Below are 113,943 nucleotides of genomic sequence, written 5' to 3'. Positions count from 1 at the left end.
AACATGTAGTAAGCAAGCAAGCAAGTAAATAAATTGCCTGCTGTACTACTTAACAGAAGCTGGGTATGTATGGATTTAAATCTATTCCATCTGTCTTTTGAGGATTGTTAGGTGTCTTTTGTTCCATCGTCTTCTCATTGATGGAATCAGATTTTTTTTTAGGGATGTACAAGAATTTTGTTCCTGTTCGCTAATGTGCGTTTGTGTGAATGTGCACTTGTGCACATTCACACAAACGTGCATTTGTGTACATTAGTGCAAGTGCACATTTGCACAAATCCCCCTAAACACAAACAACCAAAAAAAACAGTCCACCAGCACAACTTGAGAAAAGCCAGTCTGCTGCAGAATCCACAGGTCATAGAAATCCGAACTAATTTGAATCCCTTGCAGATTTGTCCGAAATCCCTAATGGAATCATTTTAATTCTGTCATTCCAAATACTGTACCATCTCTGTACCTCCATCCCCCACCCATATACATATAGCAGCCACATATAACACACAGAAATAACCTGTCCGAGAATCATAGAATCGGAAGGGGCCTACAAGACCATTGAGTCTAACCCCCTGCTCAATGCAGGAAGCCTGATTCCTAGGCGGTCCCATCCAAGTACTAACCAGGGCTGACCTTGCTTAGCTTACGAGATCAAACGAGATTGGGTGCATAGTATTACTGGGGTATGGTGCAGGTTTGCACCAGGTTCTGTGTAATTGTTAGGGCTTGAATTCAGATAGGATGATGTGTGATGGAACTATCCATGGTAGATGATGCCATAGAAGGCAGAGTGTCAGTAAGGCTGCAATGCCTATGCGTATTTACCTGGATGTGAACCCCATTGAACTGAATGAGATTTTCTTCTCTGGAAACATGCATAGGACTGCACTATAAGTACAGCTTTTCCCATTGCAATCCTCCGAGAAGCTGCACTTGGGACCTTTCCCTCCTGTGTAACTTCTAAAGGAACACAAGCTACATAGATATCTGGACCTAGAGACCCTAGTCTAGGGCCTTACCATGTTCTTTGTTTGGCCAAGCTCAATATTAGAACAAGGACTCTGTATGGCACAAGTACATTCTAGAGGGTAAAGATTATTGTTGCACCAGCTCACTGTACCTGGTCTCTTCTTAGGTTGTGGAATTTCACTGGTGCAGGACCATTGTGACCCAGTCCTGCTGTGAATGCAGTACTGATCAGTAGGATTGGAGGCTGAGAAATGTTCTTCTTGTTCAAGATGCATTCAGTTCGTGTCTTAAACCTGGGGCCCAAATCTATGAATTGATTTTAAAATTCATTGCTTTCCACCACCTAACTATGCAATGTCACAATTTGTGATATTGACAGGAACCACTATATGATACTGCCCTAGTGCAGCAGCATTTACTAGTCCTGTGGTCAACGGGGACATTTGGTGACTGGAAAGGGCACTTGGGAGGCATTAGCAAAGACAGCATTTGTGCTTGTTCCCTTAAGAATCTTTGGTGGTAAGCTGGCACAAACCTGTGCATGTTTTTGACAGTAATTGTGCAGGCCTGGGGATTGTAGTGGGCACATCTAATACCTGGACACCTAAGGCTGCACTTGTCACCCCTGCGATATCTCTCTCTTAACACACTTCATGCATATAATAATGTATGGTTTTATCTGTATTGCCTGTATTTGTATATCCCCCTAAAGCTAAAGCATTGTGAGAGGTATGTTTTATGATTTACAAACATGTTGAGTTCACTATAGTTCCATATTCTTAGAGCACTTCTTTCCAACCTGTGTGATCACAGAGCTTGCCATGGTCAAGTAGTGATTGCAAAGCCAACAAGAGTAGTGGTGTGGGCAAACCTAGCTCTAACCTACAAGTTAGTGTAGGTGCAGTGGAATGCATGCTGAGATGAACGGTAGCTGAGTGGATGAGTATCAGCCTGTATTCTCTTCCCAGCTTGCTTTACTGCATCTTTCCCAGGGCCTCTGTTCTTTACATCTTCATCCCTTATGATCCTCATCTCTCTTTGCTGCGGTCATATTAGTGAGATGCCCATGAAATGGAACTGTGTATATAGACATGGCCTAGAGGTGGACAGGTCATTGTATAATGAGCAGGGTGGGGTTTGGTTTTTGTTTGTCCCATACTTTGGAGAATGTTTCCCTACTTTCCCCAACACTAGCACTGTTGGTGGGGTTGTCGCCTAGTTAAACAAATTTTAGTTGCCTGCATGAATTCAGATTGATTAAATGCATATATGAATAAAACAATAGCCCTGAAGTGAGGGTGGGGAACACATACTACCTTTGTTTATAGATGATGCATAATGCCTACTGTGATGCAGGCATCTTGGAAGAAGCATTCCCTGCTGTGTGATAGGAGGAGGAACATTTCCTTTAAGATGGTGCCTGCCACCCACAATTTTTGTCAGTACTAGTACAGCGGCACAACAGCAAAGCGAAAAGCTTTGTACCACTCACACCCCTTGCTTTTTTGTAGGAATTTTCATCTCCCAGCATTCCAAACTGCCACTGCATCCATTTAATATCACAGCTACTGAAGAGGGCAGAAGCCAAAACATTTAGCACTAAATATATTTTGAAATTTTTCTGTTAGTTTATCTTTCACACACTCACACACTTAAATGTAATCAGGAGCACCTTATAAGTTAGTCAGTGTAATCAAAGCATTGACTAATACAACCATAGTTCATAGAGAGTGATTGCACTTTTGAATTTCTGGCTGCTGTGCAGCTGTTAAAGGTACTGAGCCACTGTCACACACAAAAAGATGGCAAGTTTTTGTGTATTCTTTCACTAAATTACAAACCAAATATAATGGGTTGGATCCAGACTTAATTAATTAGAAATTAATTAATGTTAATTAGAAAAACAACAGTGACCCTTATAAAGCCTCATAGGCAGGATGAAGTAGCCACAGACAAAAAAAATGCAGTGAGTTGGTTGTGCTTATTTATTTAACATTGTTATAACTATAGCAAGATTAAAGTTGTAATCATATATATGCCTGGGCGTAAGCCCATTGAAGCCAATGGGACTTACTTCTGAGTAGACAAAGGATTGCACTATATATTCACCTCTCTATGTACATTTGCACACACACACACATTTCACAGAGATATATTTATCAGAAGAACCTATATTTTGTCCACTGACTGCTTCTACACAGTTAGCATCTTTCGGTCTGTATATAACGGTTACGCTCCTCCTTTATGTGCTCCCCACTTTGAGGCAGTGCCACAACAGTGCCTTTGAAATATTTGCTGTATAAACATATATAAAAATAGAACATGAGTGGCAGAAAACAACTCTCCGAGCCTGAAGATCCTCAGTTATCCTCAGTTTTGGCTAACTCAGCTACAAACTCATATTTCTCTTTGTTCCTGTATTACTATTACTAATTTTATTATCTTCATGAAAGGCAGCCTATCATAAATACTAAAACAGAATGAATCAATACTAAAACACAATGAATAATCTGTTTCTATTTTACCCACAGGCATCAGGCAACCATCTCCTAACCATTTCCTCCCAAGTGAGGAAATGCCAGCTGACTTCTCTGGGCTACTAACCTGTGATCCTCCTAACAAGGAATGATAATTCCTAATAGGGTCAGAGAAATGCCGGCTTCTGGTGCTCGCCCTATTTTTAGGCAGAGTAAGGCAGCCACCTCAGGTAGAAGATGCTGGGGGATGTGAGGACAGAGCAACAGCAGCATCCTGAGCTCCCTCGGCCATTCCCATTTGTTGGAGAACAGAGCTGACTATGCGACACAGCCTTTCCTGGCCCCCTGAACTAGCCTGGTCTCCTCCAGCGCAGTGGAGGAGGATGTGCCATCATCATTATTAGTACTACCACTACTACTAACATTTCCATACCGCCCCATAGCCAAAGCTCTCTGGATGGTTTGCAAAAATTAAAAACCATTCATGGAGCAATCCTATCAGGATAAGTAGGTGCCTCTGAACTCGGAGGCGGCCACCTATCCAATGCAGGGTGAGCAGAGCGTGGAGAGGATCTTCTCTGCTACATTCTAGCCACCCTGCATTCGCTGCTAGATGGCCAATTTTGGCTGTCTAGCCACAGGACTTTGGAGGGGGCAGGGAGGCTGGACAACGCGCAGGAAGCGTCATACTGGCACTTCATCACTCCCCACCCCACTCCATCCCCAGGAATGCCCCCTTTTGCCCTGCTCCATGCTGCTCATCTGAGCACAGAGCCCAGGGACAATCTGTGCTGCCTATGAGGCAGCAGGGGGTGGGGTGGGGAGACAGTTTTCTGGCAACCAACCTCGGAGCGCAGACTCTGAAGTCGGTTCCTGGAAACCGAACAATCCTATGACCATCTAGCTGCTGTCTAGCAGCCATAGGATTGTGCCCTAAAATACATTATACAAAAAGTAAAAGTGTACATATAAACAGAAAGCACATACACAACATATATCTAAAACATTTTTAAACAACCATAAGATAAATCCAGGACCTGATTATAAACTCAGCATATGCTGTCAAATGCTTGAGATAAAAGTCCTAACTGGGTTCTGAAAAGATAACAATGTTGGTACCAGGTGGGCTTCATTGGGGAGATCATTCTGTAATACGGGGGCCACCACTGAGTACGCCCTCACCCTTGTTGCCACCTTCTGAGCCTCCCTCAGAGGAGGCACCTGGAGGAGGGCCTTAGATGCTGAATGAAATGTATGGGTAGGTTCATTAGTGTTGAACTAAGATTCAACTGCCAGTACAGTCAGCTTTTATATGTGAAATGGGAGGAAGGGGGCACTATCTTGCCTTTCACTTCACACAGCAACTGTCTTGGGCTGGATCTGACTGCTTCTGCGGAATTAGGACCTGAAGTATGTGTGTGTGGGGGGGGGGGAGGTGCTCACTGGCCCCTCTCCAAGTCATATGTTTTAACTGAGGTCTAGTCAGAGGGAACAGGAAATGTTCTTGTGTCCCCTGTGAGGACCTCAGGCCTTTTTGACCACCTCACGATCCTACCTCTAGTCACCAGGTCAGGTGCTTTGGTCAGTGTCTCTCCTCACACTGCCACTTTTAGTATCTCGCCCACAAGCCTCTGTTTGTGTATTGTGTTGCTTCACCACTCTCTCAATTGCTGCCACCAATAACCCTTTTAGATCTGCTTTCTTTGTTTTTGGTAGCACAGACCAAGCAGCCAGCATGGGGTGGGGGTGGGGGTGGGGGGGTTATTCCACAAAACCCTTCCTAATAACTAAAAAGAAACTGTCTTTTAAAATTGAAAACAAAGAAGGTTTATTTGGTACAACAGGATTGGAAATAGGAACTGGGTTGGGATGAGGAAACTATATCAGGGATCATGATTAAAATAAGGCAACACTATAAACTGCACAATATAAATCTTGTGTTTAGTTCTATATTCAAAACCTCTCGCACACTATCTGACACACTCTCTATCCCACAGACTATCTCACTAGATGTTCTCACTCTTATCTCCCAATCTAATCTCAGACTTCTCTAGTTGTACCCAATCTACCTTCCTCCCAGACTTCTCTGACTCTCTAGAAGTAACCACCCCAACTTTTCCTGCTCAAGCTCTCATCCAATCACACTGCATTCCATTCTCAGCCACTCCCCCTTTCTTCCACTTGCCAAACTGTCATTCTTGCCCACACCCTGCCAAGCCCCGCCTCACACTCACCTGTCAGTCATTCCAGATACATATCAGCCACCATACATATATACAAACCTTTAGTATTTACATACTGTGCATGTGGAATTGCCACATCCTCCTCTACCAAGGTGCTTCCAGTCAAGCCCTGTGCTGCGGAATGGCTGTGCCATCAATAGCGACCAAAACGGTTGAGGGGCTGGAGCAACTCCCCCATGAAGAAAGGTTACAATGTCCGGGACTGTTTAGCATAGAAAAAAGGTGAATGCGGGGAGACATAATAGAGGTGGAGAAAATTATGCATGATGTGGAGAAAGTGGGTGGGGAGAAAAATACTCATAATACTAGAATCTGGGATCATCCAATGAAGCTGAATGGTGGGAGATTCAGGGCAGATAAAAGGAAATACTTCACACACACACACTAGCTGAACTATGGAATTTGCTACCTCAGCATATAGTGATGGCCACCAACTTGGACAGCTTTAAAAAGGGATTGGAGGATAAAGTTATCAGTCCTTACTATTCATGATGGTGATATGCTACCTCAAGTATCAAAGGGAATATATCTCTGTATACCAGTTGCTGGGGAACATAAGTGGGAGGATGCTGTTGTGCTCATGTCCGGCTTGAGGGCTTCCTACAAGCAGTTGGTTGGCCACAATGTGAACAGAATGCTGGACTAGATGGGCTTTTGGTCTGACCCAGCATGGTTTTCTTACTTTCTTATGCCCCATTCATTCACATGGGGGAGGGTGTGTCTACCTGTTGTCCTTATGATACAGAATGACAAGACTAAAACAGAGACCATTGCACGTCCTAAGATCCAATTGTGCAATGAAGACAAGAAGAAACATGCTCTCGTTCAAATGATCCAGAAAAAAGAGCTTCATGGAACTTTGTGGAGCTCGGACGCAGTCCCAGAATGTTGTTGAAAAAAAGAATGTGCTGGGGATGCTTGACCAAGGTTGAATCATATGTTACTTTTATCTTGATCAAGTCTGGGCATTTATCCAGAATACTGTACTAAGAAGTTGAAAAAAGAAGAAAAGGAAAAGAAGTGTCACTTTAAAATGGGGTTTGGAAGAGGGGCTTGCGTAAGCCCAACAAATGAATGATCAAAATAAGTTTTAAAAACAGTTTTTGGGTTCTTTAAAACACTTTAACCCCACTTTACGCTAAGGAAGGACTTGTGGCACTTTGAAAGAAATATGTTGACTTTTGACTCCACAAGTCCACCTTTCCTCTTAGTTTGGAACTGGCCTTGAAATAGTGTCCAGGAATTGTTAAGTATAAAGTTCCCCGTTCAAATCTGGCCTTGTGTAAAAATGGCTATCGGGAAATATTAAAAATGTGCCAGACTCTTTATCACTTTTTCTCAATGTCCAGGAACATTATATTTTGTTCTTGAGAGATTTTGAAAGCTATATAATTTGTTTAATTTGTAAGGGCAATGGCTTCCACACAACTTGACTGAGCCAGAGGGAAATCAAACTTCCAGGCTGGGTAAGACAATCATTGTAATGGCATTTAAATGTAATTGAGCTCTAACTAATGGATTTTTCTGTGAATATTTTGTGTATGTATGCAATCCTGTGCACACTTCTTTGGGAGTACGTTCCACTGAACTCAGTAGGACTTGCTTCTGATTAGACCTGTATAGGATTGCAGTCAAAATATTTTATATTCTGTATATTTTTCTAAACAAAGAATAGTTATTTATAACCTAAGTACAAATCCTGAGCCTTCTTCTATTTCATATGTATCTAATATTAATTTGATTATTCAGCATCCTCTACCTCCTGTCTAGTGAGATATCTTCACCCCTGAAATGGATGACTCCTTAGCACAGCTATGGGGAAGAAGGAAATAGTGAGAGAACGTCAGTCATCCTTTTGTAATCAGCCCGTGTTTTCCCAGAAATTGTCCTGTGGTTTCCCTACCACAGAAAAATCCAACGTTTAAAACAAGTATAGAACTGTATTGCAAACTCCTCAAGTGTGGCTGTTCCTTACTGCTACTTTCCCATCTTTTGATGGGGTGTGGTTCTGATATGTACAATGACCTTTTGGGAAGTCGAGCCCTATACCTCTTCACTTCCTTCTTGGGCGCACCTTCGCTATTATATTTCCCTCAGTGCCATGTTATTTGTATGTGTGCATGCGTTTCTCTCTCTCCCTCCCTCCTCTTTTTAGAGGTTCCTAAGAGAGTTCAACTTTGCAAAAAGGACGAACAAAAAAGGGGAGGAACAGGAGTAGGGTCTCCTCCAGAGTGGGAAAAGGGGTGTGTGTGTGTGTGTGTGTGTGTGAGAGAGAGAGAGAGAGAGAGAGAGAGAAATTGACCAATTTCCTTGCTTGTATGGGAAGCCCTTTAGAAAAGAAAAAAGAGAGAGCAGCTTTATGTTGTTGGCTTTAGGAAGCAAGTAAGGAAGCTGGCTGCCAGCTAAATATATCTCTCTTGGTGTTGAAAGAACAAGGGAGCCAAATTACAAACCTTCTGCAGGAGAGGTGCTGGGTTCCTCCTTCCATCAACTTTTTTTGTTTTTGTTTTTTTTGCAGGGAGGGCGGGGGGAATATATTACTTAAGGCACAATCTTATACATGTTTAGACGGAAAAAAGTCCTACAATTCCCAAAATTCCTGGCTGGGAGTTGTAGGACTTTCCTGTCTAAACAAGCATAGGATTGCAGCCTTAATGTACGCTATAACACTTGTCTATTTAGACCAGTAGTGGGCAGATTTCAGGCTGGAAAAAATATTTTTTTCTTTTTTAAACTAAAACCGTGGCATCCATTGGAGCCTGGTGCAAAAGACATACTTGGAATTAAAGAATTATGAGCCCAGGAAGGACTCTGAATTCTGTGTAGAAGGACTGTGAGCTGCACCGTTCTGAAACTCAAAACAAAAGCAGCTCACACAGGCCTTCCACACAGTATCCCGCTGCCCCTAACCTGTCTTTATTTCAGCAATATGATTTAGGAGCAAGTCATTCTATTGCTCTTGAGCACGCTCCGGGAGAGAGCGGAGGGCAGGAAGGCCTGGCGTGCTATGGTCCATGGGGTCACGAAGAGTTGGACACGACTGAACAACAACATTTCATTGCTGCTGGTGAACAACTGGGCGTCAGAAATCGTTGCCAATCTGCCAGTAGATCTGCCCACCTCCAGAGCGTAACGATTTTAACCAGTTGCAGATGCTTGCTCCTTGGGAGGAAAGCTATGGCAAACCTAGACAGCATAGTAGGAAGCAGAGACATCACCTTGCTGACAAAGGTCCGTCTAATCAAAGCTATGGTTTTCCCAGTAGTAACGTATGGCTGTGAGAGCTGGACGATAAGGAAGGCTGAGCGCCGAAGAATTGATGCTTTCGAACTGTGGTGCTGGAGAAGACTCTTACGAGTCCCCTGGACTGCAAGGAGGTCCAATCAGTCCATCCTAAAGGAAATCACCCCTGACTGCTCATTGGAAGGACAGATACTGAAGCTGAAGCTGAAATATTTTGGCCACCTAATGCGAAGAGAAAACTCCCTGGAAAAGACCCTGATGCTGGGAAAGACTGAAGGCAAAAGGAGAAGGGGACGGCAGAGGATGAGATGGCTAGATAGCATCACCGATGCAATGAATATGGACTTGAGCATGCTCCGGGAGAGAGCGCAGGACAGGAAGGCCTGGCGTGCTATGGGCCATGGGGTCACGAAGGGTCGGGCACGACTCAACGACTGAGCAACAACATTCTGACGGTGCAACACCACTTCACAGCCACCAGGTGGCGCACGCACCTGAAACCTTTTTCTGTAGGAGGCGGAAGGGATTTGGGGGGGGGGAGGGGTTGGGGAAGGGCAGAGAACAACGTATTCTAGAAACTTCCGGAAGAGTCACCGCCTCCGGGAGTTGCGGCTTCCTGCTCTCGCGGTCGCCCTCTCCGGGAGGCGCTCACAGAGATCAGAACGCGCAGAGTGACGCGTCGCGTTATTTGCATAGGAATTTCCAGGTCCGCCCTATGAAAGGAGCCATTTCTCAACGTCTCCCCGGGGCTCCTCCATAGGGATCAATGGAGAAATCCAAGTGTTTTTTTTTTTACCTCAGCCGTGTTCGGGCAGCAGCGCGTCTACCCAGACACCAAAAGGGAGCTGCCAAGAGGGGAGTTCACGTTCTTTCCAAATCAGGCCTTACTTCGCATGAAACAGTGAACTTTTTGTCGAGTTTTTTTTGCCGGTGGAGGGCTGGCGGCCCCTCTGTCTGTGGGGCGGAGAATCCGCGTTGACCTTCAGTCCGAACCAGTCCGAACTCTGAACGAGCTGCCCAAGGCGCGGAACCCGTTTGGGGGGTGGGGCCCTCCACCCTGGATAAGCCTCCTTTAGAGCTCTTGGCTGGTTCGGCCTGAGCGCGGAGTCACCGCCCCACAGACACAGGAGCCGCCAGCCTCCACCGGTTTTTACAAAAAAGGAGTGTTCCGGAGGTGCGAAGGCCGCCCCTGATGCCGCCAGGTGGGCTCACACGCAAGAATCCTGCCGTGTGCGCCGGTGCCGCAGGCTGCAGCGAGGCTGACGGGGTAGCGAAGGGCAGCCTCGTAACGAAGGCTGCCCTGCGGCTGGCTTGGCTGCCCAGCCGACACTCCTCTCAGGCTGCAGCGACGGTCAGCTCCACCTCAGACCTGCTTGCGGCCCCAGCCCAGCGCTCTGCCGCGTGCAAAAGCCTCGACCTCCGCGTAGCTGCACGCAGCCACGTCGCCCTTTTAGAGGTTCAGGGCACAACCCCGCGCGTGCTCAGGCAGAAAAGCAGTGCCACCCCTTCCAGCGTCCCCGAGCAAGCGGAGATGCAGGAGCTGTAGGGCTTCTTTTTTTTTTTTTTTTCTGCCCCGCGCGTAGGGAACTCAGCCACAGGATTGCACCCTTACGAACTCGCATATACGTATCTGTTTCCCCGGACGAAATTAAAAGCTGAGCTACAGAGACACGAGCTTCACTCCCGGATGCCGCACTTGGCGTTTCGGGAGGGACGCTGAAAATCCTGGATTTCCCCGTTGATTCGTATTAACAGTCTTCACCGGAGCGCCCTCGGGGGAAGGCGGGGGAGAAACCCGAACGCGGAAGGCCTACTCTCGCCTTTCGCTGTCTCTCAGGGGGAGGGGCCAACGGCGGTTTCCGCCTCCGCGTTCTGCGCGTGACGCACTTCCTGTTTGCGGCCCTCAAAGAAGAGTTACGGTCGCCGCCGTCCCTGCTGCTGATCAGAGAGCGGGAAGGGGAGCGGGCTGAGAGGAAGGAGGGAGCGGAGCGCCGCAGTCGCTGGCCTTGGAAGGAGGAGAGAGCGGGTGAGCGGCCGTTCGGGCGCGGGGAGAGCCGTTGCGGAGCCCCTTCGCCCGTAAGGCGGGCGGGGATTGGGGGCCGCGGGGGGGGGGAGCGGGAGCGGCAGCAGCAGCACTGAGGGGGTTTTGGTCTCAACGACGGGGCCGTGGGTCCCCCCTCCCCCCCGCCTTGTCCGTCTACGTCTCGTGCTCTCTCGCGATTGGCTGAAGCGCGCTGAGGGGGCCCTGAGGGTGATCATCTATTGGCTCCCGCTGGCCTTCCATCTTTCCTCGGCCTGCCCCTGAAAATCCTCCGGTCGCGGGTGCCTTCCTCACCCCTAAGGTCGCGGGGGCCGGGCATCCCCTTTCTCTCCTCCCCGCGTTCCTCGCCGTCGTCCTTACCCCCGCCGCCGAGATCCAGGGCCCTGGATGGACGCCGTTTCTCCGCGGGGGAGGCAGGCTGGGTAGAAGCACGCATGGCGCCTTCGTTGTCCTCGCTAGAACAAGAGAAAGGGTCTCTGTGGAGTTTAGTGGTGGCCCCCGGAGGCGCATAGTGATGCCCCTTAGGAAGGCGTGGTGGGGGCGGCCGTGTGTGTGTGGGGGTGTGTGTGTGTATGGGGGGGTGATGGCATTCAGATCGAGGGAAGTGATTTTTGCTGATGCAACAAAATCCATCCAAAAAACAAACAGCTTGTGGAATCTTAAAGGTTACCAGATTATTTGTAGATGTCCCCCACGCAAAAAAAATAAATCCGACGTAGCTAACAATCTTAAAAAAGAAAGAAAAAGTATCAACTAAATCACATTTATTGTACCAACTTACTGGGGGAGTAAGCTTTCGGGGGCTACAGTGGGATGCATCAGATACACTCTGGCCCAGAAAAGCTTGTGCCAGAATCTATTAGTCTTAAAGATGTTATAGCGCTTCAATTTTTAATTTGCTGTAATAGGCCAACATGGCTAAACCTGGAATTTATTAATGATCGTAGCGCTTCCAACCACTGCAGAGGTAATGTTTTGGTGGGGGAAGGGGGTTGTTTATCTTTTAGTTCTTCCCCACTTTGGGTTCTTACTGCCTGCCATGCAGTTACAGTAAATTATCTTGTCCTAACAAAAGAAAGAAAAATGCTTCACAGTTGCCTGCTCAAAATGGTTCTGTAATTGTTTTTGTCTTTTTAAAACGGTGCAGTGAACAAATGGTCTGAATTGAGGCCAGAAACTGCTGTTTGAAAACAATTAAGAGGAATAGGTGAATGGTCCTGTGCATGATTACTTGGAAGTAAGTGCCATTGGCTGTTAGGATTGCAGATGTAAAAGGTGTAGAATATTTAATTGGGAACAGTAATTTCTTTGTGGGGGAAACTTGTGAAAGTAGTAAGTCTTCAGGTCTTAAAGATAACTAGATGAATGCTTGGCACTTCAATAAAGCACAGTTGAGAGTACTTGGTTGGCATTATTCAACTAAAAGTGTAACCCAGAGGTCCCCTAACCCCCAGTCTCTCCTCCTGTGCCAGCCAACCCATACCCCTCCAAATCAGTCTACCCTCACCCCATGTCTTGGGTTTCTTTTTTTACTCCCCATAGCCTCCTCTGCACTTCTTTTACCTCCCATGGTACCATCCACTTTATTTTCTACTCTCCGCACATGGCCCCTTCTGCTCCTTTTTTCACCCCCTATATTTCCATCCACTCCATTTTCCATCCTCTCCTTACTGTTCTTCCTCCTATCTATGACACAGGCACAGCTCAGCCACTGCCAGTACTTCTCTCTCTCTCCCCTCCAGTCAACTTACAAGTCCAATCAGAATGGAAGTGGATGTGTGCAGCAAATAGGCGGAGGAGTAGCACAGGCTTGGAAGACCAGTTGGGAAGGGCCATAGCTCAGTAATGGACAGTCCCTGGTTTAATCCCTGGCGTCTCCAAGTCGGGCTAGGAAAGAATGGAGAGCTGCTGCCAGCCAGTGTTGATAGTACTAAGCTAGGTGGACCAATGGTCTGATCCGATATAAGGCAGGTTCCTATATTGCTAGTTGCTTTCTCTTTCCTAAATCAAGCGGTTTGGTGCAGAGGGGAGCAGATAGCATGGCAGGCTTCAGTGGGCGACATTGTGTCTGTAGGCACCATGTTGGAGACCCCAGGTATAAGCAGTAACCCAAGCTAAACAATCCCTTGGTTGGTTGCTTTGTTTAAAGGAAATTTTGGAGGATCTCTGGAAATGTTTTACTTGTATATGGTATCTCTGATATTTGTAGAGTCAAGAATTATAACAGTGGTTCTCGGAGTGTAAGGCAGGCCCTCCTTAGGAGGCATGGGACACCGGAATGGTCTAGAGAAGGATGATGTCCCAAGATAGGTGGAGCCTCCCTACTACCTCCAGCCAAAGCCTGACTGCCTTGAACATCCGCAGGCAGTGTATCTTCACATTGTATTTGTCAGGGTGACTTCAGCTATTCTCCATGGCTTCTACAGTGGCTAAGGTTAAAATCTGAGCAGGATGGAGGAATACACAAAAATTATATTTGTCACAGAACTAACATGTTCAGTAAACATAAACAATACTTGCTACAAGGGAAATGGAAAATAGTCTTTGACCTGAGTTTGAGAGCCCAGAAGTAATGATTTGACGAATGCTACACTAGCCAAGCTTTTGTTATGTTTATTTTCTCCCCTCACTAGTTTATAATTTGTTTAAAGGAAGGATTCTGCAAATCCTTTATTCTACATTTCTGAATATTTGGGTCTTGGGGTTGAACTTCAGAGCCATCTTGTGCAAAATCAGAGCATTGGTCCATTAACCTCTAGTTCAGTGGCCCAGTTTACATATAAAGACAACCCATGGGTTGTTGGGACTATGTGGGAGGAAGCATGAGTGCACTGCCTCCCACCTGCTCAGTACTTTAGCTTTGCATCCCATTAATGATATTTTCTGGTCCTGCTACCTGACGTTCCTTTTAAAAATTGAAGATAGGGAGCTTTTTACATGCAGCTTCTTGTACATGCAACATCAATAGACCTACCAGTCAAACCATACTGGAAACTGGAACAGTCAAACCGGAACAGTATAAATTTTGCGGAAGTATTAGAATTTGGGCTTGTAACTGAGTAATACAGGATTTCAGGAAGTAGGACTAGAATGGCTCAGGACAGAATTAGAAGGCTAGTGCTCAGACTTCAAGATCAGAAAAAACTGTTATTGCTGAAGGATCAACAAGACATTATAATAGCATTTTCAAGGATTCCAAAGCTTCCTGGGAAGGTGCCAAGCTTACCTTTTCACAAGGATTTTGAGCATAAATCTCTAAAGATGGGGCATGTGGAAAAGCTGTTCCAGGGAAGGTTCCAGCAATAGCTCTGATGTGATGGGGAAAATGGCACAAGAGGCAGAGTAGAGACCAGGAGCAAGTATCTTGTTGCCCAGCAACTATTGTCTCAATACACAATCAGTGAAAAGACTTTTTGTCAAAAGGCCTCTTTACATTTCAACTTGCTCAATAAAGCTGTACTTTTTCAGGCAGAAACAGGCCAGCTTAACATGGCAGATTCCCACAGCTGAGTTCAAAATATGGAAGGGTCTCAGAACATTCAGGATCCTGGTAAAGGCCTAGGTTAAAATCACAAATGCTACCTTTTAGGAAGAGTTGGGAGGTCTAGTCTGTTTTTCATATTGAGAACTAAACTTTTTTCTTTTTTACAAACACAGAACATGAGGAGCAGGATTATAACTTATTTTGTACGTTAAATTCTGTTAGCTGAGCAGGAGGTATTTAAATTATGCACTGGCTCTTTAGTTTGAGATGATTTACAACATATTCTTCTTTGTTAGTGGCTTCCTTGTCTTAACAATTTAGGAGCTAATTAAAATTAACCTGTTTTAAGATGTAGTTGCCATAAGACCACATGATCAAAAACTCCATAGAACAATTAGCTAACTGTCTTCAAAAGAAGCACCTTACAAGTTGGATCCAGACTAAATTAGTTGCACTTAATTCCAGCTGAAATCAGTGTTTAAAGGAAAGCAATGTGGTACTTTGACTTCTTTCGGCTTTGAGTTGTTAAGAGCCATGAGTGCGTACCCACTTATGCTTGACAGCCTTATGTATTCTTTAATCATCTATAATAAGAGGATATGTGTGTCTTGTCTGTCTTCACCATAGCACCAAGATGGTGAAACCTAAACACCTGAAACTTAGCATGCATACTAAGGAGATTCAAGGGGTGTGCACCTCAGTGTCGTTTTGTTTTTAAAATGTCTTAGTTTTTAGTTTTGATGTCTGTGTGGTTGAAGCCTCCAGTAACATCAGCTGCTAGGGGTTGACATCCTCAACAGCACATAGCTACTTAGTGTGTACAGTTTTAAGCCACAGGCGATAGGAACAGTTATATACCTATCCCCTCCCTGCTGCTGTAGGACACCTGCGCATCAGGGGAATAGAGTGAACATAGGGGGCAATGGGGACATGCCACGGTATGGGTCATGTCTAGAGGTGCTAGCAGATATGCCTTCACTCATACAGAGTGGGCACAATGTGTTCAACTCTGACAGCTGCAAAGTTTGTTTGAAAGCTTTGTTATAAGGGCTTTTCCAACCTGGGTAAAGCCAGGTCCATTTGCAAGTTATTCATGAAGTACACACTTTTGCAGTGAAAATATTCAAGATATGATGGGGCTTAACTCAAAGGGCTGAATCCACAGGTGTCTTGCAAATGGAAGGAGCCTGGATCTAGCAGAGGTTTCTGTGAATGGAGGGGGAGATTAATGCCAATTCACCCTGCAGCCCCTTAGCACCACCTTCCACACTGTTCTGGAAGATCCCCCAATCCTCTGAAAAAAACTTCTGTGGAACTGAAGGAGGGGACAAGCTCTAAGACTACCCCATTATATGAACAGAACTCTGGATCCAACCAAAAGATTTAACCTTAGAACTCTGCTGGTAATGTGTGAATGTTTTGCAAAACTTGGGTTCTTTTCAAGACTCCATAGGATACTTGCTTTAGGATAAAATAACTGTTAAACTTATCTTTCTACAGACAACCCAGGGATGGAATTCAGGGGAGCCAGGTAGGCTTGGCCTACCTAGTTACTTAATAACTAGGTAGTCTGGCCTAGCCTATTATGTTGAGGTCTTGATATCTAACCATTCACATGTTTTAAGTACACAGTATTTAGCCTCTTACTTGTGTTAGCAGAAACAGTAGAAGTTTTTACTACTGTACTCCATGTATAAAATGGGTAAATTCTTCTAGCCTCTCTCTTCTAAAGACAGACGAGAAAAAATTACCCATTTTACAAATGCTTAATTCCATGATAATCTGCTACATACATTTTGTGACTTGGTGGGTAGTCTGTGGATAAAACCACATACTTGAGTTACTGATGTTCTGCATATTTCTAGTTATTTTGTGTTTGTGGCATGTATACTAGTTTGGATTATTATCACAGATTGATAGTGGAGCCTCTGTCTGTAGGGGGCTTACTTTCTAATATCAGAAGTTTATTTACTGATGTATTAAGTATGTGCAAGATAAAACCTGTTGATGCATTTGTATCAATATTGACAAACTGTGTGTGGTGTCCTTTGGTGCTGGTTAAAAGGGGTGCCAAGGTTATCACTACACAGTTCGTGGAGAATTGGTCTGTGAGTAGCCTGATTGTGTTAATTACAATATGAAGTCTTGAGTTTGGTCTGCTGTTCTTTAAGCATCAGTTGTATTACTGGATTTTTTGTTCTTATAAATTCTGGAATGTACAAAGAACTTTAAATTCTAAATCTCTGATGTGTGTTGTGATTCTCGATACCATTTCTGGAAGGATCTTGGATCAGTTATCCAGCAATATGTATTGCTTGCCAAGTTTCCGGACACAGTGCATAATGCTGTGTGGTACTGATAGCATCTGTTTTAGCACTGGGATAAACTGGATGATGGTTGTCAACCTAGATCTTAATTGTCTCTCTCTAGGAAATAGGTTTAATGGCTACGTAATATCTGCCTTTATGGCTGGAATATATAGGCTATTAAGAGAGCAAACCAGTGGGGGGAGACGGCCACATCTGAACTCCGAGGCGACCGCCTATCCACTACAGGGCAGGAGGAGCAGCGAGGAGTGCATCTTCTCCCCGCTGCAGTTGCGGCAAGACAGCCAGTTCTGGCTGTCTAGCCGTGGAACTTCGGAGCATGGGGTGGGGAGGCCAGATGACACATACAAAGTGTACCGGCATGTCTGACCACCCCGCCCCCAGGAACACCTGTTTCCCCTGCTCTGTGCTGCTGTTACAAGCGCAGGGCTGATATACGCTGCCTAAGAAGTAGCATGGGAGGGGGTGGAGGGCAGTTCCCCAGAAACCGACCAATCCTATGGCCGTCTAGTCGCTGTCTAGCAGGCATAGGATTGTGCCCTAAGGATTGTTCTTGTGACCACCCCCAGTCTTTTCCCACTTACGCAGAAGTTTGGACAATGCTAGAAATGGTGGGAGAAATTCCTGCTGTATCTTTTCTTACTGAAACCTTTGAGCAAGTAAAAAACAACAACAGCAACTTCCTTTCTTCCAAGCGTTCTGTACTTCCTGGAGAGCTTGACCAAGAGGCAGAGTCTTCTCTCACTTTCCCAGCAGTTTGGAATAGGGAAGAAATATCAGAAGGTTCTCCAGATGTTCCTTATCTTATTGAAACATTTATATAAGTGAGACAATACTGCCTCTCACTGTTAAACATGTATTGCTGGAATGTCCACAATTCTCAAGTGCACAACAACCCTTTCTACATATCCAGTTCCCTGCTCCAAACTTAGCCTCAATTCTAGTGTGTGGTGCAATATGGTGTAGCTGCTGCTGTGCCATACATTTCAATATACCTACCTAATCTACCTTAACTGTTGTCTACTAGAACTAGAAGCCATTCCATCTGACTGCTGCAGAGCAAGAGAGATCAGGGGCCACTCCATCAGCTCAGCTGGCTCCATTTAGCTCCTTGTCTCACTCAACTGTCATCTAGGAGCAGCCTTCCCATTTGGCACAGGGAGAGGTAGGAAGCAAGGCCTACTCCACTGGCTCTCTTGAGAGACCAACTCCATTTGGCTAGTCCTCTCCCTGCACTGTTTTCATTACTCTGGTGGTTGCAAGAACTCTGTATCTTTTAAGATGTAGTACCTGGATTTGTTTTCCTCTTCCTTCTTGTTCACTTTTTCCTTTGTGTTGTCTTTTAGGTAAGCCTGCCCACAAGGACTGTTTGTTTTTCATCTTAAGTAAACCACTCCAGGGGCCTTGTCAGCTGAAGAGCAGGGCAAAAATATATAAATACATTAAATAATCCCTCCTCTCCCTCCCTTTCTCAAGTTCTCTGGCAAGTGCAAAGGGCTTGGAAGAAACAGTTTTCTTTTATTCATGATACAGTTTGCAGAAGAGACAAAAGAACAGGCAAAACCCCTTTTGCTTTTCTTCTCCAAACTGCAATACAAAAACTCTGTGGAAGCTGCTGGGAATCCTTTTTGCCAAGGACCAGGGCGCACTTGTCACTAGGAGGTGGAACTGTTAATGCATGCTTTTTATTTTAGGTGGATTGTACTAAACTCGCACACTAGAAAACATGTCGAGCGTAAGAACTGTCAGTTGGATCTGGAGTTCTGTTCATGGAATGTGGTGCTCTCGGGTCTCTCGGCCCCCTAAAAATCTTCTTGAAAAATTACAGGATCCTCTTGGAATTGTGTGGAAGGTGGTGAGGGGCTGTGGGGAAAGAGGGGGAAATCAGTACAAACCATGTTCCTACTTATAGAAGCCTCTACTGGATCCTAGTCCCTTTTGCAAATGAAAGGACTCCTTTGGATTCAATCCAACGGCTTGTATACAGGAGGCATGTGATTTTACCACTTGTCCTGAGTGGTAAAACTCTGTTTGAATGCAACAGCAATTTTTCTTCCAATATGCATTGCTTTGTAGTACCTTTATAATAGTTCTGTAAGATCAAAAACATGTCGGTGTAAAGCTGTTGAATGGAATTTTTAAATCCTAGCATGTGATTGCTTTAAATGTTGCTTTCAATGCATGAATCTTATGGTCATTACTGCTGCACACCAGTGTCAACTTCTGAGTAAAAGAGTATTCATTACCTTAATTGCCTACCATGTTGCTCTTAATTTATAATTATATCCCATATCTAGTAGATGACAACTGTAACTAAAATGTTAGGACTGAATGAATGGCATTATTCCCTGCCAGCCTTTAACTTCACTCTCTCCAAACAGCAATAGTTGTTGACTTGTTAAAAGCACTTATCAATTTTAAATTCTAATGAAGCAATTAACAAGGATTTTCTTGCTGGCACAAAATGGTACATTTACAATGAACGGCTCCTGTCTTAGACTTTTAGTTTTGCTTATAAATAGCCTCAAACAATTTTTGCAAGTACCAGGAACTGTTGGCAATGCTTTTTTTCAAAACATTGGTATTAAATGTGGAAGGCTTTTTAGAAATCCTCATAACATGTGAAGACAGCTTTTTCTTAAAAAAAAAAATATATCAGTTCATATACATTGTGACCGCACACCATGCTCCATAACAAGTTAGTCACTGAATAATTGGACCTAGATTTCTCTGTTTTGCTTCCTTGATGGACTTTCCTGAATATGCATTTTACAATATTGCCTTATTTGACACCAGTTTTCATAACTAGTCTGGTAACTAGTCTCACCGTCTGGTGCAGCTTCAGCTGGTGTTGCATTATAACTATCCTTTATCTGAAAAGATAATTAAAATTATTTTGAAACTCTAGTTTCATGATTGTAAATAAAGCTGCCTCCAGCCTATATGCTTTAAACATTACATGTTCATGTAAAAGAACATTTTCCCCACTGTATTAAAATGGCAAACATAAGTTTGCAATTGCCTATGCTTGCCAGGGAACTAGCTATAACTCCCTGATAAATGTTTTCTCAGTGGCTCATGTCTTTATCAGTATACAAGGTGTGTTGGGGACCTGAAATCAGCTTTCAGTTTTCCTTTTCCTTTATGTTCAGACTTCTAAAACTTTATGGCTCATAGGGTGGAAAACATTAACCAGAAACTATCTGAAGCCTCTCTTCTCTGAATCTAAAGAGGGCTAGAAATTAACTATTCATACTTTTCCATTGTATTTGCAAAGAGCAAAAATAATTATACTCAAAACAATGCATGTTCCATTCATTGCATAACAATGGGGATATTTTTCTGCCCATTTTGCTGACACATACCAAGAGTATATCTTATCTTTTCACAACTTAACAGGCTGATACAATGCTGACAACGAATTTTTTGATGCACTCTCCTTATTCCTCCTCCCCCCTCAGTTTTGGCGTTCTATTTTCACTCTTAATTTGTTCTCTTATTTACATTTCTTTTGGCTAGCTTTCTCTGTATATTATGTTTAAAAACTGAGAAGCTTTTTCTAAAAACTCATTATCATTTCTGGAAGCCATTTGAGAGTTGGATTGTAAAAATGGCTGAAAACGGTGAAGAGTTTGTGTAGAATGGCAAAGGAGTTCTGGATCCAAGTGCTGTTCCAAGATACATTGACCTGGTTCGCACATAATGACAACCCGGTTCGCACATAATAACAACCGATTGGTTAATAAACTGATGGGTTATTGTGCATAAATGGGAGAGACTGGGCGCACTGCCTGCAGCTCACCCACCTCTTCTGCTTTTATTCAGCAACCCGCTATTTGCTCCTGCTGAGCACAATGTCTGAACCCAGACTGCTGGGTTGTTTAGGGGCTAAACAACCCAGCTGTTAACCCATGGTTTGTTTAACCCCTAAACAGCCCAGCAGTCCAGGTTTGGACATCATGCTCAGCAACCTGTGAAGGAGCTGATCATGGGTTGCTGAGTAAAAGCAGAAGAAGCAGGTGTGTTCCAGGCAGTGCTCCTGCTCATGCATGACAATCCATTGGTTTTTAAACCGATGGGTTGTCGCATGCAAATGGCCCCAGCATGGAAGTACAGTTGAGAAGCAGAAGAGAGGAGGCAGTGATCTCTGGTTTTGTTGAGGTTGGTGTTAACTATTCCATAGGCATTAAGAAGTGGAGCAATATCAGCAGCTATTCCTTTCTGATAGATATGGATGGAGGCAGTTTTGCTGCTCTTCTCTTCAATCTTTCTGTGCCTGAAGGGAGAAGGGCTCCTTCAAATGGGTTTTGGAAGAAATTCTGGTGAAGCAAGCTAGATTTTCAGATGTATTGAAAACCACCTGCATACCCTGTTTAGTCTTCCAAGTTTTGTGGCTGGCTGTTAATCTGATTAAGACATGTTTAGTATCCAGAGCTTTCCTTTTCAATAGAAATCTGCAGTGTAAATATTAAAAGAATGCCTTGTTTCTACAGGACTGTTATCAAAACGATAAACATGGTGGATTATTATGAAGTTCTAGGAGTGCATAGGCATGCCTCACAAGAAGACATTAAAAAAGCGTAAGTACTGATCTTGAAACTTCTAGGGCAAGTTGTGCATATTATTTGAGGTTATTCAAATGTAGTTTAGATTACAATATAAGTCACCTGTGTGCCCTACTCTGTGGCCAACATGGTCCCCTTCACCAAATTATGTTAATTGCATGTGATGACTAGAATTATTTACTGAATCACTTGCTGTCTGTACCAATTATTACACATAACTGAGTAGATATCGGTTCTCTTCCTAATTTCTCTTAAGATTCCCTATCTCAGATCTGTTTGCCTGCCTGCAGTAGTGAAGTTCACCTCCTAAGGCTGGTGAACTTCACGGTTTCTGAATTTAGGTAATAGTCCGTGTATCTAAGGTGAAGGTCACATTATATATACCTGAAGGGAGAAATCCAATTCAGTTTTTCTGCTAATGTACTGTCAGTGGAATCAAGTGTGTGTGCAGGGGTTGATTCCCCCCCCCCCCCTGCATGCCCTCAAAATCTGCTCCACAGTGTTTTGGGCCTCTCCAGAGCAGACCTGGAGGGGCATGAGAGGTTACAGGGTGGTGGAGAGAGGGAGAATTTCCAGTCGTGCAAGAGGGCATCTGCTCATGCAAGAGGGCCTTCCCAATGGTGCCCCTCCCATTTATGGAATGAATGGGGCAGTATAGAAATATAATAAGTCAGTGGAATGAAATGGTTTCTGCCCAAAAACTTGTAGAAATCAACATTAGACTTTGGAATCAATGAGTCGTGAGAGAAATCTTGAATATACTACAGCTATTCTTTTTGTATTAGAAGATGCTATCTTGATTTACTTGTAACTGGTGGCCTACCATACTTTGTTACATTATGACTCCCATGAGGGACACTGCTTGAAAGACATCTGAGTTAAAACAGTTCTTTTCATTCCAATGCAGCTGTTCTGTGCCAGTCATGATGCTATTACATGTGTTTCTTTGCTGAGAAACTTCAGTGACATGAAGCATACACAACCTCAGCTTTATAATGTCTGCCCAGTCCTAAGTTATGTCACTTTAAAATGACCCAGAAGTAGTACCTGTAGTGGCTTTATGCAGATAAACTGGCTCAATTCTTGGTGGTTTCCATTGAGTTGCATGGGACAAAGTAAATGGACTAAATCTCAGGCAAAATGTGACTTTAACTGTAGATAACTTTGGTGGTCACAAAGAAGAATGATCAGGTTTAGTCACCTTCCCACCCTATCCCAGTGCTGTCTAAGTTACTCTTAGAGCAATAAAGTGCTGTACTTGTTTATAATTTTTTAAAAAATAAAACTTCAAAAAAGGAATACAGTGTTACATCACTGTAACAAAACATTTCAAAATGCTGTAACTGATACAGAATATTGGGGTTGAATCCAGTTGTGTCCATCCATTCACAGAAGGTGTTTTGAACCACTGTATCCCTACACTAGCAGAAGGGGAAGAGTTTTTGCCAATCCCCTCTTTCCTCTGCAACTCCAGTGCCACCTTTCATACTGTTCTGTATGATCCCCCAACTTTCTGAAGAACATCGGGGTGGAAGAGGAAAAAAGTTACAAAAGCAGTCCCCCTTCACTGGTATCCATTGAATCAAAAGCTTTTCTGCAAATGGAAGGACACAGTTGGATTCAATCCACTATAATGAAAACTATAGTTTCCTTTCAGAAGCCCAGTCTGTGTTGGAATGAAGAATCCTAATAGGGTTCTTCCCCCACTACCCCAAAATGTAATAACTAAGAGAACTCAGCATCTTGTATTCCTTTTTCTTGTCCATTCTTTAAGTGAACAGTGTCAAACTTTTTTTGTTAGAGCAGTTTTCTGTATCTTACATAGCCATTCACTGATAGGAATTGCTGGAATATATAATTTAGAGGTGATGGTTATTCCAGAAGAGGGCCTGGTGCTTTATTTATTTATTTACAGAGATGTTTGAATGACCCAGCTGTGTATTGATGGGATTAAAAGAGAGATCCTTGCTGGAGCAAGTCATTCACATGCTTACAAATATAACAAATACTATGGTTTCGGGGCAGGTCAAGCAGAATGCTACTTTGTGACCAGCAATTGCAATAGGAGCAAAACCCACCCACTTCTTACAGTTTGCCAATTCATATTTTATCACCCATGGTGCTAGCTTTAAAAAGAGCTAATGGGGGTTAATCCATACTTTTCTGTCCTGATGTGCCTGCAACGCTATATGCATTTTCTAGGGAAATAAATCTTGATTATTTTAGCCAAGGAGGAGTGTTTAGAATTCAAATATATCCCTTAATGAGATACTTTCAAAGGTTTGGTTGTATATGATTAAAATTAGATTTAAGTTTAAATCTAAAATTAGTTTTCTCTTTTTTGCTGAGAGAGATTATAGCAGAAATTAGGGGCATATTCAGGAGAAGTTGGCTGCAAACAGGTTTCTTACTCCAGGATGTACAACAAGAATCAAACTTCATCTTACAAAAATACTCCTTAACATCGGGACACTTTCACCTGACCATAGTCTGCCATGATATGTGAACTGGCAAACTGTGGCTTAGTAAAGCTTTCCAAACCAGAACTGGATATTGTCGTTTGGAGGGCAAAAGCAACTGTTTGCCACATCAGCAGTCATGGCAATCTATGGTTACTGATAAGCAGGAAATGGAGAGAAAACCTCCATTGGAGTTCTTAAAAATGTTTCAAAGGAGAATGTTTTTAAAAATACTTTAAATCATATCTACTAAGCTATGGTGTGTTACACTGCTCTGATGCTGTCTTCCTTTTAATTTTATATTGATAAGTTATATATTGACTAATAAAATAATTAAAATAAGAGCCTAGTATTAATAAATAGCTTCAAGTCTACCCCTTATAATATAGCAAATACTGCAAGAGATGATGTTTAGTATTCCTTCATGTATTCCATTTATCTGTGGAATTACATAATTTGTAATGTAATACCCTGCAAATTTGCTCAGCCTAACTTTCCCCAACTTCCCCCCCCCCCATTGTATCCTCATGCCAGCCCTTTCCTGAAGGTCCCTGCCCCTCAGGAGAGACTTTTTTTTGAGAATACATGGGCCTACAGTTGAGGGAAGTATCACCTATGTTTGAACAATAATTAGGTACAACCCATTGCATTTATGGAATGTTTCTGACTTTACCAGCTAGACACTTGTATGGAGTGTCTGTCTTGAACAAAGTATCTTATAGAGATCAATAACTTTCCTTTTTCATTTCAGGTACCGTAAACTAGCATTAAAGTGGCACCCTGACAAAAATCCAGATAACAAAGAAGAAGCTGAGAGGCAGTTTAAGCAAGTAGCTGAGGCTTATGAGGTTTTGTCAGATGGTGAGTAGTAGGATGGCAAACCATCAGTTATTAAGAGAAACCAAACTGCAGGGACTGGTGTCTTCTCTGACTTTGGAATTTGCCATTTGTGTTGATCATGGTTTTGGCTTCAAAATGTGACGCACTGGGATCTACAGTAGCTGACAGAATAGAACATAAAATGTGGGTTAGGACCAGTAGCCACCACCAGCCTGGTTAGTGCCTCTAAATTTGTGATCTGTTTTAGAGCAGCACCCTTCCTTCCGCAGCTATTCTGTCTCTGGATTCTCCATCTTCATTGCTTTCTTTGACTCCCATTTCAAATCTAGATGGTTATACAGTTCCTGTTACCCTGTTGCTGAACTAATATAGAAATCACAAGTTTTAGCCCCAAAGATACAAATGACCTAGATAAATCTAAACAGGAATCTCTTAAAATTGCTTCTCGTGGAAGAACTTATTTGTACTTTTCATTTTACAGTACTTTACATGTACTTTATATCTGGTATGTTAGTTATAAGAGAGCTAAAGAGAATGATTAAAAGTAAGTTGCCCAGAATCCAGAGAACTAGTTCTACATGTCCAAGGTATCTTGGGCTTATGTTTCTTGAGCAGCAGGCCTCCATGCCACACAACTTATCACATTTGAAACCAAGGAGGTTTTCTAAAAATGTGTTTTCTCATAGAGCATGGGGAAGAAGGATCTGCTGTTCAAAGAAAAGTTTTTTTAAAAAAAGACATGCTAGGCATGCTCAGGCTCTGCATTCTGGCCTCTGTTCCAGTAAAGTTGATTGTTTTTCTAGACAGATATTGAGAGAGGAATCAGTAGCATATTGATTTTGTGCAAATGGGTTAACCTATGGAATTCCCTTGAGAACAGCACAAGATATAGGGCCAGTCACAAGACATGACAGCCCATGGCCTAATTAAGCCATGGTGGGTTGCTTTTACCATAGGTAAGCCACGGTGCTAGTGCCAGGCCATCGAGTGCAGCATGGCTTGTTTCCACAGGTCATGGGTTGTTTCCCTCTGCCCTCCTCACCCACTCCCAGCACATATCTGTGGAGCTTTTGCAGCATGGAAGGGGGTGCAACTGCTGGCAAGGCTTCAGTATGTCAGCAGTCTGTTTGCCATTGATCCACTCATGTCTGGGCATGTATTAATCTTCAGCTGCTCCTAGGAATGTTCGTACTGTCCTGATGAAACCTTTCCCTGGAAGCCTTGTTTTAGCAGATCAACATCCTTCTAACCCCCTGGGGTGCCTGCTTCCCATTGGAGGCCTGTGTGACTAGTAAAACATCCTTCCCACCCTTGGTCAATGCTGGAAGGAGCCTCAGCACTATATTGCTGCATCATCATCTTGTTGCAACACCACCCTCCTCTCCCTTTCCATCCCATTGCTCTACCTTCCTGCAGCAGCGGTGCGCCAGCCTTTTGTTTACTCGTGCACCCTCCTTTTTTCCATCCATCCCCCTCTGGCATGTCAGAGCACACACCCAGACTTCCCCCCCGCCCCAGGGTGTTGAACTGGGGGTTAGCAGAAGGCACTGAAGCTGCAATGTTTCCTGCTCACTGCTGTCTTCAGCCTACGCGCCCCCCCTTTGTCCAGTTCCTTTACCGTTCCAATGCTCTTGCAGGCTCCCCTTGTTTATGTTAGACAAAAAACATAACTGGTATGGATTACAAAAAACAGTTTACTAAAAGGTTGCTCAGGGGAGGCAGGCAAGTGCTTCATTTGTTTGGGGGTGGGAAAGTGGAGTGCAATGCAGTAATTAGCCATGGAGAACATGTGGATTCTGGGAGATGTAGCTCCCAGATGAAGTCAGCAATAGCTGCTCATATCGCATGCACTTCATGGCACGATGCTGTTTCTAAGTGGGGATTCAGAGGGCATAGGGTGGGCTGCTGGCATTGTTTTTAGCCCGGATCCAAGAAGGTGGGGTTCTCCAGGAGCATGTCACCTTTCAATTCTCAGAAGTTGCGAAGAACGCAACACACAATTATAACATCTTCTACTAGGTTTTCCTCAACATCCAGAAGTGTGTACATTACCATGTGCACCATAGAGTACCATGACTCTAGTCACGCAAATGCTCTCTCCACTGGTAGTCTCACCCTGCTGTGGTAGTAGTTGAAGATTTTTTCTTTGGGTGTTCTCAGAGTGCAGTACGGTGCCATGAGCCAGCACTGAAGCATGAAAGCCTGGTCACCCAGGATGAAAGGGCACATGGGAACCTCATTAACTGTTACAGAGGGTCTGGCAAAGAATGCTTGTGGCAAGTTTATCTGCCATAGGTGAATTCCAAAAGATAACTGTGTCATGACTTCTTCTGGACACAGAAGAATGCATTTCCATGAGCCTGCCCTTGACATCTACAACTACCTGTAAAGCCATGCTGTAGAAGTTCTATAACTTTCAGTTGTAGAACTCTGGCCACCTTACCCTACAGAGCAAGGATTCTTATATGAGATGCATCCAGCCCCTGGCACGAGGAAATCCAAACTCATGAAAGCCTTGGATGTTTCTTTTCTCATCCTTCACTTTTATGACATCTGTCAGATGTAGCTCATTTAGGACTTACACTGTCTCTCTGAAAATATTAAAGGCTGTTGATTTCCCAACTCTAAAGGAGGTAGTGAGCAGGAGGTAGTCCAAGTTGAATGGAGGTTCGTAGAGGGTCAGCGCTAACAGTTTTTTTACTGGCATAGCTCAGTGCGTTACCATGTTTTTCTTCTGGATTATTGGCTGAATTTTGTCGGCAGTGCTGTCAAACACTTTCCATGACATCCGATAATGTCCACGGAAATGGGAATAATCCCAATTGTCCAGCTCAGGCATTGAGGCCCACACAGCTTGTGTGTGGAAGGGTCCAGCAGTGCATCAAACATAAGTTCACATTCAGGTGCTCAGCCATAGCAATGGTTGTAGCAGCTGCTTGTGCCTCATAGGTGTCAGCAGACATTTGCTGGCGCATCTGATTCAAACTTCATGTGTGGCAGGGTTGATCTGATTTAAATCGCTTCTCTGAAGGACTCAATTTTAATGATTTAAATCACAATTTAAATGACTATTGAGGAAGATCCTATTTAACCATCATTTTTAGTAGAAGCACATTATTGTTTAATATAACCTTGGTACATATTCAGAGATGTAGGTTTCATTACAAGGTAGGTACACAGTGGAGGATGCGTGAAGCAGAAGTTTCCTCAGGAGTCAGAACTGCATGAATATGTTCTGTTCACGTTTGGTTTCACTTTCTACTCGCCTCCGGTATCCCTTGCATTTATATCTAGACTTCTGCTCCATCTCCCCAAATTCTCTATTCATTTACCTTCTCTGTCTTTGCACTTAGAGAGAGGAAAGGCCGAGAGAGAGCATGCACTTCTGTACACCACTTACAGTGCAGAATAGGGCTGATCAGGTCATTTCCCATCTACATAAACTGCTGTTAACATATTCATAGAATATAATTTGTTGTCGTTCAGTCGTGTCCGACTCTTCGTGACCCCATGGACCATAGCACACCAGGCCTTCCTGTCCTCCGCTCTCTCCCGGAGCGTGCTCAAGTCCATATTCATTTCATCAGTGATGCTATCTAGCCATCTCATCCTCTGCCATCCCCTTCTCCTTTTGCCTTCAGTCTTTCCCAGCATCAGGGCCTTTTCCAGAGAGTTTTCTCTTCGCAGAATATAATTAGAAGTTGTATAATTAGTATTCATGATATCTTCTACCTAAACTCCTTTTTTACTAATTGTTCTAAGAAAATTTCAAATCTGACTTAAATTTTAACAATCCATTCTTATGTTTATTTTTAAAAATCATTGACTTTTATCAATCCTGATGTGTGGTCATGAAGCTGGTCTCTTTCAAAATGCAATACTGCCCCTTCCACTCCAACTTTGTTGCAGTGATGCTCTAAGACTTCAATAGCCACTGTACAGATCCTCAAATGCTGTTGGAGAAGCTCCTCCACAGGGTTGGGATCCTTGAGAATGCACAGTAGACTTGAGTAGATGACAGTTGTGGCTTCAGTGTTGGTGTCCATGCTCACTTCTTGGACTTTGAAATTTGAGATGTGGGCTAGATCAAAGCAGGGTGGGTGCTCTTACAGTTTTCAGTAGAGGAGGAACAAGCGGGTGAGAGCAAGCAGGTGCAAGCAAGCTGTGGGCATAGAAGGGTGTGTAGGAACAGAGAGGTGGAGAAAGATGTTAGAGAAATGGAGCAAGGCTAGGTTTGCTCTACCTAGAACCTTTGGCTTTCCATTTTGTTGTTGCTGTGCACTGCCATCTGCTAACGGAGCTGCTGGATAATGAAGTAGGTTCTGGTTTCTCCCTCATGCCCACACCTTTAGGTCTACGCAGTTGGGCCCTGAATACCATCCCTTCTAATCTAGGTAGCCTGTACTCCAGACCAAACAGATCTTGGTGCATTCCAGAGACTGTTAGTTTTGATATACGGATCTGCAAAGTAGTGTGTACTGTCTCTTGAAGAGGCACACTAAGGGGGGTGGATGACAGGGGGAGGGGCAGGGGGACAGAATAGAAAGCACACTCTTACTTTTATGCTAACATAATCTCCCCACCCACCACTGCTGTGCCTGAGTAAGGTCTTGGGATGCAACTTTCTGCCTCATACATCGGACTTTTCTATGGAGCGAGGCAATTATCCTCTTCAAATATGCACTTAATACTCCATGGCTCACACAGCTCCTGTGGAATTGAAAATGTAACTCATCTTCCATCTTCTCTTTTCCTACATTAGTTGGGCTGTACTAGTAATGTTGCATATTGCTGGCTAGAAGTGATCTTGAGACCTCATCAGATTCTTTCACTCAACTTTCTGCACTCTAGCGCTGCTAGGAGGACAGGGGAAAGATAGTCCCAAATCTGTCCTTCCCTCTGTACTGCTATCATTACAAGTGGGAGGGGGATTACTCAGAGCCATCTTCTGCCTCTTGGGCGATGTCTTCTTCCATCCAAATGTTGGCCCGCTGTATGCCCTGACCTGCCTGTTGGCCCATTGCAATATCTGGGAAGCATACATTAGGGGCCGCAGACTGAAGCGGCAGATGAAGCGGATATGGGTCGTGGGGTTGTACATCAGCTGCAGGCACCCATGCGTACTACTGAAACTGACAGTGAATGGGAGGAGGAAGAAGCTGCTTTGGAGGGCCATGTGGGTAGTGACGTTAAGGGGCTTGAGCCTGCAGTCAGCATTTGTAGAATATTGGTCTGGCTTTCCAGCATGGCAGTTCATTCTGCCATTGCCATTTCCAAGGCATGCATGTTTCTGTGTGGAGCAGTAGCTACTGACTCACCAGAAGCGCATATGCTCTGAGCTATGTGATATGTGGTCAACATAGACAGGAGACTATCATTCATTCTATGCCTTTCTTCCCTGGTGTCCAATTCCATGAAAATTTCATATGTGTGTTCACCCACTGCTATTGTGGCTCAAACCACATCTCTTGTAAGTGGCACATGATGGGTTTTGTATGTGTTTCTCAGGCGTGCTGCTCTCTGTGCGTTAATCAGTGGTGCATCTCCTTTGATGTCCTCCTCTTGCAGTTTGGTAATCTCTTGTGGAGTAATTCCCTGCTTGTAGCTGCTTTGTTTATTTGGTCAGTCGCTTCCGACTCTTCGTGACTTCATGGACCAGCCCATGCCAGCTTTCTGTTGGCCGTCGCCACCCCCAGCTCCCCCAAGGTCGAGTCCGTCACCTCCAGAATATCATCCATCCATCTTGCCCTTGGTCGGCCCCTCTTCCTTTGGCCTTCCACTTTCCCTAGTATCAGCATCTTCTCCAGGGTGTCCTGTCTCCTCATGATGTGGCCAAAGTACTTCAGTTTTGCCTTTAAGATCCTTCCCTCAAGTGAGCAGTCTGGCTTTATTTCCTGGAGGATGGACTGGTTTGATCTTCTTGCAGTCCAAGGCACTCTCAGAATTTTCCTCCAGCACCACAGTCCAAAAGCATCTATCTTCCTTCGCTCAGCCTTTCTTATGGTCCAGCTCTTGCAGCCATAGGTTACTACAGGGAATACCATTGCTTTAACTCTGTGGACCTTTGTTGTCAGTGTGATGTCTCTGCTCTTCACTATTTTATCAAGATTTGTCATTGCTCTCCTCCCAAGAAGGAAACTTCTTCTGATTTCCTTGCTTCAGTCAGTGTCTGCAGTAAGTTGGGAGATGTGCTCTGTTGCCCTACAAGTGCATCACGACCTTGTTGAGATCTGTTATTGTGTGGTGTGCAAGCTGCTCCTCTAGGAGCAGTTGCCATGTAGGGTCCCTTGGGAGAACTGCATGAACTGGCACATTAGAGCCGCAAATGTCCACAGTAGCATCCCCAGAGAGGTGTGACATGGCTAAGGAGGTGGGGTTGACAGTTTGGATGCAGGCACACCTAAACTTTGAAGCAAGCCATCTTCCTCCAAGGTCACTTAGTATCTTCTCTCAGCTGTTTCCATGGAAACTTCGACAGCTGGGAAACTGCTAGCAAGATCACAAGACAACCGGAGTGGGTTGACATTTTTACCACTCTGGGCAAACAACTCTGTAGCCTTCTGGAATAAACCATACAAATGCACGGTTCCTGGTTCACACAACATGACAGCCCATGGCTTAAACTATCCACAGGCAACAAAACAGTGATAAGCCATGGGTTCTCAGCATGGGTTGTTGGTTAAAAAACCCTCATTTAAGCCATCTTGCTGGGTTTTACTCAACACAACCCATGGTAACAAGCCATATGGCTTGTTTTATTGTGATTGTCGTGTTGTACAAACCAGGTCACTGTGATGGGCACCAATATGGATGGCTTTAAAAGGGGATTAGAAAAATTCATGGAGGATAAGGCTGTCAGTGGCTACTAGTCATTATGTATTACCTCCAGTATCGGAGGCAGTATGCCTCTCTATGCTAGTTGCTGAGGAATATGAGTGGCAGATGCTCTTGCACTCATGTCCTACTTGTAGCCTTTCTATGGTCATCTAGTTGGCTGCTGTGCAAGCAATGCTGGCTGAGCTAGGCCTTTGGTCTGATCCAGCATTGGTCTTGTTCTTTACCTCTGATAATATGAACTCTGATAAAATGTAAAAATGCGCCTTCTACTTCATGATAAATGTGGCTGCAAATTTGACTCAAGGTTGCTTAGCTGTCCAGTTGTTCCACTTTGGGAACTAACATTATTTTAGAATTGCTTGCCATCAAAATAGCTTTGTGTGCTGGACTTTTACGGCTTCCCTTTACTGATTTGGGTGGGACCATACCATTTGCCAAAGCAAGGTTGCTGCTAATCTGAACTAGCAGTCAAAAATGTTACACAACTTCTATTTCTTCTTGCCAAAGTGGCTTTGGCTTCTGTGCTGTTTATTGTGGATAAAATCAGTTTGTCCTCTGCAAAAAGTGTTACGCGTTCAGGAAAGTGTGTTTGACCTGATAACTTGTATTTTTTTCAAGTTGGCAAGGTCCCATTGTTTCCTCTTATAGTGTGGCATATTTGCTTTTCATTTGTACCCTGTATTTATAAGTTCTAATTGTGCCTTCCACACTGACTTCTACATTTACTAGAAATTAGAGAAATTGTTCTTGCATGAATATTATTCCCTAAAGGCTCCCTTCTGTTTTATTCTGTTCTGCAATCTTATCTCAGATTTTTCCTTCAATGCTTTCCATCATTTTTTGTCTTATGTTTCACTACTGTCCAGACTACTGGACAACTACTTAAATAGCATTTTAGCGATAAAATGGAAATACGCATTTCCACGCCTGCCCGCCTCCCCCCCCCCCGCCCCCCAGACATTGCTGGCGAAGGCAAGGAAGGATATGGAGAGGCTGCATGTGGCATTTGGTCCCAGTCCTGCAAACCTCTTAAGTTTTTCTAGCCCCCACCCCCTTTTGCTGCACTTGGGATTTTCGCTCTTCTGTGGTAATTTTGCAGGGTTTTGATGGTGGATCAGGTGCCTCTCAACTAAGAGAGGCTGTGTGTGAAGTTTGGTCCCGATCCTGCAAACCCCCAAGGTTTTATAACCACACACCCCTTTTTGCTGCACTCTAGATTTTCACTGCTTAGTGAGTGATAGTGCAGAGTTTTGATGGTGGACTGACTGGGGGAGGCTGTATATGAAGTTTTGTCTGGATCATGCAAACTTCCAGTGCTTTGGAAGTGAAACACAGCCCGTGCTCAGGCTGAAGAACAGCAGCTCAGGGGGCGTGGGGGGGGGGGGAATCAAATTACACACACAAGCTTAATAAGCTACTCATGGTAGTTTTTTAGCCGGGTCGTGTGGTGGGGCATTGTGGACTATTTAAAATAGAAGCTTCTCTGAGTAGCTTATTAAGCCACCATGGGTTATCGTGACATCCAAACGTGGCCTGAACTTAGTTGCAAAGTTCAGGATATAAGGATATAAGGACCTGAGCATGTGAATGATAGGTACATGAAAAATGTCAAATCTTTGTGGCACAAAAATAAAGGCAACCCTTTTGCCATAAGAAAATTCCAAAATCAATATAGTGTAATATCTTTATTAGGCCAACTCAACAATCACAAAAGTGTGCAAGCTTTGAAGATACCTGGAGATCTCAAAAGCTTGTACATTTTTTGTGATTTTGAGTTGGCCTAATAAAGATATTACACTACATGGATTTTTAAATCCTTGTTAGTATGAATTTTTAATGTTCAAAATGCTGAGTCATGAAGAAGTCTTTCTTTTTGAAAGTGGATGACTACTTCGAAACATAGCTATAGCTGAGCTCAGGAGGAGGTTGTATAGCAAAATAGTCCCATCAAAAAGTCAAATTATCCTCCTTTCCAAGTTGTGCAGCCAGTTTTGTACACATAGCTTACATCTTGGGGACCATTTATATTGCACATCTTGATTCCTTTATTATGATGAATTAACATAGAATTAAAATAGAACATGTATTAAGTTTTTACGTAGGTCTTTGTATTTGTGGCAAATACAATGGGTTGGATCCAGTGAAACATGCCTCAAAGGGTCTAACAGAATGTCATTTCCCCATGCCTTTCCTCCTCAAGCTCCCACAAAAGCATATTTTGATGGTCAAGAGACTCTGTGGGCTGGGCTGGGCTGTGGTGTGGGAATCTGAGTTGGAAGGGCGATCCCCAAAATGGGGCAGAGGCACCTCCCACAAGTGTTTATCTTGATCCAATTGCATAGAAATTTGCAAGATGTCAAGATAATTTTCATGTCAAAGTAGTTTGTGTTTTAACTATTCCTTGTTCTTTGTAGCTAAAAAACGTGACATCTATGACAAATATGGAAAAGAAGGCTTAAATGGAGGGGGAGGTATGTAGGAATTTAACACTACTTTCTCCTGTTTTTGTAATACTGTGCATGACTTCCAACTAAAGATATTTCTACAGCGTAGCTGCAAACAAAAAGTTTGAGATACCATGATATAGGTGTTAGTGTCAAAGTAGGACACTGGAAACCTAGGGCTGGATTGAGATTCAGACATACTTGGAGTAGACCCATTGGGACTTAAGTTAGACATGATCGAAGTCCAATTGATTTTAATAGGTCTACTCCAAGTGTGACTAAATTTGAATCCCGCCCTAGATTCAAATACCCTTTTACAATAAGTAAAATTATTAGAATATTCTAGTCACTACAACTTTAATATTTATTTTAGATTTATGGAGACTGAATTTTTGAAAGAATGAAAAAAAAATCAGTTTGTCTTGTCTGTTGTGAACTGTGGAATCTTATTCTGTGGAGTATCTGAAATTAAGCCCAAATGATTTAAATATCTCAGAATAGCTCAGTATGTGAATTTATCCAGAGTCTTCCCAGGCTGCATGAAAACCATTCTAGAGAAGTCAGATTGCCTCAAAGGCGGTACCCAGTTAAATTCTTCTGCTGATGGAACTGCTTCTATTAGCAGAATGAGGAAGGGGGTGATCTTGCCTCCCCCTGCAGCGCCCCCCCCCCCGAATCCTCAAAATCTGCTTTAAGGGATTAGGGAACCATCCAGAGCACATTTTTTGAAGTGGGTAGCTGCACAGGGAGAAGAGGACAAATCCCATTGAGTGAGCAGACTTCAACTTTTGCGATGTTGGATTTTGCCCAGAGTTTCATCGTGTAGATCTGTTGAGGCTCTTAAGATTTTAATAAATAGTAAATATGCCTGACAAGGAAATTAGTAATTCTGAAAGCTTTTTCACATTGTACTTTTACTGAGAGCAGTATAAATGAAAGTAAATTGCAAATGTTGTAAAATATTTATTTATTTAAAATATTTCTTGGCCACCTTTTAGGGCAGAAGCCCTCCCAAGGCGGCTCACAGCAATAAAATAAAAACAGTTAAAATATTAAAAGTGGTAAAAACATAAAAACAATAAAAGCCAACAATAAAACCAACATCAAAGAATTTTATTTAGATGCATTAGTATCCTTGAAGAACTGAAGTAGGCTACTGAATGCTCTCTTTTGTAGGTGGAAGTCATTTTGACAGCCCATTTGAGTATGGCTTCACATTCCGGAACCCGGAGGATGTCTTCAGAGAGTTCTTTGGTGGAAGAGACCCATTTTCATTTGATTTCTTTGGTGAGTACTCAGCTTTGGTGTAATATGGTGATATAAAATGCTGAAATTCATGGTGATAATAAAATATGCTACATGCTTCCTTTTCTTACATATAAGGATCCTAATAGAGGTGTGGTGATAAACCTTGCCATCTTTTACTATGTGCTCACCACTGATGTTGCCAATAAGGTCAAGTCCAACTTGTTTCTTTAACTAGATATCTCTGGGCTGCTGTGGATTTGTTAAATAGGCCACAATCTGTATACTGTAGCTTGTTTTACAAAAGTTTCAAAAGTGGTTTGGATTTGGTCTTTCCCCTGAAAATACTTATTCATATACATTCTGAGGATTTATGAAGTAAGACCTTGATCTAGTTTCCTCCATTGCAAACTAGGTTGGAATGAGCTTGGCCTTTTTGACTTGATGTGAAATGGGTAGCGAGTAGAGTTCTGTATAGCTGAACATCTGTATTGCTCCCTGAGTACTATGACTTCCTTGCAAGCTTTGAAAAATGCGAACTGAGTTAATGCAATCTAATAGCGTTGCTTGGGGGAAATATGCTTTGAAGTTTAAATGGAAACTTGGGAAGCAAGATGCTTTTGAAATTGTGGACCACTTTTTCTTCTGACATTCTGCCATCGTGAGCAGCCAAAAAATATGTGAGCCAGAAATGTCTCAAATTCACTACTGGTGCAGTTGCTTTTTACCTTCTGACACATAGAGTTGGATCTAGATCTAATCATACCTGGAGCAAACCCATTGCAATCAATGGGACTTGTGTTTGTCATGACTAAGTCTCATTGATTTTAGTGGATCTACTCTTAAGTGTGACTAAGTCTGGATTCAACCTGTACAAAGGCTCATCCTGAAGCCTTCAATGCTGGAGCCTGCTTTCATTAGCAATGGAAATGTCTGTGGCCAGGTAGAATGTCCTTCCTTTCAAACACCTATCAGCACCTTCTCAGGTACTGTTTTGTAGTTGTAAAGCTTTCATTGTTCTGATAACAAAATGCTGCATATATTTATGTAGTGATTTTGGCTGCTATTTTGGATTTTTACATTTCTCAGCATAGGTGTTGGTTTGGTATACAAACCAGAAAGTTGGTTTGTACACCAAATGATGTGTCATTTAATGCTCTGACGAGCACATTTGGTCTTTTAATACATTTTGTTCAGATGCGTTGAACAAAATTTAAATTGGTCACGGTTTTGTAATTTTTCAACTTAAATATCTAAAGCTTCAGATAAGTGGTTGGCCAGTATTAGCTTGCACTCAGAACATCATGAAGAATAAATTTATGCTACCCAGGAGGTGGTGTCAGTTGTCTGGCATGCCACCCTTGGTTTTAGGGTGAATGCTAATATGTATCTGGTATTTTATACAGTTTTAATATTATTGATGATTTAATTGTATTTTTAACTTTTGTAATTTCTATGTCTTAACTGTACAAGTTTTTAATGTTGTAAGGCTGCCTTGAGTCCCTGTATTGAGGGAAAAGGCAGGATATAAATAAATATAATAATAATAACAACAACAATATTAGATAGGTAGAAACAGATTTGGATTCAGCAGGTAAAAAAATATAAACACTGAAGCAAACAAATTCTGCACAAATAGGCTCAACTTGGAAAAATGATCAGAGAGCAGCTGTGATCAATTTGCATTGCATTTTACAGATAAAAGTGATCACATTCATTCTGACTGAGATGCCATCATTTTGTCTGAGTCAGATGGATATAGCCAGAGTTCCAGGTGGTCATGGGTTGAATGATCTTCAGTTTGTGCAACCTAGGGATGTGGATGAGCTACTTGGAGTATTGAGACCTACCTGCTCTTTGGATCGTTGCTCTTCTTGGCTAATAAAATCTCCCAGGTCTGAGCTGACTGGCTTGGTATTAAGCTGGTTTTGGACCTTCCTGGCAGGGCATACTGAGTTGATGAAGCAAGGGACTTCTTTTCTAACCTGTGGCCATTAGCAGCCTTCCTCAGCCTGGTGCCCTCCAGAAGTTTTGATTACAACTCCCAGGATTCCTATTGATCATGCTGGCTTAGGCTGATGTGAGTTGAAGTCCAAAACACCAGGGCACCAGGTTGGGGAAGGCTGTTCTGTAGGCTACCACAAGATTCTATTCTGTGCCTATGTTTTTTAACATGTACGTGAAACCTCTGGGGAAAGTTGTCCAGAGGTTTGGGCTAAAGTGCTATAAGTATGCTGATGACCCAGTTCTACCTCACATTTCCACCTAATGATCCAAAGGAGCCTGAACACATGTTTCACGAGTCTTGGGATGGATGAGGATGAACAAGCTGAAACTTAATCCCAGCAAGATAGAAGTACTGTGTGTGGGAACGCTGGCAAATTGGATTGAGGTGTTCAACTCCCTCGGTCAGTGTCACACTCCCTCCGAAAGACCAGGTTTGCAGTTTTGGTGTCATCTTAGATTCAGAGCTATCTGTGGAAGAGCAGACCCTCTCTGGATGTGGTAAATCTAATCTCAGCTACTAATGCTCTGGTTTCATCCAGGCTAAACTTCTTCAGTGTGCTGTATGTGGGGCTGCATTTGAAGACTGTTCAAACACTTCAGCCAATGACAGCCTGGATGCTGGTGGGGCAAAACGTTCTGAGCAAGTTACACCTATTTTATGCCAACTGCACTAGTTCCGTATTTGCTTCTGGGCTCAATTCAAAGTGGTGGTTTGGGTCTTTAAAGCAGTAAATAGTTTGGGATAAAGTTACTTGATGAGCCTTTTGCATCCAAGCTTTAGGATCAGGTGGTGGGGCCCTTTTCCCATTCCATTAGCAATGATTAGATTGGCATGCCCAAGAGCAAGAAAGAAGCTCTTCTCTACAGCGGGCCCTCATTTATGGGACTCCCTCCCCTAGGATACATGTAGAGATGTGAAGGCCAAGGGAAAAAAAACAGAAGAGCGGGGGGGGGGGGGGTTTCCCAAGGACTGTTATTGTTCTTTTCCAAAAAAATTGAAGTCATGGGGAAAATATATTTTCTTTAATCCTCCCTGTAAGATTCCCAACATAGTATTTCTTCCATTCCATATTAAAATTATTGATCTAAAGTATATTTTACAGATAGACACGTAGTTCATTTTTCCAGCATGTGAGTAGTCACCATTGTGTATGCTTGACAGTAAATGTGCATTCTTAACAGTTTGGGTTTTGTTCTATAGAGTCCTGTGTTTCTGGACTTGTTCTGGTTAGATGCTGTAGCAGTCAATTAATGTAGTTGTACCCTAAAACCCACATGTGAAAAAAAACACTGTAGGTTATCCAGCTAATGTAACCATGCAGTGAAACAGTGTGTGGGTTATCCCACCTATGTTTCTTTTTTTAAAAATTAACATTGAGGCTTGCGTCTATAGAACTCACTGCCACAGTTTTTAATAAAGTTTTCAATTAGACCTCACCACTAGGGAAAGCTGCCTCACCTACTTCTTAACTGCTGCCACTAGAATTAGCCCTCTTATCTAAAAGAAACTCAGCCTGGTTTCTATGGCATAGGCATGGTATTGACACTACCACTAGCAACAACGTTTCAAAATGAACCAAAAAAGAAGTTGTTCATTAATGGAAATTATTTACAAAAGTGAATAATATGTCACTCTTCAAATAATAGGTTGAGACTGCTTAAAAGTTCTTAAATTAAATATGATTGTTTACCATTCCTAAACTGAGTCTTTTGTTGTAGGCCTTTTCTTTGTCTAAACATGCATAGGATTGTGCCCTAAGGGACTCATTGTTTCTTCTGGTCAAACATTAAATAGGAACCTAAAATATGTATATCTTGGCTTTCTCATAACATTATCATGTTTAGTACATTAAGTGTAAAAATATAGTTCATTCAGACAATTACAAATGTACTAACTGAGCTTACTTTAAAAAAATTAAAATGTAGTGATATTTTAGGAGCAAACTAAGTCATACATAAAATAACTTTAGGAATAGAAAGGGTGCTTTATGTTCCTGAAGCAGCCCTCCCCAATTTGGTTCCCTCCAGATGTTTTGGACTACAATGCTGAGCATTCATGACTATTCGCCATGCTGCTTGAGGCTGATGGGAGCTGAAGTCCAAAATATCTGGAGGGCACCAGGTTGGGGAAGGCTTAGAGATTTAAAATGTTCAGAATTTTTGAGGCCATGGGGAAAAAATGCTTTTTCCGGTGGGGGGAGGTTAGAAAAATGGAAAATAAGCAGTACTTGCTTTGTTTTTAGCTAAAGTCATTTCGTTGCATTAAGCCAACAAAGTAATAAATAAAATAGTTTTTCTCTTTCCAATGGCATAGACCTATATTTGAGGAGACATGTATTAAGTCAATTTCCTGTCTGCTTCTGCTTAGGAATAAGCGTGGAAAGAAATATATTTATAAGGTGATCCTCACTTAATAGGTAATCTGGAATCCCAAGTTTTTCTGAGGTAAAAGGGTTCAAGAAATTGGACAGCCCTTCACTCAAAAGGGCTAAATGGTAGATATGTTCGTGGACCCCTCAGCAATGCAGTGTTGACCAATATCTCACTAGGGTATTGAAAAACAATAACACCTTTAATAACGAGTTAATAAAATGAATGTTTACCAGATTTATTTAATTATATATCGTGTGTGTGTGTGTGGGGGGGTGAAGATAGCAGAACCATTCCATTGGCAAATAATAAAGGATGTGCTTTTGGTGATAAACGTAAGTTTAAACACATGCAAATTAGACTGGGGGATGGGTTGCCAAAAGATAAACTATTTCAAAAAGGTAAATTCCATTTCGTGTAAGCAAGACATATTTTAATGAGTCTTTAGGGTCGTTCCCAAAGAACAAAGTAGGAAACTCGCTTGCATCTTCACTTGCAGAAACAGAAGGCTGCAGCAAAGATCTCCAGCGGCTACTACTACATTGAGATTGATACAGATCTATATATCAGTCAGTCTCAAAAATATATAAAATCTCTCTCTCTCTCTCCAAGCTAATGGAATGTGCCATACTATCTTACTGTGCCACTTATCACTCATTAGAGAAACAGCCTTTTCAGACTACAAATTTTAATAATAACTTGCTTTCTATTTACATGAATAATTTGATTAATTTATATATGAAATTGAAGGTATTGCAACTCAAGATGGCTTGCATAACAAATTCATTTTATGAATTGACTTAACTACAATTGATACTTTTCTTAGATACCTACTCAATGATTATCAGTTGGCTGCCAGAGGATTCTAATGAAGGATCAGAAGAAAGGTCTATAGAGGAGCTGGAGGAAGAGTGTAGTTATGAGTCAGTAGAAGTGGCAGAGGAACTGGAGGAAGTGCTAGAGGAAGAGCTTTATGAAGACTATGGTGAAGATTCTATTGAGCCTTTTGAAGAATATGATGAAGGATCTATTGAGCTGGAAGAAATACTAGTGGTGGAGGAGGACTCTGAAGGAGTAGCAGAAGAGTCCTTAGAGGAGGAAATGAGTTTAGTGTCAGAAGAGTGGGTAGAAGAGCCTAGCAGTATAACCTTGGAGGAGCTGGAAGAAGAAATAAGTATAGGATCAGAGCTGGAGGAATTCTACTGAAGAGGGAGCCTTTAAATTAATAAACCTATTTTAATTAATCTAAAATGTCTCTTTACTTCTCTGAAGGCTACTCAGTTGGTGTGTAATACACAGTAATTCTAGTCATAGATTGATTTCTATTGCGAGCTCTTAATAGCTTTGGGAATCATTATCAGAATCATTATGACTGAACATCATTAACAGAACCCAAATGCCTGTTTTATGTCGATGTTTTTTGGACATAAGGTTGGCACTCATTTGAAAATGCCTCCCAGGAGAAAAGGGAACCAAAACTTTTGAGGCTGAGTTAGCAAAGTACATTCATAAGCTATGGAACAATATCTGTCAGCCTAAATAGTGAATTCATTCCTCTGTACTGATCTACTATAAAACTATTTGACTAGTTTCTACATAGATAAACAACTATTTGGTCTGTTGATGTTAATAGAAAAGTAAACAAATTAATGCTAATGAAACAAATGAGTTTGTGGTGATATAAAACGTAAGCAGCCAGATCTTTAAATTGAGACAGTTCATATCGCCTTGAAGGTGTTTGCTGAATGTGTTCCAGCATGACTCTGAGTATTCATCATCATTGCTGAATGGGTTTTAGCAGATGGTCAGACTTCCAAATACCTTGGTTTAACTGTAAAGCTTGTATCACTTGGGGGCTGGCAGAAGTAGCTCTTGAAATATATTCAGAATAAAGAATATTCGTTTTCTAAACAGCTGGGGTTTCGTTCAGACACTTCACTGCAATTTAATCATTATTGCCTTGCTAGAGGATCCAAAAGCTGTTTCAACTGGTGAATAAACAAAAGCATAGAGATACTTGTGATCCACACGCATTCTCCAAATAGCAGTATTGTAGTTCCTTTACAATCCATAGGATTAAACTTCTTGTTGTGCAGAAAGGAGGAGGTGTAAAACAATCCCTGAATACTTTGATGACCACCTCTATGTCTACTCAGTTATGCATTGCAAATTTTCAGTGTGTTCAAAAAAATAGTTTTCATAATAAGGTTAGGGATTGTCAGCTTGGAGTGGAGTACTCTGCTCAAGTTCACGCACTGAGAAATCAAAGTGAAATGGTTTGCTTTTAGAATGTGCTGACCTGGGTAACTTGAGTCCCAATTTTCACAGCAAGTGCAAAACAAAGGTAACATTAACCATGCACAACTGAAGGCCCCCTATACTTGCAGAATATTGATTTAAACTCTATTCTAGTTTATAGTTTTTCTAGTACAACACATGGTTATAATATTTGCTGCATACCACATTAGGTGCTATGCATGTAGACAGTAGGTCAAGAACGTGAACAAAAAAGATAAGTCTACTGCTTGACTATACTGTAGAATGGATTGAAGCATTTAAACTTAAGTGGGGAATGATGTAAAGGGCTGTAATGATAGAACTGCATGGGAAGGTGTAAAAAAACAAACCCTGACACTGGTAAACCTTTCCAGAGCTCAGTGTTGCTGAGTCGTATAGAGGGTACTGTGGTGTTCCTGTGGGAGTCCGGTTCACCTGGAAGGTAGTCATTTAATATGAACAGAATAGGGATGACTTCAGGTCTTCCACAATACTTCCATAATCCTTTAAGTACATGGTCCCGTTTGAGTTAATGTTTTTAATAAAACATCAGGTAGCTTTTTTTAATGGCTATATATAGATGCATAATAGTAGGCAGTAATATAATATGGCTCATGTGTACACAAGTGACCTTCATAGTTTACTTGTGAGTCAATCTCTTAACCAGCAGTAATAAATTAGATGGTTACATTTAATTTGTTACATTAGTGGTTTAGCTGATAATGTGTTGAACTAAAGCATATTCAAGAGCTTTAATACACAAACAATACTTTACTTGCAAGGGATTTTTTTGTCATTTGTGATAATTTAGAAACAGCATGCCAAAATATTGATCCTTGTTAAAGAGAAGTTAGTTGGAGCAAACTGTGTACCATTGTCTAGGGCAGGGGCAGGGAAAATGTGGTCCTAAAGATATTGTTAGACACCCAACTCGCATCAGCCCTGGCAGTCATAGCTAATGATCTGGAATAATGGGAGTGGTAGCTTAACAGCATCTAAAAGGCCACAGGCTTAGCATCCCGGGTCTAGGATGTTGATGAATGGGATTTCTTCTGGCCCATTCCTTTTACAGCTGCAGTGTCCTTGCACTTTTATTTAATTTAGACATTGACCACTATGAATGAGCATCATAAAGATACCATAAGGGATTGTCCTATGTTCATAGTTACGTATATGAAAATGGAATGAACATAAACTGCCTTTTTTCCTGTAAATTGGGTTATGTCCCTCCAGATGCTTTAGCCTACAGCTCCCATGATCCCTCACCATTGGCTTTGCTGGCTAGGGCTGAGGGGTGTTGTGGCCCTCCAGATGCTTTGGTCTGCAAGTTGTCACTCCAGCTATTAGATGGTGGGTTTAATGAAAATGAAAGCCAGTATGGTGTTAAGAGTGTTGGACTAGGAGTCAGGAGACCCAGGTTCAAATCCCCACTCAGCCACAAAGCTCACTTGACTTCACAGAGTGCTTGGGATATAATGAGACAAGGGGAGAGGACCAGGTATACTATCTTGAGTTCCTTAGAGGAAATGTAGAATATAAATAAAAACGTACATAATGCTTTCCTAACTAGTCTGAAGACTGGACACTGGAACTCTCCTTATTCTCCTGGGTACATAAACCTAGAAATAGCTTGCTCTTTCTTACTCTTGCTCTCTGGATGAACAGGCTTAGGTTCACATCATTTGAATTACCCATATTTGTATAGCCCTAATATAACTACAGTCAAGAAGTCCAAATCAACTTTACTTTGCTTATAAACAAGACATGCACTCCTTGTACATCTTGTTTCCTTCCTAAATTGGGGGGTGGGGTGGGGTGCTGTGACTGGTGATTGCAGCAGCAAGGGTGGGGTGCAGCCTCTGGTGGGTTCCAAGGGGGGCAGTACAGCCCCCTGCTCCCTAGAAGTTCACCCACCCTTGCATTAGAGTTTTATACCTTTTTAGGCTTTTCTGTGATACCCTACAAATAAGTTTTGGAAGTTGCAGATTCACTGAGCAAAACCTTACGTAGCTCCTACTGAAGGCCATGTTTAACTCTGCTGCACATTTAGCTGATGACTTAAAACTCAGAAGAAAAAAATGATGTTTTACATTTTCCTTCCTTCCTTCCTTCCTTTGTTGTTGTTGTTGTTGCTTTGGACACTTAACAAAATGCTAAGACTTTACAGTATAGAGCCCTGCAGGTGACCCTTTTGGAAAGATGTCACTCAAATCAATTTAGTGTTAGCTTTTGAAGTAAGTATTTACATCTAATCACATTATTTTCAGCTTTATCCTAATAATCTGGACACTTCTAAAAGCTGCTGTGCTATTCATAGCTAAAGTCTAATTAGCAACCAAATTGTGTTGTAATATTAGGCGTCGGGATCGTCACCGAAAGTAGAATGGTGGCTTATCAAGAGCACAAGGAGTTAGTGTCTTATATGTTTGCTGCTGCTAGGATGTTAAGTACAAAGAACTGGAGTTCTCAAAAACCTTGCTCTATAAAAGATTGGTATGATAAAATGTGGGACTTAAGAGTGATGGCTAAACTAATTCATTATATTGGAACAAAAGAAAATACACATGGGGTACCTTTAAAGAAAAGTAGAAACTTTTTGTTGATTACTGTAAAAAGTGTTGAATATATCCCAACGTGAAATAGTACTTTTTTCTCTACATTCTTCTTGAAAGGTTTATATTAACAAATATGGTGCATATTTTGTAATGTTTCTCCCCTTCATATTTTGTTCAAGTTTATTCTTGTATCAGAACTTATTCTGAGGGTGTTGGAAGAAGATTGTTTTTTCTGAATATTGTATAATATGATGCAATGAACTGGCCAAAAAACAGGGTGGCTTGAAGATCTCTAAAGAATGAACTGCTTATAACAGGAGTAATTAAAAACAAAAAATAGCTCAACTTGACAATCAATTCCAGACATGGTTTTAATGGTTTTTCATATGCTCCCCTCTTCCCCCCCCTCTTTTTCTCTTTAATTGGTGTATGATTTGGGGAGTAACTGAGCTTCAGGGCGATGTGATCTATTTCAGAAATGGTGGTTTTTGCTAATGTTGATGTTGCAGTTGTACATCTCTTGTCAAATTGGGGGTGGGGGAAGGGAAAGAGATTCAAAAGAAACCCTTTTGACTGGAATTTTGATACGTGCCCAAGGAAGGCCAAATGCTGTTAGACTTTACATCAAGAAAATGATTCCAGGGTTTTGCCTCTGCTCACCCCACAGGGGATGAAACGAAAGCTCCCTGTGTTGCTTAGGCCAAATCCTTGGATGCCTGTGGGAGGATGTACATCTGCATATAGGTTTATAAACTGAACTCCAGCAAATATGTGTTGGATTACCAATTTCAGGATGTGAGTGCCTTACTGCCGCAGCCACACTTGGCGCCCTCCCAAGTGAACTTGTGTAATACATGTGTTGCATTTTAGGTGTGCACTAAAATCATCCTTGTTTCACTAAAAACATTGGATGTGGTCCAGGCTTCCTATGAATGGAGTTCATTTCATAGAATCCTCCACTGGGTTGGGGGTGTCAGGAGCGCCCTGGCGGCCTCTTTCAGTAGACTCCAATAGCCAACTCAAGACTAGGGATGGGGGAGAATTTCTCCCCGAAACTTCGGGGGGCCGAGTGCCAACGCATTCGGCCCCCTAAAATCGGCGGTGAAATTCTCTGCGCCCCCCCCCCCCCCCCCGGGATGGGACTTACCTTTGACGAATGTCCCTCCTGGCGGCGGGTCCCGGCAGCGGTTTGGCGGGTTTTCGTCAGGGGCGGGGGCGGCAGCCGGTCTTTTGACCGGCTTCCGCCGCCGCCGCCATTACAGCTGAAGTAAAAAAACAAACAAACCCCGTGATAGGCTACGTAATGATTAACGTAGCCTATCACGGCTAGATCTCCAAAGTCAACCGTGATAGGCTACGTAAATCGTCACGTAGCCTATCACGGGGGCGTTTTTGTTTTTGTTTTTACTTTTTTTTTCGCGGCCGGGTAGACGAGGTGCTTCTACCCGGCCTGAATTTCGCTGGCGAGGGATGGGGCGCCTCCCCCCCCTCGCATGAACTTCGGGGGGAGAACCGAAGCGCCTCCCCCCCACCGCGAAGCAAGTTTCGAGGACAGGTAAGGGACTTTCGCCCATCCCTACTCAAGACACAGACACAGGTTTCTTTTCAAGGCTTTAATCCTTTTACAACTTAATGACTCTTTCAGATGCTAATCACCAGCGACTAAGCAAGGAACAGCAGAGTGGCCTTTGCGCTGAGTAGTCAGTTGATCCCGTTTGAAGGAGAGTCACTTGAAGACCCTGAACTTATGGGCTAGGGAGAGATCCTCCCTCTTTCCCTTGGGTCCATGGGAGGCGGCCATTGCTTGCGCGCCAAATGGGCGCTACGCCTCCTTTCCGCGCCCTCTATCACTCATTGCTCTTTGCGTCTGCGTCGAGCATCCAGGAAGCCCCCCTTCCGCACTTGCTCACTGCCAGGGTCACTATCTCAGGAATGCCGGCAGGAGGAATCTCTGCCACTGCTGTGCTTGTGAGGGATGAGCTGGCTCCTCTCCCACGGATTGCTGATCCTCTTCAGAATCAGAACTGCTCTGGGGTTCCATCGGCTCAGTTTCCACCCTGACAGGGGGAAGGAACTTTCACTGGTTCTCCCTTCTCCCAGTAACACCTCCCATGCTGTTTTAGAGCAGCTTTTTGAGGGTTGTGAGAACTTCACAGAGAGAAGGAAGCATTGGCAAAAATCGCTTCTCCTCCCCCTTCCTCTACTGGGACCATCTGCTGTATCCAAGCCCCTTCACAAAGGAGCCCTGCTGTTTGTAGAATGGCATGTCTGAATCCAACGGTACACACATCATGGCAATTACTGGGTTGTTTAACCCAGGAATTCCTGTGGGTGGGAACGAGCATGCTGCCTCCCCCATGCTTATCACTTTCACTCTCAATCAATAAGCCAGGAATGCCATGTCCCTGGGTTTTTATTGTGTCATTGGAACCCAGGAACTCTGGGTTGTTTAGGGGTTAAACAACCCAGAGTTAAGCCAACAACAAACCATGGGCAATTGTTGGGTTAAGTCTAGATTGGTTAGGGGTTAAACAGTGGAGAGTTCCTGGGTTCGGTTGTCATGATAACAATCCAGGATGTTCCTGGGTTGTTGATTGCTTCCTGGGCACCCATTGCTTTGAACGTGCTTGCTCGCTCCCACTTGGCCACAGCAATTCCTGGGTTAAACAGTGGTGTGACATTCGAACCTGGCCAGTGTGTGAATAGCCCAGTGCTTGGAATTTGTTCCTAAGTTAAGTTCTTCTAGCATTACAGGATATGCTTTTGTAACTAACAAATATGAAGTGGGAAGCATCAAGTGCTATAATATAGTTCATACTGGAAAACATCGCATTTCAACTGGCATTAGTCATGGCTTCTGCATATATTGCATCTCTCCTGTGCCAGAGGGGAGTGTATTGACATAACATACAGATCCATCTTCACTTCTGTAAAATCTGATAAATGTTTACCAAGTGCTGAACTTAAGTGAATGCTAAGCATTCTGGGTAGAATCCAGACTAAGTTAGGGTAGGATCCAGACTAAGTTAGGGTGCCTTTTCTCTGTCTAAACATGCATAGGATTGTGCCCTTAGTTGCTCTTAGATTCTGTTGAAATCCATGAAATTTAGACATGGCTAACTTCATAATTTCAGTGGGACTTGTGCAGCTATGTCTGGATCAATACTGTGTTCAACCATTTATCTTCATACAGACGTTGATAATTTTATTGCTCAAGCTATTTATCTTTGTTGTTGTTCAGTCGTTCAGTCGTGTCCGACTCTTCGTGACCCCATGGACCATAGCACTCCAGGCCTTCCTGTCCTGCGCTCTCTCCCGGAGCGTGCTCAAGTTCATATTCATTGCATCCGTCATGCTATCTAGCCATCTCATCCTCTGCCGTCCCCTTCTCCTTTTGCCTTCAGTCTTTCCCAGCATCAGGGTCTTTTCCAGGGAGTTTTCTCTTCGCATTAGGTGGCCAAAATATTTGAGCTTCAGCTTCATTATCTGTCCTTCCAATGAGCACTCAGGGTTGATTTCCTTTAGGATGGACTGATTGGACCTCCTTGCAGTCCAGGGGACTCGTAAGAGTCTTCTCCAGCACCACAGTTCGAAAGCATCAATCCTTCGGCGCTCAGCCTTCCTTATAGTCCAGCTCTCACAGCCATACATTACTACTGGGAAAACCATAGCTTTGATTAGACGGACCTTTGTCAGCAAGGTGATGTCTCTGCTTCTTACTATGCTGTCTAGGTTTGCCATAGCTTTCCTCCCAAGGAGCAAGCGTCTTTTAATTTCATGGCTACAGTCACCATCCGCGGTGATCTGAGAGCCCAAGAAAGTAAAATCTGTCACTGCTTCCATTTCTTCCCCTTCTATATGCCAGGAAGTGATGGGGCCAGATGCCATGATCTTAGTTTTTTTAATGTTGAGTTTCAAACCAGCTTTTGCACTCTCCTCTTTCACCCTCAACAAGAGGCTCTTGAGATCCTCTTTGCTTTCTGCCATTAGGGTGGTATCGTCTGCATATCTGAGGTTGTTGATAATTCTCCCGGCAATCTTAATTCCGACCTCTGATTCATCCAACCCGGCATTTCTCATGATGTACTCTGCATATAAGTTAAATAAGCAGGGTGACAATATGCAGCCTTGTCGTACTCCTTTCCCAATTTTGAACCAATCGGTTGTTCCATGTCTGGTTCTTACTGTTGCTTCTTGACCCTCGTACAGGTTTCTCAGGAGACAGGTAAGGTGGTCTGGTACTCCCATCACTTTCAGAATTTGCCAGAGTTTGTTGTGATCCACACAATCAAAGGCTTTAGCGTAGTCAATGAAGCAGAAATAGACATTTTTCTGGAATTCTCTTGCTTTCTCCATGATGCAGCGAATGTTGGCGATTTGATCTCTAGTTCCTCTGCCTCTTCTAAACCCAGCTTGTACTTCTGGTAGTTCTCGGTTCGCATGCTGCTGAAGCCTAGCTTGTAGGATTTTGAGCATCACCTTGCTGGCATGTGAAATGAGCGCAATGGTGCGGTAGTTTGAACACTCTTTGGCGTTGCCCTTCTTTGGAATTGGAATGTAAACTGACCTTTTCCAGTCTTGTGGCCACTGTTGAGTGTTCCAGATTTGTTGGCATTTTGAATGCAGCACTTTAACAGCATCATCTTTTAGGATTTTAAATAGCTCGGCTGGAATACTGTCATCTCTGCTAGCTTTGTTGTTACTAATGCTTCCTAAGGCCCACTTGACTTCACTCTCTAGGATGTCCGGCTCAAGTTCAGTGACCACACTATCATGGCTATCAGGGACATTCAGATCTTTCCTGTATAGTTCTTCTGTGTATTCTTGCCACCTCTTCTTAATCTCATCTGCTTCTGTTAGGTCCCTGCCTTCTTTGTCCTTTATCATGCCCGTCTTTGCACAAAACGTTCCCTTGAGATCTACAATTTTCTTGAAGAGATCTCTAGTCTTTCCCATTCTGTTGTTTTCCTCGATTTCTTTGCATTGTTCATTTAAGAAGGCCTTCTTGTCTCTCCTTGCTATTCTCTGGAACTCTGCATTCAGTTGGCTATATCTTCCCCTTTCTCCCTTGCTTTTCGCTTCCCTTCTTTCCTCAGCTACTTGTAAAGCCTCCTCAGACAGCCACTTGGCTTTCTTGCATTTCTTTTTCTTTGGGACGGATTTTGTTGCTGCCTCCTGAACAATGTTACGGACCTCCGTCCATAGTTCCTCAGGCACTCTGTCTATCAGGTCTAATCCCTGAAATCTATTCCTCACCTCCACTGTATATTCATCAGGGATATGATTTAGGTCATACCTGTATGGTTTAGTGGTTTTCCCGACGTTCTTCAATTTAAGCCGAAATTTTGCAAGAAGCAGCTCATGATCTGAGCCACAGTCAGCTCCAGGTCTTGTTTTTACTGACTGTATGGAGCTTCTCCATCTTTGGCTGCAAAGGACATAATCAATCTGATTTCGATATTGACCATCTGGTGACGTCCATGTGTAGAGTCCCCTCTTGTGCTGTTGGAAAAGAGTGTTTGCTATGATCAGCATGTTCTCTTGGCAAAACTCTTATTAGCTTTTGTCCTGCTTCATTTTGTACATCAAGGCCATGCCTGCCTGTTATCCCGGTGATTTCTTGACTTCCTACTTTAGCATTCCAATCCCCTATGATGAAGAGGACATCTTTTTTTGGTGTTAGTTCTAGAAGGTGTTGTAGGTCTTCATAGAACCGATCAACCTCAGCTTCTTCGGCCTCAGTGGTTGGGGCATAGACTTAAATTACTGTGATGTTGAATGGTTTGCCTTGGATTCGTACTGAGATCATTCTATCGTTTTTAAGATTGTACCCCAGTACTGCTTTTCCCACCCTTTTGTTGACTATGAGTGCTACTCCATTTCTTCTAAGGGATTCTTGCCCACAATAGTAGATATGATGGTCACCTGAATTAAATTCGCCCATGCCTGTCCATTTGAGTTCGCTGATTCCCAAGATGTCGATGTTCAATCTTGCCATCTCCTGTTTGACCACCTCCAGCTTACCTTGATTCATTGATCTGACATTCCAGGTTCCTAAACAATATTGTTCTTTACAGCATTGGATTTTCTTTTCACCGCCAGACACATCCACAGCTGAGTGTCCTTTCGGCTTTGGCCCAGCTGCTTCACTCTTTCTGGCGCTACTTGGAAATTCCCTCTGCTCTTCCCCAGTAGCATATTGGACACCTTCCGACCTGAGGGGCTCATCTTCCAGCGTCATATCTTTTAGCCTTGTGATACGTTCCATGGGGTTTTCTTGGCAAGAATACTGGAGTGGGTTGCCATTTCCTTCTCCAGTGGACCACATTTTGTCAGAACTCTCTGCCATGACCTGTCCGTCTTGGGTGGCCCTGCACGGCATAGCTTATGGCTTCACTGAGTTACGCAAGCCCCTTCGCCACAACAAGGCAGTGATCCATGAAGGGGTATTTGTCTTTAGCCTAGTTCATTTCTTATTTATTTAAAATAAATACAAGTCTCCTTTCTGGACTGTGCCCATGTAGTGTTCCTCTTGAATGTCTGTAAGACAGCAAAACTGGAAACAACTCCTTGGCACAATTAATGTATACTGAACATGGTGAAGTGTTCGTAGTATACCTTTTATTTAGCATTTAGTTAGTACCCAAGAATGTGAATTTCTTGTATATCATAAGTTTAATGGGTCTGCTTCTACAGTAGATCTGGACTTAAGCAAATAAAGTTAAATGCCACATTTCTACTTAAACATAATACAAAACAAACTGAGTATTCAATTACTTTCACTGATAACTTCATGGTGCCAGAAAGTTTATTCGGTCTCCTTAAAGCCATATCATTTTTTTTGTAGTACTTCATTATCAGAAACTGCAGTCTTTGTATTTAGAATAGTTTAAATACCTTCACAGAAGTTGCTTAATGTAAATCTGTTTCAGAGCTAGAAAACTGAATTAATCTGCTCTGCTAATAGATCTTAGTATTCTTAGGGTGCAAAGACTGTGCATGTTTCGCATGGCTGATTGGGAAATGCTGGGAGTTGTAGGACTTCTTTCTGTTTAAACATGTATAGGTTTGTGCCCTTAATCTCTAAACATATTGTCCCCATTCCCAAGTTTATAGTCCTATAAATCACTAAAATGGCAATGATGCATTAAAAATGAGCTACCTGCCTTTCTGCAATTGGCTTCTTCAGTTCGTAGAGCAGAAAATTGGGTGTAAAAGCTGCAATCCTATGCACACTTTTCTGGGAGTAAGCCCCATTGAAAAAAGTGGGTATGTCTGAATACATTGTATAGGATTGCAGTGAAAAGCAGTCAGATCTCATTGAGTCAGCCAGGCAGAGAACGCATATTTGTTAAAATGGAATGTGGATGTGACCGGAAATCCGTTACAAGCTTTTAAAAAAAGACTTTAATTTTATGTATGTTTAGTGTGTGTGTGTGTGTGTGTGTACGCACGCGTTTAGTAATGAAATTCACTGGCTAACTTCTAAAACTACTTCAATTTTATTTGCAGACGATCCTTTTGATGACTTTTTTGGTAGTAGACGAGGTCCACGTGGAAACAGAAACAGAGGTGGTGGATCCTTTTTCTCTGCCTTTGGTGGATTTCCTGCCTTTGGGAGTGGTTTTCCTTCATTTGATGCAGGTAGGATAAATTTAATTTAGTGTAATCATTAAAAATGTTAATTCCCCATTGAAGAAATCCTCAAATAGTTTTACAGTGAAGTTTACACTATATAGCCCTACGAACTGCAGGATCTCTTTAGATGATCCCAGTTATGGGAATAGATAACTGAAAGGGTAGAGCGCTGTATCTAGAGAGCTACTTTAGGAACGCCCAAAGGCTTGTTTTGAGTTTGAACTCTCTCCTCCCTCCATTGCTGGTTTTTGGAAAATTCCTCAGTTTCAAAAGTAATTTGCTAGGTGTCATGGTGGAGCCACTATTTGGATCCCAGCTAGTGTATGTGAAATGGAAACTGGGTCAGTGTGTTGTGTCCAGCTCTTCAAAAGGCTCACAGCACTGGCTTAATCAGGAAGTTACATAATTTTCATTTTTACAAAGGATGTTTCACCTGATTTACTGTAAAATAATTTCTTTGTAAATGTATATTAGAAAAATCACAAGGACTTAAACACCAGCCTGAGTTGGGCCCTCAAAAGCTGAGGACAGCAACAGTTGAGTTCAATGATATTGACTGGTATTTAGTATTGCTGAAATTCAGTATGTGAAGTGGTAGCTTAAGGGAGCAATCCTGTGGTGGCTAGGCAGCAGCTAAATGGCCATAGGATATGCTGTTTTCTGGGAACCGACCTCCTCCCATGTCTGCGCTGCCTCACGGGCAGCGTTGAGAAGCCCCGTGCTCCATGCTCAGAAGAGGAGCGTGGAGTGGCTGAAAAGGGGCGGGTCTGGGGGCATTCCAGGGCAGGGAGAGCAGATCTGCGTGTACGACGCATACTATGTGTTGTACAGCAGCCTCCTCTCCAGCTCAGCCCCTCTGCGGCTAGACAGCTGAAATCGCAGGGCAGGAGAGGCGCGGAGGGAATGATCGCCCCGTGCTTCTCCTGCCTTGCTTTGGATAGGCGGTTGCCTCCAAGTTCGGAGGCGGCCATCTATCTAGATTGTGCCCTTAGTTAGTACACGGGTACATATAGTAGCCTGACAACTAATCCTTAGGATGTTGATTAGTTAATCTGAAAAATAAACATGGGTGAGAAACTGTTGATCAATTCCTAGCATTTTATGAATAAAAGTGGTAACTTTTGCTTTGGTCAAATACGTTCTGACGCTCTTATTCCCTTACCAGGTTTTACTTCGTTTGGATCTTTGGGTCATGGGGGCCTTACTTCATTTTCCTCCACATCGTTTGGCGGCAGTGGTATGGGTAACTTCAAATCAGTATCGACTTCAACTAAAATGGTTAATGGCAGAAAAATTACTACAAAGAGGTATAGTGATTTAAATTCAAATGTTTTAGTAAGTTAATAATGCAAGAGTTTCCAAAGTATAATATATTTTTTAAAAAATATAGAGCTATAGAAATTAGCTGCTTCTGTCAATGTTACTTGCCCAAGAAAGTTGGGAAGCTAAAGTTTTTACTAGTCAGAATTAACTTGAATGCATGTGAATACATAGTTTACATTTGTAACACAGCTCCAAATAAGATTGGATTCTCTGTTTTTTGGCTACTGTCTTTGATCATCCCAAGTCTTGTGCTGGGGGTAGGGCTGATTTGCCTAGATATTCCTTTGACTGAGGTGCCCAATAGGTTAGAAATGTGATAATTCCAGAAAATTTTAATGTTAAAGTGGTAGTTGACCTAAAAAGGATTTCTCAAGATTTTGGTAACATGAGCACTAATAATTGTTTCAGACTTTTGCATAAAATGAAGCTTTCCAATTTAGCTGCTGTTATTTGGTACCAATTGGTGGTAAATCACTTTATGGACAAGAGATCCATGTGCCACTTGATCGCTATTCAAAACACTTCAAAAAGACTATTAAATGGATTTTTACCCTGCAGAATTGTTGAGAATGGACAAGAGAGAGTAGAAGTTGAAGAAGATGGCCAGTTAAAGTCTTTAACAATAAATGGTAAGGAGCAGCTGCTACGCTTGGATAACAAGTAATTCAACGCACGCACTTAACAGAAATTTTAAGCTATAACGAGCACCCTTTGAGGATTAACAGGAACATTTTTTGAAGATTTCAGATGAACTCTTTCATTATACTATACGTAATCTAAGATATTTATAAACAGCTCATCGGAGCTCATATGTCAGACTTTTGCGTTTAATTGCTGGGACCACATGAATAGGACCATTTTTTGTCCTTAAAATTGTTGTAAATTTCTGTATGCACTTTGTTTTTTATTAAACATGATTCTAGGTGAACAGTTACCCTGCATTAGCGCTAGGGCCAATTGTACACTAATATTAGCATGAATCTTGCTTTGATTGTTCGTTTGTTTTTTGGTTGTGACATGTGAGCCAACTAGTAGTTTACATCTACTGTGAAGTTAACATTTCTGAGGCAAATTTAATTTCAAGCTTGTAGTATTTAGTAGTGAATAATGTTAGTATGTTACTGATGGTGCATTTCTGGTTTCAACAAATTAAGGATGTTTTCTAGCTGTGCATGAATGCTGGCAGTTTAGTACATTTTGACATCTAGATGTGTAATGTTTAAGCCTAGGCTAACAAAAGTTAAACCTAGTGAGCTTGGGTATTTTGTCATTTTTGCTAAAACGTTAAAAATGAATAAATGCTGATGTTTGTGGTGCATTCTTTCATGAATAACATTTGTAGCTTTTTTGTGCGCCTATGTAACTTGGATGATAACCATACTTTGCTTTCAATGCCTGCTTCCTTTAAACTTCCCCTTGCAAACATTTCTCTGTGTAAAAATTAGATGTCACTAACATGTTAGCCACAATATTCTCAACTTTAAAAATGTAATTATTCTGGATTGGGTAAAAAGGGTTGCTGTAACACATCAATATTATAAATTCATTTTTTTGAACTGACAAAAATGACTAAACTGCAGTTCTCCTGGACAGTGCCTCCCAAACTTAGTTTTCAGTGGGCATGTTACTGAACACAAGACCTAGCCGACAATTCTCTAATTTGCCCTTTCCTTTTATGTGAAGCAGTAGATGACTTCAGAAAGCAAAATAAGAAACATCTTAGGTTTTTTTGTTAAATTCGCGTTATCTAGGCTGCCTTTTCATTTAGAAAAGTACATGGAACTTCCCTTTAATATATCTGTTGAGACTGGACCCCAGTGAAGTCCATTCCAATTAACCTACTAGGCAGTGGGTCACATTGGGAAGTGGGGAGGAAAGCAGTTTATTAGGGAGCACCACTCTTAAGTTATTGGGATTGTCATTGGTTGTAACTGAGTTGCTGTTTAGTGTACCATAATTTTAAGATGGAAAGACAAATAATTTGAGTAGATAGTAATAATTTTAGGAGAGATGAGAAGTATTAAGAAATCAGATTTTCAATGGACGTCTCAGTATGGTGTGCAAAGACCTTTAGTAAGGAGTAAATACCTATGGGTTGTATCCAATGTTAGTCTAAGTACCATTCATTTCAATGGGTCTACTCTAAGTAGGAATAAGTCCTAAGTAGGACTGGATACCATCCTACACATTTAGAAACTATCTGTATATGGCTAAATTGAATATGCACACTTCATCTCACTTTCTAAAACTGTATCCTTATGCCTGACTCTGGATATCTTACCTGGAAAGATATTTTTTTAAAGCATTACGCTTTCAAACCTTTTAAAAGCCCTTCATAATGTAAGCTTAATGCATGATGTAAGGCAAACAGAGAACAGAAGATCAAATGAATTTCTCAAGCACAAAATTCAGTAATCAGTAAACTTATGATCTATATTTCATATCTGATTTCTGTGCTGTTTGATATAGCAAAATCAACCTAGAATGGTGGGGGGTGAATGACATGGAATTGGGAGAGATAAAACTAGCAATACACTGAAGCCTTTAAATAAGTACTGGGCTACTTTGGTGGAGTCCAGGGCCCATTTTTGCACACACTCGCTCCCCTCCCTCCCCGTGGCCCACACTTCTGTTGCTATGCCATCAGATTTGTTGGCGATGGCAAAACATTTGGTAATTTGCCACAATTTTCAGCTGCAAACAGCCATGGAAAGCTAAAATAGCCAAATTTAGCCTGAATATCTGCTAAATTTGGCTTTTAGCTTTCTGTTGATTGTTTTGCAGCAACTACAGATTTCATCAGGGGCTGCATGTTACCTACCCCTGCTTTAAATGAAACATAAACTAGCAACCCAATGCATTTTCCATTCCGCTCTACATTAAGTCCATCCAAATTGCTAAAGGAGAGCATTGACAGGCTACTTCCATTGAAGAATCACCCCTTAGTACCTTCTCAGCATTCACAACAGAAGAACTGTCTGCAATGCTAGTTCTATTAGTGAGCAAAACCGAACAAGAGCCAGAAGACTAACCCACCATCTTTACTTTATTTCATCACTGAGTAGAATACTGCACAGTATTTCACAAAACACAATATGCTGAATTGGGTGCTTTTGCTAGAATGCTGTATGCAGGTAAATGCAGGGCTGTGTGTATACTCTGGTTAAAATACCAGAACTACGTGGCAAGAAATGCCAAACTCTGCATCCTGCCTGAGCTAATACAATTTTACATATTTGTTGGTTTTGAAGCCCCCTCCCATATCACTTAATCTCATGAGATGTCATCAGGTATGGATTAGTTGCAAAACATTCATCACCAACCTTCGAGTGAGGATGTAACCTTAATGGGAGTTCTGACAAAACATGTAATCAACTGTCATCACTGCCAGACGTGCCTCGCACACAAGAGCTGATATTTTCAGGATGCTGAATTCTGTGCCAGATAATTTCTGCACTTGTGTAGTATGATCATAAAATGCACACAGCCCTGGTGTACTGCTTGGCTGGCAGATCTCGCTTGTTCCAAATGCACTATATCATACTGACTGGCTTTGGGTCATTTGGATCTCAGATCTAACCTTTAGTTGCTAACCTTTCTGGTAATGCAAGCAAAGCCACACTCTGTATGTACAGTTGTCTATATGTACGGGAAGTTAAATTTGATCTTGCTAAATGTTGTCCTTGTTTCTTGGGGTTTTATAAGAGTAGGACCATAAAATCCAGACCTTCTCTTGGGGTGGTTTTTTTAAAAAGCTGCCTAATTCATACATTCAGAATTCCCATACATTAAATTAATCTGTTGCGGCAATCACATGGAAAACGTAATGTATGAGCCAGCAGCTGCTTTCCAGCAGCTATTTGCATGCGTAGTAGTAAATTTCTGTCCTGTCGTGTTCGTGGAAATTGCTGCTGTGAAACAGAGTGGGCTGAGTGACTTATACATTGCCAGAGCTTTGTGGGGAAGCAACGGGACAGCTAGGCATGACAGAATGTTGAATGTATGAATGGTGGAAAATTGTACATATGCAGAAATACATATGACCCAACCATAGGTTACTTGGACCTAGGGCAGTGGTTCTCAAACTGAACTTTTAAGTGTGACTGCAGATATAGCTGGCCATCTGCTTTTTCCATACAAATCAATGGAATTTGACTTGGATGGTGAAAGGGAGAAGGATAGAAAACCAATGAGGTACTGCTCCACAAACCCATTGCCTATGAGGTGGGAGCGTAGTCCCCTATCAATGCTGCAGCTACCACCTGTTGCTTCCTCCTGCCCGTTTCCTACACCTTTCATGCTGTGGTCACATAAAAAAATCTCTGGTTTCATTTGAGAAACCACAGGCAAGGATTTATTTATGAAATGGGAAAAATTAGCTACATTGCTGGTTAAGAGTATGTAAGAACAGTGGGACCTGCACCCCAAGGCTATAGTGTATCCCTAAGAGGAAAGCTCCTTATTCAGTTAGCCTGGAACAAGAATCTTGTAGGGTTGGGCCCTGGGTGCAGGAAGAAATAAGATGTTTTTTTTCTGCCATCCCCAAGGTTTTCCCGTCTTTTGCTACATAGTGCTAGAGGGCTGCCAGCCCCAAACCTGAGCATTTTATAGCTATATCAGGGCGGGGGTAGAGTTACATAGTTCTGGAGAATGGGAAAAGGAAAAATATATCCTTTTCCTCTCCTTCCTCCTGAAACACCCCTGTATAGTGCAAGCAGTGCATGTCCATAAACTAATTCTCCCTCCCCCCACCCCCCCTTTCAGGAATACTTTGTATAACACAGGCTTGAGGAGGCCATTTCTCTCTCACCCCCACACTCAATTCCATTTTTTTCTGCTGACACACACATCCCATCTCTTAAATACTCTCAACCATGGAGTTGATTTCTAGACTCAGTGTGGCTGACTTCTTGTTTCTTCAGACGCTTCCCCGCCCCCCTCTGTACGCACAACTGTTTTCAACGTTCTGTAAGCTCAAAGGTTCTTGTCAAAGCATTTTGTAGCTTTTTCCTTTTAATTACAAAGTTATGTACTTTTTGTATATCTAGGGAAGTCCCAGTCTATGTGAAAAACACTCCTTTAAGTTCAAATGGCCCTGTTTCTCTTCCAGACTATAGAAAGAGAAATCTAGATGACCTGAGTTCACTCTTAGAGGAAACAAGTGGGACTGGCAACAAACTGTTGCAGTGTGAAGTGCTCCCAATCAGTATTCCACCAAACTTGCCCTCTTCCAGGATACTCCATTCCATCCCCCCTCCCCCAAGCAGACCCTCAGTATTCTGCAGCCACTGAACATATTCAGTCCTCACTGGGCTGTATTCTTCTGAAAAAAGTGTGCTGCAAATGTTAGGGTTCCCTCAAAGATGCAGATACTACCCTTTTATTTCTCAGTGACCCTAGTTTTACTACAATCCTATCAGGACTCACCAGCAGAATTTATTATTAGAGGGCCTGATACGATGTTGGTGTCTGTGTATGTGTTAATACAGTGGATGTTTCTGGGAGAACAATAGGCACCCTTATGTGCCCACACCCTTCTCATCAGTTATCACAAGGCGGTGTGTGGATTAATACTAAATCAGCAACAAATACTGCCCATTAGCACACTTACACACTTGAGTGGTAGCTGTGTCTTTGTCACTTGTAGGTTTTGCTATCAGTAACTGGCTGATGTAGCTGATCATCTAGTCCCAATAATAAAAGATGGGCTGCATTGTACAGTTGCTTTTGGGTGGATATAAGGCTGTGGGTGGATCCAGGCTAAGTGGCACTTAGGTCCCATTGGAATCAATAGGACAAGTTACTAATTTGCCCCACTGATTTCAGTGGGACCTAAGTGCAACTAACTTGGTCTGCTTCCAAGCTATTATGTTTACCATACTAGCCCTAAATCCAATGGGTAAGTGATTGTGTCCTGTAGCTTTCTGTAGTGCTTTTGCATGGTGAAAGCTCTGCATCTTTTTGGTGCAAACCTTGGGTAAGTCCCCAAAGTTTCTTAGGGTCAGTAACTGAATGCTTTTCGATTGTATGGTTTATTCATAGGCCACAGTGGCTGCCATATTCTCCTGCATTGGAATATGAAGTATTTGTTTCACTTGTTTGAAACCTGGCTCCGTTACTGCAGCAATTAATTCTGATGCTTGTCAGTATTGAAGTTTCTGCATTGTGAACAAAAGTTCAGTTTTATCTTAAGTGCATTGTATTAACCTGTCTTCTATCTAGTCACTAGATTGAACGCTGTCATTTGTACCTTGGGATTCATTTCCAACAAGGTATTGCTAAACTGTCCCTTTTTTAAAATGGTGTGTTTCATAAAGGAAGAGTACTTCGGCCATTTTTGTCAGTGTCTAAATTTTGAAGAATTTAACACCAATCTATACGTATCATTTTCATGCCTGGGCTTTCTCTGTTGCTTGTTTTGCCTGGCTAATCATCTTAGTTTGTATGCAAGTGGCGTTTGTTTATGTTGTATGTTGTGTTCTAGAATGTGTTGGAGTGTTCCTTTTCACTAACCATATTTGCAGGTTCATGTTAGATCCAAATGCTCAAACATAAAATCTGCTAAGCTCCATCCTGTTGTAACTAGATGACTCACTTAACCTCAGTTTCTTCATCTGTAAAATGAAAGTATTTTTTTATATTCTGTAAACTTGAGAGACCTTAGTGGCATGGTTAAACAAAAAGATAAATGAGGATGCAGTTGTCTATATTTCTTACTGCATATAGCTTATTTACAACCAATGCCCTCACTGTGATATATGATATGATATGATATATGATAGAAGACAATAATAAAAGAGTTCATTCTTAGTCTGTTCTGACAAAATTTCAGTCTGGTATCCTGCATATAAACAGGATTTTGTGTACTCTGTGCACGCGTGCACACAAGATTCTATGTCACAAAAAGCTGGATTCTATATACTTTTTATACAAGTTGAGTGGAATCATATTGGCTTATTTTTCAAAACACTGCCTTTGCTTGTAAAGGGGCGGGGGGAGACTCTGGAGGGCATTGGACTGAAACCCCAGGCTAGTAGAAATCCTAATTAGCACCCTGTCTGGCTTCTGATATTTCACATTTCCCATCCCTTTTCAAGCCTGTCTGCACAGTCATAAGAGCTAGAAATGTACCTCTCCCTTAAAAAAACAAAAACAAAAAAACCCGGATTCTCAAGTTGCTGAACTCTAAACATATGCTGTGCTTAGCAACTACTCTTAAGAAGTGTGGTGAATCATCAAGCCATAATCTGAAATTGCTATAACGCATGTGATTTCAGACATGTGATAATGTGAGCAGGGGTCCTAAATGTTGTTTAGGCCCACACCAAGGGGTTTACATTAGCCTAGTGGAATTTACTTGTTTTCTTTTGAGCAGCTGACTGCCATGCCATATCTTAAGCTATTTTTGAAACTCCTTTCAGTTTCCAAAACATTCTGACATGTGATACAAGGGATTGCTGTTTTAAGAAAAACTAACCAGAAGTCCTCTTTGGCTCACAGAACTAGTTTCATGGCTCCTTGGATCCTGGCCATGGTTTTCTGAATCCACTCCTTGAATTTAGGCATGAAAAGACAATAATGTCTTATTCACTTTGGCATTCAGCATACCAAGACTGGAGAAAAATGCAACAATTCTATACTGACAGAGGAACAATTTAGTGCGCAGCAGAGGCTGTTTAGATAATTCAACCTTTCAAATGAATCCACAAAATGTTCTAGCACATTGAAATGTTTACCAGTTCCTATGCTCACTTGTACCTAGCTTAGCCATTTGTGATGTACCAGTGACCTCGAAAAGACAGAATGATCTCAATTAATATAATAAAATTTTGCTAAGTGGTCACCTGGAGATAATCCTGAATTGTTATAGGCGAGTGGAATTTAGAACTTTGAAATCAACTTTCATTGCATAACAATTGCCTGTATTAGTATGGTGCCAGTTTCCATCCAGCAAATCTTGTTATATCTTTGCCTTCCATTTGAAAGGAAGGTCTGCCACAAACATTTCTTTTTGTGAGCTTGGTTACTCTGGCACTTACTGACCAGGGATGAGCATTTTCTTTGGCGTTCAAAACTGCCAAGTCAGGGCCAGAAAGTTAGTAACTCATATCTTAGTTTATCTGAGTAGTTTTGTTCCAAATCTTTCTTTATGGTGGTCACTATCCTTTCTTATAAGGGCTGTGTTAGTCCTTTTAGCTAGGCTGCATCAGCAGGATGACATTTTCATCTGGCTTCTCTGCCACAGCTACTTTGTCCTTATAGAGAGAGTACTTTTCAAAGCCCCTGACTTGGTCTTGCTTGTAAAGCAAGTCACTGATAGGTAGTCTTTTTCAACCTTACAGAACTCAAGTTTTTTTTCTTCATAATCAGTAGCCTGCTGACAGCTTCATATAGGCTTTTTTATCACTGAGTTACTATAAGAAAAAAGGTTGCATTTTAAGTTGTAAATTTATGCTTGTTGATAAGTTGTTCCACATGTAGAATAATTCCTGCACCAATGTAGTCTGTATTCAACATATGTTTTGAGGCTATATAGGACAGATTGCATCCTTAAACTTCTCGCTTCAATCTTGCTGTTGAATTCTCACTTCAGTCTGAGCTTGTTTTTACTGAAGTTGCTTTTGCAAGGAGCAACTTCATCATAAGGCTGTGTACTGCAATACTAACTGGGCCCAGATGAATGCGTGAAACTGCCTTATACTGATTCAGACCATTGGTTCATCTAGCTCAGTATTATTTACTGTGACTGGCCTTCCAGTGTGTGGGCAGAGATTTTTCCCTGGCCCTGCTATTGTATTCAAAAAGAGCAAGCAAAGGAATGCCATGGGACTATATAAGAAAAGGTATTAAAATGCATTTGAACACTGACAGTAAACAACACGCAGAGGAGTTGAGTGGGTAGATCACTTTACAGCAAGGAAGGGCCAACCTGTGTCATGGGTGCCACAAGTGAGAGAGGAGGCTAGGCTTTTTGCCATTTTGGGACAGTTATAAAAGGCATATGGTATCGGTTATGGCATATCAAGCCTGTGTGGATGCCTGTTTATTCAGTGCTACACCGCTGCTGGGTCTCCAGTTCAGTACACTAAAGGCAAAAATGCACCAAGGCTCAAGGGACTGCATATGTCACACTTGATGCACCATCTTGTACTTTGGACAGTGTCTTGTAGCACATCTGTAAAAGTAATAATAAAAAAGTTGACCACCACTGTTTTTACTATCTCTACTATCAGAGAGAATATAAGAAGATACATGCTGGATCTGACCAAGGGTCCATCCAGCCCAGCATTCTGTTCATACAGTGCCCAACCAGTTGGATGTGGGAAAGCTACAAGTATGACATGAGTGCAGTGACGTCCTTCCACTCATGCTCCTCCATGAGAGCGTGAATGGCACTTCAGCAAGAGATGATAGTCACAGTAGTCAAGATAAAGTTTGTCTGGCCATACTATGCAAGCAAATAATTATAAATGTACTGCAGAAAGCAAATGGGAGAGGAGGTTTCGGACCCATGGCCACTCACTTGTGGGGTGCCACAGGGTTCCATCCTCTCCCCGATGCTATTTAACATCTATGTGAAGCCGCTGGGGGCTATCATCAGGAGGTTTGGGGTGCAGTGTCATCAATATGCGGATGACACACAGCTCTACCTCTCATTCAAATCTTCACCAAGATTGGCCGTAGAATCCCTGTCCAAATGTCTGGAGACGGTGAGTGGCTGGATGGGGAGGAATAGGCTAAAGTTGAACCCTGACAAGACCGAGGTACTTTTGGTGGGAGACAAGAGGAGGCTAGGGGATGTTGACCTGGTGCTGAATGGGGTACGGCTACCCTTGAAAGACCAGGTCCGCAGCCTGGGGGTCATTTTGGACTCCCAGCTGTCCATGGAGGCTCAGGTGTCAGCTGTGAGCCGGACAGCGCTGTATCAACTCCATCTGATACGGCGGCTGCGCCCCTTCCTTCCCGACCATCTGCTCCCATCGGTAGTACGTGCCCTGGTCTCCTCTCGTTTAGACTACTGTAATGCCCTCTACGTGGGGTTACCCTTGAAGGCGGTTCGGAAACTGCAGCTGGTACAGAACGCGGCGGCTCGCCTGATTAAAGGCAGCCGCCGGCGAGATCACATCACTCCAGTGCTGAAGGAGTTGCACTGGTTACCAGTTGTTTTCCGGGCCAAATTCAAGGTGTTGGTTTTGACCTTTAAAACCCTATATGGTTCCGGCCCAGCCTATCTTAAGGAGCGCCTCCAGCAGCACCAGACAGGCCGCTTAACAAGATCAGGCTCGGATGGCCTTCTCTCTGTCCCATCTGCCAGGACAGCTAGACTGGTGGGGACGAGGGAGAGGGCCTTTTCTGTGGTGGCCCCCACTCTGTGGAACTCCCTCCCTAGGGAACTCCGTCATACCCCCTCTTTAATGAGCTTCCGTCGTGCATTAAAAACGTGGCTGTTCAGGCAGGCATTTGGGGTGGGTTAGGGTATTTTAGAAAATGTTTTTATTGTAGAATTTTATTGTTTTATTGTATGTTGTACATTGCCCAGAGTGGCTGTGTGACCAGCCAGATGGGCGATTAATAAATTAAATAATAAATAAATAAATAAATAAATAAAAATGTAAGATTAGAAACCTGTAATGTTTCTGGTCCTCACTGGCCATATGACTGTCCTCCATATTTCTCCCTGCTGTTTCTCACATTACTGATGTATAGCAACATGTCCGTTCATTCCTAAGGGTGTTTAAAAGGCTGGATGGCTGAGCAGTAAGCACATTCACCAATGTACAGTAATGACTCAGGTATTTAGGACTTCTCAGTCAGCATATTTTGAAACATGTTTCAGCTGGTGTGTTCTTTACCCTACCCTCCTATCCTTCAAAGTATTTTTCACAATTATGTTTCCACCTGAGACCTAACCGTTGTTCAGAAATCTGTGAAAAGTGCTGAGTAAACAACTCTAATGTTTGGGAAGTTCATTTAGATATGCTTTTTATAATGCACAGCTCAAAGATGATCTTAATATTAAAAGATCAGAATCCTTAGTTGTAGAAATTCTTTTTCCATTTAAGTCACCTTATCCTTAAGATAAAAATTTTATTTTATTTATTTATTCATTTCTATACCGCCCAATAGCTGAAGCTCTCTGGGCGGTTCACAAAAATTAAAACCAAACAACACACAATAAAACAATTTAAAATATATAGAACATTAAAACCACAATATAACAATACAACCACAATAAAACCTAGCAGCAGTGCAGGAGTTTAAAATACAGAAACAGCAAAGATAAAAATTTAGAAAGCTAAAATGCTAAAATGCCTGGGAAAATAAAAAGGTCTTCACCTGGCGCCGAAAGGAATACAATGTAGGCGCCAGGCGAACCTCCCTAGGGAGCTCATTCCAGAGCCGGGGTGCCACAGCAGAAAAAGCCCTCCTCCTAGTAGCCACCTGCCTCACTTCCTTTGGCAGGGGCTCACGGAGAAGGGCCGCTGACGATGATCTTAAGGTCCGGGCAGGCACATATGGGAGGAGGCGATCCTTCAGGTAACCTGGCCCCAAGCTGTTAAGGGCTTTGAATGTTAACACCAGCACAGAATCGGGCCCGGAAATGGACTGGCAGCCAGTGCAGCTGGAAAAGTACTGGCGTAATATGAGCTCACAGGCCAGTCCCTGTTAACAATCTTGCTGCCCTATTTTGGACCAGCTGAAGTTTCCGGACCGTTTTCAAAGGCAGCCCCACATATAATGCATTGCAGTAATCCAGACGAGAAGTTATCAGAGCATGGATAACTGTAGCTAGGCTATCTCTGTCCAGATAAGGGCGTAGTTGGTATACCAGCCTAAGCTGATAAAAAGTGCTTCGTGCCACTGAGTTCACCTGGGACTCAAGTGACAGTTCTGGATCCAAGAGCACTCTTAGAAATAAGAGTTCTAATGTGCCTCTTGAATCATAGCTGTTCTGGTTGATACTTAAAAGGGCAGTCAATGGTGTTTTCATTTGTGTGTCCTCCCTGGAAAGTTTACATAAGATTGGATCCATGGTAACACTATTTTTTCTTCCGTAAGTCACTGCAGCTGGATGCACAAATATGCCTTTGCAAGCAACATCTTCATTTGTGGGAATCGCTCAAAAGTACTGTGGTGCTTAAGATTGCTGGCATGTGAACCCAAACTATACAGTACTAGGCTGTCACGTAACTAGATGGAGATCAGTTCATTATTGGGTGTGGTGGTGGAAATTCCCTGAATGGTTGTTATCTCATGCTTCATGTTTAGGCCTGTTAGTGGCAGACAGGCAGGGTGAGAGAATTTGAAAAAAAAATAGCATATTTAGAGTAGAGAACAATGTAGGTCAGTCGTTGCTAGCTAGACAGCCCCATGGGCCAACCTAGGGAACAGCCTGGGGCACTTTCTCCTTACTTAGCATGGCTGGCTGAGGGTGAGAGGTCCAGAGAGGCATGCTGCCCTGGGAAAGGGAGGGCGACTGCTGGAAATGTGAGTGGCTCACTAAAATTTTAACAGTTCATTGCAGAAGTAGTATGGCTTAGAGCAGCCTTCCCCAACCTGGTGCTCTTCAGATGTTTTGGACTTCCAACTCTCATCAGGTCAGCCAACATGGCCAATGGTCAAGAATTCTGGGAATTTTTGTCTAAAATATCTGCGGGGCACCAGATTGGCAAAGACCGGCTTACAGTGTTGGACATGAAAGGCTCCTTGAGGTGGTAATATGCTTTGACAAAAGTCATCCTGAACTAGTTCATTTTCACTTTTCATTTCAAAGTGCAAGAAGAAGAATTAATTCCTTGAATAAAGGGCAGTGGTAACACAGCTAAACTCTGCTCATTTTGGGTTTGGCCTTCTAGCACAAGTAGCGTGGATGTAGTTCTGTAGTGGCAAGCAGCAGACAAAGGAATATGTTCCTATTAGGCGACCTTTGATATGGAAGCTGTCTTACCAGTAACTGACTTTGTCTATTTCCACATTACTGGAACAGCTGAGTCTTTAAAAGGACACATTTGCTTTTGATCTAACTAATAGGTTTTTGTTGCTCCCCACTTGCTCATTCCAAGTGTACTGTTCCTACTCAGTTCCTTCTAATTTTAGCCGAAAATCTGCAGCAGGCATCTGTTTAATCTGATTGTGTTTGAAGAGAAGTGGAACTGTGTTAAATCTAAAAGTTGCTAGTGTCAAGAACCCTAATTCCCTTGATGTCATTCATGTGATGGTTTTATTGTGTGGAGATACTCTCGCTGGTGCTTATGCAATGATAGAATTTTACTTCGTTGAATGCAGTACCTTTAGGAACATAGGAAACCATCTTATACAGAATCATACTATTTGTTCATTTAGTACAGTGCTGACTACATCTTGTCAGTAGGCTTGTTCTCATGTGTGCTTCTCATTATTTTAACTATTGCACTCTTGAGTGCATAAGAATGGAATGGAAACCAGCTTGGAAACCACTTTGGGGGAAGGGCAGGAGGTAGGAATGGATGAATTTATCTGTTTTTGGTCCATGTCAGTTTCACATGTAATCAATCTGTTCTGTGGAATTTCCATGTCATTTTGTGATTTAAAAACACATGCAAGAATTCACATTAATTTTCATATACAATTTCTCCCTAACATACACATTTCTGTTAACACCTTTCCCTAGTACATGCATTTTTCTACACACGTTTTGAGCGAAGAAGAGTGCAGTCCAGAGGCTGACTGTTTGAATCAGTATATTAGTCCAGGAAGAGCAAATTAGGCTGGATCTTTTAAAAATGGAACCACATTGTTTTTCCCCAAGCCCTAGCAGGAGGCAATGTTTTCTGATGCGTTCCCCCCACCAAAGCTCCCACCAAGGTTTGATGGGGGGTGGGGAGGCAATGCATTACAGTTGTTTGACTCTATCCAGCCAGAGATCTGGCTCTGATATAGGGGAGGGAGGAATCAGATGAAATGGAAATGCATAGTGGGTAAGGTCTCAAGCAAGAGAAGTGTTGGGACCTGACTTCCCAGAGTCGACCCCCAGTTTACAGTAAACCCTTCTGTTGCAGTAATTCCAATAAATAGGTTTTTGCCTTTACAGCCCCCCAAATCCACAGATAACAGTTCACAACATAAGACTTTGACCAGGTTTAGTTCATGAGCACCAGAACAAAACCCCAAGCAGCCCTGGATCAAGCTGGCAGAATAAATCCCAAAACATTTAGAGACTCCAAGAGAAAGTGGGGAAGCTTTGCAAGTTATCTAAGCCTTCTTTCTAGCAAAGTCTACTGCTAAAGGCTCTGGTTTAAATACATGGGAGTATTTAAGATCAGTATTGGACATTCAGTCTTGACAGGGAAACCTGCTTCTTAGCAACTGCTGCGTTTCATGGGATGCCTCTGCTCCAGCCTCTTCAATTGACAGTACAGTAAAAGAGACACTCCTGAAATACCCTCTCCTGCAGAGACCTCCTCCTGCTGCCTCGTTCCCATGTAAGGCTCCCCTGGTCGAAAAGCAGGGGCCTCTGTCAATGTCAGGTCTCCCAGCTGTAGAGATAGATAGGCCATATAAAAGCATCCTATGTCTCTCCCTGCCTCCCGGGAAGCCAGTAGGAGGCCTACTAGAACTGAGTTTTCAAGCTGCTGGCTTCCCACAGCTGGGCCTGATTCTACAGCATCTCCCTCTGACTCAGAATCAGTGTTGGAGGCTATAGCTCCCCCTGAACTGGGGCAAGGCCTCATAAGAACTGTGAGTGGACAGAGGAAGGGGGGAAAGGCTCATCTCACCTCTCCAGACCACCTAGTTCACTAGGATCTTATACATGTGAGGCATTTAATGATATATATGCAGTCCTTGGATTCTGGCATGGCCAAAACAAGGACCCCAGGGTAGGACTATGCAAATGAAGGGCTGGAGTTATTCAGATAGGCACTGGCTTTATGAAGATTACATGGTGTTTTATGAGTTGGATCTTGGATACCTTTTATTTTATTTAGAAATGCAGTCTTTCTGCACAGACATGCATGTGCGGGGGGGGGGGTATGTGTGTTACACTGTACAGACAACTCTCTGTGCCAGGCTACGTCTTCCTTGATGAGCACTTCACTAATTACTTAAACACTCTTCATATTGAACATACAACAAACAAGTGACCTAGAATAGGACAGGATGATAGTGCTTCCAGCCTCTCTAGACAAATAGTTTTCAAGAAGTCCAACACAGCCACGTTTGACTTCAAAAGAGGAAACGTCTCTAAAATGTGGGAACTGGTGAAAAGGAAGTTAAAAGGGGGAGTCAAGAAGATTAAATCCCTTCAGAATGCTTGGAGATTACTCAAAACCACAATAATAGAAGCCCAGCTAAAATGTATACCACAAGTTAGGAAATACTGGTGATGAAAGATGAAGTTCTCAAACTTATCAATAAAGTGAAAGCAAAAAAAATCACCAGATGCAGATGGCATCCATCCTAGAGTTCTCAAAGAACTCAAATATGAAATTGCTGATCTTCTAACCAAAATATGCAACGTGTCCCTAAGATCAGCCTCTATACCAGAGGACTGGAAGATGGCCAACATAACACCAGTTTTCAAAAAGGGATCCAGGGGGGATCCAGGAAATTACAGGCCGGTTAGCTTAATGTCCATTCTGGGTAAATTGGTTGAAGGCGTTATTAAAGATAAAATTAGTAAGCACATATAAGGACAAGCCCTGCTGATAAAGAATCATTGTGGCTTCCGCAAAGGTAAGTCCTGTCTCGCTAACCTTTTAGAGTTCTTTGAGAGTGCCAATAAACATGTAGACGGGTGATCCTGTAGACACTGTTTACTTGGACTTCCAAGTAAACAAAAGGCTTTTGACAAAGTCCCTCACCAAACACTCCTGAGCAAACTTGGCAGTCATGGAATAAGAGGCCCTCTTATAGATCAGTAACTGGTTAAAGACAGAAAGCAGAGAGTACGAATAAATGGTACATTCTCCCAATGGAGGGAAGTAAATAGTGGGGTCCCACAGGGATCTGTATTAGGACCAGTGCTTTTCAATCAGTTCATAAATGATCTGGAATTAGGAGTGAGCAGTGAAGTGGCCAAGTTTGCAGATGACACATTTTTTCAGGTGGTCAAAACAAAAAGTGATTGAGAAGAGCTCCAAAAAGATCTCTCCAAACGAAGAGAATGAGCATCTAAATGGCAAATGCGGTTCAATGTAAGCAAGCATAAAGTGATGCACGTTGGGGCAAAAATCCCAATTTCAAGTATAGCCTGATGGGATCTGAGCTAGCAGTGACTGACTAGGAAAGAGATCCTGGGGTTGTGCTGGATAGCTCAATGAAGATGTCAACCCAGTCTGCCGCAGCTGTAAAAAAAGGCAAACTCCATGTTAAGCATAATAAGAAAAGGAACTGAGAATAAAACTGCCAATATACTGCCCTTTTACTAATCTATGGTGCAGCCACACTTGGAATACTGTGTACAGTTCTGGTCACCACACATAAAAAAAGATGATGTAGAGCTGGAAAAGATGCAGAAAAGGGCAACTAAAATGGTCAAGAGGCTGGAGCATCTCCCCTATGAGAGAAGGTTACAACAGCTGGGATTGTTCAGCTTGGAAAAAAGGAGGGTAAGGGGAGACATGATAGAGCTCTACAGAATGATGCATGGTGTGGAGAATGTGGATAGGGAGACCTTTTTCTCTCTTTCGCAAAATACTAGAACCCAATGGGGTCCATCCCATGAAGCTGATTGGTGGGTGATTCAGGACACATAAAAGGAAGTCCTTCACACAGCGCATAGTTAAACTATGGAATTTGCTACCACAGGATGTAGTGATGGCCACCAATTTGGATGGCTTTAAAAGGGGGTTGGACAAATTCCTGGAGGAGAAGGCTATCAATCGCTACTAGTCCTGATGGCTGTGAGCTACCTCCAGTACCAGAAGCAGTGAGCCTATGTACACCAGTTGCTGCAGAACATGGCTGGGAGGGTGCTGTTGTGCTCATGCCCTGCTTGTGGGTTCCCGGTTGACAGCTGGTTGGTCACTGTGTGAACAGAATGCTGGACTAGTTGGACCCTTGTTCTGATCCAGCAATGGCTCTTCTTATGTTCTTATGTTCTATTAAGTCCTATCCTGCAAGTTACATTTTCTTTATATCCTTGTGCATTTTCCTATACTGCTGTTTTTCCTGATTTGCAGAAAATTTAAGGATGCGTACCCAGTCAGTGTGAGTGATCTAGGACAGCTGGTGCAAGCTAAGACTTGATAGCTTGTCAGCTGATGTCTGGGTTAAAATTGTTTTTTTCTAGATTAGATTATCTCTGGAGTCTGTACAGTTTCTGCTAGATAAAGGAAAGCTCCACATTCACTGTGAAAGTATTTTGTTTTTCTCAAATTATGAAAGCTCCCTGAAGAGTAAAATAATTTCTTTCAAAAAAAGAAAAATTAGAAGCAAACCCTCAGTCTTCAGTGGTTTGGAAGATGTCAGAGCAGTCAGATTGTCGTCTTGCAGTGGGCTTCATACTAGCTGCCTGTACATAGTATGTGCACCTCTGGCAGGTATCATTATGTACAACTCAAATGCTTGTCTCTTCAGAGCAGTCATCATGAATGATGGCAATCAAGAAAATCACTCATGTAGGAGGATAAAAAATGAAAATAATTAGTATTGCTGAGGAGCATTTCCAAGAGGCCTGTTTGAAAGCTGATGGACTAAATAAAGACTGTTCAGTCATAAATAAAGTATTGGCTCACTTGCTCCTATGGTTGAAGCAGAGGTCTTTGATAAACAGCCAAGAGCTCTCTTATAAGCTCTTGATAGTTTATATCTTCTCCTACTTGTTTTTCCCATAGGATGAAAAATGTACTGCAGCTCCTTTTGTTTGTCTTTCCCTGCTAAATATTCCCCAAATTATAAACAAGTCTTTCATGATGAAGTTCTGCTAATTGGCATGGGTTAGCAATAAATAGCTATAAGTGATGCTGGAGTAGCCTCAAAAAAGCAAATTGCTGTATCCTAGGAAGTGCTCTTCAAATGTATCGGCATACTATCCAAACCACACTTTGCATATCAGCATCAGAAATCCATAACTGTGCTTGACATGATGAGTGTTCCGTTGCACTTTTGAGCATGACACATCCTAGAACTGGGAAGTGGGCAGGGCATCATCTTAACTCGAGATCCAGCCCTTCCTCCTTGAACTTAGATTTGAGGTTGGGGGATCATCCCGGCATTAATGCTGTACTTTAGTGGCACTCAGGCCTGGGAAGCAAAGTGCAACTGCAGGAATGCTCTCCACCCTGAGCTCAAGAGGAGGCTGGGACTTGTTCTTGCATTGTGCTTGGAGTGTCTTAGAAGCACAGCACAGTGCAGCTGTGGGAACAGTCCCCACCACCCCCTCTCTAAATTTGACTCTAAACAGGGGAACAGACAATTACACCTCGCTTCCAAAACTGAATATGAGGTCAGGCTCCTGGCAACTATAAATTTTTGGCTTTCTACCAAGACCCACCAAAATGTGTGGACCCCTCATCAGTGTTCTGTTTTGTCCTAAGATGTGCCCCTGAAATGGGTCCACATGCACTCCCACATTGTCTGACTTACCTCCTGGCCAGAAAACTCTTCCGTTAGCACTGGCAAGTTAAGTGCTTGAACTAGCACGATTTCATCAATGCTGTCGTAATTTCAGGCATTTGCTTGTCTTCGTTAATGTCTTACTGAAAGGGACAGAGGGATGTTCCCCCTGGAAATGAAACTGTATTGGGTTAGTTTTGGTTTTCCTTTAGTTTTGCACTCCTATAAATTAATAATTCCTGTATTTTCACTAGACCTAAGTAACTTCCTATTTGCATCGTGTCTACTGGGCAGTCTGTTTTGGCCTTCTAAATTATGGTAGCAATTGCCTTCAAGGATAAGAACTGGTTTGTTTGAGGAGGCTGCCAGGAAAGGTTTTCTTGTTTACCAGAACACATAGGTGTGACTCAGTACAAGGTTTCCAGGACATTTTGTTACACTTTTACTTTAATGATGAATTGACCTGCCGCCTATCTCAAACCTTTGCTTCTGTTTTATGACTTCTTTGTTCCTTTGTTCAGTTTAGTTCACTGAACTGCAAAACCTCAATTCTGACCTTCCTTATGAGAATACCAAATCACAAATGGGATTTTCGGACTCGGCCACTTCAGACTCTTTGAGGAAGAAGTCCAGATTGGCATGTTACGAATGTATAGGGCTCCTTCCAAAGTCCCCACTGCAGTGGCACAGGAGCTCCTTCCTGTCCCTTGTGAAAAAGTCAGAAGCCAACAGTTGTATGGGATGAGTTGACACCACAGTTCCTTCCCATGCCAGTTTCCTGAATGTGAAACTAATGTGGGAGGGAGCCACAGGGCAGGCTCCTCCCATATGACCATGATTTTCTGACATTACTAAGTGGTGCAGGAAGGAGCTGTACTGCAGCTGCTCTGACACCACGAAAACTAATATCCTAAATGCACCTAACTCTGCCTGAAGAAGACTTCAGTTCAACAGAAAACTTGTGGGTCATCTGTATACTATTGATTGGTATACTATTAAGATACTTCACAAATTCTCTTAGAGGAAAGTAACCTTTAGCCCAGGGGTAGGCAACCTGGTGCCCGTAAGAACGTAAGAAGAGCCATGCTGGATCAGAGGGTCCATCTAGTCCAGCATTCTGTTCACACAGTGGCCAACCAGCTGTTGACCGGGAACCCACAAGCAGGGCATGTGCACAACAGCACCCTCCCATCTATGTTCCGCAGTAACTGGTGTACATAGGCTCATTGCTTCTGGTACTGGAGGTAGCTCACAGCCATCAGGACTAGTAGCAATTGATAGCCTTCTCCTCCAGGAATTTGTCCAGCCCCCTTTTAAAGCCATCCAAATTGGTGGCCATCACTACATCTTGTGGTAGCAAATTCCATAGTTTAACTATGTGCTGTGTGAAGAAGTATTTCCTTTTATGTGTTCTGAATCTCCCACCAATCAGCTTCATGGATGACCCAAATTCTAGTATTTTGCAAGAGGGAGAAAAATGTCTCCCTACCCACATTCTCCACACCATGCATCATTTTGTAGAGCTCTATCATGTCTCCCCTTACCCTCCTTTTTTCCAAGCTGAACAATCCCAGCTGTTGTAACCTTCTCTCACGGGGAGATGCTCCAGCCCCTTGACCATTTTAGTTGCCCTTTTCTGCAGCTTTTCCAGCTCTACAACATCTTTTTTTATGTGTGGTGACCAGAACTGTACACAGTATTCCAAGTGTGGCCACACGATAGATTTGTAAAAGGGCAGTATATTGGCAGTTTTATTCTCAGTTCCTTTCTTACATTGAACCGCATTTGCCATTTATATGCTCATTCTCTTAGTTTGGAGAGATCTTTTTGTAGCTCTTCTCAATCCCTTTTTGTTTTGACCACCTGAAAAAATGTGTTATCTGCAAACTTGGCCACTTCACTGCTCACTCCTAATTCCAGATCATTTATGAATTGGTTGAAAAGCATTGGTCCTAATACAGATCCCTATGGGACCCCACTATTTACTTCCCTCCATTGGGAGAATGTACCATTTATTCGTACTCTCTGCTTTCTGTTCTTTAACCAGTTACTGATCCATAAGAGGACCTGCCCTCTTATTCCATGACTGCCAAGTTTGCGCAGGAGTGTTTGGTGAGGGACTTTGTCAAAAGCCTTTTGTTTACTTGGAAGTCCAAGTAAACAATGTCTACCAGATCACTCCGTCTACATGTTTATTGGCACTCTCAAAGAACTCTAAAAGGTTAGTGAGACAGGACTTACCTTTGCGGAAGCCGCATCGATTCTTTTTCATCAGGACTTGTCCTTCTATATGCTTACTAATTTTACCTTTAATAATGCCTTCAACCAATTTACCCAGAAGGGACATTAACCTAACCAGCCTGTAATTTCCTGGATCCCCCTGGATCCCTTTTTGAAAATTGGTGTTACATTGGCCATCTTCCTGTCTTCTGGTATAGAGGCTGTTCTTAGGGGCACGTTGCATATTTTGGTTAGAAGATCAGCAATTTCATATTTGAGTTCTTTGAGAACTCTAGGATGGATACCATCTGGGCCCGGTGTTTTTTTTTGCTTTCAATTTATTGATAAGGTTGAGAACTTCATCTATAGTCACCATTATTTGCCTCAGTTCCTCAGACTCCCTTCCTGAAAACACCCGTTCAGGTACAGGTATCTGTCCTATATCTTCTGCAGTGAAGACTGATGAAAAGAATTCATTCAGCTTCTCTGCAGTCTCCTTGTCCTCCTTCAGTAGTCCTTTAACTCCATTTTCATCCAATGGTCCAACAGCTTCCCTAGCTGGTTTTCTGCTTCTGATATATTTAAAGAATTATTTATTGTTGGCCTTCATGTTGTTAGCAATATGCTCTTCAAAATGCTTTCTTGCATCTGTTATTGTCTGCATGCATCGCCTTTGTGCAAGCTTGCCCTGCCTTTTGTTTTCAGCAACCTTGGCCTCAAGGAAATGAACTTGTTCCCTGACAGCCAGGAGCTCATTACACTGAGCATACACCCATGACTTCCGTCCTGCAGGTAGTCGTACATGTGGCACTCAGTGCAGTACATTGGATAGCTCCCACTTCTCTGCTGACTTTCTACCTTCATAACTGGTGTTTGTTAGTTTTTTTATTTGGGTGTGTTTTCCCTGGAAAATGTAGTTGTTTACTACGAGAAGGTGGGGACATTATTTATAGTTATTTATTTACAGTTACTTACTGTGAGGAATATAGAGGAAAGAGTTGATTGCCCTAGCTTCCTTGCCCTATTGGTAAGCACGCACAGTTGTTCAACTCGCTTGTTTGCTGACACTTCATTACTGGGTCTCCTCGCACTCGGAGAGCTGGCTTCCTCGCAAGCATGCCTCTTTATATAGATAGGCTCAACTACTGCTGCAGCGACTTATTGGAGGGCCTAGTTTGAAAAGCAAGGGAGGCCATGTGTGAACTCCTGATCAGCACTGGTTTTCAGTGGCTGAGAATGTAGGTCAGTTGGCCCTCCAGGGAATGGCGATTCCTATTTAGGAAGGAGGACTACTAACAATAGTGAATGGGAGACCTATTGAGGGGAGATCCTCTATTCAATGGGTTGTTGGAGGATACAAGAGACAAAAGGGTAGGTGATTTGGGAAGGCTGTGGCTTGCAAGGTCTGGATCCTTTTTCTGTGTATTTTTTAAAACTTAAATTATATGTGGAACCCTTAAACTTGCTTTATTTAGTGAACTGCTCTTTAAGGCCTAAAGCCTGAGCCTAAACTGAGCCCGATATGAAGCCAGCCTGCACTTTTTCTTGCATTAAGCAGACTCTTATTCCCCCTTTCTAAGCTTGGGGTTAGTTTAAGATGTGCAGCTGAGGTTCTTGTCAACCACTCAGGGTCTTTTGTCAATGTAAGGTGCAAGGCCTGTAAGTCATTGCTGGATTCCCACCTGATATTTAGCTCTCTCTTGTAAGTTTGTACAGGATTAACCTTTTGGGATTTAGCTGTGCCCTTGTTTTGGCTTTGGCTGCTATTTATCAATTTGAAATTGTTACTTGAGGTACTTTAATAATTAAGTAATTTCACTTACCTTTCCCTGCGCACAGTTACTTAACTTGCTTGTTTGCTGACACTTTGTCACTGGGGCTGAGATGCTTTGTCACTGGGGCGCCTCGCACTCAGAGAGGGCCCATGCTGGCTGGGGCTTAGGGAGCTATATTCCAAAGCAACAGATTACTTACCCATCTTTTAGACTATGAAGGGTGAATAGTTCTATGATTTACTGGCTTCTCCTGAGGCACTTGGTGGCCTAAAGGGGTCCAGGCCTAACTCTGCTTTTTTCAGCACCTTCCTCCCACCAAATTAAATCAGCTTCCTGGAGTAGGGCTTAAAAGGAACACTAACTTGGCAGTGGGATAACCTCTTTCGGAGCCAAGGAGGTGTCACTCTGCCTTACTGCTATCTTAATGAGTGTTCTAGTTAATCTGGGGAGGGAAAGGGGTACACCATAAGGGTAGTTAGTGTAGAGAGAGAAATTGTGGTAGGATTTAGATAATCTGGGAGAGGGGAGGAGTGAGTCAACATTTTACACCTGTTCCCTCTTCCAGCTGTGCTCCAACAACACAGCTCTGGTTATCTTACTAGCCTTTGTTTTGGCCTGCTGGTGCTGCTGTTAAATGCCAGGTTGGCCCAAAACAATATATGTCATCTGTTATTTACTTATGGATGAGGGGGCCGAACCTCATTTGTGTCGCTGAGACTTGAGCGGGAAGCTGGGAGGAGTTAGCCTCTCTCAGTTATGCCCACCTGTGTATTTAGTGCAGCATAGGCTGCAAGGGTAGGGAGGAGGACTTGCTGTCAGCTATAGGTGTGCATCTCCAGTCCTCTGATCTGGGTGAATACCAAGTTGGAGTGTTGTTACTTTGTGTTGGGCACTCTGGACAGATTGTGGACGTTGCTCGGGTGTACCACCCACCCTGCTGCCTAGCAGCATCCGTGTCTGAGCTGATGGAGGTGGTCTTTAACTTGGTGCTGAGGACTTCCAGGATAATAGTCTTGGAGGACATCAACATCCATGTTAGGTCTGCCTTTTCTAGGGTGGCTCAGGATTTCATGGCAACCATGTCCCAACATATCATTGGTTCAACATATGAATTGGGGCATATTTGAGATTTGGTTTTTCTCAGTTGGACAGGTGGATGGTTGATCTGAAAGTTGGGGATTTAACATCTATTCCCTTGTCATGGTCAGACAACTTCCTGTTGAGGTTTAGGCTTTCAGTAGCTTTATCTATTCAGTAGCTGAAGTACTTTGGCCACATAATGAGAAGACAGGATACCCTGGAGAAGATGCTGATGCTAGGGAAAGTGGAAGGCAAAAGAAAGAGGGGCTGACCAAGGGCAAGATGGATGGATGATATTCTGGAGGTGACGGACTCGACCTTGGGGGAGCTGGGGATGGCGACAGCCGACAGGAAGCTCTGGCGTGGGCTGGTCCATGAAGTCACGAAGAGTCGGAAGCGACTGACCAAATAAACAACAACAGCTTTATCCCTTTGCAAGAGTGAGAGACGTAATGAAATTTTCTGCTCCCAGAGGCTAATGGATTCATCTGGTACGGTTAGCAGCCTGTTAAAGCCATAGTTTGCTTATTTTATTTATTTCATTTAGGGCACAATCCTATGCACATTTAGACAGAGAAAAGGCCTACAACTCACAGCATGCCCCAGCCTGCATTGCTGGCTGGGGCATGCTGGGAGTTGTAGGCCTTTTCTCTGTCTAAACGTGCATAGGATTGTGCCCTTAATCTGCTTTCAGACTGCTTGATGAGAAAGACATCTCAGCATGGTTTACAACATACAAATTGAAATACAAAATGTTCACAGTTAAAACACAAACAGAAAATAGAAAACATCTTGGTTAAAAACATTCAAAATCAAAAGATAAAATTTTCAATTAAAATGTTTAAGTTCAGACAACTAACAACTATGCCTGGTGGTGGGTGGGGCCAAAGCCAAATGTGGGTGGGCAGCCCCATTTACATACAAGCATACACCTCCCAGTGGGTGAGCCTGGGAGGAGAGACCTGCTGGCCAGATGAGAGACCTGCTGGCCACATCTGAGCCAGAAGCCAGAGATTTCCCACCCTTGATTTAGTGATAAGACCTCTATGAGTGTTCCAGTCCATAGTGGAATGTTTAACTTGCTTCGTGGCTGTGGGCATTCTAAGTTTCATCGGACTCTCCAGTCATTGAGAAGGCACGTGGTGATAGAAAGGACCATGTGGGTGGGTCCCATTTCTGTGTCCCTCCAGGATTTTCTCTTGTGATATAAACCATTTCAGGGGTGAGAAGTCTCAGTACAGTGCTTCTCTCTCTCCTTATTCCTCCCGTTTCATCCTTTTAGTTAATCCTGCTCTTTAAGGAATTAGAGATATTAGTTTCAAGATTAACTTTGCTGTATTTCCTTGAGGCAGTCAAGCTTTCTTCTAAAGGAGTTTACAATTTCTGTTGCACAAGACCTGTTGCTGTGTTATTATGAGAGTTGTGCTCTTGACGTATAAGATGGGTGCTTCTGGGGCTTGCATGAGATTTAGCGGAACTATACATTCCCAGTCAGCAAATTTTGCCATCAGCTGAGTAAACATATAAACACGTTTGGGCATCCTGACGTGGCAATGAGTAGTCCATTGAGTGCCAAATACCAGCCAAAGCAACCACTGCAAAATAAATGATTAAGCATGACACAGGCACCCAAAAAAAAGGCAGCTTTTATCAGAAGGTGAGAACTACTTACTGACAATAACAGTTGGAATTTATATCCTACATTCCAAACGTTCAAGGCACAAACATCTTCCCTACAGTAATCCTGTAATGTAAGGTATGCCAGTATTATTTTTCCCATATTGCAGATGGGGAAGCAGAGCCTGAGAGAATAGTGGCTTGCCTAAGGCCCACCTCTGGTGAGCGTATGGGTGTTGTGAGATTTGAATGGGACACTTTGCTGTCAATATACTTAGCCCCAATAGGACACCATCACAATTTCGGTAAAAGTTGCCAAACTGGGAAGCTAAAAGCCTGACCCTGCCCTTCTGCTCATGTAGCTGCCCCTTCGCTTGAGGTTGTGCCTGTGCGAGCTACTAGGAGCCTACCCTGCTACCTGTCCGGTTGGTATCCTGCCTTTTACACTGTCTGTGTGTGGCTGTGCCCCCTTTGTACTGATGGTGATGGTCTGTTACATTTGTTTAGCTGTGGCCTCTTTGCTTCTCCAGTTCAGTGTTTGCTTTCCTGTCCTGGTCTGAGGGACCTGTTCCTATGTTTTGGCTTGAGGAGAATTTATGGAGCACAGGCCTGGGGGCATCGGTGTCAGGATTTGGGGAGGGAGATTCGGGGGGTGGGGTGTTTATACCACAAATGCATGGGATGAGGAGTGATTTTACCCATAGGGCTGTGCAGAGCTGTCCTGGAGTACTAATTTTTAGTGTCTAAGTGCAGGGAGGGGTCTCATTCCTGGTATGGGTGGATAGGATGCTGACTAACTTTGACACTCTCCCTTCCTTCCCATACCAGGCACTGTGTCTGCTCACCTAGACCACTTTAGGCCTTCCATAGATGTGTTGCATATATGGTCTTGTGTAATGTGCAGTTGGCGCAAGGTGGGAATTAGAGCATTTCTGTCAGTGCAAGGCTACACAGTCTGCTATCTGGCTCAGCTGGTCCTTGACATTAGATAGGGTGGGGGCCCAAGAATGTATTATCTTTTAGAATTAGGAGAACAATGTTTATTTTGTTTGTGCTGCTGCAATCATTTCAGCATGTGAAATGAACTGAGCTGAAAGGAACACATTAAAATGAAACTTGTCATGTCCAGGCTGCGACCTTTGGCACGTTGTATATCAAGCTGCGGTGCCTTCATTGGTTCTGCAGAGCTTTTGTTTGGCAAACTGTTGAGCATTCTTCAACTCTAAGAGTTAGCTTGGTTTCAAAATAGTTTGAGGTTTAGGCCTGCCAGATCAAATCTTCCAAAAATAGGAGCCTCTAACAGAGTGCTGCAAAAACTATCAGAAGGACCCTGCTCTGTGGAGCTGAAATGTCAGATGTTCTTCATTATAGGGCAACTCTGATTATCACTGTCTGCTATAAAGCCTTCTCTGGTTTCTATAATAATCATCACAATAACCATAATAATAAATTGTTTCAAACACTATATATTGTAATTATAATTATTTCAAGCACTATTATTATATTTAATTATAATTTATAAAAATAAAATGTATAAACATTTATACAATATAATTTAATTATATTTAATTATATATTATTATTATTATTATTATTATTATTATTATTATGCTTGAAATAATTAATTTTTGGAAGAGCTCTTTTGGGCCCATATTTGCTAATAGGAGATAAGGACGAATGGAAGTTTCCCAGTTTGTCTTCCTGTGTTGTGCAAGGCTGTAGGAACACAGTGAGTTAGCATGAAAGTAGCTGGATTGGAAGTCAAAGAAAGAAGAGAGTGAGATCACTGAGATTTCTTAAGCCAGAAAAGAATTGTCCTTGATGCATCGGCCATGTTCCCATGGCTTAGAAAACTATTATTGTACTATTTCATCTGGTTTGCTACCCTCAACCACTATCATTTCCATTTTTCTATTTCCCCTTCATTTCTCTCGTCGTATTATTTATTTCATTTCATTTCTGTACCGCCAGTAGCTGAAACTCTCTGGGCAGTTCACAAAAAATTACACACCACAATATTCTTATCCTCCTACTGATCAGTCCTTGTAGTATCATTGGCATTTACATCCCAACCTGAGACCACTCCAGTGTCTTAATTTATAGATCTGTAGAGATGGAGTAAGGTAGCATCTACTAAAGCTCGTGTGCTCCAATATCTAGAATGAGGTAACATTCTATGGGTTCAGATCCCCTGAAGCTCCTTGGGTGACCTTGGTCCAGGCAGTATCTTTCAGCAAAACCAACTAGAGTTTTTGGGAAGATAAAGGGGTGTGGGGGGGGGGATGTAGGAGGCATGTATGCTGTTCTCTAGTTCCTAGAGGAAAGCATGGGATAAAATGTAATCCATAAAAAATGAAGCCAAAATTGAGATACCATTGAGAGTTAATGTGATATCTCTTTGATACCCTAGAGTCTAATGAACATGTATTTTGAGTCCTTAGCATTTAGTGACAATGGAATATAGGAGAATGGAACTGGGACAAAACCTAGGGCAGAAATGCCAATGGGCATAGAGTGAAGTGTGATTACTGGAAGCTTCTAGAAAGATTGTTCACCTCAGTATAAGCAACATGTTAACATGTTGCACTAGTAAAGAGAATAGCACTCCAACTCTAAAAGATTTCTCTGAGGAGCATTGAAAGGAAAAAATGGGTATTGCTTTAAAAAACACACACCATACATCTCATCCCCATGCCCATAAGCCTCTGCCTTCACTTAGAGGTAGGCATTCTTCCCCACACTGGAAATTACTGTCCTATAAACCAGGAGTGGAAAATCTGGCCTTACAGTTGATGATGGGCTCCAGTTCCCATCAGCCCTAGCTAGCATTGCCAATGACCACTCATCTTGTATTGCCATAAGGGGCCAGTCACTATGTTCTGAGCTCTTGGAATATCCAGGAGTCCCCAATTATAAGCATCATAGGAACAATAACTAGGTAGAATGTCAATTATCCTGTATCAAGGTTCAAAATTTGGATCTTTTATATAATAATAGTTCATCTAGCCCCTAACAGTGGTGAAGGATTATAGAAAATCCTAGGTTTAATTAGTCATCCCTAAAAGGAAAAATCTATCCAAAATGGGGGAGGCAAGGACACAAACTACCCCAATTTATATCAGATAATTTGAATGTTCACATTTTGCAGTATGACAGCTAAAATGCCATACTACAGCTGCAGTCTTGTACATGCTTACCCTCTGAATTCAGTGGGACTTGCTTCTGAGTAGACATGTGTAGGATTATGCTGTAAATTCATAAAATCCCTTCTGGCTTGTTTTTTTTAAAGAACTGTTAAAAGGCTACTGATTTTGCAGCTGTTCTGACATTCCATAAGTGGTTCCTGGATGACTCCAGCCTCTTGTCTACAAAGCACATTTTGGTCAGAAAATTCTAAAATGATTTTTCATGTACTATTAAATTCTAGAATACTTTTTGTGAGTATTCTAGACATAAGTTGTTAAAAAAGAGGAGGATACATCATGGAATATAGCAAAGCACTACTGTTTTTTGTTTTGCTTTTTAGCAAATGGATTTTTATAACTTTACCTTATTTGGAGTTGCTGGAGTGTTGAGTGTTTTCCTGGAATTTCAAACACTAGCTGGAGAGAGAAATCTCAGTATTCAGAAGCGTTTTCACAAACAGTAGGGCTGGCAGTATTATGAACTCTGAGGGTACCCTGTGTTGAAAAATACTTAAGAGGCAAACCTGTGTTCTCTGGGGGGGCACCTTAGGGACCATAGGATGCTGCAGTCCTCTTTCTCTTTCTGACTGCAGGAGGAGAGGGAGATCTGCAGGTTGAAACCCCCCAGTGCAGTGGTGGAAAGCTTTGCCGCTGTCACTGCTCCAGCAGCAGGCCCAGGCATTCTGGGAGTGGCCATGGATGTTCACCCTGTGCCTCCTCATTTCCCCCAACATGCCCAAATCAAGGGCCAGGAACTATGCCAGCTCTCGAGCTATTTCCTTCCCATTGGTGTCAATGAGAGGGACGCTAAAAAGAAACCTCTGTGTGGAGGGGGTGGGGAATAAACACCCACCACCTTCCACCCCAGCTAGCGTGAGCCGGGAGAGCTTAGGAAGTGCTGGCTTCTCCCCCACAGATGTCCCCCCCCTCCCCAGCACAGTTGCTTCTGCCCCCGGGGTTTTAAGCATCCTTTCTACTGTTGAAAAGTTGGTTGTGTGTTCTGAGGAGCAAGAAGGAGAGAGTTCCACAAAATACAGCCTGCCATTTTTGGCCTTCAGGCTGTTAAAATCAGTGTTGAATGTTAAAATTGGGGGGCTTCATTCAGTGTTTTCCTAAGCAAACACGTAACAAGAATGTGTCTATGTAATCATTCGATTATATTCAATGATCTAGGAATGCATGTTATAGTTTATGCTGTGAATGGGGCCTGTAGTACAAAATGTAGTAGCTTGGACATCTGAGCTATCCTCTTAAAGCTGTGTGTAACCTGCTTCGTTTTGGAGAAAACCCTGAATTCATTCATTCATTCATTTCTTGGGAGCCCTCCCAAGGTGGTGCACAATAATAAAGTACATACTAAAAACCAATACTATCTTAAAAAACAATAAAAATAGCAAAACCTGAACTTGGAGTTTTGGCTTTGCTGTGCCTAGATGTATGCCTCTTCAGTGTGTTGATCTTCCATTTCTACTCTTGGCAAAATATTTGGGCAAAATACTCTAAATTCTGTTCAAAAATCCCAAACATTGCAGCAGCTAATTGATGCCCATTTCCATTTTCTTTGCATGTTTGCTACCATTCAATGCTGCTTTTTCCTTCTCTGACAGCCACTTTTGCCAAATCTTTCATTGGGGTGCAGTTCACTGTAGTCCTTTGCTTTCAGTTATACAATATTTTGGTTACATCAACCTTGCAGTATAATTCATTTGGCAAAACAATATTAAACCTAGTCAATAAGAAGATACTTTTTACTAGAGGCACTGTGATGCAGCAACCTTTCTGAAGTGAAGCAAGTCTGAGCCTGGTCAGTGCCTTGGGAACCCAATGTGTGTTGCCTTGAGTTCCATGGAAGAAAAGTAGGATATAAAGGAAACAAAAAGAATAAATTCTATGTAAATATACACTGTAGCCTTGGGAACTTGGCAGTGGGGTGTATGGAGAATGTTTCTTGGCTGGTAGTAGTAGATAACTTTTTATGTGACTTCTGGTGGTGGTGAATGACATGAGGCTGCGATAGAATTGAGTTTTTTCTCAGAATTCCGCAAATACCGACATCAGCATTTGAAAGTACATTTTCAAGACATTACAACAGCTTTTCCTATTTTACTAATTTTAACAACAGTGTTGGTGTGGCCCTGAAGAGTCGCAGCAGAGTAGTCAACCATGTTTTGGGAATGTATAATTTGAGAAGTGGAAAGGGGAGAGTATTTTAAGTTGCTTATATAGTGGCATATTTTTGCACCCCATTGACTGAACAAGAATTAGAAATACCTGCTGAACTCCTGCCTTGGAAATAAGAGCATTTGATATGTGCTGTGTATGCCCTTAAAACTAAGTGTGTCCTCCCTCCTCCCACCAACTGCACAAAAGTTTAAACTGTATTTGCAATGCATATCCCAGAATGGGACAAAACGAACACCCTTTCTCATCCACCACCCCCCACACACACACATACACAACACATAGTTAATGAGATGCTGCCTCAGGTCAGGGTGTGGCAAAAGAAGCTGTATATCTTGTGAGAACATCCCACATTGGTGTTCTGCTTCCGTCATACCTTGTGTGGGATAAATTTATTACTGCTTCACCACAGGAATTGCAAGCTCAGTCTTGCTTTACCATACGCACTCCCTCTCTCTAACTGGGGAATCTCCAATGAGAACCTTGAAGTTTGCACAGTGCTGGCATTCATTAATAGCGCCACCAACACACGTGAAGCGGCAGCTCCCCGAAGTCTTACGTTGACAGCGAGTCTGTTTTGAAAAGTCACTTGGTGCCCATGCTAAAAATACTCCGCAGAGTGTACGCTTGGCACTGGGATAGTCTCTTCCCTCCAAGCCATCCTGATGGTGTGCTTGCTACACCACATCTACATGCATGCAGAAATGAGTCCTTTCTGATCTGTAAGATGAATCCCAGGCTTGACCTGTGCGGTACTGATAATTTCAACCGCATGTCATACTAAAATGTTCAGGACACTAAAACTCAAAGAAATGGCAGCAAATTAACATCTATTAATTCTGTTCGGGGGGCCTTATCATCCTGCTGCGTATCTCCGATTATAGGGGAAATGAATCATTTCTCTCTCATACCAAGTGTGCAAAGTTCTTTACAGCCCTTATCACTGATGCGCACAACAATCCTGGAAAGCATTCATTTTGCAGATACTGAAACTAAGAGACAGGCTTTCCCATGTCCAACCCTGCAAGTTTTCGGCTAAGCAGATAATCTGGCCCCAGGCCAGTGCTATCTATTGAAATACTGGCACTTGACAGAACATAAGAACAGCCTATGCTCCCTCAGACCAAGAGCCATCTGGTACAGTATTCTTTGTCTCCAACAGTGGCCAATCAAATGCTCCTGTGAAACTCAAAACACAACAAGGTGATGATAGCCCTCTCCCGTTGCTTGCCTGGGAGTTAATGGTGCCTACTGCTTCTGAATATGAGGATTTCAGTTGGCTGTCTTCATATCAATAGACCTATTCTCTAAATATCTCAGAGGCTTTTGTAATGCTTTCTAAGCAGGAAGCCATTGCTACATGTTGTAAAGCTGCTGCTAAAGGGCTTCCCACCTATCAGGGACATAGATTGGCTGCCAATTGTCTTTCTCCCTTTCACAAGTGTACAGAGTATATATACACAGTTTTGCTTCTGACATCGGAGAGTGTCCAAATAAATGTGAAGTCGGCATCCTCAGCAAATGTGCTGTCTTGTCAACATGCCTTTCATCAATTTTATAAGGCATACATTTAAATCGTATTCATACTCAAGTGTTGATAGATGACTTCACTGTTGAGCTTTCTCAGTGTGCATCATTGCCCTCCACTGGCTAGAATGTATACTTCATTCTCTTATCTCCTTGCCCTGGAGATAAGAGGATTGTGTTCAAACAATCCAGGGATTTGTCAGACAGGGGATTTGTCTTTTTTGTTCTACTGGCTGTAACCGAATAGAACACCATGCTAATTCACATTGTTGCGACTCTGAGAAATGTTAAATGTAACTTCTGCAGATTTAGTTTGCTTCACAAAACAGGAATTAAGACCCTTGGGGGCATGCCTTTAAATACTGAAGCTTCATTTAACAGCAATTTCAATAAATTATCCAAACGCATTTGCAATATTAGGATAGCTTCAGTCAATCTAGCCATTCCTGTGGATGTGTGGCTGCTGCTTTGCTCCATCCCCTGCTCTGACTTATTGGGTGCAGCTAATGTTGTTGTTGTTGTTGTTGTTGTTCAGTTGTTCAGTCGTGTCCGACTCTTCGTGACCCCATGGACCATAGCACGCCAGGCCTTCCTGTCCTGCGCACTCTCCCGGAGCGTGCTCAAGTTCATATTCATTGCATCGGTGATGCTATCTAGCCATCTCCTCCTCTGCCGTCCCCTTCTCCTTTTGCCTTTAGTCTTTCCCAGCATCAGGGTCTTTTCCAGAGAGTTTTCTCTTCACATTAGGTGGCCAAAATATTTCAGCTTCAGCTTCAGTATCTGTCCTTCCAATGAGCACTCAGGGTTGATTTCCTTTAGGATGGACTGATTTGACCTCCTTGCAGTCCAGGGGACTCGTAAGAGTCTTCTCCAGCACCACAGTTCGAACGCATCAATTCTTTGGCGCTCAGCCTTCCTTATAGTCCAGCTCTCACAGCCATACATTACTACTGGGAAAACCATAGCTTTGATTAGACAGACCTTTGTTGGCAAGGTGATGTCTCTGCTTCTTACTATGCTATGACATCACATGTCATCTTCCCCAGAAATGATCAGGGGACAGACCTGGTTCGGAAGCAGTCACTCATCTGTTTTAATACTGAATTTGGGGCAAAGCGCCTAGGATACCATGACATACTCTTATGCCATATTAAGATCCTAACCTGACCTCTAGTCTGAAGCCTTTGCTGTTCAAATTCACCAAGCGTTTGCTATTTTAGAATAACTCTCTGCACTTCTTCGTTTGTTTAGTTTAGGACTGGGCCATTTAGGTAATGTCGATTAAATATGAACTCTTATCCAAAAGGGACTTGCATGGCTGAAAAAGTCAGAGGCAAACTGTTATGTCACACACATCTCTTTTTAGAAAGAAGTCACCGATTAAAACATCGGCATGATTGGTACTACCATGTACGTTATTTTACAGTTAAATGTGGAAATAACAATCTGAAAAAAGAGGCAGCTAGTTTTAACACTCAGATCATCAGTTGCTTTGAATTCTAGAATTTCTGCTAAAGAACTCTTTTCACAAGAGCATTTTACTGTAACTAGGTCAGAATGGAATAAAGCCAGTACTTCTTAATGTGTGGGAAGAAGGAATCCCTTTAAAAAAAAAATTTCACTGCGTTGTAGTAAAAGAACCCTGATTTTTTTCCAGTATAATTACTGTAAGGAATATCTGTGATGCTTTGGCATTAGCATGCTTGAATTACAAGGAATATTGCTGTGCTGGGGTTGTATCCAGTGGTGTCATTCCACTAGTGCAAAGCTTTTACCACATGCAGAAACCTTGTTTTTATCCTTAATGTCAAATCTGTAGTTTGATTCTGTTTGTGCAAGCTGTTACGTAGCTCATTACAACTTTGGCTAGGTATTGCTTGGGCTAGTTCTGATAGCGGTTGTGCCATCTCTTGCCATTTTTCCCCCAAGATAATGTTGGATATAACCTCGAACTAGCACAAGCCACACCTGGTCTAGTGAAGTCATAATGAGTTGTGCAACAATTTGTAGAACAGCTTGTGCAACGTCTTGTGCAAACAGAATCAAAATATTGGATTTGACACTTGAGCAAAGATAAAAACAGGATTTCCACAAGTGGTAGCAGCTTTGCGGTAGCAGGATGATGCCATTGGATACAACCCCTGGATTCTGACTGTTAATGTTTTATGGTAAATACTCATTGAATGTCACAGAAGATGGTTTGAGGGCTGGCAAGTAAAGGAGGAAAGCCTCTGCTGTGACCTTTCGCCTAAAAATTCCCTACTGTGTCTCCCCCCACCCCCTCAATCTTTACTAGCCAAATATGGTAGCACCTTGGAATGACTGAGAGAAAAGTATCTTCTCATGTTGGTGGGCATGGAAATAGTCTAATGGGGTTGTTTGCAGAGCTGTGACACACTGGACTGTGACACACATCCAATACAGGGCGGGAGAAGATCTCCCCATCCTCCAGGTTCGGGCTTCTGATCACCAGGGGCTCGATAGGGTTGTGCCCTTCATCACTGTGTTTATATGCAGTACTGCTTAATATTGTCCTGGTATTTGCCTCACAGTCCTTGTCGTCCTTGTTCGGTAGAACACTTGTTTCCATTATTCAGAAATAGAACTGAGTGTAAGAGAAGATGCCTTTGGGAATTTAAGTTACTTCCAACCTAAGAATTAAAGTTTAGTTTCAAGCTAGCATGAGAAACTACACAGTTTTCCATGTGAGTCCTGCTTGAGAAAGAGATGTCAGTTTAGTCTGAGTACTATTGTCTTAATGTGCCTGATGTGATCCAAAAGTATCCTAGATTTGTTCCGTTAATATTTCTTAAGGATTTGCCTTCCCCTTGTACCAGCTCTTATTTTTAATGCTACTCCATAGTGCTCTTCATCACAGTAGTTCCTAGTCATTTCAATCCAATCCTTGATGGACTAGCTGGTGCATGAGCAAGTAGGAAAAACATGCACAGAATGTGGCACCACCTTGGATGACACCATGCTTAATGAGTATTTATTAAACATGATTAACAAGGTGAACTGAATGTGATAGAAGTTCCAGCACCTCTTTCATTTTTCTTAATGTTTTTTCATCGGTAAAGTTTTCCTATTGTCTTACTCCATCTGACTTGTTCCTTTCTACTTTATACGTTGCTTCAAGGAGTGAGTCATTCACTAAAACTAGGATGTTCTTCAGGGTGTGGCATCTTCTGTGGTTGGGGCATCACTTGGTTAAGTTCTTCAACATTTAAGGCTTGCCCCATGAGGATTTTATTCCTAATGGTAGTAACATTTGAGCTTTTATTTTACCTTGCAAGGGGCTCCCACAGGGTCTTTCAAACTCTGGCAAATCCATGCAAATAAAACAAGTCAAAACAGCCAGTTAAAACAGATATGCAATGTATGTAAAAGCATGGAAGTCTAAAGTTGACCCTTGCCCCTCTTGGCTTATTGTATCTAGCAGGGAGGGACTGTCTGGTTGGGTCCAGGAAGTTGTAAATTCCTCTCAGAGAGGGGGCAGTACCAGCCTCTTTAAAAGGTCAGGCTGCTCCTGAAGAAACCCAACCTGGACTAAGGAGATAAATAAAAACTATAGGTATTGCCATATGTCTTCATTCACATAGACACACCACTTGCATATATACATGTGTAATGACTGATTTACTCGACCTTGGGGGAGCTGGGGGTGGCAACGGGCGACAGGAAGCTCTGGCGTGGGCAGGGCTGGTCCATGAAGTCACGAAGAGTCGGAAGTGACTGACCGAATAAACGACAACAAAATGACTGATGCAGGTCTAAGAGGGCCAGTTTTATGCTCTTACTAAAATGGGAAATAGCTACTTTTAAAATGGAGAAATTAGCTCAAGCCCTTGTTCAAAGTTCAAAAACATAGACTTTAGTTTTTACAGATTTTTGTTCTCAGTGCCCATTCATTACAGAAGAGAAAAATGGGTTGGTTAGGATACCTGCCCACTCGCATACCCACCTGCTAGCATTTACGAAAGGAGAAGGTGGTGCTATGGAAATGGCTGAGAAGGGAATTGCAAGGCTATATGATCAAAGACGCTTGGTTGCTGGTGAAAATGATGGGCTGAAATTGATAGATTTCGGAGGTTAGGAAAGGAATAAAACAGGAGTAGCTATAATTACCTGACTTCAGAGGAAGGAGAACCCAAAGGATTTCTGTTCCTGATTGGTTGCCAGGATTTAGTAAAACACTGTCAGCACCAACTACCTGTAGAATTCTCAGCTTTAGTTCCAAATTAAATAATGGGGCAAATGCCTCATGCCACCGTGACATTGTTGACAGTTGCCTGCACCATGTTGTCCAGAGACATCCTCAAAAAGGCTTTTGGATGGGTAATGATGGGGAAGTAGAATGGAGTCTATGCCATTATTAGAGACCCCAGAGCTAGCACAATTTGGTTAAAAACAGATTTAGATGAAGAGCCTTGCCAACTGGGCTCCTCCTTAGAGTTTCCAGTTAGATTCATGAATTGCATGTTCAACTTCAGACTTTTTGGTAGCCGCTTCCCAATGTTGTACGCTCCCTGCAAGAGCAGTTCCAGCTTTGGACTCAGAACCAACGACTCGCACATAGGTCACATTCCCCTAAATACTTTATTGGTTGGATGGAGCTAGTAGGTTGTGTTGCATTACATGTGGAACGTGCTGCTGGACTGAGTGCAGTGCTTTGCTGGAGACAGAGCTTTCTCTCTCTGGGTATACAAAGCATCTGTCTGGGGCAAATGAGGCAGGAAATCAGTGTACTCTGGCCCTGGAAATATGGGGTAGGAGCCAGAGTAGACCAGAGAATTGTGCTAAGGAAGAGTTACAAGGAAGTTGATCAAACCCTGGGTTGTTTGCAGAGCTGTGACACACCGATGTGAGGGATGCCCAAACAGAAAGAATTAATATTGACTGTCTGAACTCCGAGGCAGTTATGGGGTTTGAAACAAAGGAAATGCAAAGCTTGATGGCTTAGGTGCTGGACCCAGGATGAGTTAAAACAAAGGGAACAATCATTTTGTTTGGGCAACTGAATAGAAGGCTCAGGGAGGTAAGTTGCCTCTTGATTCATTTTCATCTAGCTGGTTGTGCAGAGTAGCGTAGCACAGTAACCAAAATGAAAGGTTTCCTTAAGGGTGCTCAGGTAGTGTTTCATCTGGCTGACTTGTCTAGGAGGCAGGGGTGCTTCAGGACAGGACTATTTTTCCTGTGGGCTTTCTGATTGGCTAACTCAAATAGATTCATAGATTCATAGAATAGTAGGGTTGGAAGGGGCCTACAAGGCCATCGAGTCCAACCCCCTGCTCAATGCAGGAATCCAAGTCAGAGCATCCCTGACAAATGGCTGTCCAGCCTCGTCTTGAAGGCCTCCAGTGTGGGAGAGCCCACCACCTCCCCAGGTAATTGGTTCCATTGTCATATTGCTCTTACAGTCAGGAAGTTTTTCCTGATGTTCAGCCGGAATCTGGCTTCCTGTAACTTGAGCCCATTATTCCGTGTCCTGCACTCTGGGATGATCAAGAAGAGATCCTGGCCTTCTTCTCTGTGACAACCTTTCAAGTACTTGAAGAGTGCTATCATATCTCCCCTCAGTCTTCTCTTCTCAAGGCTAAACATGCCCAGTTCTTTCAGTCTCTCTTCATAGGGCTTTGTTTCCAGTCCCCTGATCATCTTTGTTGCCCTCCTCTGAACCCTCTCCAGTTTGTCTGCATCCTTCTTAAAGTGTGGTGCCCAGAACTGGACACAGTACTCCAGATGAGGCCTAACCAGTGCTGAGTAGAGGGGAACTAGTACTTCCCGGGATTTGGAAGTGATGCTTCTATTAATGCAGCCCAAAATAGCATTTTCCTTTTTTGCAGCCACATCACACTGTTGGCTCATATTCAGCTTGTGATCGACAACAATTCCAAGATCCTTCTCGCTTGTAGTGTGGTTGAGCCATGTATCCCCCATCTTGTAACTGTGCATTTGGTTTCTTTTTCCTAGGTGCAGAACTTGGCATTTGTCCCTATTAAATGTCATTCTGTTGTTTTCTGCCCAGCGCTCCAGTCTATCCAGATCACTTTGAATTTTGTTTCTGTCTTCCAAAGTATTAGCTATCCCTCCCAATTTTGTGTCATCTGCAAATTTGATCAGCATTCCCTGCACCTCCTCCTCCAAGTCATTAATAAAAATGTTGAAGAGCACTGGGCCCAGGACCGAGCCCTGCGGTACCCCACTCGTTACCTCTCCCCAGTTTGAGAAGGTCCCATTGATAAGCACTCTTTGAGTCCGATTCTGTAGCCAACTGTGGATCCACTGGACCGTTGTTTCATCTAGCCCACTTTGAGCTAGTTTGCTCATCAGGATATCATGGGGCACTTTGTCGAAAGCTTTGCTGAAGTCGAGGTATATGATGTCTACAGCATTCCCACAGTCTACAAGGGAGGTTACTTGATCAAAAAATGAGATCAGATTTGTCTGGCAGGACTTGTTTTTGACAAATGTACCCTTGTAGATTAGTCAGCTGGGTAGTGGTGTGGCAATCAGGCAGGCTTTTTGCATGTTCTTCCCGGTTGCAGGGAGCAACCTTCTTTAATCAAGGAGGAAGCAAATCTAATCTAACTTGTGCCTCTTAACAGCATTCCTAGCAGCTTTTCAGGCTGTGCCTTCCCAAACTAAAATAATTCCTTGAGTGAAAGTGTAAGGGTCATGCCAATTAAATCCATATCACACGATACACATGTTGGAGAGCCAGTGTGTCTGAAGCGCCTCTGTAACATCGGCCATTTGCCAACGTCCCCTTCCTGGGCAAAAGCGCTCAAGTGAGTGAATAAATTGGCTCCAGGTTGTCTTGGATGAAACTGACTTTCAAGATCCATTTTAATCTGGCTTCAGGACTGGTTTTGGGACAGAAACTGCTTTGCTTACTCTGTGTGATAACATATGCTGGGTGAGGGACAGAGGGAGTGTGAACCTGTTGGTTCCCTTGAACCTTTCAGTGGCTTTCTATACTATCAACTGTGTTACCTTTCTTGAAAGGCTGTCTGCATTAGGCTGTAGGGGGACTGTATTGCAATGGATGGCTAATTCCTACTGGGATGGCTAATTCCAGAAGGTGATGCTGGAGAATTATTGCTCTTCCCTATGGCAATTAAGCTATGGGGTTTGTCAGGGTTTTATCCCACATCCTTTTCAACAGCTGCATGAAACTGCTGGGAGATACAGTTTGTCTGTGGCTCATCTGTCCAGTTAAGTGGTGTTCACCTTGTTCTGGAAAGGGTTGCACTCTCCCTCAGGAATCAGGTTTGTCATTTTGGGGGTACTTTTGGACCCATCATTATCACTAGAGACCGAGGGGACCTAAGTGGCTCAGGGCACCTTTTATCAGCTTAGGCTGATACACCAGCTAAGACCCTGCCAAGACAGAAATAGCCTTGCAACAGTTATTCACACTCTGGGGTAACCTTCCGTTTGGGTTATCCTAATGTGTTGTATGTAGGGCTGCCTTTGAAAACATTACAGAAACTTCATTTGTCCAAAACAGGGTGGCTGTGCAAATGATTACTTTACATGTCGCTTGGCCTCTGTTAGCTTGTTGCATAACCAGAATGCACCCAGACTACAGCTCTCTGGATTTGGTCCTGGCCATCTCACAGCATGGTGCTGATGTGATAGCCTCATCTAGAGGACTGTTGTTTTGCACTAATATTCACCTGCTTCAAACCCACGGGTAACTATCTAGGGCAACATGGCAATGAGGCATGTGTCTTGATCCAAAGATGTGACTGGAGAAACATGGTGGGTCATGTAACCTGTTTACATCCCACTGTCTGTGCCGTGAGAAGCCAAAACATCTGCTATAAATTATGCAAACTGCAATATATCATCTCAGTTCATTGCTTGTTTTAGAGAACTGGCAAAACGTTTGGAGAACTCTGGGAGGCACATCACTTGCTTTCTTCATTGCCTATATGCTTTGTCTAGCCTTTGAAGCCATAAAAGCTAGATACATATGTGTAGGGTTTTGCATGGGAGCTGACAATCTCCACTTATAAATGTGGATAGTCCTACTTAAGATCTTGTATCATAACATCCCAGGCAATGGTCAGGATCATTTGTCTCCCTCCACAAATCTTTTCTTCCTTTGTATGTTCTTCCTGTACTTCATTTTCACAATTCTCAAGTTTTCTTTTGCTCCAAAGTCAGCTCTTTACTATTACCAGGCTCCCCTTGTTGTCTTTGGACAGTGTTTCCTTATAATGGGTCTTGTTTTATAGGACCCCTCAGTTAGTACTACAGTTAAATGACTGACCTGCTGACACTGTTTCTGAATGCTCAGGAAAATAGGTAAATTGATCAAATCTTACTGCAGACTTATGGAACTGCGGCAGTCTGCTTTGTGGTAGGTTTTCATAGGACTTCCTTCTAGTGACTGTTTAATTTCCAGACATGGCCATTGTGTGCTGTGCTCAGACCATGGAACCTTCTGGAAAGCAATATCTGCTGTGTATGCTAGCTCTGTATCTCTTCACCATTCTGCACATGCTCAAAGAGAATCTGAATTAAAGTGCAGAGTGGCCACCTATATAATTTTCTTCAAAATGGAAAGTATTGTGTACTTGTAGGAACCTTTGTCAGGAGGCTGGTCGGTCTATTTTTAACCCCATTATTTTAAGATGCAGCAGTGCAGTTACCCAGTCATCATTTGTGCTAAATGAGGGCAGCAGGGACATGCCCATATGACAGAAATACTGCTGTGTCACACATGGAGAAACTGAGGTGTAAAGAGCTTACATGACTTGCTCAAGACAACAGTTAAGGTTGGGTTGAAGGCTTTGTGACTTCTGGCTTTTCTTTTTTTCCCCATTGAACACAAAGCCATCCTGAGTGGCCAGCTCATTTCTGTCTTGAATGGTCTGCTTTTTCCCCCCCCCCTCAGGTGTAGCTGACGATGAAGCTTTTGCAGACGAATGCAGACGCAGAGGACAAAATGCCTTGCCTTTCCAACCTGCTAATGTTCGTTCTCCAAAGTCCCTGAAGCCTGCCACCTACCCCAAGCATGTCTTTCACTGTAACAGCGATGAGGATGGTGACTTGGTTATGACCGGCTGGGAGAGTCCCCTTTATTCATCAGGTGTGCACAAAAGGGTGAATGAGGAACCGGTAAAAAAGGAGGAACAAGTAGAAAAACAGGAACCGATGGTAAAGCAGGAACCACTAAAAAAAGATACATCAGTTAGCCAAAAGCCAGCAAAGAGCTCAGTCAGATCACGGTGCTGCATACTGATTTAAAATCGAGCGCTTCATGTGCTGTTTTTCCTTTGCATTTAGACGAGCTTCAGGATACGCTGGGCATTCACATTACCCCACTCAGCTGCGAAAGTTATCCAAATAAAATTAATGCCTTCTCCCAAAAAGTGCATAAAGCTTACTGCACATTGCAACACTTTGTTTAGGAACTGACGTTCTGCTTAGTTTCCTTGCTCTAAATCCAGGATTCTTGCACATCTCTAGCAGCCTCAATGGCTTTTTTTTTTTTTTTGCACTGTTAACTAGAATTTTTAATGCTCGCACACCCCTTCATTTTCTTTTGCAAGTGTACAATTTGACCGAAGAGCTGACATGGGGAGCAGCCCACTCGGCATTTCTTTCGTTTCAATCAGTGCCAGATCTAAAGTGCCTCATTTGAAGATTAATACTGCAAGGTTCACGCTTCCCTTGGTATCCAGTATTAACAAGCGCCTTAACATGAATAATCCATTGTTCATGCCCTGTTTGCTTTTACTGGCTGTCATCATGGAAGAGACAAATACATTAAGGGCGCAATCCTATGCATGTTTAGACAGAGAAAAGGCCTATAATTCCCAGCATTCCCCAGCCAGCCTTGCTGGCTGGGGAATGCTGGGAGTTATAGGCCTTTTCTCTGTCTAAACATGCATAGGATTGTGCCCTAAGTTGCTGATCCAGTCTGTTTCATGTGCATGCTAAAATGAGAAAGAGTTGTACTCTGGTGGCGGCTGCACGACTGAATCTGCTTTCTTCGTAGATGGCTTAGAATCCTTGCTGGAAAACGTTGCTTTGTGTTTTCAAGAAACCCTTCACAGTTCCCCATGCCAGGTTCCGTCTCCCGCATCCCACCTCCCTGTCTCCAATTTTTGGCTGGTGGGGAGTTGGAGAAAATGGCTATCTTTGTGTTGAGCAATTCCACACACAAGAATAATTTAAACTGAGAACAGGTGACAATCTGAGGGATATTTCACACACCTACAAATACAGGGTTGGAGCCCAAGATTCTCTTCCTTTGATGGAAGGAGGAAAATTTCCGTCTGTCAAAGGAAAGATATCTTGGGATCCAACCCACTGTGTGACTGCAACAAAGACACGTATCATATAGGTATACAGATTGAGGAGCCAGGACTGGCTGATTCACTTGCCCTGTATAAGATAAATCATCTGCCATGAGTGTAGGAGTTCTGTGATAGCTTATTTTCACCTTGCCTCTAACAAGGTGAAACACCTTCGTCTCTAATAGGAAGGGAAATGGGCTTGTCCCAGTCCTTTAGGTCTGAAGAGCTAGCTCGAGTTTTCCCACCTCACATTATTCCTTACCTGCAGTCACTTCTAGCCTCTTGCATCTTCTTCAGCACCTATATTTGTGGTGTTCTGCAATCCAGGTACTGAAATTTTAATCTCCAGGGAGAGGAGGCTATGAAAATGCAAGTATGGGCTGGATGAACCTTCAAGGTCTTGTTTTCCATCCTTTCAATCCAGTGAGGCCAGAGTAATCATGGTGACCTGGTGACCTTCTTAGGAAGCTTTTGTTGTGCAAGATCAAGAGTGAGTGAGAGAAATGCCATTCAGTTAAAATTACACTCTCGAGCTCTTTTTGTCAATAGGTGGTCCAAGGGCCACGACAGGTCCTTCAAACCTCTGCCTGTTTTCCTCCCAAATCCCCCCATGCTCATGGAGGTTATCAGTACCCCAGTCTAAACTGCCAAGTTTGCTTTTGGTTCTGCACGTATCAAGGATGCATTGTGGCCTCGACTGGCATGGCGGCAGTTGCATGAACAAACAGGCGACAGCTTCTGGTAATAGCAAGCTGGTGGGTGATAATGCTCCAGCACCCTGTTTTTTCCCCTGAATGCAGTAAAAACTTTATTGGGGTGAATTTTTAAAATAACACTAATGGATCTGTAGCAGCTGCCGCTATGCCATTGTCTCACTGTTGTTTGTAGCCTGACACCCTAACATCAAAGCCATCTGTACTTCTGCTTGGCAAGTTAAACAGTTGCTGTCAAATCTCCACCCCATCTCCCACAACCACACATCATTTTTTTAAAGGCTAGATACACTACACGTCAATGTGCAGTACAACTTGAGCTGCGTTAGAATAGCGAGCCAAGGAGTGCATGTGACACGGGTACAAATGAGAATCACATCCTTGCTGTGACTACAGAAAAACTGAATCCAATGTGTGTATATGACTTTGTTCGTCTTCTAAATGCGGGGGGAAGGGGAACTAATATTGTTTTAAATAAGGGATTAGAAGCCATTGAATATCAGATTCAAATATCTTAATGCTTGATCATTTAGATTCTTGCATCTTTAAGGACGTTACTTTATGTGGTAAGTATCATTATTTTATCCTGTGCATGGTAGAGACCAGCTCCAATCAAGAAAAATGGGCTTAGTCACTGTCCAGCCTTTTTGAGAGTTGGTTCTTGGGTGGCAGAGCACAGGTCTTGCATCCAGAAGATCGAAACCAATCTTGGTTTCAAGATGGAAATCAATCTTGGGCAGCAGGTACCAGCATGGTCCTGTGTCCTTAAAAAGCTGCCTGTTGCAGTCAGCTGTATGGGCAAAATGGCCTGATGTTCTGATTTAGTACAAGGGAACGTCATATGTTCTACAATTGATATTGTAGAACTCTGGTACTACTTGCCCCACTTGGTCTCCAAGTCCATACTGAGACGGACACCTATGAAGTTTTGCCTCCTGTGTGAGATCCAGCTGTCAGTTCTAGCCTTGTATCTGGAAGTGGAACTACTCTGTTGCATTGTTGTTGTTGCCCCCTGTTAGCAATTTGGTGACCCAGTTAGAAGGCTTCTGAAGCCTGTTGATGGTCCTTCTGATGGTCCTTCTGACCGTGATTTGGGAGTATCTCATGGTTTGGCTCCCCTTGTGGGGTAATCACCACTGAGTTCAGTCGATCATCCTGAACAAACAATCTGAGTAGCTTCCCCATTTTTAAAGTAGCAAAAATGGAATTATAACGGAAACAACACAATGGATAATTTCACCCTGAAATATGAGAGTACGTTGTGCTTGGTCGCATGTAGTACGACCAGAAGGTGACTAACTGACGAACTCAATGTGGCCCACCAAAAAACCAGCTTTCTCTGACCTCCAGCCATACCAAATTTTAATCAAGGTAATCCAATCTTTTCACTTGTAAGGACAAGATAATTGTTTTTAAAACATGAAATGAAGGAATACTCCATTCTTCATTGTTGCATCTCTTTGGATTTCTATTTATTTCCCAGGCAAAGCAGAGAATTTATAATAGAACCTGAGCACGGAAGGAAGGTGGAAGACTAGATTTGGAGGCCATTATCTAGAGAGCAGCCTCTTAGTAGTAGGTGTTCTCTGCTGTAAAGTATTTGTGGCACTTCAGATTTTAGCAGAAGGCAAATGAAAACCCACCTGTTCTGATGTATGGCTGCTTTCCCCCAGTGAAGCCTATTTGGCTTGATTTTGGTCTGCTTGCACAAGGAGATCTATAGTGGCTCACCTTAAACTATGCTGTGATTGTCTTGCAGCACAAGACTCTGAGTGCAGATTAGCCTCAGACACCCAGTTGACATTGGGCACAGTATACTTGGGACAGAACTGCTTAAAGGGTGGGTTCCTTGCAACTGGTATGTAGCATATAAATGCCACATTTAGGGCCGGTTTGCACAACCAAACAAACCACCGTGGGTTAAATAGGTGGCTTAATTTGATCGTGCAAACAGGGTCATTCAGTAGTTTGAACAGTAAACAAATTTAAAGGTATCTCACACACAGTCTCTCTCTTGAACTTCATACACATTTTATCAGAAAATGGGGTAATCCAGAATGGCTTTGAAGTCCTTTGAACATTTTGTTCCCATCTTTCCAAACTTCAAAGGCATTCCTTAAAAAGAGAGAGAGAGAGAGATGGTGTCAAAGGAGCTTTAGTAAAACTGGTGGTAACAATAAAAACGAATTAACCAGATAAGGTAAATGCAGGTTGTCAAAAACTCAACTAATGGCAGACAGTCTAGGGCCAAGGAGATCACAGGAGAAAGGAGGGGGCAAAATCCACAACATAGATTACAGCAGCTTTCCCCAACCTGGTTGCCTAGACTATAACTCATGCATCATCCCCATCCAGCAAGGAGAGGGAGGATCAAAGGTTTAGATCAGTCTGGAAGCATTGGAAGGCACACTTCACTCATTCATTTTCCCGTCCAAGGCTACATGGCAAACAGCCTCCCAGTAGCTATATCTCCATGACCTATCCATAACATTTAGAAATATTTACAATATGGACTCTTCAAATGGTTGATAGAGTTTCTGTGTCAGGAACACAGGTGTGTGAACTCCCAATGCAGTCAGGAGGCTATTGCAGTAAAGCCATGCCAGTTACCTTAACAGGAGTAGCTTCCATGTGGTGAAGCCAGCATGGTAGACCAGGTGTTAAGGGAACGGTGAGTGAATGAAGAGGGAGAAGCTTGCACTTGTCTACACAATTTGCTTGTGCCTCCGTAGGGAAGACCTGCCACATATTTTAAGAGAAATGGATTTTAAGTTGGGATGCTTCTGCTTTAATGAAAGGAAATCTGCTATGTGAACAATGTTTTACAAGCCATGTCTCCTCAGGACACAAAGAAGTCAGCAAGAGGAAGAAGCAGAAGCTGAGGGAGGAACAGAAGAAGAAGAAGTCGGCCAAGGCACCATATTAAAATGGACTCCGATGCCCTAAAACACTGACCCTTTGTTGTCGTACCATTTGACCCCACCCAGATTCCTGGTGCATATCTTTCTTATGGCTATTCTCACTTAGCAAGGGAGGTGACAACTCCTGATTAAAGTACACTAAACTTGCACTATTATGCCTGAGCACCACAGATTCGCTTGAGTTTCTGTAAGACACCCCAGTCAGAAACCTGCTCCATAGAAGTCATTTCCATTTAAATCAGTGGGTTTGACTTCCAAGTAGTGTGTTTAAGATCAGGATGTCTGATAATAAGCAGATTCTAGCTAGAAATATGTTGTATTTTTGAAGTTCGGAAAATGAAATGTTGTGGAACTTTTTGACCTCTTCCTTTCCTGGAGCTAGAGCTTCTTGTAGTCTAGTGTGTTTCTTCTAGGACTATGAAGTTGTAAACAATGTCTTTATTTTTTAAAATAACCATTTTGATCATGGACTATTCTGACTTTTTTTTAATAACCTAAATTGAACCGTAATATATTTCTCATTTAAATTTCCCTCTCAGGAGATCTGGATTTAAGTTTTAACTTTACCTTGAGTGTAACACCTGAACAAACTTGGTTTTCTGCATTTTCCCCAGTGGAAAAAGTGATTGACTTCCCTTGCTTAACACACACCATTATTTATGTACTTTGCATCTTGAATACCATCCTGTAATGATTGGAGAGAGAAGTTTTTCAATGAGCTGCTTTGTGAAATTGGTCTGTGTGAGTTTATTATGATCCCTTGAACTCTATCGAGCCAAAGTACAAATAACAGATGTACTTTGAAATAGTACCCTAGTTCCATTCGCTGGATATCATGAAGACGTTTTTGTGCTACATGCGAAGTAATGTTAGGGTAATAGCACCACATCTGGCCTGACAAATTTCACCTCCCTTTCCTAGGCAGCATTTTAAGCTACGTAGGCAAGGTGAAGTCTTGACTAGGATCTAGAATAGTTATTTTGTACAAGAGGTATACACAATATGTGTTGGTTCTTGTTTGGGCTAAAGTGGGGGATGAGTGCATGCGCATACTTGCTTAGGAAATTAAAGATTTGGATATAGCAAGATGACTTCATTCCCCCTTCATATAAATGTTTAATTTGCATGGTACGTCGCTTTCCTTAACCTCAAAACTAAATACTAAGTTGGAGCCCTTTGTTCCTTTAATTTCTCCCAAGCATGGCTACTGTAAGTAAGTTGCCTTCTTCCTGCTTAAAAGTTGTCAGCTGCTTTGGTCTCCTGTGAATGTTTGTGCTCCCAATAAATTATGTGATTCTTACTCTCCTTGGCACTGTTGGAAACCCAAATTTCCTGGAGAAATCTTTAATTAGTCTCTAATAATGTAGCTTAGGTCAGGAAGATAATGCAAGAGGATTTGGGGTACTTATTTGGAATCATCTTTAATGCTTGTATTATGAAAATATAATCTTATGCAACTCTTTGGGGTATTTAAGACACAATATATCTGAAGTAAGGTGCAGAACAATTTTTTGTTACATAGATACCACTGAATTGTGTCATGCAGTGTTACTAATATTTAAAGAAATAAAGTCAGTTCCCTTATTCCTTGGCTTCTTTTTAATATGAAAATCACAAAAATATTCCTGGCATCAGAAAATAAACTTCAGGGCACTAAGCCAAATGAAAGTTCTGTATACACAAAGTATTTTTTTTTTTATTTGGATAACAAGATGGTGTATGGTTTTAAGGTTCTGAGTAGAAAAGGGTGCATTAATTGGATTTGCTACTGAGGAAAGACCAAGAGACATGGGAAACTACTGTAGCTACAAAAACCAATAGCTAAAAGGACTGTTTAGTTTTGGCTGAAGATCAGAAGATTTCCAAGTTTTAGCATTCTAGCAGAGCATCCATCAAAACAATTGTGGGAGCGGAACATCTCACTGGTTTCAAATGAGAATTGGATAAATTATTGAAGGATATTTTATTTATTTAAGGGTACAAATTCCTATGGAAGTTTAGACAGAAAAAGTCCTACAACTCCCAGCTGTCTGGGGAATGCTGGGAGTTGTAGGATTTTTTTCTGTCTAAACATCCATAGGATTATGCCCTGAAGCACTTTTATCCCGCTCTTTAGCTGAAAAGGATCCCACAGTGATTTACAGTGATCAGCATTAAGATGTCCCTGCCCTTGGGCTTACAATCTAAAACACAAGATACACAAGGAAAAGGGGATCAGTTAGGGTGAAGGGAAAAAGAGTGCCGGCCCATAAGTTCTTGAAGTCAGTTTGTTATAATGATCAGCTGGGATGGAAACTTTATGTAGTCTGATGAAATGGCTGCTATTAGGTGACAGTTGGGGCCAAAGGTGATGGAATAGCCCTGCTTCTCTTTCCCTCTGCTCTGCAGCCTGATGGAGTGGCTGCTGCATATTATATTTATGCCACATAATTATAGCCTGCTTATTTTGTATCTCATGTTTTACTCATGGGATCAGTGTAATATCTGATTTCATATAGGATATGTAGGAGTAACTCATAAGCACATTTTGGAACTTCCCTGATGTCCAGATATTGTTACCCCTTCCATGAGCTCCCACAAATAGAAAACACACACACACAAAACTAACAATCAGTGAACACATAGACACTTTTTGCCCTTTTATATCCAAAATATTTTATACTATAGACATACAAAAAACTGAACAATAAATAAACCACAGAACATTTTTTAGAATCCACATACAATGTTCTTTGGCATCTTACTGATATTTTGTGCCCTAAAACATTAATCAAAAGCTATCATTTCAATATACTATTTCAAAAGAGAATGTTTTACTGGGCAATTTTTTTGTGATTGTTCAAAAAAATTTTTTGATGTAAAATATACTAAAACATCATTTTAGACCCTACCCTGATTTTTATGTTCCATGAGTTGCCAACATGAGTATGTTATTTGTATGGCCCACAAAATAAGTGAAGGAACATAATTATGTCTCCGTTCTCACTTAATGGGAGTCAAGAAATGATGACTCTTCGGGACATTGGAGATGGAAGCTAACCGGTCAGGGGAGTTTCAAATGTGCCAGGCTTGCATTAGACGGCTAATAGAGCTTCTTGGGGAAATTTGGGTAGGTCATGTTTGAGTTTTCTAGATCTTGGATTATATTGTTTACTTGTGCTAATGGTGCACTACGGTGGGAGATCAAATAGGTCAATCACTGCTTAAAAGAGATAACTTGCAGGAGTTCTGTCTTGATTATATGATCTAGCTCTCCTTTGATAGTCACTGGTCTGAGCTGTTAAATATAAATTACATACTATGTTCTTATGGATCAAATATGCACAATAAATGTTATTAGGGCATGCACATTTTAAACCACTGTCAAACCTGTATATTCAATTAATACAAAACACTGATAATTATTCAAACTGAAACACCGAAGGCATCACGATCACTGTAAGTTGGGGTGGGGGAACATGGAGCCAGTGTAGTGTAGTGGTGAGAGTGACGGACTGGGAGCCGGGAGATCCGGGTTCTAGTCCCCACTTGGCCATGGAAGCTCACTGGGTGACTTTGGGCCAGTCACAGACTCTCAGCCCAACCTACCTCACAGGGTTGTTGTTGTGAGGATACAACGGTGAGGAGGAGGATAATGTAAGCCACCTTGAGTTCCTTGCGAGAGGGAGAAAGGCGGGGTATAAATGCAATAAATAAATAAATGGCTGCTATTTTATTTTTTATAAATAAATAAATAAATAAATAAATATGGGGAACAATTAACGTGCTGCTTGTAACAGCCACTGGGGGAGACAGGTGGGCAGCAGCCTGGTGAAACAGCGGAATGGGTGATGCAACTGCCACACCCTCTCCCCCTATTCAGGGCTTCTGAAGGGACAGGCAGCATCTCCAGGTTGACCTTTAGTGGCATGTCTTGGACATGCTCCACTGTTGAAGCGATAAGGCTAGGAAATTGAGGTTGTTTCCTTAGATTTCATGGCCAACTTTCTTTGAGGTTGTGAAAAGCATGTACCTGCCTCCCTGCCTGCTAGAAGCCACCCTCTCCTCACCCTCCCATGCCTGTTCTGTTTAGAAAAGACCACATTGGCACACTTCCTTCGATTGGCAACATGCTGTCCAATGATGCTGAACAAGAGTCTCTCTTCCCAGCTGATGTCTGTGTTCTAACCCCTATTTGCTGTCTGGAGATTCAAATCAATAGTTTTGCCATTTCCTATTAACAAAAGGTAAGTTAAAAAGAAAACACCTCGGAAATACTTCTGACAAGCCTGCTTGTACAGCTGACTAAGAAGACCGACAGTTCTCGTCAAGTGCTGACTAGCAGGTATGACTTGCTCTTGCCAAATTCTGTTTTGTTATGTAGAATAATACACTTCAAGGAAGTCCCTTGCAAAACTTGAACAAACCAAGGAATCCAGGCCCCACAGTATTTGGTGGCCAGTGGCAAGATTCTTGGCAAATTTTAAACTAGAGATTTTATCTTGGAGTTATTCAAGTCTACATTGCAAAGGGCATATTTATGAGCATTCATTTCAGTTAGCTCTCAGTACCTCAAGCACTATAGTAATGTCATCAGCACAAATCAAATTATCTTCCCTTTTCCCCTTTTGTTAAGCAACATCCCTTTGGAATACATAGTACGTAGGTACATTTTATACAGATACATTTTATTGTCAATAATCGCCACCAGGACCAGTGAGCAAAAACATAGATGCCCAGCTTCTGAGTAATTGTATATGGTCTGAAATATAGGAAGTATGTGGTGGGGTATGGGGTGCAACAACAGTAATAACTCTTAATGGTGCCCCATTGATCCAGTTGATGGAAAGGAAGAGGGTGGGCGACTTTATACCTGGGTTTTGAGGAACCTTGAACTTCTGAAAAGGATTCTCAACCCAGAATTATTTTGGAATCCCTAGTTTGTTACATTAAGTTTCTTCTGACACAAGCAATAGGATGTGAAAAAACAGGCAAGTGAATCGGGCTAAGATCATGACTTGTGAAAGTGAAGAAGGGACAGGTGTTTCCAGTTGCCAACACTATTATTTCTACCTGGATCACATTAGTGGAAACTTCCTGCAATATTTTAATGAGCATGCCTTTCCTACCTGTGATGTAAAAGGTAAAGGTGTCCCCAACCAGTCGTGTCCGACTCTAGGGTGCGGTGCTCATCCCCGTGAGTGGAATGCTAAAATGGAAAATCACCTGAGAATGAGTCAATACTTCAAAGTTCAGCTGGGTATCAAGCCAAAGAGAACTCTCCCTTCTGTAATGTCAGAGCTGAACCATAGTCATGCAGTCTTACATACACTTTTTTGAAACTTGCATGATTCTGCATAGCCTCTATCATCACATCCTGCTAAAAAAAATTGTTACATTTTTAGCTCGCCTTTTTGTCCCCAGCTGGGACCAACCAGTAAAATCACATTATTTAAAGCAGCATTAAAAGAACAGCAGACTAAAATTAATCCAACTCAATGCCTAAAAATTTGAATGTCAGAGACGACTATGTGTTTGTACCAGATTGTACCAGATTAGGCTAGTCAAAATCTGACCAAAACATGCTGAATTCTGGTTTCTGGAACAGAGTAGAATGAATACATGTAAAAAGGGCCTCTCTACTTGACGGTATGGTGAGTTCTTACAGTAAATGCATATTATTGTCTCTGGGTTCGGGTTAGATTGTTTAAACATACACCCAATCTGGGCTGAAAGACAGGTGTGTCTTTTTTCATTTGACTTCGATTTCTTATGATATTCTGGCCAGGATCCACAAAAACTGAGACTAGTTGCATGAGCCTAAGGTGCAAAGCCAACCTAATACTAAACTGGGCTCCAAGCCAAGAGCTTCTTCAGCACCCTCCTCCATTTCTTCAATATCTGAATGCCTTATTTTGTATTGCATTTCTAGCCCAGTTCACCATTTTGATACACAACTTGAATGCATCATTTATCCCTGGCAAATAAGGTGATAACGCTGCACGCCTGGATCTGATCACAATTGCTCACACACATACCGTTTGCTGAATGGGCGCTGATGTTGTAACTTCCATTTAATAAAAAAAAAAACACTTAACACAGCGCTGACCCCATTGGTCAGTACTGTCAGTTTTCCAAATGAAAATAAGCGGTAGTATTTTTGATCCAGCTGTTGGGTAGTAGCTCTTAAATGGCTGAGTAGGTATCCCTTAAATGGTTTGGGACCTAGTTACCTAAAGGACCAACTTTATCAGCCTGCGCACACTTTGAGATCTCCATCAGATGAGTTCTTACAGTAAATGCATATTATTGTCTCTGGGTTCGGGTTAGATTGTTTAAACATACACCCAATCTGGGCTGAAAGACAGGTGTGTCTTTTTTCATTTGACTTCGATTTCTTATGATATTCTGGCCAGGATCCACAAAAACTGAGACTAGTTGCATGAGCCTAAGGTGCAAAGCCAACCTAATACTAAACTGGGCTCCAAGCCAAGAGCTTCTTCAGCACCCTCCTCCATTTCTTCAATATCTGAATGCCTTATTTTGTATTGCATTTCTAGCCCAGTTCACCATTTTGATACACAACTTGAATGCATCATTTATCCCTGGCAAATAAGGTGATAACGCTGCACGCCTGGATCTGATCACAATTGCTCACACACATACCGTTTGCTGAATGGGCGCTGATGTTGTAACTTCCATTTAATAAAAAAAAACACTTAACACAGCGCTGACCCCATTGGTCAGTACTGTCAGTTTTCCAAATGAAAATAAGCGGTAGTATTTTTGATCCAGCTGTTGGGTAGTAGCTCTTAAATGGCTGAGTAGGTATCCCTTAAATGGTTTGGGACCTAGTTACCTAAAGGACCAACTTTATCAGCCTGCGCACACTTTGAGATCTCCATCAGAAGCCCTATTTACATGCCCATCTGTAAGAAGAACTGCTTTGTCATGCACAATGGAGAGGGCATTTTCAGCAGTGGCCCCTCATTGGTGGACTGCTGTGCCAATGGGTTACATCAGGCCTCCTCTCCGCAGGCCTTTAAAACTGTCCTAAAGATTTCTTTGTTTTCTATTGCTTTCTACAAAGGTTTTATTGGGTTGCTAGATACGTGATGTGGTTTCATCCATATTTATTTATTGGATTTTAATGTTTTTACTGACTTAGATGTTTTTAGTGTTATTGCTGTGGTGGTGGTAGTAGTTATTATTAATGCATCACTTCCCACTGCAAAAAGCAGTACTGAAGTGTCTTATACAAATAAAGAAATCCATAATTAATATAACAGAACAGCCAAAATCAATATAAGCCATAATTAGCACAATAATACACATATAAATAAACACCATAAAAACATAATCTAAAAATAATACGGTACAAAAACTGTTCATCTGCAATATACAAAAATCTTTCCCCTCTAATAATTTAAATTATTAATTTTAGTATTGTTTTAAAATATATGTTGTTTATATTGTATATATGTTTGATGCCACCTAGGGAGGGTTTTTACCCTGAAAGACAGTCTACAAACATTTAAAATAAATAAGAGAGCCTGCGATAGGCCCTCCCCAAGTCGGCCCTGCTAAGTTCGCCGGGGGTGAGTGGGGGTTGACTTATTTTTCTCAAACAGCAATCCTACACCACACATCAGGCTGCATGAAAAATTGCTTTTGAAGCCAAGGAGAAGCTGCCTTTTTTTTTTTTTCCTATATTGTCCTTTCTAACTGTGTCTGGGTATGGGATCAGGTGGAGAAATGTAACATGCAAATTGCTGGCAGACGGACACTGCTCCAATTTCTATGATTGCAGCACTTGAGGAAAAATAAATAGTAATGATGTTGATGATGATGCAGGGTCTATCTGGGTAGTGAAAGCTGCTTTCCAGGTCACACGTGCTTATCTGTGTGAGATTCTGTACCCAAGGACAATTAGGAGGGATCATAAAGAAAGACCTTGCATATAGTTCTGCATATGCGAACCAGCCGTGAGTGTCTTTCAGATGTTTTATAACAGCATATATGTTTTGGCTGCATTATTATGGTCTGTAGTCACTATTAGACTAAGGGTGAGTTGTGATGCCTGCAGATTCCCCAATTCGTTCCAGCCACCATGTTAGGAAAATCTGCCGTGATTAAAAGATTTTTGAGTAAATGCGCCCCCATGTGGTGAATACACACAACACAGAAAGATATGGAGAGAATCTTTACCAGAATTGGTATGGAAAAGAGGGACAGCTTAAAAATCCAGATTCTTCATTATGTTTCCAAAATACAATTCTACCAATATTGTTTCTTGAAAGCAGTAAATGTAGCAAAGAGAGCTGACTTTGCTGCTGTTTTGAGTCTTTCACAAACTTGTAAAACACACCTCTTTCTAGTGCAGTGTTTCCAGGGTTTTCATAAATGGAGGGAGCGCTGGTTTTTTTCTTTCTTTCTTAGATTAAAGTGGAGGCATGCACTATGCTTCCCCCCAAAAGGTACATTTCTGTGTAGTTTTACAATAAATGCAAAGATTTAATGTCAATATTTTTTCCAAAGTAGTAAAATATAACAGTACATTTTTTTCAAAACAAAAATGTCTGTATAATTTTTTTTAATTAACGTATGAACTTGATGACAGAATAACTGCTATCATACTTATGAAATGCTGGTTTACCTTCATGCCAGGACTTTTGGTACACACATCACTCTTCAGACTAATACCTACACCACACTTCTGTTTGGTTCTGTAACAGGAGGCACTGTTTTCTTCTAAACAGGTGTATCATGTCCCCTTTTTCTTACACCACTGAAGCACATGAGCTAAAGCATAAGACTGCATGCTAGTGTGCAATCAGAAGTGTTTGAAAGAGAAATAATCATTATGGCTACTTTTGCAATTAACTGCCACCCCTGAAGCAACCCAGATCCAAGACTTTGAGTGGTGAATCTGCCACCATATTCATGTTTTGAACAGGCATACACATTTCTAAACATAAATCAAGTCCAGGAATAATGACTTTTTCTGTGTCCAGGAAAAGCTGGCTGTACAGAATCCTGACTGGCCCTTTTGATCATCAGAAAGTCATCTCCTACCACTCCCTATGTGGCTGTGCAGAGCACTGATTGATAATGGCTCTTGTAGGAATCAAAAAAACACATTGCCCACCCTCCTTGCCCAGAGCAAATGCTTCAATATTTTAAAAAGAAATTTTATCCCCCTTTTAAGGTGTAAACAAAACATTTAAATGGATAAAACAGGTCATGGAAAGGGATTTTTTTTAAGCCATAGTTCAACACAAGGGATTCCTTTTTTAAATTGATTTGATCTCCTTAACTGCACCCCTAATTTCAATGTATTTTTTCCACTGGTTTCTCTTTCTTGTTTTTGTTTGTTTTTCAATAGTAAAGTATGAACAACAATATTACACAATACTAATTATAGTTTACTCATTATGACTTTCCACAGTCATGAGATTATCAATTTATTCATTGATCGATCAGTATTACTAAATCCTTAATACGCTCCTACCCAAGCCTGATTACTTCCCTTAAGTTCTCAGATGGCACTCTGCAAATCATATTCGTTAAAAACAATATCAAATGAGACTGAAACATGGTGACATTCTCATTCCTTTTTCCAATATGAAGGTCCAAACAGTATTTATTACATTTCTATTTAAATCCTTGTCCTGTTTTGAACAATAACTCATCCATAATTTTGATTTCTATTCCTATCTGCAGATTTCTCTTTCTGTTTGATCTCTGCTTTTTATGCATTTAAGAGCTGAATAGTATAAAAACACACACACTCACGTATAATTTTAATAACACAACACTGAGTATGTACATTACAGGGCTCAGGTTAGATTTCTCCATACTGCTGTCGTTTTGATTAGCTGGCACAAATATATTTCCCCTGTTATCTTGGAAGGGGAAACTCTGCTTCTTGGCAGGGTAAAAGGAGTGGCATTCACCCAATCTTGTTTGTACTGGCAGCAAATAAAACAAACTGGAATGGAAGTTTATAAAAAAAACACCTGTTCTTGCTTTTTGAGTTTTGCTCCAAATGTCCCAGGCCATATGCTACCTCTGTCCATTCTTCACGTGTGTTTAAGTTCCACAGCTCTCTTTAAAAGACTGGGCCAACTTTGCAAAACTCAAAAGGATAAAAATTGGCTCAAGATCTTGGGATCCATCTGAAAATCCAGACGGAAGAGGGCAAAGTTTACCAGAGAAGTTTTCCATCACAACTGCTGTTGCCTACAATGCTAAAAGGCAGGCAGAACTGAGGCATCTTCCCCCAAATGCCCAAGGAATTTATATAGAGGTTAAAAAAAATCCAAGGCTCTTCCCTTCACAGCTAGCCTGGTTTAGTGGAGACAATGGATGGTCTGACTGTGGCTATTCATTCCTGAGGGTGGGGGATTAAACTTTTAAAATTTTGCATGGCTTTTCGTTCATAAGGGGAAAGGAGCAACAACAGCCAGGAACATAACATAAGGCGGGGGGAGAGAACAAATACTGACACAAGTTTTGTAAATGAAGGGAATCATGTAGGGCAGGGAAAGGAGGACATGGGAGGGAGGGAGGGCATGGGAGGGAGGGATGTAGGGAGTGAAGGAGCAGACTGACTATGTCATTTCCTCCTCTTGCTTCTAATATCCATCTACCTCAGAGAGGCATTTAACCACCTGGGGTCCCAATCTGGCCCTCCGGGGTTCCCCGAATAGCCACACACCCTTTCCTGCAACCACCAATCAAGGTGTGCCCCCAGACTACACACCTGATCTTTCAGGGGAGTGTGACCCTCTCGGAAAAGGTTGTCTGCCCAACTCCTGGACCCTAGAACTGCCCATCCACTGGACTTCTATCTTGTCAGAATTCAGCGCAGGCTTATTGCCCTCGTGGAAGCAGAGCCTCTCAATGCAGTCCCAGATCAGGACACATCCCCCAATCTATGACTTCGAGTCATCAGAGGGAGGTCAACCCCGTCCAACATCAGCTGTACTCCAGGGGTGTACAACCTTTTTTGGGGTTAGGGACCATATTGGGTGACCTGTTGAGAGCTGCATGAGAAAAGGGCATGTCCCGAGCAAAAGTAGTGTGACCAGAGCCAAAATGGGGCTTTCCCACCCCACGCTATTCATTTTGTGTCATAAGTTTTATATTTCATATCATTCCTTTTTTCATCCCATTCCCATCCCATCCAGTTCATAAGGTGCAGCCCACATCCCATCCCATCTGTTTTGTATAGTACCTCTGTATTTTCTCTCTTACCAGCAGTTTATTATCAGGAACAGTGTGGTGGGGGGTAGGAGGGATGAAAGAAAGATCTATCTTCATCTTTGTCAGAGGCCAAGCCATATCTGGTAAGCTCAATCAGCTTTCAAAAGTTCCTCCCCCTCAGCGTCTTTTCTTTTCATGTGCCCTTTCTGGATGAGGTGCATGTGCGCCATGCGTTTTCCACCCCGCTACACAACTACTCCAGATTCAAAGCACTCTGTCAGCCCACAGTGCTTCTGCCTTATCTAAATTAAGTTACAGCTTGTTCCCCCACCCACTGTGTGCCTCCTCACAACTGCTGTCAACCTGATAAGTAGGATTTTCTTGGTTTTTCAGTGAAGTGACAGCCCTCCCCAACAGAGGGGAAATGGCAAGTGTCCGAGTGTAGGGACTTAGTTAAATCTGTTCTGTCTGTGTTTTGCAGATTGCCTGGTGTCTTTTGTTCCAGTGTCTGCTCATTGACGTGATTTGATTTTTTTTAGGGATGCACATGAATTTTTGTTCCTGCTTGCAAATGTGCACTTGTGCAAATGTGCATTAGTGCCAGTGTGCATTTGCGCAAATCCACTGCATCAGGAGAGGCCAGTCCACTGCAGAATCCACAAAGTGGATTCATAGAAATCTGAACTAATTGGAATCCATTGCAGATTTCTCCAAAATCCCTGTCTGTGTGCACAGGTGTTTATGTATGAAGGGGTGGACTTTCCTTGCTGGGGAGTTTTCTGCCTGTAGGAATGCCTGTTTGCCTGATACTCTGCTTCTGCATTGTAAATAAAGGACATTTTACAAAGGTACCTTAAGTTTCCACAGCTCTCCCATCTGAAGGAAATTACACCACCTAGCAGAGCTTCTCCTGAAACTTCTCACTGTCCAGGGAATGGGGAGCCTGTAACAGTATTGCCTAGCAACTGCTGGATTCCACCTCTCTCCTGCAGACCCATAGAACAGGGGCGCAGAACTTCAAGTGTGGGGGCCAAATCCGGCCCACCTGGGGTCCCATCCAGGGTTTCCCAGATGGCCATGCCTCCTCTTCCCTTGGCCCCACCCCCTTTCCCCAACCACCAATTGTTTGGTGGCTTCCCAGTTTTTGTGCAGTTTTTTCCCCAATTCTAAAAGGTTGAAATGGTTCTTCTAATGCTTAGTTATTGCCAGTAAGAGCTCTACACTTCAATAGGGTGGTATTTTGGTCCAGCCCACTGCTGGAATGCAGCCCCTGAGAGCTTCTCCAAAATGGAATTTGGCCCCTGGGCTGAAAGGGGTTCTGCACCCCTGGCATAGAAGAAAGGAAGCCACCTATACCAGGTCAAAATATTTGTCTATCATGCCCACTATTATCTCCTCTGAATGAGAGTGGTTCTCTAGGGTCTCTGGATGTGGGTCTCTCACACCATCTGCTACCCAATCCTTTAACTGGAGATGCAGGGATTGAATCTGGGACTGTATGTATGCAAAGCATGTGCTTTAACCACTGAACCATACTCCCTCCCCAGAACAGTTCCAAGACCACCCATAGGAATTGCTATGGCCACCTATCTTGGATAAACATCCTAAAGCTGGGACCCAATCCTAAAACACATGTCCTCGGGCCCAGGATTTCTATGAGCGTCTTAGTGCTATCATGACGTGATGTTACAATATGCTAGAGAAAGCTAGGCAAGAGTTATGTGCCATCCAAACATTTGAGAACAACCTTCAATATATAACATACTTGCAAGCCAAAAACAAAACAAAATTAAACATAAGTTATCTGGTCCTTTCATATTTTGAACTATTCGTTAAGGGTAGACAACTAAGCAAGGCCTCTTTTACAATAAAAAAACCCTCTTATAATCAGAATTAAACAGAATGATTAAAAATTCAGTTCCTCTGCTGCACTTAATGCCCATATTCTCTCTTTGTCAATTAATAATGCAAAGTGCACCCCCCTGATGATAAGGCATAGACTGCTGCTCTCTCTGAAATCGCATTTCTGGGTGATAAGCTGCACCAACTAGAAATTGGAGCCAGACACAGAAATGAGGGACTTTACCAACATAAAAATGGAATCACTCGGGTATGAGATGTCAAATCTCATGACGATGTGGGAAAGAAGATGGTGCCAGCAACTTGGCACCTGATTTCTGCTAATATTGTATTTGGCTTTAAGAACAAGACCTTAGCTTTGTTAGTAGGACACAGTCATAGGTTGTTCCCTTGTTAGGAGTGTTTCTGAGTGCAGGGAGTGGGATAGCAGTTCAGATTCTGAAGGAGAACTGCTAGACATGGGGGAGTGTTTTCCCAGGCTAGTCCAGATATGAGTAGGCCAGCTTCCCAGGTTACAAACATCCAGCTGGCTGAGAAGGAGGGTCCCTCTTCACACACACACACACACACACCCCGTGAGAGGCAGCAAACAGGAGGAGGTGGAGTCTGGGGAGTATGACCTAATAGATGCCAGAAGCAGGCGCAGAGCAAAGAGAGAGAAGGCTGGGGTGGAACTTAGATGGTCTACCCGACTGGCCTTGCATGAAAAGCTGTGCTTAGAGGCCTCAAGGGAAGAGAGGAACCTCCCCACCTTAAGTTAGGCTAGTCAGACCGCCTCCCTCTTCAAACAGTGGGCAACTCTCCTAACTTCCTTTTGAATCCCCTGAAGGCATTCCTTTGTAGACTGAGAGTCACTGAAAATTTGCATCTGTATGACCCTGTGAAGTAATGGATTAAAAGCTGTAGACTGAAGCCTCTCATCTGTGTTTGTTTGGGCTTAGAAGTTAAGTGGGGACTAAAGGAATCCTGACACTTGTACTGGTGAAGGGAACTGTTGTGTTGAATTTGTGCAGTAGACCGAGGCCCCTTTTTACATGTACCTGGGCTTTCAGAGTCTGTAATAGCTGCTTCTTGGGGATAATTTAAGGCATAGCCAGTGATGGTGAAATTCCAGTTAATTGCTTTAACTATTCTCTCAAGTAATCTGAGACATTAATAGGGCTGGCAGCAGATGTTACGAGGTGGAGAGTGGCAATGAAATACTGGAAGACAGAGCTGTGTGTGTCATGGCACGGCCCCCCGCCAAGCTAACCTGCTGCCCTCCGGTGAGGTGTAGGGTGCTCTCCCATCACCAGTGTTGAAGGAAGATTCATCTGCCAGTCTGGTTGGCTTTTGTACATGGATGGGAGGGCAGGCACCACCATCACGTCCTTCACCTCAGGCAGCAAAATGGTAGATCACCACAGTCTGGAAAACCTTTAAGACAATGGAGTCATAGGAACAGCCCTGTTGTAACAGATCAAAGGGCTCCCGTGGCCTTCTT

At 42.5% G+C, this 113,943-nt stretch overlaps 1 protein-coding gene and 1 pseudogene across 3 annotated transcripts; one reads left to right on the top strand and one right to left on the bottom strand.

Annotated features, from left to right (window-relative positions):
• Nucleotides 1-10,873: 10,873 nt before the first annotated feature.
• DNAJB6 (DnaJ heat shock protein family (Hsp40) member B6) lies at nt 10,874-100,997 on the top strand. 3 transcript variants are annotated; one of them, XM_084859293.1, is made up of 11 exons: nt 11,194-11,392; nt 12,118-12,207; nt 21,275-21,361; nt 24,557-24,666; nt 33,897-33,953; nt 35,103-35,213; nt 51,893-52,024; nt 53,184-53,325; nt 53,900-53,970; nt 94,372-94,566; nt 99,336-100,997. In XM_084859293.1, the coding sequence occupies exons 2-11, from the start codon at nt 12,182-12,184 to the stop codon at nt 99,416-99,418; spliced, it is 1,014 nt and encodes a 337-aa protein (XP_084715419.1). In that variant the 5' UTR covers nt 11,194-11,392; nt 12,118-12,181; the 3' UTR covers nt 99,419-100,997. The 3 variants fall into 3 exon arrangements, with proteins under 3 accessions (XP_084715420.1, XP_084715418.1, XP_084715419.1); XM_084859294.1 differs by lacking the exons at nt 11,194-11,392; nt 12,118-12,207 and adding an exon at nt 10,874-10,955; XM_084859292.1 differs by lacking the exons at nt 11,194-11,392; nt 12,118-12,207; nt 99,336-100,997 and adding an exon at nt 10,874-10,955 and having other exon boundaries at nt 94,372-94,811.
• Nucleotides 26,563-27,620, bottom strand: LOC146345161 (uncharacterized; annotated as a pseudogene).
• Nucleotides 100,998-113,943: the final 12,946 nt, after the last annotated feature.

Source organism: Heloderma suspectum, chromosome 5 (genome assembly GCF_057233095.1).
Source record: "Heloderma suspectum isolate Gila_16-S chromosome 5, 16-S_ref, whole genome shotgun sequence".
NCBI lineage: Eukaryota > Metazoa > Chordata > Lepidosauria > Squamata > Helodermatidae > Heloderma > Heloderma suspectum.
The sequence above is the reverse complement of the archived record's forward strand: the minus strand, read 5'-3'. Positions and strand labels throughout refer to the sequence as shown.

Coding starts and splice junctions, on each gene's coding strand:
- DNAJB6 (XM_084859292.1), top strand. CDS start 21,297: ATGGTGGATTATTATGAAGTTCTAGGAGTGCATAGGCATGCCTCACAA. Junction 24,667..33,896: donor TTATGAGGTTTTGTCAGATG/GTGAGTAGTAGG, acceptor TGTTCTTTGTAG/CTAAAAAACGTGACATCTAT. Junction 35,214..51,892: donor ATTTTCATTTGATTTCTTTG/GTGAGTACTCAG, acceptor TTTTATTTGCAG/ACGATCCTTTTGATGACTTT.